Raw genomic sequence first — 120,982 nt, 5'->3', positions numbered from 1 at the left:
AGCTTATTTTTATAATCTGCTGTGTGTGGATCCCATAGACTACAGGCATATTCAAGTTTTGGTCTCACTATTGATTGGTAAGCACGGGATTTGATACTGGTGTTAGAAATTTTTTAGTTTCGCCTCAGAAAGCCAAGAGATTTATTTGCATTTGATACGATGTTGTTGTAGTGAATGTTCCATTTTAAGTTAGACTGTAGGGTTACGCCGAGATATTTTGCAAATGTAACTAGTTCTAAAGTATGGTTATGAAGGATGTAATTGTGTTTAAATGGTCTTTTTTTTTGTGTGATGGTTAAGATAGTGCATTTTCCAGGATGGAAGGCCATGAGCCAATCAGCCTCCCATTTCGCTGTTGCGATAAGATCTTTTTGTAAATTTGTGCAGTCTTGTTGACATGTAATTTCTCGGTATATAATACTGTCATCAGCGAAGAGTCGTAGTTTGCTGTGTTCCAGGTATTCTGGAAAATCATTAATGTATATTTAAAAAGAGTAGGCCCAAGTACAGTTCCTTGGGGGACACCTGATGTTACTGGTGCTGTATTTGATGTTATTCCATCTATTACCACTGTTTCTCGAAAGGCTGGATATAAATGATAGAGACTCCACTAGATCATCAAAATGATGAGGAAATTTATAAAAATCTTCATTGAAAAGCACTTTACGGCCATATGGGCCAATGGCTTAAAACATTATACATCATATACAGTTTACACATTTGTGGATAGTTGTCTCATTGGCAATAATACCACATCTTCTTTTTGATATACCTAGATTTTAACGACTTATCCAGTTTCTCAGATTAAACCAAGCGGAGAAATTGAAAGATATACATTTTTTTTTACTCCAGAGTATAAAATATTACCAAAGAATAATCATTTTCCTTTCTTAAATATTCATACTGTTTATTTAAAGGTAGACGGCATCTGTTTTTATTCTAATATGTAAATTGTTAAAACTTAATTTTGCTTTAACTAATTACAAAAGCAGCATTTTAATACTTATTTATAAGGTTCTTCGAAAGATATACAGAATAAAGTATATGTACCGAAAGTGCAAAATTAAAGACCCAAAAGATAAAAATGTTTAGAGAAAAATTAACTCCAAAACAATAAAGAATCATGGGGTGTTAACCTAATGGAGTGCTAATATTTTAAACATAGAGAATATGGCTAAATGCATATCATTTCAAAGATTAATGAAAAACATGCTACAGAAACGACAGGAGGACCCCGTCCACGAATCCACACGTTCATTTATAACTACCCTCTTCTTGATAAAAATGGCAATCTTAAGCATGTACATTATTGCTGGACCTCTTCCTAACTATTCATAGCATGTTGACTCTTGGGTGTGTCTTGTTATGCAGTAACTTATTAACAGAATCAGATTAAGCGAAATGAAAAATTAAAGAGTTGTTGGAATGAAAGTGCCAAAGTGTGTAATGTCACAAAAGGCAAACTTTAATTTTAGAATTTGAATTTGAATTTGAATTTGAATTTGAATTTGAATTTGAATTTGAATTTGAATTTGAATTTGAATTTGAATTTGAATTTATTTGAATTTCAATTTCAATTTAAATTTCAATGTTATGGTCATGAAACGGTTGCATACAGTTGTCACGTGATAATTGAACTAATTTGTGCGTATAATATAACATCTATATCAATGAATTGCATATTAAATATACAAATCCGTGATTATACATATATACTATTTTTTGTGTTATTAAAATTTGCTGTTACAAAATGATAGAAATTATTACATATTAAAGAATGTATCTCCCTCATACAAAGCTCTGATTCCTTTCACGGATTTGGCTATACTTTATGAACCTTTTGAATTATAGCTCTTCATCTTTTATATAAGCTTTGGATTTCAAATATTTTGGCCACGAGCATCACTGAAGAGACATGTATTGTCGAAATGCGCATCTGGTTCAAGAAAATTCACTCAGGTAGCGTAAATTTTATTTCTACCACTGGTTCGATGCCTCTGCTGGTGGACTATTAGTCCCCGAGGGTATCACCAGCCAAGTTGCCAGTACCGAAATGAAAATATACGGATTTTTTTTGTGTTCTTGAAATTTGCTGATACAACATGATAGAAATTATTATAAATTAAGGAATGTATCTCCCTCATGCAAACTTGCGGCTCTGATTCCTTTCACGGATTTGGCTATATATACTTTTAGGACCTTTTGGATTATAGCTCTTCATCTTTTATATAAGCTTCGGATTTCAAATGTCTTGGCCATCACTGAAGAGACATGAATTGTCGAAATGCGCATCTGGTGCAAGAAAAATGGCAATCTAATTAAAATATTTATCTCTGATTACGTTATACTACATATGTAATTATAACGTAATCAGAGATCAATATTTTAATTAGATTGGAAAAATGGAACCGTTAATTTTATTACTACCACATATGCCTCTGCTGGTGGACTATTAGTCCCCGGGGTATCACCAGCCTAGTAGCCAGTACCGAATGAAAATACGGATTTTTTTGTGTTATTAAAATTTACTGTTACAAAATGATAGAAATTATTATAAATTAAGGAATGTATCTCCCTCATACAAAGCTCTGATTCCTTTCACGGATTTGGCTATACTTTTTGGACCTTTTGGATTATAGCTCTTCATCTTTTATATAAGCTTTGGATTTCAAATATTTTGGCCACGAGCATCACTAAGAGGCATGTATTGTTGAAATGCGCATCTGGTGCAAGACAATTGGTACCGTTAATTTTATTAATATACAATGACCTCAAAAAAATACACGATAAAATTGAGAATGGAAATGGGGAATGTGTCGAAAATACAACAACCAGAACCATAGAGCAGACAACAGCCGAAATCCACCAATGGGTCTTCAATACAGCGAGAAACTCCCGCACTCGAAAGAGTCCTTCAGGGGTGAATAAACAAATATGTATACTACTCAGTGATAATGGAAGTCATACTCAACTCCGAATTATACACATGAAGCTACTATAAAAAAAAATCATACAAGATTAACAGAGGCCAGTCTCAAAATTTCGGCGGAATTAAACATGGTTTTTGAGATCTCAATCCTCCCCTTATATCTCTAGCCAATGTAGAAAAACAAACACGCAATAATACGCATAGAAGAACCAGAGATACATATTTTATATCATATCCGAAAAATCGTTTGACTGTTTCTATATATAAAAAATTGAAAAATGATTTCATAAAATTTTGGGACCATTCTATTTCAAAAAATATTATTGATAAAAGAGGAAATAAATTAAGAACTTACAAGGATTTGAAAAAGAAATTTGAGATGGAAGACTTTTTAAAATTAGATATAGACAGAGCTGATATTTCAAACTTTGTGAGAATTAGAATAAGTAATAGTATCCTTATGATTGAAAAGGGCAGACACAGAAAGATTGATTTAGAAAACAGAATATGCCCTCTATGTAAATTTGAAGTTGAGGATGAATTACACTTCACAATAAAATGTACCAAACTCAATGAGTTGAGAATTAAATTTTTTCAGAATATTTCAGATATTCTACCATCTTTCAATAATCTTTCAGACATAGAAAAATTTCACCTCATATTTCGAAGTAATGATTATGATGTCAGTAAATGTTGCATAAAAGGTATTAGTGAGATGTACAAGTTCAGACGTTCACTAACTTAATTTTTATGTTATTTAGTATATAAATTGTATAACTGTGATGTAAAACTGTACCTCCTCAGTCAAATAGATAGATAAGAAAGAAAATATATATTACCATTTTATGTACATATAATTGATTGTCATGATTACTGTTTGTTTGTTCTTTGTGAATGTGTTGATGACAATCCAGATTTTGGATTTTTATATCAATAAAATCTTATATCTTATATCTTATATCTTATATCCGATATCAGGATAGGTAACAAACAAAACTAAACAAAATGACAATTATACATAAATTAACAAATGACTACGGTAGCAGTTACCAGTGGCGGATCAAGAAATTTTCATAAGTGGGACCCACTGACTGACCTAAGAGGAGGCCCGCTCCAGTCACGCTTCAATGATTCCCTATATAAGCATCCAATTTTTTCCCAAAAAAGGGGCACGGCCCCCCCTGGGCCGCTCCCCCCTAAATCCGCCTCTGGATACTGACATGCCAGCTCCAGACCTCAATTAAGAATCTACAAAATCGTGAACATGGATTAGATTCGTTTTCACAAATTTCGAAAATTCGTGATTATCCACCAATTTTGAATATTGTAATTATCACACATTTTGAGTTTTGTTATTATCACAAATTTTGAATTTTGTTAAACAAATTATCAAAAATTTTGAATTTTGTTAACATCACAAATTTAAAAATTCGTTATCATTTATGATATGATAATTAATCAAGTTACTTTATGATCACTAATAACAGAAATCTGTGATATCTCATTCCAAAGATTCGTACATTTCTTGGTAAAGAAAGTATAGAATTGCTCATAAATTTCAAGTGGTTTTGTGCATCAGTCAAACACTTTTTTTATATATTCTTGTTTAAATTCCATACACAACAGGGCCTGTACATTTGTTCTTGGAGTAGAAAAATATATGTACAAAATGCTGCAATTACTGGAAATGTAGGTATAACACCTTTTTTTTGACTGAGACTTCAATAACACATGTGTCATTGGAAAGGTATAATTATTCATTTGTGGTGTAGATCAAAGTGCATGAATTCAGAAGTGTACACTTATTAATGTCTTACAACTTTTAATATCAAAATTACACCATAAACATGTCGAAAATTTGCATAATGGTTTTTATTCGGATACATTAATTAATATCAGGTACAGGTGACAGCAAGCTACTAACGTACAGATTGTTTAAAGAACAATTTGAACCCAAAGAATATACTGCCAAATAACTTTGCTTTAAGTCACAGAAGTGATTTCGCCAAATTTAGATATGTTGTTGCTCCACTTCGGATTTAAACTAGGAGATGCTTAAATATTGTTTTAGAAAACAGAGTGTGTCATAAATTTGATGGTTTTTGTCGAGCCTGCAACTTTTGTTGCAGAAAACTCAACATAGGGATAGTGATCCGGCGGTTGCGGCGGTGTTAACTAACTTTTTAAAAGCTTTATATTTTAGAAGGTGGAAGACCTGGATGTTTCATACGTGGTAAATAGATGCCTCATGTTACAAACTTTCCATCAGTCACATGACCAATGTCCTTGACCTCTTTTTCATCGTTCAGTGACTACTTTTGTTATGTTAAATTGTCTCTTATTATAAGTAAAAGATAACTATATTTGGTATGTGCGTACCTTGCGAGGTCCTTATGTACATCAGACAGCTTACACTTGACGTCGACCTCATTTCATGGATCAGTGAACAAGGTTAAGTTTTGGTGGTCAAGTCCATATCTCAGATACTATGAGCAATAGGTCGAGTGAATTTGGTGTATGAAAGGACTGTAAGGTGTACATGTCCAACTGGCAGGTTTCATCTGACCTTGACCTCATTTTCATGGTTCAGTGGTTATAGTTAAGTTTTTGTGTTTTCGTCTGTTTTTCTCATACTATATACAATAGGTCTACTATATTTGGTGTATGGAATGATTGCAAGGTGTGTATGCCTAGCTGACAGGTGTTATCTGACCTTGACCTCGTTTTCATGGTTCAGTGGTCAAAGTTAAGTTTTTGAGTTTTGGTCTATTTTTCAAATACTATATGCAATAGGTAAACTTTATTGTGGGTCTCATTGGGGTCTAAGCGTGACGCGGGATTGCGGATTTTTCGTAAGCGTGAAACGTGTAAGTCAAATTATTGTGTCGTGACAACGGGAAATGAGGTCTTGCAGGACCCGGGAAATGACAAAAAAATGAGAATTGCTTACGTACATAGTGTAAGCGGGATCCGAGATCGGAAACCCCCAATGAGACCCCCTTTATTTGGTGTGTGGAAATATTTTATGATCGATATGTCAGTCGCGCAGGATTTATTTGACCTTGACCTCATTTTCACGGTCCATTGCTAAGTGTTAATTATTTGTGGTTTGGTCTGTTTTTCTTAAGTTATAAGCAATAGTCAACTATATTTGTTGTATGGAAAAATTGTTAGCTGAACATAGATGCCTGGCATGGTTCATCTGACCTTGACCTCATTTTCATGGTTCATTGATCAATGTTTAGTTTTCTTGGTTAATGGTGAGTTTATGTGACAGTTGTAATAAAGCTTTATATTTAGGACTATCAACATCATATCAATGATAAGAAAAGAAGGCGAGACATTTCAGTGTGTGCACTCTTGTTATTAAGACATGAACCATGTCCATAGCAGTTTAAAAGACATTGCATGAACAGACATTACAGATGACAATTAGTGTTTCGAGTATTGATCAAAACTGTGATTCTCTCTCAAAGGAAAAGATCAGCCTTACTTCAGTCGATTCCATTAGTTTATGTAAAAGATTTTAATTGATTTCTTTAAAGTCCGGCGTTCAAATTCAAGCTTACACATGAAAAATCTATCAAATGTGCAAACTTTTGAAAAGACACTTTTCATATATGTTTATAGTTATAAAAAAGAAGATATGGTATGATTGCCAATGAGACAACTATCCACAAAAGACCAAAATGACACAAACATTAACAACTATAGGTCACCGTACGGCCTTCAACAATGAGCAAAGCCCATACCGCATAGTCAGCAATAAAAGGCCCCGATAAGACAAAGTAAAACAATTCAAACGAGAAAACTAACGGCCTTATTTATGTAAAAACAAAAATGTAACACATAAACAAACGAGAACCACTGAATTACAGCCTCCTGACTTGGGACAGACACATACATCAATAATGTGGCGGGGTTAAACATGTTAGCGGGATCCCAACCTTCCCCCTAAACTGGGACAATGGTATAGCAGTACAACGAACTATAAAAATCAGTTGAGAAAGGCTTAACTCATCAGATAGACAAAAATATAAAAGGTACTTATACATCCCTACACAAAAAGACACAATGAAACAGATCTGAGAGTACTCGAAGTTATCTGACAGCTAGTTCAAAGCCAATAACAACTAATAAAAAAAAATCATGCCTCTAAGACTAAACACTCAATCCGTACACATCCAACATACAATGGATTTAGTGTAAGGACGTCATAAACAGCCAGAGAAAAAGATGACCTTGTGCAATGCCAAGTTACAAGTATCGACAGATTCAGTGTAGATTCATGAAAATGTATATGTATATAACATAAGAGTAATATTTAGTTAGCTTGTAATCTACTGATAACAAAATCAATATTTATACCAATAAAAACAATATTCAATGATCTTATTACAGTGTTGAATAGATAACCTTTTAGAATAAGTTTAGGAGCAACAAGTTTACATGGATCATTCTAAATTGCCGGGCACGGTTAACAACATTTCCGTAAAAGTGAGGATGTGCTATACCGTTAGAAATAAGTTTTCTACAGGTACAACCAGACTTCAAAACCAAATCTTTATAACTATGGAAAAATTTAGTAAAAGTTTTAAGTAATTTATGGTAACGATATCTCTGGTTTAATAATTTAACAGTTATACAAAGGTTGCATTCGTTAAAATAAAAAACGTCACAACAGACACGGGCATAGTGCCGGCATAGCGAACAAGTTGTGAAATATAAACACCGTAAGATGGTGCAAAAGGAATATCACCATCTAAAAATGGAAAATTAACAATAGGGAACGAAAAATCGTCTCTTTTGTCTTAAATTTTAGTGTAGTTTCCCGTTTAAAACCGAAATATCTAAATCCAGGAAAGGACAGTTATTACCGAATACATCTGATTTATTTAACGTAAGTTCCTTGGGATTAATGTCAGCCGTATATTGAGAAAATTCTTGATTATTTAACGAAAAAATATCATCAAGATAACGGTACGTGTTGTTGAATTTATCAATTAAATGCAATTTCGAAGGGTCTTTACTGAGTTTAGTCATAAGGTTACCTTATTATTATAAAATAAAACGTGTATTTAAATATCAACCCTAAACACAAATTCACTGAGCCACTTCATGGATTAATGATGGTATGGTAGGACACCAGTGCCCGATACATGTGAATTTTAGTGTAAAAAAAACCAACAACCAAATGTATGTAACAAAAGTAGTCTACTTCCAATAAAGAGCAAAATGTTGACATTTTCAGTATTTTTAACAATGTAATATATATCCATATATCCTATATGTTAACTTAAACGGGGTCTGTTGATATAGTTCGATTATTACAAAGACGGCAATCATATACCTACAAAGCTATGAATTGAATGAAGCTGACAACAACCAGAGACATATTTACCAGTGTATATAAAGTGCGAATCCAGCTAGTTTATTTTTACTGTCATATGCGGGTATGTCTATTGTAGAATAAAGGATCATGGGAAAACTGTATTTGTTTACGTTTTGAAAATACCAAATTGATTGATTTGAAGGAAAGTTTTTACATATTTTCATTGTGAAATGTCTTTATTATGTACAAACATAGCATTAAAGTTCAAATAAGTGTTATAAAAGCAACATAATATAGCATATCGATGATTGGAAGCGATCCATTTTAACTATAGATGCGATGAATTATCACTGTTAGTGCAGTCATTTCTGATGTGGAATTTTCGAAGATGCGAGGAATTTTTATTGTAGAATTATGTGATAAATGCACTTGAAACAAATAAAAAAAACTTAGTTGATGACTTTAGAATTTATGATAAATGTATTTTCAAATTGAAATACAAACTCCTCATTCATTCTTTATCAAATATATAGCTTTTCAAACTTGTAACAAAAACGCTTCTCAAAATGTCATATTGTATTCTTCAAATTACGTTTTTCCTTGATTTAAAAAAAGAATTACAAGATATTTCTGTATTTTTTTTAAGTCAAAGATTGATATGGCGGAGTTTAAGTGCAGTCTGTGTAAAATAGAGACGAGTACATTTGAGGACGTTATCTTCCAAGCAATAAATACATTTGCGAACAGAGAAATATGCATCTTGAAACGCAATGTTGACAGAAAAGCTTATAAAAGATTAACTTTCCCAGTTGTACCCTCAACTGCTTCAATTTCCATATTCTGAAAAAGACCGTTTTGGTAGAATAAATGTTCTTGCCTCGATTGTTGCTAGCATGATTTTTACTGTATAAGGTGAAACGGTATGTGACATAAATTATCCACAGTCTTTAAAGCATGAAATGTAAGGTGTGTGGGCGAACTTTTTTGTTGGCATTGATACGTGAAGTAGAGCACCCTTGATATAGAAATATCCGTAATGGACAGCTTGATACCAGAGGAGGATTTAGGGGGCAGGGGGTTGCCCCCTTTTTGGGAAAACATTTGGTTACTTTTTTATGGAATCACTGGAGCGGGCCCCCTCTTAGGCAGTCATTGGACTTCTACTCATAAAAAATTCTAGATCCGCGAGTGGATACTACCACAGAGGTCAAACAATACACATTTGGGTAATTGTACACGACATGCATGCTACAATTCATGTTTGATGATCTTAGAACCTTTGGACCTCTATGTGGGCTATTACGGTAACTTTGTAAAAAAATCCCCAAACTGGATACAAGGTTAGATTCGGCATGTCAAAGAACCCCAAATATCCATAAGGTCTTTTGTCTATAAATTTGGAGACCACAAACTTGAAAAAGGGACCCAAAATATAAAAATGCATGCATGGGATACATTTGTTATTGAAGGCATGACTGTAACAATAGGATGAAGATAAAAAAAAATCTTATTCTTGGGTCTCGTGGGGGGGTCTGATCCCTGATCCCGCTTACTGCTTTGTCGGATTCCTGTGTCCCGCTTATACTATGCAGTTCTAATTTTTTGAAATTTTCCGTGTCCCGCTATACTTTATCTCTCGTTTTCACGACACAATCATTTGACTTTCACGTGTCACGCTTACAAAAAAAAATCGGCTAACCCCAACGCGACCCACTATTCTACTCTTTTCTGACTCATATTAAGCCCATTATAAATATATTAAAAACGTTTGATTTTTATCCCTTTTTATCCCGTCTCGTTTTGGTTTGAGCCACAGATAGATAAGATGTCATATGTGACAATGAGACAACTCTCCATCCGAGTCACAATTTATAAAAGTATACCTTTATAATACGTCAAAATACGGTCTTCAACATGGGTTCTTGGCTCACACCGAACAGCAAGTTAAAAAGGGCCCTAGTGTAAAACCTTTTAAACAGGAAAACCAACAATTCAATCGATATCAAGATGTACGTAATTAGGGGTGAAGTGTCATGGAAATGGATAAAAAAAATCAAGGATATGGAAATGGATAAAAAAAAAACAAGGATAAAGATCCCTATACGATTTATGAGAAACTAAATGAAATACATTTGAAATAAATGATATTTCTGTTGAATTTATTTAGAGTTTTTTAAAACCAAAATTTCCTCCGTAAGTTAAATTTTATCAAATCCGTCTCTAACTCTATCTATTGTTTGAGCAAGTCTGCTAAATTAAGGCTTTACAGGAATTTCCTAATGCATGTAAAGCAAAACTTTGGTTGACTTGCTTGCTTAGTTTGTATAATTGTTTATACAAACTTTGTAAATAAGATTGACATCTTTAAACAATATGTATCGGCATAGTTTAACATGTATTTATATAATTATTATATTTGAATTAAATTGAGTGTTATCATAATGATTGTAAAAAAAAAAACAACAAAGCAAGCACGCTAACTAAAGTCTTGCTTTACATGCTTAAAAAAATACGCTGTAATAGATAAAAAAATAAATATATTTCCATTCTCAATTTTATATATCATACAGTGAAAATGCGCAGCATATACAATAATAATGAATCGCTCTACAGTGAAAATGAAAGAATAGTATCATTATTCGACAGTAAACATGTGTCGCATAAAGAAAGAATCATAGTGGAATTCAGTTCAATATGAAGAAACTGAATGACAAAAAAAATCTACGTTATACAGCTTTAATAATTGTGTTGAAATGAATATTTTTTCTGCAACAACATCTTACCTGTTAGTTATAAAACACCTGCACGATATGTTCGTGAAATGTCCTTAATATTCACCTATTTTGGTATATATTTCACAGCTATTTGGATTTAGGCGCGAAAAAAACCTGTTCGCATCTCTTACTTTGTTTTATTAGTATTATGAGTTTCTTAACATATACTTTTTAACTAATTTTCTTCATTTTCTTCAAAAAAAAAAAAAAAAAGTCGTTTGTTTATTTATCATTCCACATCAAAAATTGCTGGCATATATATACAGTAAAAATGATATTTAAGGATCCGCACTTTACATACACTGTATACATCATAGATATAGTTTTGATGTACCCGTTTTCTTCGATAGTTTCTTTATCTTTTTTTTTTATAATAATAATAATCTTAATTTGTCATTTAAGTAACATTATACTTGCGACATAAACAGAAGTAACAACAACAGTAAAATAACTGAGTTAAACACACACATATCTCTCTCTCTCTCTATATATATACAAGTAAAACTAACTAAGAGTCCCCTGTTGAGGTCAGTGGCGGATGCAGGAATTTTCGAAAGGGGGGGTGCTAGCCCAGGGCAAAGGGGGGTTGCAGGGGGGGTGCAAACATATGTCCCGATTCAAATGCATTGATCGGCCAAAATAAAGGGGGGGTGCGGACCCCCGGAACCCCCCCCCCCCTCTGGATCCGCCACTGCCTCAGCTCTAAAGACTGTTTTATAAAGGAACCTGTTTTTTTTCACTTGGTTTATACAGAGACATTCTCGACAAAAAGCAATTTGTCGATTTATTTCCGGAAACATGCGAATAACGACGAATAACCTTCCGCCAACTCTAGTGCAAATCCGGTATATTGCCATAGAAAGAGGGAGATCGACGACATTTCTAATCGTGCAAGAAAGTTAAGATTTCCAGCCTGTTACGACAGCCTTAATGGCAACATTTACAAATAACAGTCAACCTCAAGCATGGTAAAGTTTTTGACAGTACAGATAGTTGTATAAATGTATGGTAAAGGAATATAAAGTGACCATGATGATCGATGAGATAGTGAACTCAAAACAAAATGGCCACTGAAAAATCATTTCTTTGTAAATATCTTCTTATTTCCACCAAAAGATACGAGTTTACTTAAAATTCAAAAGAAAAAAATCCTGTGTTGACAGTTCAATCTTATTTTTCATAGGCATTATCTTATAATGTACAATAATATACAGGGTTTTAGCTAGGATTTTGAGGGCTTTAGTCACTTTTGCGCGATAAAAATCAGCCTTATTTTTTTTATAAAGCAAGGGATCTAGGATGTTTATCAAACTAGCTATACATATATGTCCAAGTCCTTTAAGGACTAGTCTAGGATCTTTGAAGACTTTAGGATTGCTTATGTAGGCAGTTATTGGCAATATTGAATGAATTGACTGATGTGATGCTAAGATATGAAGATAAGAATAGGGATCTGGTAATAAGATCAAAACTTCACTTCAGTTATTTTTAGGGCACACCCCTTAATTATCAACAAAAGTTGGGTGCCTCTATTTTTTAACCACTGTACAAATGAACTTGTAACGACTTTTTCACTTCACAATCATTTATATCCTTGAAAATACGTTTAAATATCTATTTGGAATCAATTTCTTTAATATTGGATAGAAGAATCTGCATCTATACTTAATGTGACGATTCTTATGACTGTAGACTGTAGATCACGTTTACTTTCGATTTTTAAACAAAATGAAATGAAAACGGGAAGTGACAATTGAATAATAATTTTAGAACAAAACCGGATTCATTTTCGAACTTTAACGCATGCGCAATGCATAGAACAGGAAGCACCTGTTTGCAAGTGAAAATATTTACGTTTTTAATAAAGTTCATTCTTTTTAATCGAAGTTGTCGAAAGTTTTTAATAAATATTTATATAAAGTATGACGAAAATACGTTGAACTGACGAAACTACGACAAGCAAACTGCAAATTATGATCGTAAGGGAAATATTGAAAATAAAATAAAGTTGAAATGTCCGGGAAGTTTATCAATTTTGTTCAAATGACGAAAATACAACTGAACTGTGAGAAATGATTAAAATGAAAAGCTGACTGACTGATTTAACTTAAATAGATTATTATGATGATCATTTATGAGGTTTTATAATGATAATTAAGGGATTAGTGACCCATCTGATTGGCGATAGGCGGATTACTTGTCATCACAACTTTTAACACCTTTGGTAAACGTTAATTACCTGAGGGTCATAAACTTGTCAGAAACATAAAGACAGGTAGAATTCAAGTAATTTGATGTGTAAATATTTTTACACTTTCCAAATTTAAGTGACGAAATTGATATGAAATATTTTCGTCATTTCTAAAACCTTTTCGTAAAATACGAAAGTGACGAGCGCTAGCTAAATCACTGATAATATAGATTTGTAATCAATTTAAAAGTGATGTAAAATATAAATTTTGGAAACACGACGTTTCGGCCATGTATAATCATGATGCAGCTATTTTCGGCCTTGGTCAATGCAAAACGTTACATAATCATTGAATGTCAATTTCACGAAATTAGGTTCACAAATACCACCAATTTGTTTTCTTTTTATTCGTTTTCCCCTTTGTTTGGTTTTACATGATGTTTTCTTTGAAAACAAAAGTATTTAGAAATTGTTGAACTATCAAATGTGAAATGATAAAATTAATTACAAGTTGGTTGTTTTATTATGGGACACACACTTTTGTCAATCGCTTGAACTCTAATTTTTCACGTAGTCAATCTAAATAAATAATTAATTGAAAAAAAATATTTGGATTGGATCTCGTAATAGACAACTTTCGAGTTCGGTGCATTTCAAAAACTCTGGTTTAAGTGAATGTCATTTGTGCGTTTAGGGGCGTTGTCACTTCCATTCCAATGTTGGGCGAGTGGTTGAAAAGCTATAATTGTATATTGTACGAATTATTCGCAAATTGAATCCTCAAAATTGACAATTAGCCCTGCTGTCATTAGGGAATTGTCATTAAGTACCTACAGAACAAGCATTATTTCTAGTTTATCCTGCACAATGATGATTACTAAGACACCTGATGAACGTAAAAAGTGCAGGGATACAGGCGACCCCCTCTATCTGGTAAATGATGTCATAAAGGTGCGCATAATTGACAAGTTTTTGCCGGTGGCGGACGAACTCGAAAGTGGTCTATCACTATAGTCATTGTTTAATCCACCACAACATTTTTATGCCCCACCTATAATAGTGAAGGTCATTATGTTTTCTTGTCTGTACGTATGTTCGTCTGTCAGTCAGTGGGTCTGTTTGCCAGGATTCAGGTTAAAGTTTTTGATAAAGTTGAAGTCCAATCAACTTTAAACTTAGTACACATGTTCCCCATGATATGATCTTTCTGATTTTAATGCCAAATTAAAGTTTTGAACCCAATTTCACTGTCCACTGAACATAGAAAATGATAGTGGGAAGTTCAGGTTAAAGTTTTTGGTCAAGGTAGTTTTTGATGAAGTTGAAGTCCAATCAACTTGAAACTAAGTACACATGTTCCCTGTGATATGATCTTTCTTATTTAAATGCCAAATTAGAATTTTGACCCCCATTTCACGGTCCACTGAACATGGAAAATGATAGTGCAAGTGGGGCATCCGTGTACTATGGACACATTCTTGTTATATCAAAAATTATAATACTTTTGATAAAAAAAAAAACCAACACCAGTCAACTGTAGGGGTCTCCTGTATCAAAGTTAGAATTCTAGAAATTTTCTTTGCATAATTATAGTATCTCCTGCATTCACATATTTTACCCTAGAATGACAGGAATGACAGGAGCTTGTTGTTCAGTTCTTAATATTTTACATAACTGTCAAAAGAAGAAAACAATCTCTGATCGTTTGAAAACTTTTGTGATTAGTTTTAATGTTCAAATTGCAAGTAAACTAAATTCTTTTCTGCAAAGTCTACTCCATAACTAGAAAGCGGTCTTCTTTTCACTTTTGTCTGAATCAAGTAAAGGAGAAATACAACAGCCAATTTCATTCTCCAAAACAAGAAAGCGATCTTTTCTTCACTTTTGTCTGAATCAAGTAAAGGAGAAATACAACAACCAATTTCATTCTCCAAAACAAGAAAGAGGTCTTCTCTTCACTTTTGTCTGAATCAAGTAAAGGAGAAATACAACAGCCAATTTCATTCTCCAAAAAAAGAAAGAGGTCTTCTCTTTTCTTTTGTCTGAATCAAGTAAAGGAGAATTACAACAGCCAATTTCATTCTCCAAAACAAGAAAGAGGTCTTCTCTTCACTTTTGTCTGAATCAAGTTAAGGAGAAATAATATAGCCAATTTCATTCTCCAAAACAAGAAAGAGGTCTTCACTTCACGTTTGTCTGAATCAAGTAAAGGAGAAATACAACAGCTAATTTTATGCAGAATTTGGATGGTAATTATAGTTTCCATCTTTACAAGCAAGTTCACTCACAAATTTTATTTTGCGGCTTGTGTTCATTCAACTTTTTAGTTTCTTCTGGTGGTAGATACAATGTAGAAAGGCATCTGTAACACATATGTACAGTCTGCACGGTTAGCCACTAGTCCGATGCCCCAGACTAGTAAAATTTGATTCGGACTAGTGAGTTTTTGCAAAATTTTGTTTGGACCAATAAGAAAAATGTCAGAATATTTGTCTTCGGACTAGTAGTTGAAAAAGTTTTTGGTGCAGACTGTATGTAATAAAAGTAGATATTTTTAAGCTATATAGACTAATATAGTAAGTAGGTTCAAACATCATCTGGTTATTTTATTTTCAGGGGTCAAGCTGCACCTAACTTTATGAATCCCGAATGGGAAAAAGCAAGACAAGCATTGGAAAAAGTACAGTCAATAACCAAAAGTCCAACAAAACCAGTGCAAAACAATCAGAATCAAGTTCAACAACAACAGCAACAACAACAACCATCGCCAGCTGATATGTATTATCAACAATATATGTATTATACACAGTAAGTATCACACTAAAATAATACACATATTACAGCTGATATGTATTATCAACAATATATGTATTATACACAGTAAGTATCACACTAAAATAATACACATATTACAGCTGATATGTATTATCAACAATATATGTATTATACACAGTAAGTATCACATTAAAATAATACACATATTACAGCTGATATGTATTATCAACAATATATGTATTATACACAGTAAGTATCACACTAAAATAATACACATATTACAGCTGATATGTATTATCAACAATATATGTATTATACACAGTAAGTATCCCACTAAAATAATACACATATTACAGCTGATATGTATTATCAACAATATATGTATTATACACAGTAAGTATCACACTAAAATAATACACATATTACAGCTGATATGTATTATCAACAATATATGTATTATACACAGGAGAAGGATTGAAACCCATTATTGTTTAATTTTTAAATAGAACATCAAGCAAAATATTGTTGATACTCATGTTACAGTTGTTATGGTTTTGTCTATAAAACTACTGCAAATTCAGAAATTATTGTGAGGTTTTCATTGTTACGAAAAATGTGACAGAGTTGTAAACGCTATAATTTAAACTCACATTTTAAAATATTTTAAAAGAATTAAACAGGATTTTTCTCAAAATTGTAAAGATTAAATTCACATTTTAGGCTAAAAAGATAAAATTGTAAAGATTAAATTCACATTTTAGGCTAAAAAGATAAAATTGTAATAATAAATGGATGCAACAATTTCTGAATTTACAGTAAAAAGCCCTTTCATTAAAATTATTTCAATTCAAAATGGTGCTGAACATTTTTGTTCAATATATATATGTTATAATCATGATTATAAAGAATTATACTGTGATTTTGTTTCAGGTATATGCCACCAAACCAAAACATGGGAATGGGTGGACAGCCAAGACCAATGGGAATGGGAGGACCACCAGGTCCAATGGGAATGGGTGGTCCTGCTAGAATGAATGGACCTTCAGTAAGTTTTAGGTTTATAAAATGATAAAGAAGATGTATGATTGCCAATGGGATAACTTTAAACTTCAACTATTCACAAAAGTCCAAAGACAGAAATTATCAGCTATATCAGGCCTCTACATTATCATTTTTTCTAACTTGTCCCTTCGGACAAGTTGCAAGAAAATCAACTTGTCCGAACTCTTTACTCACTTGTCCGAATTTATAATTGAAAATCAGTCCTCCATATTGATAATACATGTTATATGCAACAATAACACTTGCACTTTGATTGTACCTAATAAAGATCAATAAAGGGAGCATTTTGTTATATTTTATTTGAATACCACATCAAAATTCATTTTATTATTTCAGACTGAAGGATTATTTGCAAGACTGAGCACTCTGACTCATTTTCACTATCATTTGTCGATCATTAAATCATATCTCTTCCTATATCACTAGGTTCTCCTATTCATGGACCTATATTCATTCTGAAGTAGTGGTATGGTTTAAACCAAATACACCTGGCACCTCCCTTGTTTATAAATAAACCTTTTTAATTATTGATGGTGTCAAACAAGATTTTAAAATTTATATTGATTTTTACATACTTTGATATATGAGCATGAAGTTCATAAAACATTTTAGTAAAAATCTGGCGTTTTAGATTTTATTTAATTTTTACATGTTAACTTATTATTTCATATAGATCTTATTTAATAAACCCTTTTTTAATGCATTATTATGTCTAAAGTAAAATCAAATGATACAAACTTTAATTAAAAATTTTAAAGTAAAGAAAAACTCCATATCATGCATATGGAGGTGCTCCTAATTCAAGGAGGCTTATACTAAGAAGAAACATAAACATTGACTAACTTCCCCTTACTTATTTCCTCCTGGTCAATGGCTGCCAGCATGTACAAATAGTTCAATCAGAGACATGTTATACGTCTCTGGTTCAACCAATAAATATTTATTTCATTTTGTATGATCAATAAAACAATCATTCATATTTTTAGGAATGTATAAGTCCTGAATTTGATCTTTTAACATCTGACATCGATTTTTTCACTTGTACCATTGGACAAGTAGTATGATGAATCTACTTGCCCGACACCTATTTCCACTTGTCCCGGACAATCGGACAAACGGTAATGTCGAGCCCTGTATATGTCACTAGCGACCTACAACAATGAACAAAGACCATACCACATAGACAACTATTAAATGCTCTTAAATCACAAATGTAAAACAATTCAAATGAGAAAACTTGTACATGTACAACATGCATACAGAATTTGGCACGGTTAAACTTGTTAGCTTGATCCCAACCATCCCTTAACCTGAGACATTTGTGTAACAGTACAACATAAGAACTAACTAAAAAATCAGTAGTAAACGGCTTAACTCATCAGATGGGTAAAAATAGAAAAAATATAATAACAATAAACAATAACATGTTAACCTGACCAGGTAGTTGTACATCCCATCAACAAAAAGACTCTTTGTACAGATCTAAGAGAACTTGCAGTTACTGACATCTATTTCAAAGCCGATAGCAACTAATAATAAAAATACATGCATCTAAGACAAGTTTTTTTTCTGACAGTGTTTGTGAAATGATTAAATCAATCACGAACTTTTTTCTATTTGTCAATATTTTTTTCATTAAAAATAAAATAAGAATATTATATTTATAGAACCCTATTAAACTCATGTTTGTTTGTTTCAGTTAGATTTTGTAATGCTCTATTTACATTAACACTTGTTGGTTTGTTTCAGTTTACAAACTTCAATCAGCCACCACCCCCACCACCAGAAGAAAATGAAATTCCTGTCAAAAATGGTCCTAATGAAGAATCCTTTGGGGAATATACTCCTAACCAGAGACCGGGTGATGTTCAAAATAATCAACAACAAAATAACAACCCAAGGGGACAACACATGCAAGGACCACGCTTCCAAAATAGACCAAGACGTATGTTTATTATCAATTTTTGTAGCAGCATTATTTCATTATTGTAGTAAGGTCTAAATGCTATAAGAAAAATACATATATATTATTGTATCAATAACTTCTTAAAATTTCACATAACAATGAAGGTGACAACAGTTACAAGTATTGAAGGTTTAGAATCTTGTTGAAATATGATGACACATTATTTATTAAAAAAATGCACATCTCATTGATGAAAAATATAATCTGCTTAACATAAAGACACTCAAATAATCAATACACATGATTTAGGTAACATGTTGTGGGTAATACTTTAGTTTGGTTTATCTTTTAAGAAGTGATCGTGACTGTGAAAGGGTCTTCTTTTTCAAACCTTGTCAGATTCATTATCTTTCAAATTTGACAGGTAAATATTATTATCATATAATTTTGATTATGGGGAACATGCAAGAAATCTTGAAGCAATAGGACAGAATATTTTCACACACAATGTGGGTAATGTACATGATAAAAAATTGTAGAACTTTTGTTTTCAATCTTATAACTAAAATTACAGAACCTCTAGGACCAGGTGGTATACGATTTAGTTTACCAAAGAAAAACAGAGGAAGAGGAGGTGCCCAAAATATGAACCAACGGTTTCCCTCTCCAAGGGGACCAAGACCAAACTTTGATTGGCAAAATAAGCGAGGCAAGTCCCCTGCACAGCAACAAAATGATCGGTCCCAACCAAGAGGAGGAATGGGAGGACCTAGTTCCTATCGTCATGACTCTGGAGAGACCAGTTCTAGGAGAGATGAGGCTGATGATGTGTTTGATTCTAGGTATTGTTCATTTATCACTATTTTGTGCATTTTTCGTTTGATCTTTATTTGTAATAATTGTTCATATCTTGATACTCACTTGAGATGGAAAATTAACGCTAGAAACTAAGGATGCACTTGGTGTTGCTAATGAAATTAACATGAAATTAACAACTTTGTCATAAGTTAAATAGTGACTTACAGATTATCATTGATCATCTCAACTTGATTGCTTTTCTTGCTTTCGCCGTACTGGCTCAAGCGAGAAAACCAATCTCGTTGAGATGATCAACAATAATCTATTAATATCAAATTTAACAAATGTTTGGATATGAAAATCATAATCTTTGTAATCATATATAGAAGTGTGTTTATAGTTCTATCTTCATCTATATCTAAATCGCCGTCTTTGATTTATTAGGTTAAACTTCCACCTCCCTATGTTGGAAATGATTTAGACCACTTTTGGGGATTTTTTAAATTCATTTTTGATGCAACTTTCAACTGCATGCTTTAATAGTTTTTAAGTTGAACAATCTCAGATTTAAGTTTGTAACAAGATTTTGGACTTTATCAAAATTGTAGCATGGCTTTTGTACCTTAAATTATATTATCATCTGAAATTGACCATCTAATTCCATACATTATGATTTTAGAACTACAATTGAGTTTTTCTATTATCCAAAATTGATTTACTCAGATGAATGTTTTGTATAGCATTGTGTATTTTTTATGATTTTTTTGTTGAGATGTTGTTCTTATTAATAAAAATGCATAAATGCAAGAATCATTAAAATGGTTTAATTTGCAGATCTAAACTGCCAATAGAAAATGAGAAAGCAGCAGTAGCAGCACAAGGAGAATGGCCACCTAGTTTAAGGTAAATAAATTATGTAAATTAAATTTTTATTCTTGTCTAATTTTTTTTAAGTAAAGACTAAAATTTTTAGGAATTGCAAGATTTTTTTGTAAGAACTTGATTAAACTAAAAAAGTTTTCATGTCTTACTGTGCTAAACAATAAATTTCCAGACTTTTCACTAAAACATGTAAAATAGTCCAGGAGCTTTAAATTAGGCAGATTTTACAATAAGAAGGAATTATTGTTTTTTTGTATCCATCAAAAAAGCAATTGCTGAAACTGTGAAACAGACTGTGTAATGGAGTAATGCATTATGTTAATGAATAAAATGTGTCTTTCTGAGTAAATAAACATAAAAATTACTCTGTGTTTGTGTTTTATGTTAGAATTAGAGGGTTTTCAATTTCAAAATATTGGACATGGAATAGACATCATGACCTACTTTACTGACATCCAGCTTATTTGGAGTGGAATTTTGAAGCATTATTTATAAGTGGAGCCTAATAACATGGACTTATATTTTAAGAAAAAGTCTTCTTTTGTGTTTTAATCATTACTTTAAGGCAGATTTTTATTGGTAAAGGCTAAAAAAGGTAATTTAATAATATTGTTGCTAACGTCACGTCTTTTCCGTCCATTGTGATATGTCACGATCGCAATTTTCTTTTTGGTTCTCAGACAGCCCATTGTAGTTATTTTTACCCCGGGTTTTTTAAATAATTGAAAATAGCAATCATATTAAATTTGGATGACGTAAGGGGGTCAAAGGACTTGAGGAATCAATATCATTGGCTGTTTTAATTTTTGCGAACGTTACTGCTCGAGGTTTCCGTCCAAATCAGTGTCACATGAGCAACATATATTTAGATCTGTAACTCTCCTGTATAGGAGTTACGATATCGCCCTTTGCAGAAATAGATTCGGAGTCAGTTCCTTCACATGATGGGGAAGCAAAGAAGGTAAGTTGTATGTAATATTGTTACAAGAGGACCTTAAATGTATTCCGTCCATCAAAAAGACGTTAGCAACAAAACGTAATGTCATGATAGTAGATGTTGCTAATGTTACTATTACAAATTGGTTTCTTGTGTATTCCTTTGATATAAAGTACACCTGCAAATGACATTCTGTATATTTAGAAATTCTAAACCAGACTGTACAATTTTATTACTCCAGGCATATATTAAACATCACTGTGTGCATACATTTTAACTTTTAAAGATGTTGTTGCTCATGTGACATGTCCAAATGTCGCTAACGTTACTAATTTTTTGGTTTCTTGTGTATTCATTTGATATAAAGTACACCTGCAAATGACATTCTGTATATTTAGAAATTCTAAACCAGACTGTACAATTTTATTACTCCAGGCATATATTAAACATCACTGTGTGCATACATTTTAACTTTTAAAGAAGTTGTTGCTCATGTGACATGTCCAAATGTCGCTAACGTTACTCATTTTTGTCTCACATTAGCAACATGAAAGTAGGAGACAGAACACAATACTGTAAAATCTGCCATTAGCTATTTTCTTTAAACAAATAAGTCCCAAGCTAAATCAACATTCTATGATCATCAATTCGATAGCAAATACGCTTCTGTTTTAGTTCATAACGTTAGACCAGAAAATTGAAATAAGGGCTATTCAGGAAAAAATGTAGGGGGGGTGGGGTGGAAAGCAGTTTTTGTCAGCACCCGCCACCCAGACAATTGTAATTGAGAATTATAGTTCATTGAAATATTACATGAAAAGTCCCAATTAAGTTAATTTTACTGTAAAACTATAGACTCATCATATTAAATGTTTTACAGGGATTATGTTCAGAGAGCCTTCTCTAGTGTAGCAGATACAGAGGAGAAAGATAAGATGGAGACGGTTCTGAAGGAACTATTGACTGATGTCTTCAGTACTGGTAAAGCTTGGTCCACAGACTGGAGTAGAGAACCACTGCCTTTGTAAGTCTCAAGTTTTATTAAAATAGTCCACAGGGAAAATGTTCTGCTTCAGAAATTTTGTAAACAGCAAAACAAAATAGATCTTGTTTTAAGCAAATATTTAGAGTCTGATACACTTTATATGACTACTGCTATTGCATTAATACATTTTGATGGCTGTTGCCTTTGATCTTGTTGGTATTAAAGGACGGAAAAATTGGAACATTATATATATAATTAGGATCTGATAAATTAAAACTCAAAATACTATCATCATGTATTCCTATTGCATGGCAATAAGTATATGTATATGAAAGTAATTAGAAAACAAAGAATTAAGTTAAATATGATAGTATTAAAAAAAGTAATTGGAATTATTAAATAATATTTAAACAAGTTAGAATCAATTTGGCCACCAAAGCATTTATACACATACACACACAATAATCAGATAATGGACAACACATAGTGTAGATAGCATGATACATACAGAATGTAAAAACTTTATTTTCTTAAAATGATGAATAATAAAGAAGTCACGTTTTATTTTTCATTTCAGAGGTAAAAAAGACTCATCATCATCACCTCCCAAGTACAGTGACATGTATCAAAAGAGAGGGTCATGGGGGGACAATAGAAGGGGAAGTCCATGGGAAAATAAAAGGGGTAGAGGGAGGGGGGTTAGAAAATCAAGTAACTTCCAGGCAAATGCCAAAAGTTTATATTCAAAAGACAGAGTGCCAACATATAGGTCAAGATCATATTCAAGTGACAGTTCTAGTTCACGCTCCAGTTATTCTAAATATAGTTATCCAAGTTCAAGATCAAGGTCTAGGTCACGATCCAGATCAAAGTCTCCACGACGAAAAGATGACAGACGTGTAAACAGGAGGAGAAGGCGTGATAGCAGGTAAGACTAGAAATTAGAAAATATAATAATATAGTAATTTTTTCCTGCAATATTTTGTAGTTATTTCCATTTCTAGTTGCTAAAAGATTTTTCAAACAAAATTAATGGGTATTAGTTCTTTTACCACAAAAAAAACCTTTTTATTTTTTTGAAATTGATCATTTTCTAAGATTTAGTTTGGACTGACTTTTCAAATTATAAATCGACTAAAGATTAGGCACAAAAAATAAGGGATGTGAGGGTAAAGCAAAATAAATGGTTGCAACCTACCATTGGACATCAAATTATCCATGTTATATCCTATGTTTACATAAGATAAAAAAAAAAAAGGAAAACAGTTATTCTCCGCCCTGTTACATCTAATTTTATGAACTTGCCATAATATTAATAAATGATATATATTTTCTCTTTTTTGCAGTGAAAGTTCATCCATCTCCAAGAGATTAGAGAGCAAATCAACACCCAGTAAAGAAAACCGCTTCTCAAGGGGTGGTCGTGGAAACAGACGAGGTAGGGGTGGACGAGATACACCAGGAAAGGGAAGAGGAAATATAAACAAAAAATCTCCCACTGAAACGGGAGCAGGAAAACAACTCAAAAGAAAAGGAAAGAAGTAAGATTATTTATTCTTTTTATGCCCCATTTATGGGCATTATGTTTTCTGGTCTGCATTAGTCTGTCTTGCTTCAGGTAAAAGTGGTCAAGGTAGTTTTTGAAGAAGTTGAATTCCAATCAATTTTTTGAAAAGTTACTAGAAGAAATTTTCAATTGCACATTATTGTGCAACAGAAGATCTTTTACCAAATTTTTTTTATGTCAGAAACCTATTTAAGGTCAAAAATTATATCACAATCCAAATTCAGACAGTATCAAGCTTTACTATTGTGTCAAAATTTGCCTCAACTGTTCAGGGTTCTACCTCTACATGCTCTAAGGCAGTACTCTTCTAAGCATTTTATTAAAGGTAAAATGAAGGTGGTGTACTTTTTTCTTAAAATCTGGGTGGTGTTGAATTGGAGAATAATCCATCAAACAAACTGTACCCAACCCCTAGGTCCCCTATATTTTTTATGGAATATACTTTATAGCCAATTTTATAAATACTATTAACTAATATCCAGGTAGTTTTCTAAAATTTAAGAATTAATGTTCCCTGGGGCCAATGAAGAAAAAATCTATGGAATGGTACTCTAAATAGATATGACAATGTCTTTTGTTTAATATCAATCAGAAAGTACTAAAGATTACATTTAGTGAACTGTGATAAAAATATGCTAAAGGGCAAGAATCACTTAAACAAAATAAAGTGTTCACCTTGAACTCTTATTCATATAAAACATTTAGTCAGTTCACAAATAAAAGACTTGTTGAGACACTTTTCTCTTAAAGTTGAGATTGATTTTAATAATGTTTTCTGCATTTAAAGTGGATTATAGAATGCAAGGTTTATTTAAAGGGTAAAATATCTTGCATATTGAAACAACCATAAGATCAATTGAAGTGAGCTTGTTTGTAATGGGTTCTTTACTACATTTCTGATTGAGCATCAGTAAAGGAGCCTTCAAAATAGAATTTTTATGATAAATAAAGAAGATGGAACTTGCTATAAGCATGATAAGTAAACTAAAACAGGATGAAAAATTGATTGAACTTTTATGGCAATTTTAAAATGTATTATTTTTATTTTAGCCAAATATTCTTTGAAGAGGAAGATGACCCAGAAAAAGAAGCCAGATTAAATAAAAGGGCTGCCAGATTCAGCAGTCATTTACAGAGCAACAAGAAAGCCAGACAGCATCTTACACTGTCTATTAACAATTATACAGTAAGTTTATTGTCGACAGCATCTTACACTGTCTATTAACAATTATACAGTAAGTTTATAGTCGACAGTATCTTACACTGTCTATTAACAATTATACAGTAAGTTTATAGTCGACAGTATCTTACACTGTCTATAAACAATTATACAGTAAGTTTATAGTCGACAGTATCTTACACTGTCTATAAACAATTATACAGTAAGTTTATAGTCGACAGTATCTTACACTGTCTATAAACAATTATACAGTAAGTTTATAGTCGACAGTACAGGGTTTTAGCTAGGATTTTGAGGGCTTTAGTCACTTTTGCGCGTGATAAAAATCAGCCTTATTTTTTTATAAAGCAAGGGATCTAGGATGTTTATCAAACTAGTCTAGGATCTTTGAAGACTTTAGGATTGCTAATGTAGGCAGTTATTTGCAATATTGAATGAATTGACTGATGTGATGCTAAGATATGAAGATAAGAACAGGGATCTGGTAATATGGTCAAAACTTCACTTCGGTTATTTTCAGGGCACACCCCTCATCAACAAAAGTTGGGTGCCTTTATTTTTAACCACTGCACAAATGAACTTGTAACGACTTTTTCACTTCACAATCATTTATATCCTTGAAAATACATTTTAATATCTATTTGGAATCAATTTCTTTAATATTGGATAGAAGGATCTGCATCTATACTTAATGGGACAATTCTAATGACTCTAGACTGTAGATCACGTTTACTTTCGATTTTTAAACGAAATGAAATGAAAACGGGAAGTGACAATTGAATAATAATTTTAGAATAAAACCGGATTCATCTACGAACTTTTACGCATGCGCAATGCATTGAACAGGAAGCACCTGTTTGCAAGTGAAAATATTTACGTTTTGAATAAAGTTCATTCTTTTTAATCGAAGTTGTCGAAAGTTATTGATGAATATATTTATATAAAGTATGACGAAAATACGTTGAAATGACGAAACTACGACAAGCAAACTGCAAATTATAATCCTAAGGGAAATATGGAAATTTAAATAAAGTTGAAATGTCCGGGAAGTTTATCAATTTTGTTCAAATGACGAAAATACGACTGAACTGTGAGAAATGATTAAAATGAAATGCTGACTGACTGATTTAACTTAAATAGATTATTATGATTGTCATTTATGAGGTTTTATAATGATAATTAAGGGATTAGTGACCCATCTGATTGGCGATAAGCGGATTACTTGTCATCACAACTTTTAACACCTTTGGTAAACGTTAATTACCTGAGGGCCATAAACTTGTCAGAATCATAAAGACAGGTAGAATTCAAGTAATTTGATGTGTAAATACTTTTACACTTTCCAAATTTAAGTGACGAAATTGATATGAAATATTTTCGTCATTTCGAAAACCTTTTCGTAAAATACGAAAGTGACGAGTGCTAGCTAAATCACTGACAGTATCTTACACTGTCTATAAACAATTATACAGTAAGTTTATAGTCGACAGTATCTTACACTGTCTACAAACAATTATACAGTAAGTTTATTGTCAACAAGACATTGATTTAGTTACATTTGTTCCAGATTTAGAAGTGAAGAGGACAGGAGGCATCTTTTAAACCCCAGTCTCCCATTATATAGAAATTTCAATTTACTGATGAAACTGGCTAAATTCTAGAGAAAATGCAACCATCATTCCTCAATTAATTAATTTGAGTTCCCCTTTGGTTTAAAATGGAACAGCCCATAGCAAGTTTTGAACTTCAAGTCTTAGACACAGAGGAATAATGATATTTTAAAGCATGTATTTGACAGTAATCTAAAAGTAATGTTATCAAAAACCAAGAGTAATAAATAATCAATCAATTGCACAAAAATATTTGCTTTATTTTTCAGAACTCATCAGATGATGACGTAGAAGATATTCACAACTTTAATATTGTAGGAACTTGTCAAGATCTAGAGAAAAGATACCTACGTTTGACTAGTGTAAGTGTACAAATTTATGTGTAAATTATTTACTTATCAGACTTATTAGCAAATTAACAGATTGATTTCACAAATAAGAAGTTTTGTTTATAAACATGTTTTCCATATTTACCAAGAATAACTTTTTAGCCTATTTTTCTGTTTTAATGAAAATAAGCAATTAAGACTGAGGTTGGAATTTGTGAATAATTGGTAATTTCCCATTTCAATTCTCAATTTTGTTGTAACTTGCATTTTGTAGGATGAGGTGCTAGCCGCTAGTGAAATTTTTCAAAAGTATTTAGAAATTAAACTTTAAGAAAAAATCATTCATGTACAAGCATCTTAATAAAAACATAACTGATACTCAGCTTTCTGCACAAGATGGACATTTGAAAAAAAAATGTCTTCAGAAATGCTTGTGGGCAAAATGTTTTAATATCCGAAGCTTATTAGCAATTCACTAACATGTAACTTTTTTTTAATTTTCAGGCTCCTACATCAGAACAGGTAAGACCAGTCCATATTTTAAAGAAGGCCTTAAAGATGGTGCAGGAAGATTGGAAGGAGAAACATGATTACCACTATGCATGTGAACAGCTGAAATCCATCCGACAGGATCTAACTGTGAGTTTCTTCCCTTAGTGTTTGTACATTCAAAGGAGTAGGTCCGGTAAGGACTCATTTTGGCCTCAAATTTCAGTTTCATCTGCTGAAAGATTTTCACCACTTTTTAAACACTTAAGTGTCTATTTCACTTGATTCAATTAGCTTTTGTGAAAGATTTTAACTAATATATTCATTAAAAACGATCCGATTCAAGCCCAAATATGAAAAATATCTCAATTATGCCAAAAAACGTCACTTTTCAGATGGTTTTTCACAAAAATGAAAGTGGCCGCATCCGTGTTCATCCACAACCTTTATATATGTTATGTATTATCATAAAATACAACTTACATTTCAATATTAAGGTTGAACATGAATGCGGCCACTTTTGCTTAACACGGAAACCGTCTAAAATTTAACTAAAATGATAGAATTTTGAAGATTTCAGTAATTTAGCATGACTTAATGGTGCTACAACCCGATATATGTGCATTGTATTGTCAAAACCAGCCCATATTTATGTAGCAGAACCATTTTACTATCCAATAAATAACTAAAAGTTTACATTTTAACAATTTTGTAAAACTGCCATATTTTGGGGCCAAAATATGGTCTTATCAGACCTTCTCCTTTCAGTGTTTTTGAAAACAAAAACCATTTATTTGTATAGCAATATAGTTGCAAGTGACATTACGTTCTTCTGTTATTTACAAAATTCATTTCAATATTGTTTTGAGTTATGCAACTGAAGCTCGAAAAAATGGGGACTAGTTTAAAAATGAAGAAAATGTTTGTATTCAGCATACCCGTAGCCTCGGAGGGTTTGGACGGTTTCTTCATTTCCCCCTTGAAAACATATAATAACTGTTAAAGTCAACGTTCTGTTCGAATTGTGACTGTTAAAGTCAAGTTTTTGAGGCCAAATAGCCCTCCTTTTAAATTTCCTGGCTACAGGCCTGTTCAGTCCATGTGCATATAAGAATAGCCAAAAGAAGTAAAGATTGTTTTCAATGTTGTAGGCTTCTTGTTATAAATATGAATTAATTCATTTCTGTATGTTTGAACACTCAGATATTGAGCTGTATTTTGAGAAAGAGATCATGTTGGCTTTACTTAGTAATATATTTTATATCTTTTAGGTTCAAGGAATCAGAAATGAGACAACTGTAATGGTCTATGAAACACATGCTAGAATAGCAATGGAAAAGGTAATTTGACACTTTAAAAATGCAGCTGAATTTATCTTTTTTTTCTGTTTTTATCATTCTGAAAATGAGAGACAAAAGATACCAAAGGGACATACAAATGTGTAAGTTAAAAAAGAAATACAAAAAAACAACCTACAAAACCCCACCAAAAATTGTGAGGTGATTGCAGGTGCTCTGGAAGGGTAATCAAATCCTGAACATTCTGCTGTTGTCTGCCCTATGGTCGGGTTGTTGTCTCTTTGGCACATTCCCCATTTCCATTCTCAATTTTATACGCTATATTTGCCCTTTTGATGTTATTAAAGCAAACTAATTTTTATGGTTGGAGAGTGTTGAAATAGAATGATATTGGTCCTAGACACAGAAATCGACCTGTAAAGGCTTAAGTGAACATCTCGTCATTCAATTTCATTCACATATTCTCTGCTGGATTTGAAAAAAAAGTATCTGAAACAAGGTACAAGAAATATGAGATAAAACAAAAGAGACTATTTTAATACACCACCTAAAAAGCACAAAATGAGTTTTATGAAGAAGTTAAAAATAGTGTAACATCAAAGTTTTGTGTTTTAGGGAGACCATGAAGAGTTTAACCAATGTCAGACACAGTTGAAGTTATTATACCATGATGATGTCTCCAAAGGGAACAGATTAGAGTTTACAGCTTACAGAATATTATATTATTTGTTTACTTCTAATACGCTTGGTATCCTTTATCATCAAAACATAGTTACCTTTGAAATAAGAGTGTATAATTTAAACTAATACAAAAATAATGATTTTTTTTTTAAACTGCAGTCAAATGTTAGATTTAATCAGTATACAAAACCATTCTTATGGCTGTTCCAGAAAATATTTTTTTTGTCCACCCAGGGACTGCAATTGTTTTTAATTCCCACCAACCACAGAAAAATATGGGATTTTCATAAAATTTTAAATGTAATTTAAATTTTAACAGATATTTTGATGGTTGGGTCAAGAGAAAAGTGTCCTTAAAGACCAGGATATTTTTATGGAAAAGTCATTATAAATAATAACTGAATTCTGATTTGACTTCGTTCTATGCTAGTGAATTTGGAAACTTGAAGGATGAATTCATTAATATTTGTAGGATACCTGTTTCACGGATTTCTTGGGGACAGAGGAACCACAAATTTTAAAGTTCAATGAATAACAAATTTTCTGAAGGAATGTATGCACTCTTTGCCAAAACCAACAATATTAGATCATATTAAATATCCACGAATATGCAAGTTTTTCTCACTCCAAGAAATTGGTATCCACAAGAAAAAAAAAGATTCAACTGTTGTTAGTATAGAATACAAGCCTATATTTCCTTAACATTATGTTCAGACATGACAACAGTGTTAGCTAGTCTAACACCAGAGTGTAGAGAGGACGAATGTGTCCTCCACGCCTTAGCAGTCAGGTCTGCGTTGGCTTTATCTAGTTATCATAGATTCTTTAAACTTTATAGCAAAGCACCCAAAATGTCGGGTTACTTATTGGATTGGTTTACAGATAGAGTAAGATTTACAGCCCTGAAAACCATTGTAAAATCGTACGTAAAGTATACACTTTTGTCTATTATTTACTTTTATGTTTGCATGTTTATGGGATTTATTCTGTTTACAGCAAAATGCATTGAGTGTGTAGGTAAAGGTTATATATTTGATAAACTTACTTATTAGCTGAACTGTGAAGCAGTCATTATTAGGGAAGGTATACTACCCTTCATTAAGAGTAGACTAGTCCAACAAATGCCCAATCTATCTCTAAAGGACTAGACTAGTCTGAAAGAAGAGTAGTAACCCTAACCTAAACATGACTTCATGGTTGACCTAACAAGCAAGCTTACCAAAGATTCTACCTTTACCTAAACAGTTTATGCATTTTGCTGTCAACACATTTGTAGATCGTATTGCATCTATACAGAAAAATTCAAGAAAATTATTGATATTAATTACATTTACACTAAATGACAGATATTTTTTTTGACATTAAAACCAAAACAAAGGAATTTGCATTTTTATGTAGTATCCTCTAGCAGAATTCTGAATATTAATTAACGGCTTTGATTTGAATGTGAAAATCACAAAAATCCGACAGCCATTGCTATATGATACAGTCATGGGACAGTCAACTAATTAACACAACTATAGATGTTTTGTACATAACTTCTTTGACCTTGGTTAAGTCTCAAAGTCATGGATTATCCCTTTCCTCCATTGACATTTTTTTTACACATACCTGATTCGCATAGGATTTTTTCAATTAAAAAAAATCAACAGGTTTAAAGTAATAATGCATTGCAAAAAATAATATTTCATCAATGAAATTCCATTCAAATATTCTCTTGAATATTCTTTTTATATTAGATACAAATTTTATTATGTCTGATAAAGATTTTTCCTAGGTAAGACGTTTCAACTGAGGCACTACACAGGCGTCAAAAGGCTTCATTATGGAGGAAAGGGTTATGATTTATTAAAATAGGCCTATTCAACCTCATCTTGGGTCAATTTCTAAATATCTGTTGATAGCTTTGATATTTTGTGTGAAAATGACAAAGATCTGACAGCGGTCGCTATATGAAGAACATGATTGAACAGAGGTCGCTATATCAGGTGAATGAAGTCAACTAACTGAGATGAGAATGGTGATGAATGTTTTGTATATAGCATCTTTTAAATTGGGAAAGTTTCAAAGTCATGTTCATATATTGAAATGGGCCAACTTCATTTCGTAGAAAAGGCAGATACTATTCTGCGACTGAAACAAAAAATTATTGGTAATCAAATCTTGAATCCAGTTTTCAACAAAGGGCTCTGAATGATCTTCTGATTAATAACTAGAGCAGGGATTAATTTGTAGGTATGAGTTCATAATATCAATTTCTTATTTAAGCATGCTACAAGCATATTGAATTATAAATATGAATTTGTGTAAAAAAAAATACTAGTTTTCCCTGACATATATGATTATGGTAATATTTTATAAAAAGAGTAAATTTTGAAAGCTTGTTAAATAAAATGCACATTATTTTTCGAAGCCTTAATATTGTAATACTTGCAAGCATTTCTTTTAATTTTGAAATTAAAAAATAATTAAAACTGAGAATTAATGAACATGATTTTGAGAACTAGTGAGCCAGTTTTTTTTTGAGAAACTATATACAAAACATAAAAACAACTAGCAGATTTTTCTGTTCTGGTCACTTAATTCCTGATGACACAAAGTGGATATGTTTTCTTCAAAGCTTTCATCAGATATAAAAAATTGTGGCAATCATGGCATAAAATTTTAGATAAATATCTGCATACTTTTGGAGGTTATGGAGAAAACATTTCACTATACAATATATCATATATATCAACTAATCAGCTATACCATACTTCGAAAGGAATAACATGAATGTTAATTTGTCCAGGTCTTTGTCATTTTAATCACAGCAGCTATTGAACATTCATGTTTAGAAATTGACACAGATGAACAAAGAAGGATATCTTTGTTTTTTGGATTCGGAATTTAAAAAGATTTGTGATTGTCTAAAGCAGAGGGGAAAAGAATGATAAGCACTTTGATACTAGTTCAAACACACATGATAGCTTATCAAACATTTTTTCAAAAAGGGGGAGACTTCATTGACTTATATGATATTTAACATCTTTTGGTTTTTGTCTCGCTTTGACTTAAATTTTATTAGTGCGTAACCTGTGTATGTAAATGTATTTCTATTTTCCTTCATAAAGGATATAATTGAAAATTTTGAGAGATTTTTTGGGATTTACTAATTCTCATTGAGTTTCAGGAAATCGTAAGTATTAGGAAAAAAAACCCAGTTCTAATTGTTTATAAAAGGCTCATCAAAGCTTATTGATTTAAACAGAAGTGTCATGAAGGAGCTTAAATGATTAAATTAGGAAAATTAATCGATATTTGAAATTTTTGTATTTATGGTACAAATTTGATAAATTCTTGCTGCTTTGCTCATCAGAATGAACTATGATATTTTATAGTTATAAAGACAACAACTTGATTAGCCTTGGAAATTTGAAAGTGACAGTTTGAGCATTTGAACTGTCTCACAAACATTGCTTATATTTACTGTATTTGCTGTTCCATTTGAATTATGTTCAAGAATAATTTTTTATGATTGCTGTTTATGACAAATTAAATCTAATCAAAATTTTAAAAGAAGACAAATAAAAAATGCCATGATACTAATTTATGGGAATAGCATGTACAATAAATAAGCTTCAATTTCATTCAAGTTATTCTAAGCACACTCATCTTAAAATCCAAAAAATGACAAAAGTGTGGTAAGTAGGAATACACATCAATTTACACATCAGTTTCTCCATATGTTTACTCAAGTGGGAAGATTTTATTTTCACAAGAAAAATATTTTCAAAAGATTGACTCGGATGAAGGAATTCCATATTTGTGATACTGAAATCTTCCTACTATTTTTTTTTAATAATTTTTCTTTAAATGAGCAAATCAAATCTTCTTGAAGTTTAAATTTTGTCTAGAATAATGGATAATTATATCAAAATAGAAATAACATTACATTCATTATATATCATTTGCGTAAGGCATGAGTATTGCACAGAATGCCGTTGATTTTGAAATAATCATTCATTGTTGGTAGCCTTTATTCTGAATGTTTGAAATTGGTTCAAAGTAAAATCACAAAAATACAAAACTCCAATGAAAATTTAAAATGGACTATCCATCAAATGGCAAAATCAAAATCTCAAACACATCAAACAAAAGAAACTTCAAGAAAATTTTTGTTAGATTTATCTATTAATGATTGAGTATTGCTTCAGCATCATATTCTATTGTGAATTAATGAATATATGTTTTCTTTTTCATTTTCTCACCAACCACTACTGTTGTATATAGATATCGTCCCACAGTGTCGATCAGTGTTGTACAGACTGAATTAGGGTTCTCAAACCTTGATGATTGTTTACAGTTCCTCACGGACAAAGGGGCAGTTGTATCACAGGACTCGTCAATATTGGATTGCAAATCTAGTTCTAATCTTAGTTCATCTTGAAGGACCTAATCTAGCAGTGTAATTCTTGAAATGATCTCAGTTTAAAAGTCCAAGGATTTAATGGGAAGAGTGGGATTCCGCCATTATTGTGGGAATTAGGTCAGAGTAGGTACACCCTTGGTCTCGCCAGCATGTTACTAAGAAATTATGCAAATATTTCTGTCAAAGGAAGTTTTCAATTAATGATTGTGCTGTTCAAGAGACATTGTAAATTTATTCTGCTCAGCAGTGAAATCAATGACATTGTTGAAATTGTTTGCGTGTTTGTCTTGTGTGTAAAGAATTTGTTACTTATTTGTATATGGACGGTTATGAAGAATTATCATCAATAAGTCTTATATTGGATTAGTACAGGTGAAATAATCATGACTTTATATAGTTACCAGTAATATGCATCATTCAATGTTGTCGTTCATTTTCAACTTCCATGGTTGGTATCTGGTTCATCAACTCCGTTTTAAAGTTTAGAAAAGCGCAACATCATAAAGAAGCCCAGCAGTCCTAGCTTACCACAGAATCAACAAACATCAATATAGAAAATAACCTCATTCAAGGCGATAAGACATGTCCATAAAATGCTTCCTTCACCAGTAAGACATAAGTCACATCATCTTTTACAGTATCATTCAGCATATATTGTGTTAGGTTAATTCACCACCAATCAAGCGACCGATGAAGCCTACAATTTATTTCTTTATGCCTGTAGAATTGGTTTAATCTTTTTCCAGTGTAATGAGAAGGTCCCGTCAACCCACTTGTTTGAATTTCAATATTTATTTTCCAAGTACCTCCAAAAGCCACAATTTTCAGAACATATATTCCAAACCAGTTGTTCTATGTTGGCCTAACACAATCACGCATCGACAATGCCAGTCCGTTATAACATGATAAGAAGAAGCCATTCAACTTGACACTTGCCAGGCACCAAGAACACACAACAGTTACCGTTGGAAGATATCAGCAATGTATTACAATTGCCACCGTCTCAACCGTCACCAAGCAGCAGTAATGTATCACTACCGTTTCCTGTCATTAGATGAATGTTTTTACAACAACCAGATCGTTACCAGACAGCAGTTATTTATCACAATCGTGGCCGTGACCAGATTACAGAAATACATCGTGATCGCGACCGTTACCAGTCCATAGTAATTTCTTACAATAGCAACCATCAGCAGATTACAGATATATTCCACCACCTGACCGTTACCAGACAACATCAATACATCATGATCGCGAACGCTCCCAGACAGCATAAAACATCATGATCGCGAACGTTACCAGACAACAGCAATACATCATAAACGCTACCGGTACCAGTCTTAATGCAAATTCTTACGATAGCAACTATCAGCAGATTTCAGCAATATTCTGCCACTTGACCGTTACCAGACATAGCAATACATCATGATCGCGACCGTTACCAGTCCTAATCTATTGGAAATGATTGCAACCGTTGGTAGATAGCAGCAATTTTCCGTCACCTTAGTGATCTAGTATGCAGGTAAACATCAAAATCGCTTCCGTAACTGGTATTATGTCACGAACCGACCGTAACCAGACAGCAGTTGTACATCACAATGATGACCGTTCCCTGGCAATTGTAATACATCTCTGTTGCACCGTATTTGAACCGCCATTCAAGACCATGACGTATTAGATGGAGAGGGGTTAGCTGTTTATGGTTCCATATAATCATCTGTAACCTGTAGTGTTTTTAGATGTAAGTTAATGGTAAAACATCTAAAGATACTACTTGAATCCCTGAAACCACAGATATTTTCACGTCCAGAAAATATACAGTCCTGAAGAGGATATCAGAAGTATCCGCAAGCCTTTTACGTCCGTATGGACATGTCTTAAGTCGCATCTTTTCTACCAATACATCATGAGAAGAAGTAAGTAAGAATAGCAGATCAACAAGAAGGGTGTTTGTTTGAAATGGTGGAGTTTGGTACTAATATCATCACATATTTTATGTTGGCATGTTTGGTAATCAGTTATACTTAATTACATGATCTTTGGATTACAGAACAGCCAGTTGATATACAGCAGTCTGTTCCTGAAGATGACCACATTTCTTTTCCATGTTTAAGATCTTAACATGGAGGATAAATGTGGCCATCCGTTTGACCAGTGGCATTATCAACTTCTTTTGTAAATAAACATTGCTAGAACAGATTTCGTCAATATGTTCCTCAAGGACCAGTCCATACTGGGGAGCAGTATTATGAAACATTAAAATTATCTGCCAATAATTGTAGTAAATGACTGTTCAATATTTATCTCTGAACTTTGTTTAGTGTTTTTCGAAAGATATCGTAATATAATGTTGATGTCATGGACAGTTTTCATGAAGACATATCTGTTTATCTATTCAGCCTCAAAGGACATTTCAGATTTGTTTCTTGGAAGTTTTTCTCAGTCCATATGTTTGTGTGATGTCCTGGACCAATTTTTAACTATCAAATGAACTTTATTTTTGTCAAAACACCAAATTTTTACTTCTATTTATTTCAACAGCATGAGATAAGATTCAAAGTATTTATTCTTCTATTCCATTTGGGACATTTTACATAGTATTATACATACAACAAATGTGAAACTTAAAATAGGTTGGACTTGATGTGATGTTGAACATCGTTTGTGATATAAACAGCAGGCTGTGATCACATTGTACATGTATTAATCCATTTCTCTTTTTTCAGATGTAAAATATTGTCGCACATCTTCATTCAAATATAAGATGTTTCCATTATAGAAAATAATAATGTACAAATTAACTTTGATTTTGTTTCTTTTATTGACAAGTCTTGCTCTCCGTAACACACACATGTACACACCAGTTTTGGTGATACAACATATATGTAGATAATGTGCAATCAATATAAAAAAGAAGATGTGGTATGATTGCCAATGAGACAACTATCCACAAAAGACCAAAATGACACATACTTTAACAATTATAGGTCACCGTACGGCCTTCAACAATGAGCAATGCCCATACCGCATATAGTCAGCTATAATAGGCCCCGATAAGACAATGTAAAACAATCAATTTTGTATATTATCTTTAAGAACTATAATAAATAGAAGAATTGAAAAGCTCTAATGAATATAGAGAATCTAAAAAAAATCTTTAAGAACAAATAGTAAAAGCAACACACAATCAGACTTCGGGATAATAAACTTTGACAGTCCCTCATAAATAAACTTATAATTGATACCAGTATTGAAATTTTGTTTTTGTACCAGACGTGTGTATTGTCTACAAAAGACTCGGTGACGCTTGAATCAAAATAAGTTGAAAAGGCCAAATGAAGAATGAAGTTAAAGACCAGTGAGGAACAAAAATTTCTACAAGTTTTCCCAAATACAGCAAATATAAGATTGCACCATAAATTCAACTATTACAGTATCCGAAACTAAACACTTATCTTGGTCTCTGCCTACTTACATGATAAAACACTAACAGTTATTCTAGATGGAGATTCATCTGACCTGGTACTAGTCACCTGTGTCTGTCGAGGCACAGTTCTGGGCCCAGTATTATTCTTGGTATACATTAATGACCTATCAGAATACTTATCATACAGTTAGCTCAGACTATTTGCCAATGACAGTATCATTTACAAAATCAAAAAAAACTCGGTGACTGATGCACTACAGTCACTAGATAGGAACAAGACTGGTTGATAGCTTTCATCCAGACAAATACACAGTTCCTACAGTCTCACAAAAGAAAAAAAACATGACTACATCCTCCAGTCTCAAACTTGTACTGGTCTTTTCAGCAAAATATATCTTGGCATTACACCACAAGCAAACTTAAAATGGCCAAAACCTAAAACAACATCATAGCTAATAGCAACAATTCTTTAGGCTTCCTGAAAAGAAATTAACAAACATCCTATCAGAACATTATAAGATCTTATAACTACGACATAAATAGCGAAAGTTCAACCAAACAAATTTTCATATTCAGTGCGAGATCCTCGCACAGTTGAACAAACTTCTAATAGCAAGAATGGTCCAAAGATGAGGTAAGAAAGAAAGTCCATGTAGAATCTGGGTCAATACTCTCATTTTATGTCCCATTTATGGGCATTAATAATGTTTTCTGGTCTGTCCCGCTTCAGGTAGTTTTTGGTAGAGGTAGCTTTTGGTGAAGTTGAAATCCAAATAACTTGAAACTTAGTTCACATGTTCTTTACAATATAATCTTTCTAATGTTAATGCCAAAGTAGAGATTTTCTCCCATATTCACGGTCCAGACCACTGAACATTTAGAATGATAGTGCAGATGCCCCATCCGTGTACTGGGTACACATTCTTTTTCTTTTTCTATTGTTTAATTGCAGAATAATCATTATTTGAACAGAGTATGTAAAAGTCTGTTAAAAAAAAATAATATTTACAGTAAATAAAATGGAGATTGGGAATGGGTCAAAGAGACAACAACCCGACCATAGAACAGACAACAGCAGAAGGACACCAACAGGTCTTCAATGATGCAACCATATAATTAATTTCCTTTTGATCTGCATAATAAAATACAGGATGCTTTATTCTTGGAATTTACTCGCTGTATGTCATCGCCACTGGAAATTGGATACTAACGAAGCCGAGAGAAGGGAAAACACAAACAGGTTTAAGAAGTCCTTTAATTAAGGCCTTTTTACCGTTTTGGTTTCGGAGGTTTTGAATCGATTTACTGATATAAACTTTTGTATACCAACAAATTAACAAAAGACCTAGATTTCGTGTTTTCTTAAAACTGTGTACTAGGTACCAGTAAAGTTCGAGACCAATCGCTTTCTGTCCCACAGTTTGGCCAGATATTGTTTTTCGTTCTTTTTTCCTGACAAATCTTTTTGATTATGATAGTGTGACTTCATATTTACTGAAATTAGCTACCATCTTAAAAGCTTAATATTTTGGAAGGTAGAAGACCTGGATCCTTTATACTTTGTACATAGATGCATTGTGTTATGAAGTTTTCGCCTGATATTATGCCATTGTCCTTGATCTCATTTTTATGGTCCATTGACTACTTGAATAAAATTTTAGATTTGAGTATTCCGAATTTCTTTTTATGAGTAATGGAATGACTATTTTGTATGTTTGTACCTTGCAAGGTCCTCGTGCCCATCGGACAGTTTTTACTTGACCCGGATACTATAAGCAATAGATCTATATTTGATGTATGGAAAAATATACAAGTGTACATGTTCAACTCGTAGGTGTCATCCGGCCTTAACCTCTTTTTCATGTTCCAGAGGTAATCGTTGGTTATGTTTTTTGTCTGTTTTTCTAATACTGAATGCAATAGGTCTACTATTTTTGGTGCATGGAATGATTGTAAGGTGTACATTTCCATCTGCCAGGTGTCATTTGACCTTGACTTGATTTTCATGGTTCAGTGCTTATTTTTTTTTTGTGTTTTAGTCTTTTCATTCTGTATACAATAGGTCAACTATGTTTTGATGAATGAAAATATTTTTGCGTTGTACGTGTCCGTCGGGTATGACGATTTATTTGACCTTGATTTTTATGGGTAATTTCTCGATTTGATTTTTTTTGTTTTTGGTCTGTTTTTCTAGAACTATTGACAATAGGTCAACTATATTTGGAGAATGGAATGATTGTAAGGTGTAAATGTCTGTGTAGTTATTATCATCTGACCATGACTGAATGCATGGCATATATAGTTAAAAAGGCGAGTCTTTCCAGCGTGTGCACTCTTGTTTTCATTTAAGGTATATGCCGTCCTTTTCAAGAAATAATTTTATAATTCTAAATCAAATAGAGATTTAATTCGCCTGACCGCATTGTAGATCATGGTACATGTATACACACTATTTTGCTTACCACACTTTTGAATTCTCATATATGTGAAGTTTAAATATTTATTTTTAACGGTAGTATAGGTCTCACTATAGTATCGAAAAAAAATACTTGAGAAAACAACCACCAACGCTTACTCTCCAACAACTCATTCCAATTCAAGGCAAGCTTAACAGCATCAAAAACAATCTTTTACTAGTAGTTTATTTTTATGATATCCTGCAAATAAAACTTGTGTCAATTTGAAAAAAAAAATCTGTAATATAAAAAAGTATATGGGGGTCGACTAATATTTATCACACATAATCAGTACAAAACGTATACTCACAGCGAAACACAAAAAGCAATGGAACAGCGCTTGCTAACTCAAACCCACAGCAATACCTTCAACTTACCTCCCAGTAATTTGAAGACGGCCCCAAGCAACTGAATTCTTTGCTAATTGACGATAACGACAAAACAAAGCCATGGTGTAATATCAAGACAATTAAATCGTTCGAAGAATCAAACATACACCGGCATGATTTACCCAAACAATCACACTAAATGATAATAACATTTAGACAACATCGGGGCACATCGAGATATATGGTGTATAACATGTGAGGAAATAACGTACGTGTGGTAATTGCAAATACATTTTGTAATTCAATACTTGCTTTTTAAGATGAATTACCAACTTGAACACAGTCGAAACTATCTAAAACCAAATTTTCTCTACAAAACCGATAATAAAATTTGTCAGTTGCAATTGTCAGTCAAAACTAATTTTCGATCCAAATATTTTAATAGCAGGATGTTCAAAAATCATTGTTAAACGTATTTATAAACAAACTATTTCATTTTATTTTGAACACAACATTTTTAAATACAATAACATTTTAACCTTGTAGTCATTCATCCGAAGTTACTTATAGTACACGGGAAAGTAAGTAAGTAATGTACTAGAAAAATTAGCAGGCTGAATCAAGCAATTTGATTGAACGAGAAGTTGTATGTGCTAAGTAATCTTCATAAGTAAACAAATGATTTTATATTGTAAAATAGTAAAAAATTTAGTCAACCATATAAAGTTGTCCTTTTAAAGGGTGTAAATCAAAATATTTTAAAACAGGAACGGTCTTATATCCGTTAAAACGTAATGGGTGCATTGAGAATCTAATTTTACACCGTCACGATTTATAGGCATACAAAATGAAACTTAAAATGTTCAACAATGTGAAGGAAATATTGTGTTAAAACAATTTCCCGTTTGAATACACGTAACAATATGTGGTAAGTGTTTTATATGTATATAGTTGTATCAATAATTGTTTATGTAAAAATAATAAAATTGAGAATGGAAATGGGGCCGAATGTGTCAAAGAGACAACAACCCGACCAAATAAAAAACAACAGCAGAAGGTCACCAACAGGTCTTCAATGTGCACAGTTAAACTCCAATGGGATTGAATGCATGTATAAATCAACAAATTATTTAAGTTTACAATACATCATGAAAAACAATAAAAGAGCAAAATATTATATACATATGTATATATCAGTAAATCGCGCTTTCTCTTTAGCTAAAATTCTTTGTCAGACAGTTTCAAGTGGAATCAAAAGTTAAAAAAAACTTGAAAGATATGGCTCAACATGAATACGATATAAGAGAATATTCGCAGGGTACACGAATGCCACCCATGATCCTAAACGCAACCTTTTATAGTATAGCATAATAATCCTAGTATAATAGATGTACTGTTTATAATTGTTTAATGTATAATAGTTAAATTTGAAATACCAAAATATTCATATCTGTTCGAGATATTTTGTGTCTTTTGCTTTTGTGTATATAAAAAATAATGAGATGTACGTGTCATTATTCATGGCTTCATGATCCTTTTAAAGATCTTGCTTCTTTTATTCATATTTTAAATGTAAATTGAAAAGGGTGTAGCGGCCCGTATCTGATCATTATCATTTAGTAGACTTTAGATGGTATTAAATATACAGCCTATTATTCAAATATTTAAAACAAATAAAACTATAAATCTATGATCTTTCCAATAATAATGTAATTCTGAAGGTAAACAGATAAAGTAAATAAATCACAATTGTTTGAATTATACATCAATATGCTGCATATATCCCTTAGGAAAAACCCAATATTCTTTTAAAAAATGTATCCGAATTCAAAGAAATCAATTTCTAAAGAACACATATAGTTGTTGGTGGTGGGTTTGATCATTTAAGTATTCATACGGCCCAATTCATAATTACACTTCCAAAGTTTGATTGACTAAAATTACATAACTTGAAATATTATCGAAAATGAAATAGATATCCTGTTGAATTTCATAGGTACACCCATATATCTAATGTTTGAAATAAGAGTACGTAACTTAACACTCCTCTATCAACAACACACCATATAAATATACACATAGATACAAGGATGTCATTATATTTACGCGGTCATTGTTATCACACTGAATTATATTTTTAATGAAAAACAATATAAAACATTTTTGACATTTTCAGGTAAATTCACGTTATATGAAATTTGGATGACACAGGCGTAAAATGGACCCGAGAAAATGGATCAAGATATATTGTTGGATTATAATGGAGAGAAGAAAATGTAAGTAATATCGCCCATATCGGGATACACATATATTTCTTCTTCCGTTTTTTTGTAAGTCTTTCAAAACTGTTTTAATGTAATGTTATCAGATTTAACATGGGGGGGGGGGGGGGGGGGGGGGGGGAACTCGAAGGAAATGGTTTTCGAAAGTATCTTAATTAGGACTAAGACAAGCAGCGATGTGCAAAGGGGATCTTATGACATTTATAAGTCCTAAGTGATGGTTTTTGAAATTATCTTAAGATAAGATAATTCTTTAAATTAAACAAAAAGTTAAGCCATCACAATATATGTTGTAGATGGTGTTCATGGTGTCAGATCCTCAGCAATATATTTCCATATTAAAATTTTGTCTTTATTTAATATAACACATGTAACACATTTATTTTGCTACTATCAGCCTTCTCATTCATTATAGGTTTCATTTAACTCTTTAAAGAATTAAATTTCTGTACACAGCAATTTATGAAATGTTCCATGTTAGGGGACGGTTGGTACACCTTCAAACTGATTTAAGCTCGCCACATTCTGTATGTGCATGCCCTAATCATGCATCATGCAGGAGACTGTAATTCAGTGGTTGTCGTTTGTTGTATATCATATTTGTTTGTCGTTAATTATTTTGTACATAAATTAGGACGTTAGTATTCTCATTTGTTATTAATTTTGTCATTTCGGGGACTTTTATAGCTGACTAAGCAGTATGGGTTTTTGCTCAATGCTGAGGAAACCCACAGGCACTCGTCTCAGATTCCCCCTATATACCTTTGTTATTTAAAGGTATATAGCGCATTAGGGAAATTTTTTTCTGAGACGAGTGGCTGTTGGGAAACCTATAGTTGTTATTTCTGTGTCATTTTGTCTCTTGTGAAAAGTTGTCTCATTTTAGCAATCATATCACATCTACTTATTTTCGTATTTTTTCTATTATCGTGTCTTTCAATAAGTAATTTAAGTGTCTATTGGAAGTTAAGCAAATAACAAAAAGTACTTGTAATACACATTTGTTAGTATTGCACACCAAGGGAGAATAAAAAAAATATTATGCTGCATATACATGCATTATATGCATGTGTACAACGTGCATAAATTAACCTCAATATCTGTTTAAACATGATGATTTTTCCAAATTTATTAAACTACAACAAAAGACTTCAAATATTTTAAGACGTTTTATTATATTACATCATAAACACCCAACCACAACAACTACAGTTTAAACAACGCATTGATTGTAAAAAATAATTTATTGTTCATCACCTCTACTTATTATGATAGTTTTATGATTGTTTGAATTTCTTGTGATGTATGACTGAGATAGATTTTAGATATTCCTATAAAATATCCTCGTCTTAAGACGCCATCAATAAATAGCGCCCTTTAGTATAAGCTGGATATATTTAATATATATGTTCCTGGTGTAAGTTAAACAATTTTAATATTCAATGTTAAAGAGTACAAAATCAAGACTTCTGGTATAGGTGACGTTAAATAACTTGAAATATCTTACATATTATACACATCTCGAATGTGAAGAAATGTAGGAAGGTTTAACTAGACAGCAACCAAACAATGCAATAAAACTATAGGAGACAGAGAGTTAAAATATCAACAATATGCCTATTTGAAATACCAAAAATTTCGGAAACCGTTTCTATGCTATCAAATATTATACAATTACTGTCTTTTGATGAGGTAAATGTGTGGTTTTATTGACTTTTGAAAAACGGATATTCACTGAGGCCAACGGCCGAAGTGAATATCAGTTTTTCAAAAGTCAATAAAACCACATATTTACCGAAACAAAAGACAGTAAATGTTTTATTCCATATTCCGAAAGAAATGAATGTTATAGAAAATATTTACCAAAAGCAATTGTAAATCAAACGTTTTACCAAAATTGTACACGAAAAAGCACGCGACGTTTTGCGCGGTGAATATCCTTTTGCCGCAGGTGAATATGCTTATTTATTCAAAATCCCATTCATATAGAAAACCTACTAAAAGTTCATAAATATGGAATAAATTTTAGTATTGAGCTCGATCGTTTCATGAAGTAATTTAAGTACTAATTGTTGATGTGCCTTTCTTACCACAAATTGCATCTTAAGTCTGTGATACGACAAAGTGCAACTTAAATTAGTGCATCTGTGCAATGAAAAAATGCAACTTTAAGTCTGTTCTAGATATAACAAAGTGCATGCAGCACGAGTTTGTGCTACGACAAAGTGCCATAAAAGTGTGTGCCACAACAAAGTGCCACAGCAAAGTGCCACAACAAAGAGAAACTAAAATCTATCTTTCCCGCAACAAAGTGCAATTTAATTCTGTTCCATGAAAAAACGCAACTTAAGTCTGTCCCATGACAAGGTGCATCATTTGTCTGTACCACGACAAAGTGCAACACAAGTCTGTCCTCCTACAAAGTGTAACTTAAGTCTGTCCTCCGACAAAGTGTAACTTAAGTCTGTCCTCCGACAAAGTGTAACTTTAGTCTGTTCTCCGGCAAAGTGAAGCTTAAGTCTGTCCTACGACAAAGTGTAACTTTAGTCTGTCCTCCGACAATGTGCATCTTAAGTCTGTCCTCCGACAAAGTGCAGCTTAAGTCTGTCCTACGACAAAGTGTAACTTAAGTCAGCAGAGTTCTCGCAAGTCTGTGTGTTTCCTGTTTGTCCTTCTATTGCATAATACTTCTTTTGTAAACCTTTGGTTGTCAAACGTTTGAACCTGCGGAACGCTACTTTTCGAGTTTATCATACGACACATGCTATGTTATAAAATCAAGTTGTATTTTAACTTTTGTCATAACTTGTATGAAAGAACAAATATTGTCCCTTAGTAATTACGCTAAGGTAAATAGGTCTATTGCAAAGGCTTTAGTACGACGACAACTATTTTGAGGATATCGGTTTTTATAACGGTATTAGATTAGCTAAAAATGTATGATATTTCAATCGTTTAACTGTATAAATGACCCAATGCAACATATTTTAGCCTCTAATATCAATAAAGAGGCATTATTTGTTGTAATGCGTATCTGATGCGAAAGTATTAGTACCGTTAATGTTATAATAATGTTTCGCCCACAGTCATTATAAGTGTCATTTTGTTAGCAGATTTTTACGGAAGCGTATTAGCGCCACCCAATTTTTTACGCAAACTTTTGCGAAATAACGAAAACTTTGAGTCATAACGCAAATATCTTGATTTCAATAGTTCATTAAGTTTTGTATATATGTCCGTCTGTCATTCATGTCGCTTTTGATTTGCTAGTAGATAAAAAAGAAACATTCATACAAGGCCAACTCATTATGATAAATATGCATAGAAATAATGAAATACTTGAAGTGCAATTCTTCATAACTTAAGACTACTTTCTGCATTAGAAAAGTACACAATTTAATAAGAAAATAGTCTAGTATAATTATATAGGCATATTTAAATTGAAAGATAAAAAATAATGTCAAACAATTGCGAAACTTTCAAGTCAAATAGGCAAAATGATCTTTCTGTTTTAAAAAGTATTATTAATAAGGAAACATTTTTTTTTTTAATTTTGATGCAAGAAATCTCAGAATATGATAAGGATTCTTTAATAGAAAGTCATTCAATTTTCATTTCAATATTAGTGAAGTATTTTAAAGATGCTTGGGTAGCAATTTGAATGGAGAGAATACAATTTATTAATAAAACATCTTCATTCTATACATTTATTGCCAAAATGTAGCTTGTTTGAATCTAACCAACTCTACAAAGTTTTCAAACGAGAGCGTACTTTGGTAGTGTATTTATTTTCGGTTATAGCTATATTTAGCAGGGTTGATTTTTTCTTTGGTATAACCTCAATTTACTAAATTTTCTTTTTAATCATTATATATACTAGTAGTAACATGGATATCGTTTTGGGAGGCCTTTATAGTTTGCTGTTCGATGTGAGCCAATGCTTTGTGTTGAAGGCCGTTCTTTGGCTATGATGGTTTATTCTTACGAATAGTGACTTAGATGGAGAGTTTTCTTATTGGCACTCATACCACATCTTCTTATATTATCCTGCTCATTATTAGTCAATGATAGGTTCTAATTATTCAAGCATTTTAATTTACTTTGCAATGACTACAAAGGTGATAAATTTTAATATATTCAGCCTCCTCTATTAATAACTGCTGTTTTCTTTTAATCTCAAATAAGAAATATAAAACAAATGTTTGCGTTATAACGCAAAGATAGGAAGAAAAAAATGTGTGGCGCTAATACGTTTCCGTAGATTTGATTAATTTTAACAATGTGTTACATTTAGCAATTATAGATGATTAAAATCATTTTCCAAAGTCCGTTCGATCATTAAGATTTTGTACAGTATTTTTCTATATTAGCATATTATAATCATTAAAGGAATTGTATTGTGAGACATTAATATACATAGATTTTAATCCCTAATGTAGTAAACTTAATGTCACTGAGGATGTAAATTACAAAGAAGGAGACCATTTTCATGGATTTGACATGTACATTTGATTCTGATTAATCACTATCACTAAGACTGATATAATTATAGATATATTCCCGTCCCTGCTCAGTGCATTTTCTATTTTTGGGGTATATCATTGTATTCAATAGACCACTTTCGAGTTCATCCGTCACCGGAAAAAAACTCGTCAATTATACGCGCCTTTATGACGTCATTTACCAGATAGAGGGGGTCGCCTGTATCCCTGCACTATTAACGTTCATCAAGCGTCTTAGTGATCGTCATTGTGCAGGATAAACTATAAATAATTGTTGTTCTGTAGGTACCTAATGACAATTCCCAAATGACAGCAGTACTGATTGTTAATTTTGAGAATTTAATTTGCCGAATAATTCGTACAATATACAATTATAGTTTTCCAACCAGTCGCTCAACATTAGAACGGAAGTGACGACGCCCCTAAACGCACAAATGACGTTCACTCAAACCAGAGTTTTTGACGGAAATGCATCGAACTCGAAAGTTGTCTATTCGTTCTCGTCTACAATTTAACGGCGTGCACAAAGTTGACGAGAACTTCAAAGTGCGCTTTTTAAGGTAACACGATACCGAATGGCATATCTCCCGATTTCCAAACTTTTTGGCATACGCGTTCTTTGCACCGAGTTACATCGAAATATGTAATAAAAAATGGGGGTCACCATTTTTGTTTTCTTGGTATTTTCATTGGAAAACGTCGATTTGGGCGACAAATTTACTTAGGTATATAGGGGAAATGCCTGTTTTTCGGCTAACCTTTTTAGATTTTCCAATGGATGGCTATGTTCTTATATACGGAGAACAACAAAAAACTAACATAATATTCAGAATTACAAACTGAATTCATACATGTATAGAAAAATCATATGTCACCATCCTTGTTTTTGAAATAAATGGCTTCAAAATTGATTGATACCCTTAGAATTTGACCGAAAACGTGTGACGTTATTGAATACAGAATGTAACGTTATTCTCCAGAGAAATGGAAAACACAAAATGTGTCGGGATCTGAAGGGTGTTTATTTTATTTTCGTTTCCCCTGTCAGGTTTCCGTAAATTTCCTAGTGATGAGATTCTACTGATATAATTTATTTCGAGTGAAAATAACATAAAATGTTTTACGTGTGATTCATTTGAATTACTGAGTTTTTAACTCCATCTTTTATGACAATGGTGTTGTCATTGCTTCATCCATGTAGAAAAATAGTACTTTAAAAATTCGATTTAGTTGACAGTGATATAATTGCTCTGTTTTGGATGGTTGTTAAACGTTCAGTGGCAAATAGTTCATGCATGATAAATAAAATAACAAAACTCAAAGAAAAGTTCAAAACTTTTCATGATTCTTGACTTGCTACGTACATTTGTATAGTGTACTTTGCGTGGTGTAAATGTGCGAGTTGCTTGCTAAGCAAGTCGGACAAACATTGCAAACTGTATGCAAAATTTCACTATTAGTTCAACAGTCTGGCATTTGTGGAAAATTATTTTATAAAACAAATCTTGAGATCATATATGCATTCTTTATAAGTAAAACAAACTGCGAAACATAAAAGCTCAAGCTTGAAATTCCACATGCAGGAGATGTTATCCGGAGTCTGTACTGGGCGGGCCTTTATAATCTATCAAAATGCCTAATCAGGCAACCTGTCATGAAAAAAAAAAAAAAAAAAAATCCAGACGGTATGCGTACCTTTAAAAAACAGGTGCACAATTTAAACCTGAAGCAAAAAGACTATCAAGTGTGGGATTGACGGTCGAATTTACACGGGTGAAACAATATGATGTTGCGTGCTCTATTAGTTTCAAGTGGCGATTTTGAATTGTAGGATTGATTGCTGGTAACTTTACGTCCAGTGGCAAATATTTTATGCATGTTCAAGACGCAGTTTACAATAAATAATACATCCCGCACAGCCAAATGGACGCCTCACTTTAGAAGCATTTTACTGCCGGTCGGAAGAAGACCAAGTGACCAAATTTTTATCCCTATTCACCCTAGGCCTTGGGGTGTAAATTGTAGGATATAAACAAAATATAAAATTATGTGCAATATACAGTGTCAGAATTATAAAAGGTTTTTGCACTCGCTACGAAACAAGTGGAAAGCTCGGCGAGTCTCGCTTTCCATCGTGTTTCTAAAACTCATGCTAATACATTTTATACTAGTATTACAATATGCATACATGTATATGATTTTTTTTTATATAAAATTGAGAATGGAAATAGGGAATGTGTCAAAGAGACAACAACCCGACCAAATAAAAAAAACAACAGCAGAAGGTCACCAACAGGTCTTCAATGTAGCGAGAAATTCCCGTACCCGGAGGCGTCCTTCAGCTGGCCCCTAAACAAATATATACTAGTTCAGTGATAATGAACGCCATACTAATTTCCAAATTGTACACAAGTAACTAAAATTAAAATAATGCAAGACTAACAAAGGCCAGAGGCTCCTGACTTGGGACAGGCGCAAAAATGCGGCATGGTTAAACATGTTTGTGAGATCTCAACCCTAATAAATATATATATATTTGTGCATGCTTGCTTGTTCTAAAAACTTGTTCTTCTTTAATTTGCATTCTTGTTCTAAAAACTCCTTTCAATACTATGAAACTCCTCGGGCTTTTCCAGACGATAAGGTAGCAACCATTTGATTTTCGGGGGGAAGGGGGGGGGGGGGATGTTTTTGACCCTGAGAAAAAAAATTGTTTGTCTCACCCTCAGCTGCAACTATGTGTAATGCTAAAATTGAAAGAAAAAATATGTTTTCGACTTGTCGCCAAAAAAATAGATTGTCTTTCGCCAAAGCCGATAAAAGAAGTTTGTTTAGAAAAAAATCCATAGCCCCCCCCCCCCCCCCGAAAATCAAATGGTTGCTACCTAAGTATGTGAGCAATATGTCCCTCAGGGCCTTTAAAGGCAACTATGTTAATTCTATTTCAGTCGCGTTGTCTCCAAACTTGTACATGAACATTATTTCCACCTCAAATCACACAAAAAAAAAACCACTACAACCAAATACCCATGCAAGCGTAATTAACACGAAAATGAAATCTAAAGGATTTCAAGATCTAGCTATTTCAGTCTCTTTTTTCCGTTTGAATAATAATTAGTCAGTCGTTTGATTGTAAATTTGGAGAATTTTACAATTATCAATTTTGAAATTCCCGCCTCCATACAAACAAACTATTTTTGTATGAGTTGCAAAGTCTGCTTGTGATGTGCATTATTGTCTAATTCTATCCGTATTGTCATCCAGATAAATTTCATTTTTCCATTTTTCCAGAGCGGTGTTTTAGACGACCATTTTAACAAGAATTAATAGATGTACCAACAATTCCCCGTGTTTTTTACACATCATCCTAAGTTTCTATAGATTATATTTCTACTTTCAAAACAAAATTTCATGGTTCATCATGATCAAGAAAAAGTATTTATTGCAAACATATACCAAGAATAAAGACTTGTGATAAAACTCAGTCTATTATATGTAGATAATCGTTCAGATGCTTAAATTTTAAAGAAACAGAATATTTAAAAGTAAAGTAATACATTTTTAAAGATTTTAAAACAATGAGCAATAATAAAAAAAGTTATTAACATTTTCTTCATCGGTCAGGCCATCAGTCTTTGCTCCATCAAGTATCCAGAAAAAGTTACCATTAAAAATGTCACATAAATACCCAATATTTTTTTTTAATTTTATCACTTTGTGATTGCAAATACTGATGCATTGGCAAGCTTGAATGTGTGAACGTTATTCGATAACGTCAGGAACGATAACTCGTGGCGTAACGTCATTCGGTATCGTGTTACCTTAAATAGATTTATACAACCTTTAATAAGATATTTTTTGAAAAAGATTTTTTTAAAAGATGATAAAATGATGAATGCATACCATTAAAATCCACATCACTATAGTAAGGTAAATTAAAATTTAATCTATAAAGTATGAAACGAATATATAGAAAACGGAAAAAATACGACGAAACTTGTAACATTAAATAAGCATTAAATAGAGTTTTTGACCTAAAACTAATACAAATTCAACATCGTATAATAGAATTGTTCGGATTTGGACTCGGACATCATACAAAATTCACCACAAAAAAATTTAAAACGATCATGGTAGATAAGTTTGGAATGATCCCCGTTATGTGTAAGAAGAAGTCATTTGCATGGAAGGACAAAATTAATATTCGAAAAGGAAGAATCGATAAGAAAAATATGTATTTGCAATCTTTTTATTTTCAAAGTAACTTGGCATTCCAAATGTGCATAACCAGAGGTTTAGAATAATCTGCAAAATATGAATGATGCGATAATCTAGACTGATTAACAAATAACTTTTTTTAATGTCCAGGCAGCTATTATGTCACAATCTAAAAATACGTTTTAGCGCTATTTTCCGAAAAGGGTCCACGACATAGTCGCTAATTGTTTCCATTGCACAGCTCTTATTATATAATTATTTATATTTCCAGAATGTGCATGTGCTGCAACTTTTTGTTCGAACGAAAAGAAATAAGTTGAACGTAAATGTTTAAAGTTATGTGATAATCTAAGTGTCCAGTGTTACGCATTTGTTTTCTGGAGGAAAAAGCCGACGTCGTAAACGATTTTTTTTTATTTTAGTACAAAAGCGTGAGGGATTTGCAATACATCATTGTCAGATTAGATACATAGAAAAATTGAAGTTCTCTTGAAATTCTATCACAATATGGTTCTTTTCTCAGTTTTAATTTCTAAGGTTTCCTAAATTTATATGCCGGAACTCTGAAGTTTTATCAGCAATATGCTGTATTGTGAACGAATCGGGTATTAGACTTTTTCAACATCTCTCGACACCGACTAATGACAACTACAGTTTACAGGTAAAATGGATCGATGGGTTCTCTCAAAGACAAACAACATCATGATTATCCTTACGTAACATGTTGGATTGGCGGTTTTATACTGTTTCGACAATATAGTTTAAGAATATATATATATCAACCAAATAAATCAATAAATATATGTATAGTGGCCGGATGCACCTGTTCGCGTTTTCGTGACTTCTCCTTTCATTTTGCAAACGCGAAATTGGGAATTCGAGAAATCGATAAAGCAAAATCGAGAAATTGAGAAATCGGGAAATTTGGGAAATCGAGAAATAGGGAAATCGAGAAATAGGGAAATCGACAAATAGAGAAATAGATAAGATCGGGAAATCAATAAATTGGGAAAAAAGATAAGATCGGGAAATCAATAAATTGGGAAAAAGATAAGATCGGGAAATCGAGAAATCAAGCAAGCAAAAACGCCAAAACAAGAAAGAGAAAACACGAAAACGCGAAAACGCGAAATGAATTCTCGATTTTGCGTTTTTGCTTTCTCTTTTTTGTCGATTTCCAAATTCTTTATTTTTCGATTTCCCGATTTCTCAATTTCTAGATTTCGCTTTCTGGATTTACCCGAAAGCACGAAAAGGGGTTTCGTCCGCATCCGTCCACCATACATATGTCTCTGTCATATAATATTTCTATTTCGTATGTATTTTCATGACATTTCATGTTGAATTGCTTACACAAATATTCCAATCATTCTGAATCCTAACCCATATTCTCTTCACTTTTGTGATTATGTGAGTCTTTCGCCAAATATTTGCCGCAGGCCAATAACGATTTAATTTGTTGGTGTAAAAGCTTTTATGATTTTTTTAAAAAATGAAAAAGGATACTGGACCGTCCGTCCGTATCACACTTGTGAACACGACCAACTTGGTGTTTTTCAACCGATCTTCACCTTAGTTGATGTACATATTCAATTTCTAAAGGGATAATTACATATTGATTTTTTTTTTGTCGAAGGAAATTATCACTTTTTTTTATCAACGACCTTGATAAATTTTGAAAAAAAAATTATAATTGACCCCTCATTTCAATGTTACAACATTTAAGCAGTGATTGGTGAATGCAGAATTCAAGTGGAACACCAAATTTGTGAATTGAAATGATACAAAGTATATATTGAGAACATTATGGAGGCATCCAAGGCCAAAATTTACAGACATGTGCCACCCTTGTCAACCGAAATAATCATTGTTTAATTAAATTTCAACTACAATAAAACATGAATCTTTTCTTTCGTTTTCCAAATTCAACCAGGACAGCAAGAAGCTAAACGTCTAAATGATGAAATGTGACTTTTTCTTCTTCTTTATAATAAATTAAACATGTAATTTGGACTCTGTAGAAAAGTTTTATCATTGTCAATGATTAAAAGCAATACAATCAATAATGATCTCATTTTTTAAAATTTTTGAGACGACCCTTCACATTTTACCTGTCGTAGTCGTTCTCAACTGTAGGTGTCGAGAGATGTTGAAAAGGTCTATTACCAATATACTCAAGAATTAAATGCTCCTTTTTGTTTTATTGGTGTGTAATTCTAAAAATATGCACACGGTCAACGCTTTTGTAACCCTATGAAATTAATAAAAGAAGCATTCAATACTTTCAATTACATTTTTTTCTAGGATCATGAAAACACGATTTCTATCAAGTCTTTCTTTTATCTATCTGTCCACTTTAATGAGTGGACGTTCATGTCAAAATAGCGATGGTTTCATTGTCAATTTCTAGATGTTAGTCAAGATATGAGCCTGACTTAACTGTATCTGTAGTATCCTTTATCTCTAGTTCGATGAAATAGATGCGTTCAATATGGTCACCAAATTTGGAATTAGTTAGTGAAAGATCGTCATCTATACAGCGGGAAGAAGAGTTAAAGGATATTGCGTACTTCTTATCTTTCTTCCTAAGAAGTTCCTGTATGAAGTCAGCCTCATAATAATAAAGAAACAAATCGACAAAGAGAGGGGCACATTTGGTTCCCATTAGAATTCCGACAGTCTGTTGAAAAAAAGTACCCCGAACGTAACAAATATATGTTGTCAATCAAAAAACTAAACAACTTGATAATGTTTGTTTCAGATATTTTTTTCTTTGAATCAGAGTGATCCTTTACAAAGTAGGATTTATCCCTCCCTAAGACAAGATATTTGTATCTACGTTGGTCATTCTTTTTTAATGAAACAAAGCAATACCAATCTTTTCAATTTGTCTTTTAGTTTGGAATGTGCAATACGTGTGTAAAGTGTAGAAAAGTCAAATGGTTTAATACTATTGCAAGATAAAAAAACAGTTGGATTGTATGTACTCTAAAAAGTTCTTCGGAATTTTTAAGTAACCACATCTGATTCACGCCACCTCTAGAATAGGCAGTTTCACAATAACTTTGAAGCCCGTCTTTAATTGCTGATAAAATAGATGTTAATAGTTTAGAGAGAGGTTTGGTGGAGCACTTGGAAGACTCAGCAATATACCGTTGTTTGTAAGGACACTTTTGTAGTTTAGGTATCCAATACAGTGATGGAAGAACCAGTTCTTCATCTTTTGTTTAAATTCCAAAGGAACATAGAACTGACCTTTAATTATCCAGGATTTCCTCTTTGATAAGTGTCGTGAGGGTATATGTTGAGTTTCAAAGTGAATATTGTCAGTACCTAATTCGTTTACCAAGCAGTTAATGTAATGAGTTTTACACGCAAAAACGATAATGTTTGGGGCTTTATCTGCGGGGATAACAACATATTTTTCATGGAGGTAGGATAAGTGTTTTTGCAACATTTGGGTCTTTAAAGATTGAGAAAGATTGACGTAGCATGGACATTGATAGCCCCATTCTTAATTCTGATTTGTATCAACGACCTCACCACATGAATTCCTTCTGAAAGAGTGTCTTCGTCTTCCTGCATGCAGTTAGCCCATTGCCTGGCATAATCCTCGACTGAATCCATCAACACTTTAAAGTTGTAAGATACATCTAGATACTTTAGCGAAGTATCTACATATCATTTTCCATAAAGATATTTTCAACAACCATCTAGATACTTCTTGAAAGCATCTAGTTATTTTTAATTAGTTTCTAGATGCTTCTCACAATATCTAGTTGATTCGCACAAGTATCAAGATGCTTCCCACACGTATCTGGAAGCTTCGCAGATGCTTCATAGAAGTATCTAGATGCTTCACACAAGTATCTAGATAGTTTAGATAAGCAACTAGTTACTATGACTAACTATCTAGATGGAATTAGACTAAAACTGAATACAAATACTTTTCAATTTTCTTAGAACATGTAGAAGTATCTAGAGTTTTCGACCATCTAGATACTTCAGTGAAGCATCTAGATACTAATACGAACTATCTAGATATTTGTGCGAAGCATCTAGATATTTGTGCGAAGTATCTAGATTTTTGTGCGAAGCATCTAGATACTTGTGCGAAGCATCTAGATACTTGTGCAAAACATCTAGATGGTTATACGAAGTATCTAGATGTAAAATGCACCTAAATGGCACCATCGCTATTTTGACATGAACGGCCACCCATACACTTTATTGTGTAAGCTCCGGTCATCACGAATCGGTGTTGCATTTCGATGATTTCAGAATGACGCGAGGATGTAAGCAAATCAAATGATAATGTAATTATAATGAACATACATATAAGGTTTTTATATATAAAAAAAGGATGTGGATATGCTTGTCAATGAGAGCTGTTCTAATTGCTGCACAACATTCACGTTAAAAAATTGACAATGTATCTCCCCTATATGAATGAAAAAATAACAGGGTGAACATTTCAAGGACTTAATTTTTCGGCTCTTCCTTGACATCATTTTCATGCATGGTCTTGAGAAACGATTATAGTCCGTCGGACGGAGACGATATCATGATTGGCTGACCCGTGTTAAAGGGAGCAATATCTCTTGCACGTTAAAAAACTCTTACAGATTTTAAATAAAAGCAGGCTTATGCCGCTACAAGGCAGCATTCGTACCCGTAAAGTGGCGAGGGATTGATATAAGTTGTATTAAGTTGTTTACCAATCCACTATAAATAAATATGTTTTTAACTAAACAATAACAGGGGAAAATACATACATTTATTTATGGGAAGTATAAAGGAAATTTACTGATGTAGATTTTGTCAAGATTTATTTAATATATTACCCACATTAAATCGGTAATAGTAAATTGACATAAGACATTAAGAATGGGGCCCAACAAGGGAAAGATTAAGATTTCCATCCTTATTTTTAAGTGCATTGGAAAAAGAATAAAACAAGTTCCGGATAATTTTGAATCAATACAATTCAATTATCCGTGAAAGTTCGGTTAATCCCAAGCGGACATACTTGTTTCTGATATCAACTATCAAAGTTAACTGGAATACATGAAATATAAGATTACGTTGAGAAAGGGACTACTGAATTAATGAATACCAGTTTAGAGGGAACGTTTTTCGCTTGTCTTTTTTTTTCGATTTCATTTCAGATTTTTCTTCATATATTGTTCAATTTCATTCGGCTGTCATCATGGTCATGGTTGGTAAGGGTTACTATGTATTGCGACATTTGTTTTCTCAAAAGTATTCATTAATTATAAAGATAAACCTTCAAGTAACTAGATTCTATTCTGCAGTATATTGATAGTTATATAATATACATATATTTTATTGTAATATGGTGAAGTTGTTTGTTATTTATGTATAATGATATATATATATATATATTTGACACATTCCCCATTTCCATTCTCAATTTTATGTGTGTATGTGACGCTAATTGTTTTCATTGTGTTTCAGGTATAGTGATCCCGTGTTTAACCTGTGCCTTTGTGTTGATATTCTTCGTGTTCCAGACGGACGTCAACAAATTCCCATTTTTTGAAGTCTTCGAAAATTCGATGAAAAATGAAAGAACAACAAAACGTAACTCGACGGAACACACTTCACTTTCTTTTAAAGGAAATGGAAACATTCCAGTTCTATCTAAAAACGTTAGAAATGAATCAACAACAAAAATGTTCCTGAAACAAACCACATTAAATTTGACTACTAAAGGAATGACAACTTCTACTATAAATTCAACACAATCACCCCTGAAACAAACCAAATTAAATTTTACTTCTAAAGGAATGAGAATTTCTACTACTAAAGGAATGACGATGTCTATTACCAAAGGAATGACGATTTCTACTACAAAAGGAATGACAAATTCTACTACAAAAGGAATGACAAATTCTAATACTAAAGGAATGACAATTTCTGATACTAAAGGAATGATAATTTCTCTAACTAAAGGAATAATAATTTCTACTACAAATCCAGCTATCAGTGCAGTTAGAAACAATTCTAACAATATTACACATTTTTTATGTCCAAACTTTATGGGCGGATTTGGTAACATGATGTTCCAATTGGCCGCACACTTTGGTGTTGCAAAGTCTAAAGGTATGCGGGTTATTGTTGCAAACAACTCGGAGTTAAATCGTGTTTTCAAACTAGAAGACATTGATATCAGAAATAATATAGATATTTGCAAGACATTTATTTCCAGAGGAGAAAAACAAAATTGCGCTTATGATAAAAATATACTCAACTTTAACAATTCTCAAAACATAAGACTTGGACAATATCTTCAGTCTTGGAAATATTTTTATGATTTTAGAAGCCAACTTAGGAAACAGTTCACATTTAGAGATCTTTTACTTCAAGAAGCAAAAAGTAAAATATTTCAAACAGTGAAACAATTCAATATAGGATCATCAAGGGACGTAACTCTAGTTGGTGTTCATGTACGCAGAGGAGACATGGTAACTCATAAATTTGGATATAATATAGCGACACCAGAATATTTAACTAAAGCCGTGCAATACTATAAATCAAAATATAAGAATGTAATATTTATCATAGCATCTCAAGATATTCCATGGACTAAAGCTAACATGCCAAACAACACAAACGTTGAATACTTGAATAGTCCGAAAAGGGAGATAATCGTAGCTACTTTATCATTATGTAATCATACCATAACAACAGTGGGGTCATTTAGCTGGTGGATAGGATGGCTTACAGGAGGAGAAGTTACGTATTTCAAATGGCCAGCAAAAGAAGGATCTGGATTAAGAAAACAATACAGCAAAGATTTTTTGGATTTTTACTACCCGGGGTGGATTGGAATGTGAACGGTATAACTTCTGGATATAATATTTCAGAAATATCTAAATATGAGTATACTTTCCGAAACATTTAAGGTGACAAAAAAGTATATAAAGTTAGCTTCAATGTGCACGATTTATCTTGGTGAATGGTTACTTTTGAATTAGGATGAGAAACATCAAACGTTAGATTCAAGTAACGAGATCTCCCATACCCATCTTTAAAGAGGCCAAAAGTGTTGCATTAACGTGTATGTAGATACGATTGTTTTACCTCTCTTCTCAGAACAGTTGACTGTTTTATTTCAGGAGAGGATTTTTTTAGGGGACAGTGTGTGGTTTCATCGTTTTGAACCTTTTTGCTTACCATGGTTATTAGTTGTTGATGGGTTATCTCAGAATGTAAAACCATTCAAACGGAGGTAAAAAAAAAAACAATTAAAAAAGGTGCAAACAAATGCAGCGGGTTTAAACGTTTTAATAGGTACTAAACTTAACCCTTACCAGAAAAAAAGTGTACCATTACAACATAAAAAGACACATGCACAATAAAATATCAGTGAAATGGCTCAACTCAATTAAAAGACATATAAGCACAAGCGAACAAACACTGAACGAATAAATTTGATCAATGAAACAATTTGAATACAAAACCAATAAAATAAGGGGTGAATAAATAAAGACAACAGTAGTAAACCGATATGGTAAGTAAAATAATTTCAGAGAGTCAACTATAGAACATAGAAACCCTAAACAAATAACCTTACCGTCAAATAGAACAATGTACACCGGTAAAAGAATATTATTTTGTTGTAAGGTATACAATATAGAGATAGAAAAATATTGAAAACAACACTTATAATATTTTTTTGCGTCCGAAGCTGTTTTCTGGATTTACCTTCAAGAGGAACGCTCAAGCAAAATATTTAAAAGCCGCAGATGTATAAATACCGAAACAGTTGACGAGCTTTATGACAAAAATACCTTATACACAGCCAAATCCATCTCCGGTCAACTGTGCCTGAGGAAGTTGAAACCTTAGTTTCTGTAAAATTAAAAAAAATAATAAACGGACCAATTGAGAAAGGTTTGTCATATTTCATGTCAGTTACAAAGAAGACTGATATCCTCGGGGACGTATAGCCCACAAGCAGAGGTATTGAAAATAAGCACGATTTAAAAATAGCCAGCACATTGATCCAGGTTCTGTCAATATGTGCCTTTTTATGTGTTGTTGTAAAAAGAGTCATTTGCATAACGCATTTATTGAATCAGCGACTTGCATTGAAACGTTATATACTAGTATGTGTTATCATTAAAGTACACGATGCATTTACCGTTTTACATTATATAACCAAGCATTTACCGTTTTATATTATATAACCAAGCATTTACAGTCTGCAATCTTGATTGTTGAAGTTAATTGTTATTTGTCTATGTCGTCAAGACAACAATAGAACGACACGAATGATTTGAGAACTTTACGTAACTTTGTATAGACATATCGTATGAATAATATTCTGTTAGAACTCATCGTTGCATTTTATCTGTAAAACTGCTACCATTACAGGTCATTTTTGGGATTTACAAATATCTAAAATAAAAATCGCAAATTTTAATGTATACTTGTGGACTTGGCTTATCTCAATTAAAAGACATATTAGCACACGTAAACATACACTGAACGAACATATTTGATCAATGACACAATGTTAATACAAAACCAATAAAATAAGGGGTGAATTAACAAAGGCAACAGTACTATACCGCTGTGAGATGTTAAATAAATTCAGAGAGTCAACCATAGAACAAAGACACCTTGAACAAATAACCTCACCTTCAAATAGAATAATGTAAATACGTAAGGTATGCAGTATAGATAGTGATAGAAAAATATTGAAAACAACACGTTTAATAATTGTATGCGTCCGAAGCGGTTTTCTGGATTTACCTTCACGAGGAACGCTCAAGCAAAATATTTAATAGCCGAGGATGTATAAGTACCGAAACAGTTGAAGAGCTATAAATAATACAAAAAAGAAGTAAAATCCATCTAAGGTGAACTTTGCCTTTGCGAGTTGTAACCTTAGTTTCTATAGGGGCAATAAGGCCCTTATTTGGCCCAAAAATTACTACAAATTTTAAAGTTATTATACATATTCTTAAATTACTGAAAACTTGTCTAAGATATAAGGTACTAAGAAAAACAAAACAAATTTGACATCGAACAAGTTACCATGGCAACAAATCATAACCTAATTTGCATAATTTGTTAAATTTCATGATTTTCCTTGTTTTTCATCAAATTATAAGTCTATTTTAGACTGAAAAAGTATGTGCACACCCAAGAACCAACTTTATATTTGGTGAGAAAATGCCAATAGTTATACTAAAGCTTTTTTCTGCGCAGGATGTTTCCACAACGGAAATAAAGTCAGAAAACTGCATAAATTCTGTATTTTTCATCGTTTTTGTGAAAAACAGTACATATTATGACGTAATTGTGACGTCATCAGATAAAAATCTGGATGTATTTCATTTATATTTCTTGACCCTATACATTTCTAAACATAATGTGCCAATTTGAAATAGTTATCAAACATTTCATTTTCTAAGGCCAAAACTAGGCCTTAATGCCCCTACTCCTTTGAAAATTTATAAATGGATAATTTATAAAGGTTTGCGATAAATAATGTAAGTTCCGAAGTACTGACTACTGAGCTGATGATACCCTCGGGGAATATATAGCTAACAGTCCAAAAGATCGAAATAATGCATGATTTAAAAATAGTCAGCACATTGTTCCAAGTTCTGTAAAAAAAAGACATTTCATAATTTGCATAATGCATTTATTGAATCAGCCAATTGCATTGAAATATTATATGCTAGTATATGTTATTATTATAGCACAATATGCATTTAACGTCTTGCATTATATAACCAAGCATTTTACAGTTTGAAAACCTGATTGTTGAAGTAAGTTGTTATTTAATTTAATTAAAGAATTCCCTATTCTAAAACGTACATGTATATAAATAGACATATCGTTTGAATAATAGTCTGTTAGAACTCATCGTTGCATTTTATCTGTTTAACTGCTACCATTCCAGATTAACTTTTGGGATTTACGAATCATCTTAAATAAAAACCGATTTTTTTTTTTGTATACTTTGTTGCCCTTTGAGGAGCTCAAGGGTACAAATATTTCAGATTTTTTTTTCCTTTTTTTTCCATTACACATTTTGTTTATTACTTTTTTAGCTGTTACTTTATCAAATGGTACAAAAATCAACCAAAAAGAAATCAATTCGTTTTGGCTTTTCAGGTGTATATATATTATTTAAAAAGCTCCAAATTATCTCCCATTGGTGCATAAAAATTGAAATATCGTTTGTTTTTACTCATTGGAGAGCTATATTTTTTTTATTAATTTTTCGATCAAGCTGAACTTAAATTTAACAAACGTAAAATTTGAAGGTTTCTGTAATTTAGTTTTTTATTTCAATATTACCTCGAAATCCATTTCTCATATTAGTTCAACAGAAAAAAAGAACCTTTATGCTTTTTTCGAAGGCAGATTGTGAGCTTAAATGGACAGACACCCCATTTTTTTTCTTTCTATTAAGTATATGATAAAGTTCATTCATAGAAAAGTATAGCGAAAACCTGTAAAAAAATGTTTATACACGCGAGCCCCCTTAATTGTGAAATTTTACCCGAGCTTAAAATAACCCACCAAATCCGAAAAGCAACCGCGCTGATTTTAGCTTGATTAATCATAAGTTGACTTATGTATATATGCATTTTGGTTAATTAATCATGACTCTATTCAGAATTGAAATTTTCTTCACATCTCATTGTGTGCGAAGAATGAAAATTTAAGGATGTAGAAACCGTTTCATATATCATTTTCTTTTAAACAAATATCGTTTTGAAATCATTTTTCACATGCCATCTATCAGAATTCAAATTATGTTTAATAGAGCTGTAAATTGCCGTGACTAGTACATAAAAAGTGTTCGTGTCCCCGTAATGTTAGTCTACTTAATAATTCCTTCTGAAATTTTTCTTTTTCAAGAAAAATTAATATGAATTCATAAAGTCATTATCGAAACCCCTAAAACCTTTATATACTGCTTAAAATAGTTTCTGTCATAAATTACATCATTAACAACCAATCAATAATACAAAACTGTATGGAAACAAAAGATAAAGCATATACACCCAATTGCAACTCCCAGGCAAACTCATAAATGGGAAGTCCATAAACACATGTCAATCAGCAGAACAAGTCACAAACATATTTTATTCTCTTGGAAATCTTTATCAGCTATGCAGTGGATACATCAAGGGATCATGTTAGACAAAGATGCTTTAGGATTGATATATCTGTATATGTATATGACGTGGGGTAATGTATTATTTGAATAACGTAGACATATTTTTATAGAATGGCTGTATTTTGTTTTGGTAGTCTATTATTATATATTAGTTTTATCATCCAATCTGCAAAACACTAATCCAGATTTTATTTTGATAGAATATTCACAAAAAATACTTTCTAATAAATTAATTTATCCATGATAGATTATAGCAGATTTTAATTTACCAGGTCTTAATATAAAGATAGTATTAGGTACATTATGTTTGCTTTCTATTTATATCTATTAAGATTAAAACATAATGTTGACTGCTATACCCTTTTTTTGAAATTTTAATCTATTATGTTTAATTTTTTGTTCGCACAACGTTGTCTATATATTGGAATTTTGTATCATTGTCATACAATTGAGAGGTTAAGATATCCATAAAACAAGTTTAATTCACCATTTTCTACACAAGAAAATACCTGTACCAAGTCAGGAATATGGCAGTTGTTATTCATCGTATACTGTGTTTGAGCTTTTGATTTTGCCATTTGATATTGGACATTCCGTTTTAAAGTTCTATCGGAGTTGTAGTAAAAATGTCATTGGTAAGTTTAGACACAGACACCATCGTATAGATCAACCAATTCGGAATGGTGTCCACGCAATATTCGGAGTATTTATTCTTTCCTCCTCACAAGTCTGTTGAAGCTGTTTCTGCGTAAGGGGCACACGCCTGTGTATGAAGTCCGTATAATGAAAACATTCACGAGCATGACGAATCAACTGAGATATATAATCTTAGTGTGAAGTCGTCCATCTGTGTCAATTTTGAGGAAACAATCAAGATATGACACAATTATCTAGTACCAGCAGTATCCTTAATTTCAAGTTACTGGGATATATGAGCACTAAGTACTGACTGAAATATTTCAATAGGACATATCATGAATATATCTGAAATATTGAAAACAACACGTTATTAATTTCTTGCGTCCGAAGCGCTTTTCTGGATTTACCTTCATCAGGAACGCTCAAAGCCAAACATTTGAAATCCGAAGATGTATAAGTACCGAAACCGTTGAAGAGCTGTATGTCAAAAATACATAAAATAAATAGCCAAATTCATCTAAAGCCAACTTTGCCTGAGGGAGTTGAAACCTTAGTTTTTTAATAATTTATAAATTTATAAACGGACAAATTTTAGTAAAGTTTGTTAAATCATGTCAGTACCGAAATACTGACTACTGAGCTGATGATACCCTCGGGGACTGATAGTCCACCAGCAGAGGTATCGACCCAGTGATGTAAAATATTGAAAGTTATATTAGAAAATGTCGCCTTTTTTTTGTTGTCTTTTAGGAGGTACTGAATGAATTTGGCTTCATATGAGTATTTAAACAAATCGGACAGAAGGTTTAAGAATTGGTACACTTTGGTATACCTACTATCTGTTGAAGTATCAATACTCCCAAAGCTCAACAAATATAAGGTCGATGCAAAATTCTAGCATTTTTATAGTATAATTTTCGGTGTATTTTCTGAAAGAATCTGTGTTGTTCTTCGTAAAATAAGAATTATATACCCCAAACAAGAGTTTTAATTTGATTCCTATTTGTAAAGAAACGCCTTGTTAAATGAGATGGTGAAGTTGATCTCCAAATTGAGAATACAGTATGGAATAGTAGTTTAACATGTGTATTGCGTAGAAAAAACTTTTTAATGTTGCTGGAAGATTGCAAAGATTTTGATCTTAGATTTAGCAGAAGATCTTTAGAATATTTTATAATTTACATCTGATTGACACCACTGGTTGAATATGTCTGAGCACAATATTTTTGTAGGCTGTCTTTGGCTTAACTATCGAAAGAATAGTAGTCAGCCCTTTAGAAAGATGTTTTGTCGAAAATTTTATAATCCAGATATGAAGTTGTTGGATCCAGTATAATGACAGTAGATTTTCTCCTTGTTTTTTTTTTTATATTAATACATTTTTTTAAATGATGTTAGAGAATATGTAGGATATCCGATTTTCTGTTTATTCAAAGCTCTTTTGAAAAACATTCCAAGTGATGGTTTTCACATATGGAGACAATATTATTGGAGGCGTTATCAGCTGGAACAACGACATATTTGTCATGCAAAAAGATAAAGCATCCTAAACTGCCATAATCTTGAATGGATTAGAAACCCTTGTGCTCATAGTACATCGTAGCTTCTAAATGTGTTTCTAAATTTATGATGGAAAAGCTGTGATCTATTTAGGCAAAGTGTCCTGTTCTAGTTCATCTTGCTCGCGCTTTAGCCCTTTGCTGGAATAGTCTTCAACAGCATCCATCAGTATCTTGAAGGTTTTTTCTCCAGTTGATGGGCTTGGGAATTACATTTTGGGCCCTTAGCTCACAACTCTCTTAATTGTTTATTGGTAACGATGCCAAGGTCGCCAGTAATAACATGACAAGCTGTACTATTATTGTATTTTTACATTGCACATGAACAATCCGGGGGCTTGTATGTCATTTCTTTGAAGATAAACGCCTGTAAAACACTTTTGTGGTTGAAAATCTTGGATGTAATAGGATATGTGTAGTAAATGAATTCTAATTGATACTTTATCGTATGTTTTTATATGTTGTGATGTTATGCTATTGTTTCAGGAAAAAGGGAGAAGGTTTGGGCCCATTAACACGTTTAATCCCGCTGCAAATGTTTGCACCTGTCCTAAGTCAGGAATCTGATGTACAGTAGTTGTCGTTTGTTTATGTAATATATACGTGTTTCTCGTTTCTCGTTTTGTTTATATAGATTAGACCGTTGGTTTTCCCGTTTGAATGGTTTTACACTAGTAATTTTGGGGCCCTTTATAGCTTGTTGTTCGGTGTGAGCCAAGGCTCCGTGTTGAAGGCCGTACTTTAACCTATAATGGTTTAATTTTTAAATTGTTATTTGGATGGAGAGTTGTCTCATTGGCACTCACACCACATCTTCCTATATCTATTTACAGTTGTATTTGTTTTTTAAGTAATCAGATAAAGTTTTGGTATAGATATCAGGCGGAAAATATTGCTAATATTGATAGCATATGAACCTTTATTTGCCAATTTTTCTTTACAAAAGAACAACCCCTTTTTCCTCAGTATTGGTAGAAGTGGATAAGGGTTTGAAAAATCTATGGTGTTCAATATCCATGATTATCGCAGCCGATCTGTACAAAACCGAATTAGAATAAGTAACGGAATAATTTTGGGCCTCTTTAAAAAGTAAAATACAGTTTATAAGATAATGGAAAGGAGTATAATTTTATTTTGATATGGTTAATTCCTAGAGGGTTTTTAAACAGACGATAACAGACTATCAATTATCACGATGTGAACAGCCGGTGGTTAATAATTTCTGTGACCATGTCTTCTATTGCGTCGAGCAGCAGTGTGAATAATTTTAATGTATCGACAGTACTATACGTTGGACTAAACAAAAAATCTACATCATCAATTTTGGCATAAAATATCTGTTGCAAAATTAAAATCTGCAGAGTAATATAAAAAAGAAGATGTGGCATGATTGCCAATGAGACAACTGTACACAAGAGACGAAAATGACACAGACATGAACAACTAAATGTCACCGTACGGCCGTCAATAATGAGCGAAGCCCATACCGCATAGTCAGCTATAAAAGGCCCCGATATGACAATGTAATGCCCATTTTAAAAGCAAATTAATGACCTCAATAATAGAATGTAAATCTTACCACGGTTTTTCAACTCCAGGCGTATTTTGGACATAGTGTTTAAAGGTTAGATTTTAACTCACTTAAACTTTGAATTTGATTTGGTTGTCCCTGATGAAACGCCATTCTTACGGACTTTACTATACATTTGATATTTATGTTGAGTTTTCCCTGTTCTGAGATTTAAGAAAATCTGTTCAAAGTATTATTCAATTAGCATATACTTTTAAGGGTTTAAAGTCTTACGAAACCTCAAATTAAAAAAAATATATGCATATGCTTTTTTTAACTAAATGGATAGTTTTCATTATACAACTTATGTACATATACTTTTTTCTGAGGAAAATTCTTTAATTTGTCCACATTTAGAAGAAGTTTACTTATTTTTGATTGCTTGCTTCCAGGAAGCAATTCGCCGACATATTTTCTGTATGCATAGTGACCCGAGCATAACCCTCCTCGTAAAAATCCGGTGACCACAATACTCATAGATCTGTCATTGAAATAAACAAATATCTAATTATACATGTTAAACACGTGCTCAATATCCATGCTTTTTGTGATTTGTTTACTTTAAGGTGACAATCGGTAAAACTCGGCTTGAAAACACGGCAGTTAATGAGCAGCCATATTTGTTAAATCAAAACAAACAGAGAGAAAACAAATTGACGATTATATCATATATTTGCGAAAATAATGATAACATCGTGCACAGAGGACTAAGTTTATGATGTATACATGCATTGGTTAAAAAATTGGACAAACATTATTTTTCACCACTAACTCGTTTCATATGACTTTAAATTAAGTTAATCTATTTGATAATAATTGAATATATATACATGTATATATGTATATGTTAGCACCAATAAGTGAAATTAGGCATCCAGTTAAGTGTTAGGCAATAGGCTAACGTCTGGGCAGTAAATCTGTTGTCTAAATGATGTTTGCCATTAGTCTTATTACCATAGAAATGAAGTTTAAATCTTTAAAAATGTGTGCAGGCATTAAAATATAAATGTGATGAAATAAAAGACATTTAATCATTCAAATACATATACATTTGTTAGTAACATATTACGATTATAAAAACTAGGTTGCATAATAGGGAGACCATAGAACTCTTCTCAACTTCCAAGCAAGGACCGAAGCTCATAAACTCGGCAATGTGTTAAACGCAGGACTTCGGGAAAGTTCGGAGAGCCAACAACTTTGCTTTCCTCTAGGAAAACATACATTTTAAAATTTCCTTCAACATTCTCGTTGACTTTACCTATCAACCTCTCTAAACCTCCAATGGTAAAATGCCATACCTTTTTGAATTATAGTTGAAAGTGTAAAACATTTCAAATAATTATAATAATGATAAAAAAATCTCGCTCTCTTTTTTTATTGGATATCATACCAAAAAGATAAAAATTCTGTTTTGAATATGAAGTTACTAAATCTTTGTCAAATGAATGTTTATTTGTATTAAGAATATATTTAAGAAACTACTTCATATCAAGAATAAATCACCGAATATACATAAATTCCGGAGTTCACTTTTTGCCTAAAATTATGTTCCACAGTATTTTGAATAATCATCTTTCAGGAAATAAGGGTAATGCCTGAAAATTTCAGGCAATAATTTAATGCCTAGTCGTTAGCTTTTTGCCTACGATTAAGCTTAGTGCCTAATTTCACTTATTGGCGCTAACTGGCGTACATATAAAATTAAGTCCTGGTATCTATGATGAGTTTATATACGTATAATATTTATGTGCATTTGTCTGTTTAAGCTTTTGCGGATGTAAATATTGCTTTAAAGAAACCGACAAAGCTGTCCTCAATATTTGACCCTAAAGTAAGTCAACAGATGGATTATAAATGTTGTAACTCTTCATATGCCGTTGATGGAGACAACATTTCTTTATTTCCTTATTATCCAAGTGGGGATTTTTACTGCGCGCATTCTGACAGTCTTTCCGATCAGCAGTCATGGTGGGCAGTAGACCTTCAGGAAGTGTACGTTATTAATGATGTAGATATTTTTGGACGTATGGATTGTTGCAGTAAGTGTTTTTTGTTCCTATGTTTACTATATTATACAAATGAAGAATGTAATATTTATATAACATACTTACGTCTGTATCTCCTTGAAGTTAAAAATACACGAAAAACATAAGGAAATACAGGCAACAGTAGTATACCGCTCTTCGAAAGTCATCAATTAATTGAGGGTAAAAAAATCCGTGTAACAAACCAAAACTGAGGGAAACACATCAAATAAAGAGGAAAATAACGGAACAACAGAAACACTTAAGTTCAACTCAAAACTAAAGGAAAAGTGTTGAAATCTGATTAAATCTTAAGATTGTATGCTTACTATGTGGTATTCAAAAATGCAAAAAAACGATCGCTCACTGCGGTTAATAGGGATTTCATGATTCGAAATTTTTTACAAAACTTACATTGTCTGCTCAATTGTAAAACATGGAGGTCAGGCAAATCTGAGAAAGATTCTTTTTAAGTAGTACATTACGAAGTAGAGAATAGCTGTTTTCATAGCTTGATTAATTTAGAATTATTGACTGACTAAAAATACACATTTTAAATAATTATAACTAAAAGTAAATTGATACCAGTATTTCAAATTACGATATGCAATGTATATCGCATGGTTATTTAAAATGGGACCATTTATGTAGGACGATAATTATTTGTATATTTTATGATTTTTGTATGATTTTTGGTGTTTAAATGCACATTTAAGAACCGCGTTTAGGTTATTTCGTGGTGGCTTATTGGAGGAGGAACTCGGAGTGCCTAGAGATAAAAACCGAAGATCGATAAAAAAAAACCTGACAATCCCAGTCAATTAAGATTGGAGTCGAGTGCAACCGCATGCGCGAGGTTCGAATTAACAATCTCAATGTTGCTGGCTAGTAATTACAGTAATAACTACTTAGACCACTCTCACCGAGGCCACCAAACTTAATAGAAACTTAAAGACTGAACATTTGGACTTGTCGTTAATAGAAACAATCATACAGAGGGTTTATGAAGAACAAAAAAAAACCCACATTTCATTAAAGTTCCAGTCTATATTGTTTTCCCAACCAACGAAAAAGAAAAACAAGAATGAACGCCTCCAGTAACTTTCCGTGTTCCGTGTTCTCGAAACCATTAAGATCCAAGAGTAAACAATTAAGGAATCAGATATGGACGAAAACGATAGATCTAATGAAACACAATCCGTTTTGACATGCTAGAACCGAAGTTCTGACTTGTGGACTCGGAAGACCTTATAGTTTACGACTAAAAGTCCAACCACAGAGGCATCGATCCAGTGGTAGATACAACATTAATGGTACAAATTTAACTAAACCAGATGCGCATTCGAATGTCTCACCATTGATATCCCAGCAAAACTATTTAAATCACAAAATTCCAAAAAATATTTCGAGTTTTTTTTTTTTTATATATAACTTATGTTGAGTCAATCAAAACGTAGCATTTGAATTTAGTTAATACTGATTTGGATATGTATTTCATTATTAGCTCATCAACTCGCAAACTTTGATGTTAAAGTTTTTATGCCAACATGTACAAGCGATAATTGGAACTATTTAGAGGATGGATGTAAAATTAATTGTCACTACCAGTCAACAGAAAGTCAGAGAACCACTGTTTCCTGCCCTTCTAATACCAAAGGAAGGTATATCAGGATTAGACGTCGTGATACGTCATACTTAGTCATTTGTGAAGTAGAAGTCTACGGAAATCCAATAAACAACTTCCACAAATCAGGTATAATAATTGACTTAATTCATAATTAATACTTTAATACTTTTTGAAAATTTTAGACTCTCAATGCTCTTCAACTTTGAAATTGTTTGGCGTTATAAATATTTTGATATGAGCGACACTGATGAGTCTTATATAGACGAAACGCGTGTCTGGCGTACTAAATTATAATCCTGGTACCTTTGATAACTAATTAATCCAAAATTTTCTACATATGAAAATGCCTGTACCAAGTTAGCAATATGACAGTTGTGATCCATTCGTTTGATGTGTTTGAGCTTTTGATTTTGCCATTTGATTGGGGATTTCCTTTTTGACTTTTTCCTCTGAGTTTAGTATTATTGTGATTTTACTTTTTTCTTATTTTGGTAAGTAGGTGGAAGAATGTAATCGACTTTAAGCATGCACCTGTGATTCGTACGTCCAATGACAGGTCTTAAAGATATTAAAGTAAAATGACTAGGGTTCAAACGTATAATTTAAAAATCAATTGATCAAAGGCTGTTTTGGTATGCTGAAGTTTCATATAGAACAGCTATTCAGGGACACGAAATTTATAAATTAAAAAAATAATCTACATAGTGATATCGAGACACACATGGGTTGTCAAATTTGTATTCGTTGGTATGTGATGGTCGTTTCAATATACCAGCCAGCAACAACCGAAATATCAAGAATTATGATATTCGCACACAAAAAAATCACGAATAATTTAGTCTAGCTTTGGACAGGTACAAATATTAAAGGGTTGAAACATTACGACAGTTGTACTATATATAGCAGGATTCGCTACCCTTAAGGGTAAATAAGTTTACAGCCAGTTTTAATGGTGTTAGTGTCATTTGGTTTTCATATTTTCTTTGTTTCTACGTCGATTTGTTGTTATGCCATGGTGTTGTCAGTTTGTTTTCGATGTTAACATTTCGATATCCCTAATGTATCTACCCTCATTCTATTATAACACGAAAACACATAATTATTCTTATAGCTTAATCTCAGTTTTTTTTGACGACTAGTTAATGCCTCCAATCAAATTGATTTCATAAATTGGTCAATTTTCCTGCTAGATCTTATCGAACATTAGGAAAAGCACTCCCTATATATCATATGATAATATCGTAACAAATATAGACAAAAAGTGTTGACCACAAGAGCGCTCTAAATACATTGCATTAATTCATATGTATGATTGCTTTTCGTCAATTGGTAAATTCTTGTAATAGGAGGTCGTAATCTAGAATGATTGAAAGCCGCCGGAAATGGTGGCATACCGGAAAAGAACATACATTTAAACTCGTAATAGGAATGCAACAAACGAGTTGTTGCAAGTGTTTTCACGTGCAGCGATGGATGCACTCTCTCTACACTAGGTATTGGATCAAACGTCGGATTGAGACCCGGCGTGGCATTGATTGTATACAATAAGAACAGTTAAATTAACGCCTTATTTCGACAAGCGTTATACTGCCGATCGAAGAAGACCTGCAAATGAGTTTCGAATACTTCAACATTTTATTAGACACTCTAAATGGAATTCAACCATTCACTTAATACCTCAGTAAAGCCGAAATATAAGCGACAACACAAATTTAATTATTCATCAGGAAATATTAATAACCCCTGCAGATTCCTTTTTTTCTTATGTTTTTTTTGGACTGCTAGACACTTATACGTTTCTTCGTCAATAGTTTTAAACAAAGTATTTCATTCTATTTAAGATTTGGGAAGTACTGTTATTAACTATGCATGTAGAAAGAGCGGGTATGGATATGTCGGTCCTGTTATAGGTACATCTGTAGCGCATAGTAACATTCAGTGTACAAGTACTTGCATCACAGAGACTGCCTGTTCTGCTGCAGAGTATGACAATAATACAAACATATGTACACTGAAAGGAGAATGTTTGAATGAAACGCAGTCATCTCTGTACGTAGATAAAGACAAACACGTTTTCTTTATTCGATAGGATTTTGGAGTGGAAACCATTTAGAGTTTATTATAGACGGAAATACAGAATCAGCAATTAAAGACAAGTCATATAACTTATACTTATATCGCAACAATCTTTTTTGATTTTTTTAGTCTTTTGGTCTTTTATAGACGTAACGCGCGCCGGGTGCAAATGCAAAATTCAAATCCTGGTAGATGTGATGAGTTTATTTACAGTATAACTGATGATAAACTGTTATACTTTAATTATTAATATAACTTTTCAGTAAAATCCAAGATATTTTTAGGTTATTGGATACTAGTTTTTATAACTTTATAAATTCTTTGAATCTAAAAGTAAAGCTTTACCCACAAACATATAACCGACTTCGTGAGTTGATATAAAGGAAAATTAATCCTTCGTGCAATAAGAATATCGTTTTAGATCTTGAGATCATCTTATCGTAATGCAGATATCGATTACAAAGCTGCGTAGGTAACTGATACATAAAAGTTTTATTTTCAAATATCATATTTTTTATTATTATATTGTTAATTTTTCATATATACAGTATCTCATTGCGGTTTGAATATAAAGTCATATCCCACTCCAAATATACAACGCCGTGAATATCTCCAAAGCCGTCCAGATCGTACATCGAAAACCAATATATATTCCTAAATGACTTAGTTCAATCTACCATTTTCTACATTTGAAAATGCCTGTACAAGTCAGGAATATGACAGTTGTTGTCTATTCGTTTGATGTGTTTTATCATTGATTTAGCCATTTGATTAGGGACTTTCCGTTTTGAACTCTCCTCGGAGTTTAGTATTTAGTGATTTTACTTTTTGATAAGAACTTTTAAGTTCAGCTGATGTTTAGTTCATAAGACTCCCTTGCACTGTAAATTTTAAAATTAAAAAACAATTGTTTCGTCTCGGCCTATTTCTAAAAATGATTTCCGGAAGATACCCAGAATTTGTTGATTAAGTTGTCGTTTCAACTTTACAATTTCGACATGAAGTATAGAATCTAAGTACTTACGTTTTTTATTATCTTAATAACTTAAAAACGTGTTGTTTGGTTTGTTTTGTTTTTATATTTAACTGTTCTGTTAATTATTAAGAATACCTTTGTGGCGTTGCTTGGTATTTATACATCGAGATATTGTGTCATTTTGGTATGATATTTGTTTTGTATTCTTGTTTTTCATTTTTTTTTTGCGTGTGTGATTTGTCTAAAGAATGTTTATATGTCGATGTCATTTTGTTTGTATTTATAGGGGTTAAGAGTATAACAGAATGTTTACTGTTATACTCTGATTTTTGTCATTGTAATGTTTTATTTTGTTTTTGTTTTGCTGACACATTGTTGCCAATTTAATGGAAATCTATGCTAATGTGATGAAAGTGTGAAATTAAACTATTTATTAAACAATATTTAATCCACCATTATTGTTTTGCTGTGTAACGTATACCGTTTACATGTCATACACAACTTTTAATTTTCTAATTATGATTGTGTTGAGGCAAATAATGTTTTGACAATTAATTATTAATTTGTCGAAAGCTTAAGCCCCGATCACAACTGATTGTACGTATTTTTGTCGTGGAAGATCTATAAAATAGTTGTCGTGCAAAATGTCAAAAAAATATTTTGAGTGGTCACATCAACTACTATGGATACACGATGGGTACAGGACAGGACAAACAGAATTGTATTTTTACTGTCGTGGGTTTGTCGCAAATAGGTTGTGCGTTAGTCGTACAACAATCGTGAGTTGTTTGTGGATGTTTCTTCATGTTTTCATGTCATGGAAATGCGCGTGTTATTACTAGATTTATTTCACTTGTCAGGAAGGGGTTTAAGAAGTTCGCTTATTTAAGACCAGTCCATCTATAGCCAGGATTGGGGTAAACTCATCAACGAAGTGTACAGTTATTCGTCCCATATCCTACTTTCATTTCTCTTGTATATGCGTTTGGTGACACTGACAAGAGATTTGAATTCAATAATAATTATAACGGCAAAAATCCTTATCACACACCTCTTCAAGTAGACTGTCCGTAGGCAAATTAAAATATAAGCTCCGCCCGATCAGTTGAAATAACATTGGTAATACTGTCGTGTTACTATCGTGTCACTGTCGTGTTACTATCGTGTCACTGTCGTACAACCCTCGCACAATAGTCGTGGGTCCCTCGGAAGTTTGACTCCAAACTACTAGTATATAAAGAAGGCCCGATTTATTGCGTGCCATTTGCAATTTGCTTTCAATATTGTTCTGTGTCATTATAAGTTCGGTCCAGGTAAAGACGTTATTTGTATTATTTTTTATAGTTTATATTATAATTGTTCAGCGAATTTAAACCAGGATGCCCACAAAAAGAACAATTAACAAAAGAAAGGTGGTAGCAGTTAGTTAGAGGACCCCTTACCACAAGCTGAAACATATGACGATTCGTAAACTGCTGCCAAACCTTCATTCCCGCCGAATTGTATTTTTCTAAATAAAACGAAAATATGTTCCGCTGTCGTACGACAGAAAGTCAATGTTGTGCGAGCATCGTACGAAATTTAGTACTCTTGAGACAATCGTTCGACTATATCAGGAGCGGCTTGCGACAGTCGTGAGATTGTCGTACGCCAGTCGTACGATTGTTTTATTAAAATAGGTTATGTTGGTACCCATGACAATGTGGGTTTTTTTCACGACAGTCGCACAACTGTGATAAGACACTCTCATGACAGCCACAAGACAGTGACACGACAAAAAAATCGTAAAGCAAAAATGGTGCATGTCAAATTTTCGTCCCACGACATACGACAGCGCCAAGATGCTCAAAATTACGTACGACAGTCGTGAGACCGTCGTACGACGATCACAAATGACCCTAAATTTCACCAAATTATTTCATGTCGTGGCGTTGCATAGATGTGTCGTGTTTTCATTGTGACCAGGGCTTACCTTCTGAGAATATGTCAAGATCTACTGGCAATATTTTGCGATAAGGTTAACAATATATTTTGATCCGACATGAATGAAAATGAAATAATGTTTTAGGAATTTGTGGTCCGTAATGCTCTTCAACTTCGTATTTTATTCGGGCTTTTTAACATTTGTTGATTTTAGTTCTGATATCTATAATGAGTTCATTGGAAGGTTATGAAAATAAGGAAAAAAGAATACAAACAAACATACATATTTCATAAAAAAAAAAATATTCAATAGATATAAAAAGATTAGGTGAAAGCAATTTTTGCTATTTTCACAAAGGATATCTATACATGAAATTACTATTTTTGAATGAAGCCTTTTGTATGCATTACATATAAAGCTGAAAAACACCATTCAACCTACATCATGAATTTATTCCTTTATGTAAAATAGTTCAAATTAAAAAAAAACAAACTACGTTTTCATCAGAATCAGTTTCAATGGAGTTACATATTATAAATAGCATTGATTACAGAAACAGCGCATTTACAGTGAATTATATAACCTTACTGTTCACATAATCAGATTTTGTTTTATTATACCCTTAAAATGAATATTGTTTATAATTGTTCATGTATAATATGTTCAATGAATTGATGATTTCAAAAGTACAAAATGGTGTTGGTTTTCTAAATACGTATGTATATATTTCTGGTGTATAATTTGGTTTACATTCTAATTTATTCCTTGTTTAGTTTGTGTCTGGATATGCGATATATATCAGAGAGGGCTATTCAAACTCATATGTCAAAAATAAACACACAACGCTATGGGTAATATAGAAAAGGACCAATACACAAACAACATTTAAAACACAAAACAGGGAAAACTAAAGACTGGATTAACAAAACAGACTCCACCAAAACCTGGGAGTGACATCATGTGCTCTGTAAGATTAAGCAGATCCTGCTCCATGTGGGACATCCGTTGTGTTGATTATGTACTAGTAATAAAACTAAATACAAGTGCTGGAATATTTTATAAACTGGCAGATGAATACTCAGTATGTAGGCGCCGCTGAAATGTTGCTACATAAAAAGGAATACATCGCAATTAGGAAGCAAACATCATCTCTTTTGTCGTAAAGTTTTGTGTTCAACTGACCCAGATTGTCAATTTCTAGATGTAAGTTAAAATATGAAAGACTTAACTGTATCTGTTGTTTTAACCCTGTTGTTTTACAAAGTACTTGTTTGCAATAACATATCATCCTCTTTTGTTTTTATTTCGATATTTCAAACATTTCTTAAAATCTTCGTTGTCATTTTAGTTTACATATTCATGATGTTTGCACTAAAAATATCTTCATTTGTTGTTGTTATTGAAATCATTTTGCTTTGAAAGAGATGATTATCAAGCCTTATTAACTGCAATCATCAAACACTGGTTAGCAGCATATATGAAAATACATGTTTTTCACTTAGTGTCGTCAGTGTTTCAAGTCCTTGTCTCTTGTGACTGACCTATCAAAAGTAATTTCCAAATCATCTTTTTTTTTCAATTTGTGCGTATTGTCTTTTCAGAAATAAACATTAAAGTAGAATCGAAGTATTACACTGTATATTTTAAAGCTAGAAAGGCAATGCAAGATAAAAAAAGGGGGGGGGGTAGATGAGGCATGTTGAGGCATTAAAATAACAAGATTGCACACGCTAAAATGTCTCACCTTCTTTACTAATCATTGATATTATGTTGATAGTCCTAAGAATAAAGCTTTATTAAAAACTGTCACTTAAACTTAATATTGACCAAGATAACTAAACAAAAACCAATGAAACATAACAATGAGGTCAAGGTCATATGAACCATGCCAGGCAGACATGTACAGCTAACAATGCTTACATACAACATATATAGCTGACCTATTACTTTTAGTTTAAGAAAAAAAAAAACCAAACACAAAAACTTAACACTGAGCAATGAACCGTGAAAATGAGGTCGACGTCAAATAAAACCTGCGCGACTGACATATAGATCATAAAATATATCCATACACCAAATATAGTTGATCTATGGCATATAGTATTAGATAAAAAGACAAAAACTCAAAAACTCAAATTACATATAGAGACCTTGCTATTGGAGTTAAATATCGTGGCATGCAGTACGGATATAGTCTCAAAGTTCTGCATAACACCAAATCCGTTTTCATAACATGATATTAACTAATCTAAAATATCTGCTTCAACTTTAAAAGAATGAATTAACACATTGCTACAAAATTTTCTGAATCAGAGTACCGTTTAATTTGCAAACATATGATGCAAAACAAAACGAAAATAAAATCAACTAAACAAGTGGACGTAGGTTTGACATTTCCTGTCTTTTATCAAAAAATCGGATTAATTGTGCTATTTGTTTGGTACATGTGACCTTACATTTTTTTAACTGACCCCACTTTTGCAAAGGCAAGCATAATGATACTAGTAAATGGATGGCGCAAACTAGTATACCATGTCCATCTGGCACGCACCCGTCATAGCTAGAGACAACAGTACGCAACACATATTTAGAAGTTGCATTTTATCAGTTGTTTGCATGTATATTATTCCAGGTCATCCTTTTAATCCGATATACTTCCTTTAGGTGCCCGTTTTATGCGGTACTCGTCCGTTTGATGTCCGTTCGACATCCATTCCGTTCGCTACGTTTTGGTTTTTCGTACGTTGCAAAACCTTTTTTAGTTCGTTAGCCATTCGTCACGCGTCTATTTTATTTCGTTAGTTAATGAAGTCATACTCAAAATACCAAACTTTTCATAACACTAGTATAAATTGATAAGGGATAAATAAAGGAAACAAAAAGGCCGAAAATGTAAAGGTCAATCTGTTTGATTTCTAGATATTTTATTTAAATTTTGGCGTGAAAATGTTCTTTCTTGATTTTTCTTAGTTTTTCATTAACAAGTTTAAGTTGTAAAAAAACGGTTAAAAATATCAAAGATTACAAAAGGCTTTTATTCATACACATTCAAGATTTATAACAAGAAAAATGGGGGTCAATGGGCAAATATTTTTAAAGCATCCAAATGAATAAAACCTCCGAAAATTTGACAAAAATTCTAAAACATGACAAGCGAACATCCTTAAACTAACGAACTCCCTACGGATAGAATGTTTTTCCACGAAAAAAAAATTTATCCGTTCAGCCTCGTTCGAGCTATTCGGTAGGGTGTGATCAAAGCTTTAAATATATATTTTTATTTTCCTAATGCTCCGATTCAATTAGTTTTTCTACAGATTTAAGAATAGATGAATTTAATCAATCGTAAATACATGACAAATTATTGTTTTGGCTAAATAGTTATCAAAAGTACCAGAATTATAATTGTATACGCCAGACGCGCGTTTCGTCTATATAAGACTCATCAGTGACGCTTAGATCAAAATAGTTAAAAAGCCAAATAAATACAAAGTTGAAGAGCATTGAGGACCCAAACCTCAAAAAGTTGTGCCAAATACGGCTACGGTTATCTACTCCTGGGGTAAGAAAATCCTTAGTTTTTCGAAAAATTTAAAGTTTTGTAAACAGAAACACCGAAGTGCTGACTACTGGGCTGGTGATACCCTCGGGGACGAAACGTTCAACAGCAGCGGCATCGACCCAGTGGTGTAAATTGTTAGAGTTAAGTCTGTCTGCATAAGTTGTACATTGAAAGAGAATGTTAGTGCATTAGTTAGCATGTTATATTTTAAAGATATTGCAAAGACGATTGTCTACAGAGGACAACCGCATGTCTTTTTTGAAAGCGAACTTTTTGATAGAAAAACACAATTTGTTGAATTATTCATTTTATACAACATTATCTACCCTTTTCAAAACTTTATATCACCAAAAACAGATACTGATGAGGGGGACATTTATACACAGAAATCGACAGAAACTAACAACGCCGTCACAAATTTTAATCATGTAGCATGTGTAATAAATTCATCTTGTTTCAGTTACATTTCCAACAGAAATATAAATTTGTTCATAATTACTAAATAACAGTAATATTACACAGCGAGTTTACCACTGAAAATTTGCTGCATTTATCAATACTGGTTATAAGTCACTTTATATTAAAACACGATTGAACACATGAAATTCAATACTGTCTGAGCTTTACAGGCCCAAAAATATGAAGTCGGCGATTAAAACACAACGAGTCTGTAAAATACAAAAGAAAGAAGTATGTTATGACTAAAAATCCTACACTATCATGACTATACTGGACTAATTGATAATGTTTGTGTCATTTTGGTCTTTTGTGGATAGTTGTCCTATTGGCAATCATGCCAAATCTTCTTTTATTTTTATACAATTACAATACGTACATAATAAATAATTCAAAATGTAAGAAAACGTAAGAAAAAAAGATGTTGAATAGATGCTAATGGGACATCATCATTCCATGCCTAATGCTCCGATTCAATTAGTTTTACTACAGATTTTAGGAATAAATGAATTTTATTAATCTTAAATGCATGACAATTTATTGTATTAGCTATTTCTTTCTGCATAAGGTGTACATTGTTCGAAAATGTTAGTGCATTAGATTGCATGTTATATTTTAAAAATATTGTTAAGACGATTGTCTACAACTGCATGTCTATTTTTGAAAGCGATCTTTTGGATAGATGACACAATTTGTTGAATTATTCATCAGATACAACATTATCTACCCTTTTCAAACTCGAAATCACAAAAATGACCGATGAGTCAATGAGGACATTTATTTACAGAAATAGACAGAAACAACCAAAGCGGTCGCAAATTTGAATCATGTAAAATGTGTAATGTATTCATTTGGTTTGAGTTATATTTTCAACAGAAATATAACTTTGATCTTAATACTAAGTAACTGTCAAATTACAAAGCTAGTATATCTCTGCATATTTGCTGATTAATCAATTCTGGATATAATTAATGTAAAATTAGAACACGATTGAACACATGACATTCAGTAATATTTGAGCTTTAACGCCCCAAAATGGTGTATTTAGAGAATAGAAATAAGTCTATTAAACAGAAAAGAGAGCAGGATGTTGTGACTAAAAATTTAGATCTATACTAGACTACAGTTTCAATACATACATTATAAAAACTCCAAAACGAGAGAACATAGAGGTTGATTTTCAATATGACGTGCTTCTTTCGCTTTGTGAATAATCCCATGCTCTAATTCCAATGAAATTTGTTTGCACATTTATTGACCTACTGTACAATAATGAATTTCATTAAGGATGTATTCTTCTGACATTTCAGTCTCGTTCAGTCTCGTTCTGGAATTATGTCTAAAACATGAGATACAAGTGTAAAATATGAATGAATTTAAAAAATGTAATAATCAAACTCAACTCTGTAAAAAAATTGGGTATTTCCAATGAGTAGTTTTTGAGTAATACATTTTTCAAATTTTATTACCAATCGAGTCAGTCTTTTTAGCCAAAATATCGAGAAAATAGGTGAGGGATACAAAAAATGATTTTACCAGAAACATGTACATCCCACATCCCTTTTTTCTTTTCAAATTTCTTAGATATGTATGTTTTCAATCATTTATAACAAAGAAGTTGAAAAAATATGCAATTTGTACTTAAAACGGAGAAAAATCACAAATTTACAAAATTGACAACATAGTAAATTTGACACAAAAAAGCATCAAAATATGATAAAACTTTCTCATATTAACACCTACCTATAGTTTTTGAAATTAAAATTTATTCAGATTGGTCCCCTTCATCTTTATTGAAAGTATGACAAAAAGTTTAATTGTGGAAATGTGATTTTTTTCATGATTAGAGCCCAAAAATAGGTAAAAACTGATGAAAAATGGGAAAATCATGAAAATTGGGTACTTTCAAAGGGCCGTAGCAAAAAAAGAAGTGCACCACCGTATGATTTTTTCTTCACCAATTATTTTTTACAGTCATATGAACACAAAAAACAGGTTTAGAAAAAAAGTTTAATTCTAGAAATTTTTGGCTCCTCAGAGGTGTACATCCTTAAATTGGCATGCCTTTAATATATTTCACTAACTTAAATGATGCACATGTTGTTACTAATATTCATTCATTATGACCGTTATGTATTGAAATTCGAAATTGACATATTTGACCTATATACGACAAACAGTTCATGCTGGCTGTTCAAAACTCCTCCGTTTTAATCGTTTGCTTGCTTGCAAACAAAAAATGGAGGTTCACGTCAGAGACTACACGAACGCTGTCCACATATACACATTGGACATATAAATTACTGTAATGGTCCTATCAGAATGGAAATGATTGATGCAAGCTATACTGTATTGTAGTTTTAACATCGGTAGGCATTACATTTGTGTCATTTTATGCCTCATTATCGCTCAGACAAAAAGAAGCACGAAAATAATGTCTACCCATATTAAAACTACAATAAAGTATAGCTTACATCAATTGTTTCTTAAATAAATGTAAATGGGCCATCATCAATCAAAGGAAAAAGTGCATGTACTTATCATAGATACAAGACTGTAAGGTTTGTACATCAGAAACTCGTGTCTTTTACAAAAGTCGTAATAAATATCAAAAACAGTGCATTTAAGGCCAAACACTAAATTCCCGAAGTGGAAAATATGGAAGAATGCATGACAACTTACCATATTCAAACTTCTTAACTCTGGACTTGCAGTATCCACACGCCTTGTTTTTTTGTCACGTAGCTCCCCCTCAGATACTCACGATTCAACGATTTATCATAGCAGCTGCATATATAAACCCTAAACGATATTACCGCTTGTATTTACTACCATGGTTTCTTTAATGGAGGATTGCTGCTCACATGGAAGCCATTAAACCAAGAGTTCCAAATACGCGAGTGTCATATTTCAAAAAGACGCTTAGTTGACGACTTTAATAAACCCAACTAACCCACGACTGTATTATATATCATTCGAAAGCTTATAAAATTGGCTTTCTGTTTTGTCCAGTCGTAAAAAAAATCGTGCGGTGCATTTTCTGTGAAATCAAGGTCAAAGGTCACGAATAAACATAAATTGTTTATGCGATTATTCAACAAAAAGCCATTTTCTAGTTCTTCTACCGTAAAATTTTCCAAAAGATGATTTAAAAATTTATTAATTTACATTATTCCAAATCTAACAAAAACTAAACGATTAGTTGTGCAATATTTTCCGCAATTTGAAATTTATAACAGATCTTAAAAAAAATACAAAAAAATGTTTCCAAAGCAAACGATATCTTTGGGGATCGATATCTGTATGCTGAAAAAATAGGTAAATGTATATCTTTTATGTCAAGGAATATGTGTTGTTTAATTTTAAATGCAATTATTAGCTATTGTTCAAGGAACAGCCTTCTATTTAAGTATTTGCAGTTGCCCACAAATCTTCCATCTATAAAAAAGAGATCGTTTTGTTATTCTAAGTGAAGGGAGCACATCGCAAACTGTCAATATCAGGGAGGAGAATGATTTTCCATAATGAAAGAAGTGATATTTAAAGTTTGAAAAGAAATACACGAGTTAAATGAGGTAAAAATATCAGAGTCAAATTAATTAACCTTTTGTAACTTTGCGACAAAATCGTTGGCGAAATTGGAATAAGTAACCATAGTTTAAAAACATTTGGTTGTCTAAAGCGAGAAGAGAACGAACTAAATATTGTGCTGCTGCTTTTCATTTTGTTGAACATTCGTGTTGAAATGTTAAATATGTTTAAAAGTATGATCTCTTTAACTATTCGAATGAAAGATGTTTTGAATGTTTTAACATACAAAGTGTTCGTGTTTCCGTAATGTTAGCCTACTGTATAATTCCTTCTAAAAAATTTTTTTTCAAGGAAAACCAATGACAATCAACTATAATAATGTACATACTAGTACGTAAGGTACACAGTATAGATAGACATAGAAAACCAATTCTATGCGTCGGAGGCGGTTCTCTGGATTTACCTTCACAAGGAACGCTCAAAGCCAAATATTTAAAAGCCGAGGATGTATAAGTACCGAAACAGTTGAAGAGCTATAAATAATACATAAAAAGGCCAAATCCATCTAAGGTGAACTTTGCCAGAGCGAGTTGAAACCTAAGTTTGATAAAAAAAATATTTATAAACGGAAAAATTAAGAAAGGTTTTTTTATAAATCATGTAAGTTCCGCAGTAATGACTACTAAGCTGATGATACCCTCGGGGACTATATAGTTAACACTCAACAAGCAAATGTATCGAAAATATGCATGATTTTAAAAATAGCCAGAACATTGTTCCAAGTTCTGTCAATAGTGCCTTTTTATGTGTTGTTTGTTTTGTAAAAAAAAGGCATTTCATAATTTGCATAATGCATTTATTGAATCAGCCACTTGCATTGAAATATTATATAATAGTATGAGTTATTATTATTGTAGTACAAGATGCATTGAACGTCTTGCATTATATAACCAAGCATTTTACAGTTTAAAAACTTGATTGTGAAGTTATTTGTTGTTTAATTAGAAATAAATAATTCAAAAGAAAACAAACGCATTGCCTTATTTTTGAACGAACATGTATATACATAGACATATCGTTTTAATACTATTCTGTTAGAAATTCATCGTTGCATTTTATCTGTTTAACTGATATCATTTTATATTAATTTTTGGGATTAAGGAATCTTCTTAAATAAAAAACACAAATTCTTTATAGACTTTGTTGCCCCTAAAGGGACTCCAGGGTACAAATATTTCAGCAAAATTTCAAATATTTTTATTTCCATTACAAATTTTATTTTTTATTTTTTTTAGTTGTTTCTTTATCTATCATATGGTACAAAATTCAACCAAAACAAATCAATTCGTTTTGGCTTTTCAGGTATATATATATATATATTATTTAAAAAGCTCAAAAATGCCATTTTTGTGCATAAAATTTGAAACATCTTTTTTTAAAACTCATCGGAGGGCCATATATTTTGTTGATTAATTCTTCGATTAAACTGAACTAAAACTTAACAAATTTTAAATTTGAGCGATTTTTGTAATTAAGTTCTTTTTTATTTCAATATTACATCGATCTCCATTTCTCCTTTTAGTTCTACAGAAAAAAGAACCTTTATACTCTTTTCGAAGGCAGATTGTGAACTTAAACGGACGGGAATCCCATTTTTTTAATTTCATTTTCTCTTAAGTTTATGATTCATTTATAGAAAAATATAGCAAAATTCTACATAAGAAAATTATACCCGCGAACCCCCTTAATTGCAAAATTTTACCCTAGCTTAAAGTAACCCACCAAATCCGAAAAGCGACTGCACTGATTTTGGCGTGGTTCATCATAAGTTGACTTATGTGTATATGAATTTTGGTTGATTAATCCTCAGTCTATGCATTATTGAAATTTTCTCCACATCTCATTTTGTGCAAAGATAAAAAATTTAAGGATGTAGAAACCGTTTCATATATCATTTTCGTATTAACAAATATCGTTTTGAAATCATTTGTCAAATGAGATCTATCAGAATTCAAATTATGTTTAATAGAGCTGTAAATTGCCGTGACTAGTACAAAAAAAAGTGTTTTTGTCCCCGTAATGTTAGTCTACTTAATAATTCCTTCTGCAATTTTGTTTTCACGAAAAATCAATAATGAATTCATTAAGTCATTATCGAAACCCCTAAAGCCTTTCTATACTACTTACAATATTTGTTGTCATAAATTGCATCATTAACAACCAATTATACAAAACTGTATGGAGACAAAGGATAAAGCATATACACCTAGTTGCAATTCCCATGCAAATTCATAAATGGGAAAGCCATCAAAACTAATCAGTCATGGCTGTCAATCAGCAGAACAAGTCAAAAACATATATGAGCTATTCTCTAAGAATTCTTCATATCGTTTTGACTATTGAACGTGTAACTATAGACTAATTGTAACATAGATGTTAATAGCAGCTAAATAGCCGCTACGTAGCCCCTACGGTTTTGTACTCAACCCTGCTGTGCAGTGGATACATAAAGGCATCATGTTAGATGTTTTAGGATTGATATATCTATATATGTTTAGGACGTGGGGTAATGTATTATTTTAACAACGTAGGCATATTTCATAAAATGACTGTATTCTGTATTGGTATAGCATGTTTATCTTTTGTCATAAAAAATCATACAATCTAATAACATTAGGAGAGTAAGCTAATTACGTCATTATATGTGAATAAATTATCATTAATCTTTAGTGTAAAATTGCTAAAACGTCAATTAATCTTAAATCAAAACTTGTTAGTAAGTCCCTCTCTTTTGATAACTTTGTTCAATTTTATTATTGGGGAATAATATAATTCTGTTTTCAATAATAGTAATTTTCAAAAATGCAAAATAAATTATTGTGTAAGTTCCAATGAATATTGTTCACTTGAGAATGATTAAGAATCCACATCTGATTGACAATCCTGGTTGAATATGTCTCATCACAATATTTTTGAAGGCTGTCTTTTGCTTTACTTTAAAAAAAAAGAAAAGTAATACACACGTTCGAAAGATGCACTGTCGCACAGCTTGGTGATTCAGCTATGTGGAGATTTTGGAAGTTTTTGGATCCAGTATAATGACGATAGATGATCTTCGTTTTCTTGATATTAAGACATTTTTTTACTAACAGGAAAGACGAATTTGTGAGTCTGTAAAAGTTCATCCTTTGTAAATGACGTTATAGAATATGTATGAGTACCTGTTTTCTGTATATTCAAAACTCTTTTGTAAAACATTCCAAGTGTTGTTTTTCACACATGGAGACAATATTATTGGAGGCGTTATCTGTTGGAACAACGTCATATTATATTTGTCATGCAAAAGATAAAGCATCCACAACTTCCATAATCTAGAATTGTGTCAATATTGAGGAAATATTCAAGGGATGAAGCAGTCCTTCTAGTATCAGTATTATCCTTAATTTCAAGTTCAATTGAATATTTGAGAAGTGAATACTGACTGCAATATGGGTTGTTTAGTGATACATTTGTGATAGGACATAACATGAATCTCTCTGAAAGTTAGATTAAAGAGTTTCGCTTTTTTCTTTTTGTCTCCAAGAAGCTTCGAAATGAATTGTACTTCATAGGAGCACGAATTAAATGCATTTAAAACGTTTGTGATTTTGCTCTCTTTTTTAGTGAATATCATACAATCACCTTAAAAAAATCTTTTTTATGTTTTGTAATACCAAAAAGAGTAATAAAATTGAGAATGGAAATGTGTAATGTGTCAGAGAGACGTATATATGTTCCGGACTATATGAGTATTTGGACCATACGCGTATGGTCATGACCATATGCGTATACTCATATGGTCCGACCGTACGCGTATGGTCGGACCATATGAGTATTATACTCGTTTGGTTATTAACTGGCCGGACCATATGAGTATTTGGACCATATAGGTATTTTTTTCAAAAATACAATAGAAATAAAACAATAAATTTTATCTTAAAAACAAATGTGTTTACAAAAAAAAAGTATTAGTTTTACATTTCAAAAGCTACATAAACATTAAATATTGATGCCACAGTCAGTTGATTTTAGTTTTCATCGCTAATTGTATTCGTGTATACTTTTGTATATTTCGAATGACCTTCACACGGTACCATACATGTAACTTTTCTGCGATTGCTTGTTTTAGATCGATAATGTCCAACTCTAGATCTCCAATATCGTAAAATGAATATTAAAGATCAAATCAAATAAAGGCAGTGGCTATTTCATAGCTCTTAAATGCTGTTTTACCGGTCTTACAATTAAGATTAGAATAGAAATATAGAAATAAAGAATAGAAAAAAATAAAGAAACATACACTTTTAATATTTCACTTATCAAAAATGTCTTAAAAAATATCATGATCTTTAAATAAATCTCATGATCCTTGCCGGTGATGTAACCTACTTTAAACAATAAATTTCCTTTAACAATATGTTCATTTGATTTTGACATCTTCTTATAATTGTACTTACAAATAGTAAGTATTATTAACTATGTGAAACTGTTTTTTTTTAATAAGTTGTTTTGATATATAATAAAATTACATTTTAGTGACGTAACAACCAGAAGGGTCACACCAAATGAAGAATTTAAAAGTATACGTGTTGATTTCCCCGACCATACGCGTACGGTCCGACCATACGCGTATGGTCGGACCATATGAGTATATACCCATATGGTCATGACCATACGCGTATGGTCCAGATACTCATATGGTCCAGAACATATACATAAATTCCGGGTATAAATTATATTCGACATAAGGTTGAAAAATCATTATCAGATTTCAAAAACTGAGGTAAATGCCAGAACATTTCAGGCAATAGTTTAATGTCTATGTGTTAGCTTTTTGTCTAGGATTACAGTAGGACAACCGGATGTGCCTTTTTGGCCAAAATGTGATTCGGCGGCACTCAGTAGTCCTACGCCAAAAATTGGACTATTTTGCGTCGGCCGACGTCAGCTGAAAAATGGCGCGCTTTTGTAAAAACATTTCATTCGTTTACAGCAAAGTACCTGCGGTAAATGCTGTTGATTGTAAGCTCATTTATAAGAGAAAAATATACGAGTTTACTTATTATTTACATGTTTGAACAAAAAAATAAAAGAAAATCTTATTTTTTCACATCTGAACATCGAATTTCGGATTTCGATTTTCTGCACTGTAGAATTTAATAGCGATATTAAAAAGGGGTACAAAAAAAAGCCTATCCTTCAATTACCTTAAATTTTTTACATCGTAATTTCGCTAATTTTTTAAATCGAAATCCGTAAAGAAAAGGGGTGTCCACAGTAGGGCAAAAAATTGTACCCATTTTAAAGTAGGGGTCTAATTTTTGCATGGCCGGTAGAATTAGAAATTGGAAAAGATTCTGTTTTTAAAGTAAATATTCATTCAACTATCAAGAATACCTGAATCCTTATATATGTAACCCCTATAAAAATATCAATATGTGTCAATAAATTGTAAAATTATCGATTTTTTTCGAAATTGAAGAAGACGCCATTTTCGCCTATTTCTCTATTACGTCTATTGGTCTGCTATAATTATTAGATGATTCTAAAAAATATCCGCCTCGATTTTTTTTATACTTGCATTTTATAATCTTTGGTACATAATGCAGATGTTATGAAAAAATTAGGCACTTCTATCGAGTAGAAATGGAGAACGGTTATCTTTATTTTGTATGTCCCCACTATGGGGGCGTGGTCATCCTTTCACCTTGATTCTGAAGTACACGATAGCTATTCATCTCTCGAAATTAATTATCAAATAAATATCATTGAAACAAAATGAATATATTTTAAGACATCAACAAATTTGAAGTGCTACTGATTTTTTTAACAGAATATGCCGGAATCGACCCCATCCGATGTTGTGTCAATACATAGATCAACGTTGTCAATTTCCGGCGACGAAAATGTCAACGTAAAATGTCATTAAAAGTCGGAATCTTTTCTTCTTTGTATCAATTTTGTTTATCTTAATGTCAAGAAAGTCATGCAATATGTTGAATCCATATCAACGTTATACCAAAACAGGCCTTACTTGCTAAACTAACAGTTTGAGGCCTACATCATCATGAGATTGACTTGTTGACATCGTACTTGTAGTTGATCAAGATTCATTTCGTGCATTTTTTTACAGGTTACCGGTAGCTGATTTTTTAAAATGAACAACTTATCTGTTTGGTCATATCGATTTCTTTCATAATTTTCCTTTCGTTCGTTAATACAATTATCGTTATGTGTTTTGTTTTCAGTGTTTCCTTTTTTTTGTCAAAAAGGGGGTTGGGGTGGGGTGCTCTTTTAATTTTATCAAAGGCATGCGTAATTTTTAGGGGCTTATGGTTCTCAATTTCTGGTTTGCTGTTAAGGTTCAATATCTACTTGACTTAACTTATTTCAAATCTGCAGTTTCTTAGATCAATGATTATTTACAATTACTATATTAGTACTACAAATATATAGTAATATATTTTGCATAGGGGGAGGGGGTGGCCATTTGCTTTTTTTTGGGGAATTCGAAGAGAATCCTGGTGTGTTTGTATTGTGCTTATATAAAAAAAAAAGAAGATGTGGTAGGATTGCCAATGAGACAAATATCCACAAAAGACCAAAATGACACAAACATTAACAACTATAAGTCACCGTACAGCCTTCAACAATGAGTCTTTCAAACAATTGCTTGTCTGTTCTAGGTACTTTACCTTTATATCCAATCAAAGGTACCTGTTCATTTTTTGTTTGTTTTGTTTACTGTAAATTATTTGAATGAAGTATGTAAAAGTTTGTTGCCAACTTTTTTTAATAAACCGCATAAACCATAACATTGGGGATCTACATGTATAGGATCTTTTTTCTAGATTTACTATTTATTAATTTGCATCCATTGCATCATATGATTTTATTTTTTAATATATTTCACTTTTGCATAAAGACACAGAATATATTCCTTTTCAGGTCGTCTTGTGTCATGTTATTTAGGGGTCTTTTGTATATGTAGCTTTCTATACGTTATTGGTTCTGCTAAAATAAATGTTGAAGGATGATCATAAAATAATTCCATACACCAAATATAGTTGACCAATTGCATATAGTATTAGAAAAAAGACCAAAACTCAAAAACTTAACTTTGACCACTGAACCATAAAAATGAGGTCAAGGTTAGATGACACTTGCCAGCTAGACATGTTCATCTTACAATCATTCCATACACCATATACAGTAGACCTGCTGCATACAGAATAAGAGAAAAACAGACCAAAACACAAAAACTTAACTATAACCACTGAACCAAGAAAATGAGGTCAGGTCAGATGACACCTGCCAGTTGGACATGTACACCAGTGGCGGATGCAGGAATTTTCGAAAGGGGGGTGCTATCCCAGGGAAAAGGGGGGGGGTGCAAAACATATGTCCCGATTCAAATGCATTGATCGGCCAAAATAAAGGAGGGGTGCGCACCCCCGGAACCCCCCCCCCCTCTGGATCCGCCACTGTACACCTTACAGTTCTTCCATACACTAAATATCCTAGACATATTGCTTATAGTATTTGAGATATGGACTTGACCACCAAAACTTAACCTTGTTAACTGATCCATGAAATGAGGTCGAGGTCAATTGAAAACTGCCCGACGGCCATGAGGACCTTGCAAGAAATGACATACCAAATATAGTTATCCTATTACTGATAATGAGAGAGAATTTAATATTACCAAAAATCTAAACCTTTTTTCCAGAAGTCACTGAACCATGAAAATGAGGTCTAGGACATTGGACATGTGACTGACGGAAATTTCTTAACATGAGGCATCTATATACCAAGAATGAAGCATCCAGGTCTTTCAACCTTCTAAAATATAAAGCTTTTAAGTAATTATCTAACATTGCCGCCTAATCAGCCAGCTCACTGTCCCTTTGTCTAGCTTTCTGCAACAAAATCGCAGGCTCGACAAAAATGAGGAATCTTATAAATTATACAACAGTGATATTCCTTCGAAATTTTTTTTTCATGAAAACAACTGAGACAATAATATGATTTTTTACTAAATATAGTGACATTTCACTGTCACTTATGCACATTTGAATGTTGATGAGTCTTTGCATATTTCAAAATCCTCTTTTTACTACACATTGAGCCCATAGTCAGCTTAAGACTGAGTTAAGTTTCATTTATTCAAATCCTGCACAAGTTCAACAAAAATGTCTGCTAATAAACACTTGAACCACCTCGGTTACCATTCGGTACATGAACATATCTCTCATAACAAATTTCATATAAATTTTGCTGATTCCAGGTATCAAAATGTTCATCCTCCAGTATGTGTTGTGTACTGAAAATAAAAAAAAAAATATTATTAAATTAAGTTTGTTGATTCAATTGAAAAGTAATAATGAATGATAATTATAATATATTATATTTTATTGTTATTTGCATCTTTGACCAAAATATTGTCTGCTTAAGTCATTCTCTTATCTGAAGAAAATGGTCAATTTTATTAAACCACTTCATTCTCATGGATATGATGCACATAAAGTAAGAGTTAATTCCCTTATATTGTTTTTTTTATCTTTATAAATTAATTTTAAATTACAGTACCCTTCATTCTTGAAATTTGGTTTTACATCCAAATGAAACTATATTGAATTTATACAGCATAGATAATAGTATAAAATCTTTAAACTATTAAACATGTTAAAAGTATACCATTTGGTCTTAAAGTCTGTGTATAAATGTGCATTTCATAAATAAATATAAACTATAAATTTTAACTTCCATTCCCAATTTATTCCATTGGCAATTTTCTTGTCTGACTGTTAAATGCAAGATATTTTCAGTCTATTTCCATATCAAAATAGTTAAATACAAATGTAATACATAATCATGATAATGTCTATCATGTTTTGGTTTCATATTTGAGGGATTGAAGTCATAGCGCATTGTAAATAACCCACTGTTGTTACCCTGAACAGACACATTTGGTTACTTACCCTTAATATATTCTAGTCATATTGTTTTGTATTAACAAAATAATTTAACTTTCGACATTACACGTTGTAGACTCTCTATTTGATTACTGTTTTCCTGCTTTATGTATATCAATCATACATGTGCATGTACTGCAAGTGGTTTTGTTGATATATATATAAAAGTCCTCTATTTGAGTTTTTGATTCATAGTGAACATCTTTCTCCATCCTGTATATAAAGCAAATGTACATACAATTACTAAATAAGATGAATATATACTAAATTATTCAAAGCAAAACTAAACTTTCCATTGTTATAATCAACACATGAATACAAATTTGCCAAATAAATTACCAAGAAAAAAAACATATTTTCTTGCTCCAATGAAGACCCATTGGTGGCCGTTGGCTGTTGTCTGCTCTTTGTTTGGGTTGCTGGTTCTTTGACATATTATCCATTTCCATTCTCAATTTTATATATTTATTATGTATTAGAAATTGTTATGCCTCTAGCAATTCTGCTCAAAACATAAAAGTTACAGGCAAATTTAAAACATACAATGTATTATAATAGTGAACATGTATATCTAACATGTCCATTGTACAATGCAAGCTGAAATTTTATACATTTTGGGGGCACTCACAACCTAGTTTTAATTTAAATTCATGAACCACCACTGTCATAACACCATTAATTGGATAATATTATGATATTAATGAAATTGGGGTACATTTTTTTTAAAGTAATTACTACAATGTATTGTCAATGGATTATCATTTCTAATTAGTTTGTATATATATATATGACTATGACTATAGCCTATAGGATTAATATATACCTTGATGGATATCAAGAAATTGTACAGGCATATTAAATTTGTAACATATCCTGCCATTCCTGGTCATGGGGGATACATGTTTTATGCATGTGTAAGCTCTCAAATGGGTGGGTGATTCAGTGGTTAATTTCAATGAGTAAATTTCTTTTAAATATGAGATATAAATTAAGAGTATGGCTATGTAATTTTTTATTTTTTTTCTGTATATGTGAAAGAGAAATCTGTGACTGAGATCGCTTTCCCTTTGTAATTTTTGTTTATGAAAGATTTAATTTTTATGAATATAACATTTTGGTGTATATGAAATCAGGGACACAAAAATGTTTTTCCAAATGAAATTTCATACCAGGTATAAAATAGCCAACAGTGAAAGTAGGTGTCTTTAAATACATTCCAATGATTTAGTTCATGGACTTTTGAGTTGAACCCGATACGTTCAGCAGAATTCGTGTAGCCTCAGTAGACTATAATTTGGGGCCTTGAAATTACCCCCACCCCCTTTTTAGAGAACTTACAATCGGCATGAAACGTGATCATACGTGCCTTCGAATTTTATTCATTTTGGTCCGTATTTGCAGTTAGAGGTTTACAATGTTCTATTATCTGAGCAAGAAGTGATTGCGTGAATACTTTCCATGGAGATCGTGAAGAACACCTTGACCAGTTTGAAAACGGATGTTGACAACTTGTGTGGGTATAATATTTCCGGAGACAAGTGCGGATACCTTAGACCGAGATCCGAATGTTATTCACCAGTAAAAAGTTGATTCAATACCAGTATCATTATAAGGAAATGATGATATATTGGATTTCAATTTCCATGTTTGATACAATTTTACATTTTACTTTTGCCGTTTAAATCATTTCTTTGGAGCCGACTTATTTGATAGTAATTAACTGAAATATCTGGAATAAACCTTTACCTTTTGTGTTGTTTAGCATAAAGATTAAACATCCAAGAATATCATTAATGCAACTTTTCAGCATGGAATGCCAAATCTAACGTCAAATAATGGCCGCCATTACGTGTTGACAACGTCGTCTAGTGAACCGTATCACTGAGCGGCGAAATCCTTACTCAGGCGCTTCCGGTTGTCCTACTGTTAAGCTGAATGCATTATTCTACTTATTACCGCTAACATATACGTATACTATGCATGTGCATTTGTTTGTTTAAGCTTTTGCGGATGTAAATATTGCTCTAAGAAAACCAACAAAGCTCTCCTCAATATTTGATCCTAAAATAAGCCAACAGGTGGATTATATATGTTGTAACTCTTCATATGCCGTTGATGGAGACAAGACATCTTTATTTCCTCATCAGCCTAGTGGGGATTTTTTCTGCGCGGCTTCAGACAGTCTTGTCTATCAGCAGTCATGGTGGGCAGTAGACCTTCAGGACGTGTATGTTATTAGTGATGTAGATATTTTTGGACGTATGGATTGTTGCAGTAAGTTTTTTTTTTCTCATGTTTACTATATTATAAAAATGAAGCATGTTATATTCGTATTACAAGCTCACGTCTGTATCTCATTGAAGTTAAAAATAAACGAAAAGCATAAGTAAAAAAAAGCATCAGTAGTATACAACTGTTCGAAAGTTATCAATCGATTGGGAGGAAACAAATCCGAGATACAAACCAAAAATTGTGGGAAACACATCAAACATAGAGGAGAATAACGAATCAACAGGAACACTTACGTGCAACTCAAAACAAGGAAATCAGATTCAATCTGAAGATAGAATGCTCACCATGTGGTATTCGAAATTGCAAAAAAACAGATCGCTCACTGCGCCTGATAGGGTTTTCAAAATACGTAAATTAATACAAACATTACGTACTCTGCCCAATTATAAAACATGCGGGTTTGAAGTAAGGCAAATCTGAGAAAGATTCTTTTAAAGTAGGACATAACGCAGTAGGAAATAAAAAGCTGTTTTCATGGCTTGAATAATTTTAAAAATTATTGACTGCCTTGAAATACGCATTTTAAATAATTCTAACTAAAAGTAAATTTATACAAGTATTTCAAATTACGATATGCCCCATATACAATGAATAGTCATTGGTAATTTAAAATGGGACCATATTTAGCACGATAACTATTTGTATATTTGAGGGAAAAAACTACAACAAAAGGGGGACATGCAATAGATACTGGTATCGCAATCAAACACATAAGTCAAAAAACAATTTTGTCTTAATATGACGACACAATGACAAAAATTACAGAACGATACATGACAGTTTACACAAATTTCATAGATTTTATTTCCATTGATTTGATTATTGGAGTCACATTTAAGCACTGTGTTTAGGCTATTTAGTGGCTGCTTTTTGACGGCGTATGTCAAAGTGCCTTTAGAAAACCACCGAAGCTCGATGAGAAAACTGACAATCGTAGTCAGTTAATAAAAATTAACGGTACCAATGTCCTTGCACCAGATGCGTATTTCGACCATACATGTCTCTTCAGTGACGTGGCCAAAATATTTGAAATCCAAAGCTTATATAAATAATGAAGAGCGATAATCCAAAAGGTCCAAAAAGTATAGCCAAATCCGTGAAAGAAATCAGAGGTTTGCATGAGGGAGATACATTCCTTAATTAATAATAATTTCTAATATTTCGTAACAGCAAATGTAAATAACACAACAAATCCGTATTTTCATGCCAGTACCGAAGTACTGGCTACAGGGCTGGTGATACCCTCGGGGACTAATAGTCAACCATCAGAGGCATCGACCCAGTGGAAGTAATCAAATTAACGGTACCAATTTCCTTGCACCAGATGCGCATTTCGACAATACATGTCTCTTCAGGAATCAGTTAAATAAAGGCAACAGTAGTATACCGCTGTTCAAAACTCATAAATCTATGGACAAAAAACAAAATCGGGGTAACAAACCAAAACCGAGCGAAACGCATTTAATATAAGAGGAGAACAACGACACAACACCGAAACGCAACACACACAGAAACTGACCAATCATCAGACAAAACACCACGAGAATAACAAATATAACATGAAAACCAAATACATGAATTTGGGATAGACAAGTACCGTGCCACGTCTTATCTCAATATCAAGATTAGAGTCGAGTGCGCTCGCACGAGCGAGGTTCAAACTCACAATCTCAGTGTAACTGGCTTGTAATTACAATAATAACTACTGAGACAACTCGGCAACCGTGGCCTAAAAAAAAAACCCACAGAAACTTAAAGATTGAACATTTGTTATTAATATCACAGCTAGCCTGAGTAAATATTATTTCGCCCTATTTCACAAATAAGTGAATATGAAACAAAAATTATAGGATCTCCAGACATTAACAGAAGTTTTCAGAATGCTAAGGTGATGGTACTCGTCAATAGAAACAATCATACAGATGGTATAGAGTATTTAAAAAAACACACACACTTCATTAAAGGTCCAGGCGATATTGTTCTCCCAACCAACGAAAAAGAAAAACAAGAATGAACGCATTCAGCAACTTTCCGTGGTTAAGGTTCTCAAAACCTAAAAGATCCTAGAGTAAAAACATAAGGAATCATATATTTGCACGAAAACGATACATTATATTAAACAAATTCCGTATTGACAAGGTAGAACATAGGTTCTGACTTCTGGACCGGAAAGACTTATATGACTTAACGTCCAACAGCAGAGGTGTTGAGACAGTAGTAGTTATAAAATTAACTAACACCAGATGCGCATTCGAATGTCTCACCATTGGTATCCCAGCAAAAGTGTTTAAATTCCAAAACTGTAACAAAAGTTCAATTTCTTATGTCAATATTTCCCAAATAGTGAGCTTCGAGGCAATTATAACATTTTAATATTTCATTCTTAGCTTATCATCTGGCAAACTTTGATATTGAAGTTTTTATGCCAACATGTACAAGTGATCATTGGAATTATCTAGGGGATGGATGAAATAAGAAATGTCACTACCAGGCATCAGCAAGTCAGAGAATCACTGTTGCATGCCCTTCTAACACCAACGGAAGGTATATCAGGATTAAACGCCGTGATACGTTAAACTTAGTCATTTGTGAAGTAGTAGTCTATGGAAATCCAATTAACAACTTCAACAAGTGAGGTATAATTATTTACTTAATGTATAATGTATAATTAATCCTTTAATCCACAATTAATTACATAAGAAAATTCCTGTACCAAGTCAGGAATATGACAGTTGTAATCCAATGAATTAATGTTTAAAGGACCCTCCCTTTTTGAATTATTCCTCTGAGTTTAGTCTAAGTGTAATTTTACTTTTTCTTATTTTGGTAAGTAGCTAGAAGAATGTAACCTTCTTTAAGCATGCATCTTTAATTCGTATGTCCAATGACAGGTCTATTGTTTTTAAGAGTAAAATTGATCAAAGGCTGTTTTGGTATAATGAAGGTTAATATAGAAAAACTTTTCAGACACACGCAATATATTAATTGATATATAATCAATCTACATAGTCAGATCGATACACAAATCGGTCAAATTTGTATTTGTTGGTATGTGATGGTCGATTAAGCATACCAACCAGCTACAACCGAAATCTCAAGTAGTATGATATTCACACCAAATAAAAAAACCAATAGAAGAAAACATGGACAATTTAGTCTACCTTTAGACAGGTAAAAATATTATAGGGTTGAAACATTTACTATATATAGCAGCATCTGCTACCCTTTAGGGCAAATAAGGTTACAGCCAGTTTTAATGAGGTTAGTGTCATTTGCTTTTTATATTTTTTTTGTTTCTTGGTCGATTTTGTGTTATGCCGTGGTCTTGTCAGTTTGCCCTCAACGTTAGCATTTCGATATCCCTAATGTATCGACCCTCATTCTTTTATAAAACGAAAACACATATTCTTATAGATTAATCGCAGTTATGTTTGACGTCAAGTTAATACCTTCAATCAATTTGATTTCATAAATTGGTCAACTGTCCTGCTAGATCTTATCGAAAATTATTGGAAAACACTCCCTAAGTATCATTTGAAAAAAATCGTAACAAATATAGAACAAAATAGTGTTGACCACTAGAGCTCTTTACATACATTTCATTAATTCATATGTAAGATTGCTTTCGTCAATTGGTAAATTCTTGTAATAGGAGGTCGTAAACAAGAATGATTGGAGAACACTTGTGTAAGCCACCGGTGGCATACCGAAAAAGAACATAAATTTAAACTCGTGATAGGCATGCGACAAACGAGTTGTTGTAAGGGTTTTCACGTGCAGCGATGGATGCACTCTCTCTACACTAGGTATTGGATCAAACGTCGGATTGAGACCCGGCGTGGCATTGGATGTATACATCAAAAACAGTCAAATGAACAGCGTTTTACTGCCGATCGAAGAAGACCTGCATATGAGTTTCGAATACTTCAACATTTTATTAGACACTCTAAATGGAATTCAACCAGTCACTTCATACCTCAGTAAAGCCGAAATATAAGCAACAACACAAATTTAGATGTTCATCAGGAAATACTGATAACCCCTACAGATTCTTTTTTTTCTTATGTTTTTTGGACTGCTAGACATTTCTTCGTCAATAGTTTTAAACAAAGTATTTCATTCTATTTAAGATTTGGGAAGTACTGACATTAACCATGCATGTAGAAAGAGCGGGTATGGATATGTGGGTCCTGTTATAGGTACATCTGTAGCGCATAGTAACATACAGTGCACAAGTACATGCATCACAGAGGCTGCCTGTTCTGCTGCAGAGTATGACAATAATACAAACGTGTGTACACTGAAAGGATAATGTTTGAATGAAACGCAGTCATCTCTGTTCGTAGACAAAGACAAATTTTTCATTCGATAGGAGTTTAGAGAGGAGACCGTTTAGAGTTTATTTTAGGTGGAAGTACAGAATCAGCAATTAAAGACAAGTCATATCAACTTATACCTATATCGCAACTGTCTTTTTGAATTTCTTACATTTTTTTATTCGAACGTCACTGATGAATCTTATGTAGACGTAACTTGTGTCGGGTTTAAATACAAAATTCCAATCCTGGTAGCTGTGATGAGTTTATTTACAATACAACTGATGATAAACTGTTTTACTTTATTTATTAATATAACTTTTCAGTAAAATCCAAGATATTATTAGGTTATTGGATACTAGTTTTCATAACTTTATAAATTCTTTGAATCTAAAAGTGAAGCTTTAGCCACAAATATATAGCCGACTACGTAAATTGATATGATAATCCTTCGTGCAATATGAATATCGTTTCAGATAATGAGAACATCTTATTGTAATGCAGATGTCGATTACAAAGCTGTATAGGTAACTGATACATTAAAGTTTTATTTTTTAATATAATATTTTTTTTTTATTTTTTTTTAATAATTGATAGATACAGTATCTCATTGCGGTTGAAACATAATGTCATATCTCGCTCCAAATATACAACGCCGTGAATATCTCTAAAGCCGTCCAGATCGCACATCTTAAACCAATATATTCCTAACTGACTTGGTTCAATACACCATTTTCTACATTTGAAAATGCGTGTCTGTACCAAGTCAGGAATATGACAGTTGTTATACATTCGTTTGGTGTGTTTTATCATTGATTTTGCCATTTGATTAGGGACTTTCCGTTTCGAATTTACCTCAGAGTTAAGTATTTTTATGAATTTACTTTTCGATAACAACTTTTAAGTTAAGCTGATGTTAAGTCTACAACACTCCCTTGCATTGTTTTTGAAATCAATATGGCAACGAAAACACCTTTCTGATACACTTCATATTTTAATCACCGATGGGATCCAGGATCAACCACTTCTTATCATAAATTGTTTAACATAGAGAAAACAATTGAGTTTGCTACCCACTATATTAGCATTGTTATCCGAATGGATTAAGGCAGTGAGTTCGTTAATACAAATCAGAATTAAGGAACTGAATGGGTCCATCAATGCCCATACTACGTCAATCTTCAAAGACCCAAATGTTGCTAAACACCTATCCGACCTCCATGATAAATATGTTGTTGTCCCCGCAGACAAAGCCCCAAATAACATCGTTTTTGTCTGTAAAAGTGATTACATTATTTGCTTGATAAACGAACTAGGTATAGACAATTCACTTGGAAACTCAACATATACCCTCGCGACACTTACCAAAGAGGAAATCCTGGATAATCATAGGTCTGTTCTTTGTTCCTTTGGTATTTCAACCAAAGATGAAGAACTGGATCTTCCATCACTGTGTTGGATTACTAAACTACATAACTGTCCTTACAAACAACGGTATATTGCTGGGTCTTCCAAGTGCTCCCGAAACCCCTTTCTAAATTATTAACATCTATTTTATCAGCAATCAAAGACGGGCTTCAAAGTTATTGTGAAACTGCCTATTCTAGAGGTGGCGTGAATCAGATGTGGATACTTAAAAATTCCAAAGATCTTTTAGAGTACATACAATCTAACTCTCTTTTATCTTGTAGCAGTATTAAAACATTTGACTTTTCTACTCTTTACACAAGTATTCCACATTTCAAACTAAAAGACAAATTAAAAGAGTCGGTATTACTTTGCTTCATAAAAAAGAATGGCCAACGTAGATACAAGTATCTTGTCTTAGGGAGGGATAAATCCTACTTTGTAAAGAATCACTCTGATTCAAACAAAAAATTCTCTGAAACCGATATTATCAAGATGCTTAATTTCTTGATTGACAACATATTTGTTACGTTCGGAGGACGTGTTTTTCAACAGACTGTCGGCATTCCAATGGGAACAAACTGTGCCCCTCTACTTGCTGACTTGTTTCTTTATTATTATGAGGCTGACTTCATGCAGGAACTTCTTAGGAAGAAAGACAAGAAGTTAGCAATATCCTTTAACTCTATTTTCCGCTATATAGATGACGTTCTTTCACTAAACAATTCAAAATTTGGTGACTATGTGGATCGCATCTATCCCATCGAATTGGAGATAAAGGATACTACAAATACAGTTAAGTCGGCTTCATATCTTGACTTACATCTAGAAATTGACAATGAGGGTCGGTTGAAGACAAAACTTTACGACAAAAGAGATGATTTCAGCTTTCCAATTGTGAACTTTCAATTTCTAAGTAGGAACATTCCAGCTGCACCTACATACGGGGTATATATCTCCCAATTGATACGATATTCCCGTGCTTGCATTTCCTATCATGATTTTCTTGATAGAGGGTTACTGCTCACAAGGAAGCTATTAAACCAAGAGTTCCAAATGGTGAAGTTGAAATCATCCCTTCGTAAATTTTACGGACGCCATCACGAGTTGGTTGACTGTTATGGAATAACCGTTTCACAAATGATATCGGATATGTTCCTTACGTCGTAACTACAATCCCCTTCCCTTTCATGAATTTGACCTACCTAATTAGACAATTTACCGGATTTGTAATCACATAAGCAACACGACGGGTGCCGCATGTGGAGCAGGATCTGCTTACCCTTCCGCAGCACCTGAGATCACCGCTAGTTTTTGGTGGGGTTCGTGTTGTTTATTCTTTAGTTTTCTATGTTGTGTCATGTGTACTATTATTTTTCTGTTTGTCTTTTTCATTTTTAGCCATGGCGTTGTCAGTTTGTTTTGGATTTATGAGTTTGACTGTCCCTTTGGTATCTTTCGTCCCTCTTTTATACATTTGGAGATCTATAGTGTTTATTGTGTTTATGTGTTTTCTTGTATTTACATAATATAAATGATATATTTGATATGTTTAGTCCTTATTCCAACTTAAAATCTATAATGACGTACACATATTGTGCATAAAGTGTGATAATTTAAAACTTATGTTGAAGCCTACTTTATGCTTAGGTATCATTGTAGACAGGATTTTTTTTATTGTTCGCTATTAAGATTTATCGTCTAATTAAATTAAGGTAAATAAAACACATGAAATAATAATTAAAAACAAAACGATAGTAATATCAAAATACTTTCACCACGCTGATGTTTTCGTCAAACAAAGTCCTCATTCGTGAACCAAAGCAAGACGATAGAGACTATGATGATCACACGTCATGTGCATGTTCCAAGCAGCAGATATTATACAAAGAATACTTGTTTGTGTCTATTAAGATTAATGTCATTTGGTTCAAATTTCATCAATTTTCATTCAATCATGCTTTGCAATCTCCTATTTTTCATTGTCATCTATGGTCGGGTTATCTCTGACACATTCCCAATTTCCGTTCACAATTTCATCGTAATGTCTGGAAGCGTTCCAGTATATAGACTTTAGTAAATTGTAATTGATTCAGTAAATTAATCATGAAGCTAACCTCAAACAATTCTCAGATTTTTCGTTAAGTTGTCTTTGTCTGTTTTGACGCGTCTATGATCATTTGTTATGATCGTACCATCAATGCAAATAAAAACAATACGTCTTCTTTTGTGTAAAATCTGTTTCAATAATACATAAATTTGTTCAAACGATGCAAGCAATTTATATATAAACAACTGTGTTTTTTCATAATGTTCTAATATTTTTTTCTATATCGGAGCAGACAGTTCATGAACCAGGAATATGTCAATCAACGTCTCGTCCTATTTCTAAAAATGATTTCCGGAAGACACCCAGCATTTGTTGATTATATTTTCGTTTTATTTCACAATTACCACATGAAGTATATTATCTAGGTACTTACGTTTGTTATCATCTCAATAAATTGATATTGTGATTTTTTATTGGTATTTTACTGTGTTGCCCATTTTTCGTAATAATTTAGTGGCGTTGCTCGGCATTTATACATCGAGATATTGCGTCATTTTGATACGATATTTGTATTGTATTCTTTCAATGTTGTTGTGTGTGTTATTTGTCTTAAGACTGTCTATATGTCGATGTCATTTTGTTTGTTTTTATAGGGATTAAGAATATTATACAATTACTGTCTTTTGGTGAGGTAAATGTGTGGTTTTATTGACCTTTGAAAAACTTTTCATTAAATATGAATTTGTGAATATAAACTATTTATAAAACAGCCAAAGTGAATATCAGTTTTTCAAAGGTCAATAAAACCACATATTTACCGAAACAAAAGACAGTAAATGTTTTATTCCATATTCCGAGAGAAATTAATGTTATGGAAAATATTTACCAAAACCAATTGTACATGAAACGTTTTTTTACCAAAATTATACACGTAAAAGCACGCGACGTTTTGCGCGGTGAATATCCTTTTTCCGCAGGTGAATATGCTTATTTATTCAAAATCCCATTCATATAGAAAAACCTACTAATATTTTATCAATATGGAATAAAACATAGACTGTTATTTTCTGGTTTTTGTCATTTTAATGTATTATGTCTTTTACTTTTGCTCACACATTGTTGCCAATATAACAGAAATCTTTGCTACTGTGATGAAATTGTGAATATAAACTATTTATAAAACAATGTTTAATTCACCATTATGTCTTGCTGTGTAACGAATACTGTTTTACATGTCATATACACATTTTCATTTTATAATTATGATTGTTTTGATCCAACGAATTTTATGATAATTTAATCGTTAATTTGTCGAAAGCTTACTTTCTGATAATAATTTAAGATTTTCCATAAGTGTTTCACTATATTTTGATCAGACATGAAAGAAAAATGAAATAAAGTGGAAGGTTATAAAAATAAGAAAAGAAAGAATAAGAACAAATAAACAGGATGACAGTTTCCTGTCAAATAAATATTTTAAGAAATTACTCGCTTCACAAACATTTTCTTGATTTTACTATTTACTAATGTAACATCAATCAATATTGGAACATCAAGAAAATAAACCATACAAAATGAGTTAACTATATTCACCGCATAGTTCGTTCATTTCCACTTACATCCGACCAATATTCGAATATTTGTAAACTTTTTATGAAGGTTTCAGAAATTTTACCATATGAAAACAATGTTTGATAAAGGAAGTATATTCAAAACATCGATTAAGTGTTTTAAAATTTCATGATTTACTTTAACGTCGGCGGATATTAATGTTTCATAAAAAATATTCAATAGATATAAGAAGAATAGGTAAAAGCAGTTTTGCTATTTTCACAAAGAATATCTATAATGACTATTTTTGTATGACGCCTTTTGTATGCATATACATATAAAACTTAAACACACCAGCCAACCTACATCATGAATTCAACGCTTTATGAATAAAATATTTCAAATAAAACAACCTTTTTACTCCGTTTTTATCGAAACAGTTTTGCTATTTTCACAAAGGATATTTATAATGACTATTTTTGTATGACGCCTTTTGTATGTATATACATATAAAGCTGAAAAACACCAGTCAACGATTCATGAATCCACTACTGTATGAATAAAATTGTTCAAATTATAACAACTTTTGTATTCCGTTTTCATCAGAATCCGTTTCAATGGAGTTACATATTATAAATATTATTGACAACAGAAACAGCGCATTTATAGTGAATTATATAACCTGTCTGTTCAAATAAACAGATTTTGTTTTATTATACCCTTAAATTAATTGAGTTGGTTTTTCTCACTACGTATGCATATATTTCAGGTGTATAATTTGGTTTACATTCTAATTTATTCATCGTTTAGTTTGTATCTGGATATGCCAAATATATCAGAGGGACATTCAAATTCATATGCCAAAAAAACAGACAACGCTATGGGTAAAATAGAAAAGACCAATACAAACAACAGATTAAAACACATAACATGGAAAACTCAAGACTGAACATAACAAACTCCACCAACACTGGGGTTGACATCAGCTGCAATGGAAGGTTAGCAGATCTGCTTCACATGGGACATACGTTGTTTTGATTATGTTATTATAAACCTGGTATAAATAAGCTTAAGTCACATTCGGGAAACGGGTACGGTATCTTAGTTACGACAACTATAACATATCCGTTATCATCTGTGGAACGGTATTCCATAACAGTCAATCAACTCATGATAGCGTCCGTAAAACTCCTGAAGAAATGACTTCAAGTTCACCCCTGGAATCTCTTGGTTTGATATATTCCTTGTGAGCAGTAGCACCCTCTCAAGGAAATTTATGATATGAAAAACAAGTCTTGGAATATTGTATCAACTTGGACATGTTGGAAATACATACTAAGTATGCAGGAGCTGCTGAAATGTTGCTACATAGAAATGAATAGTTCGCAATTAGGAAGCTGTAATCAACTTTTTAATCGTAAAAGTTCGTTTTCAACTGACCCATATTGTCAATTTCTAGATGTAAGTCAAAATCTGAAAGACTTATCTGTATCTGTTGTTTTAACCCTGTTGTTCTACAAAGTTTATTTGCAATTACAAAGCATCCTCGTCAGTTTTTGTTTAAATCATTCACACATTTCCAATAAAATCTTGATAACAACAAAAAATCTTTGTTGACAGTTAAGTTTACATATACATGATATTTGCACTGACAATTTAATAGGTACATTTATACACAGAAATCGACAGAAACTGAAAACGCCATCGAATATTTCAATCATGTAACATGTGTAATGTATTTATTTTGTTTAAGTTATATTTCAACAAAAACAACTTTGTTCTTAATTACTTAATAATAGTTATCAAAGGTACCAGGATTATAATTTAGTACGCCATAACAGTCATATTACACAGTGAGTTTACCGCTGAATATTTGCTGCATTAATTCTTGAAATATCCAAAAAGATCTAACACAAGACATTCAATACTGTTTGAGCTTTAACGGCCCAAAATTGTATAGTAAGCGAATACAACACATTGAGTTTATTAAAGACAAAAGAAAGACGGATGTTGTGACTAGAAAATCGTACACTATACTTGACTACAATTACAATACGTACATTATAAATAATCCAAAATGTAAGAAAACCTTAAAAAAAAAAGAGATTGAATAGATGGTAATGGAACATCATCAATCCATTCCTAGTTCTCCTATTCAATTAGTTTTACTTCAGATTTTAGGAACAGATGAATTTTATTATTTTCAAATGCATGACAATTTATTGTATTGGCTAAGTCTTTCTGCATAAATTATTTATTGAAAGTGAATATTAGTGCATAAGTTAACATGTTATTTTTTAAAGATTTTATGAAGACGATTGTCTACAAAGGACAATCGCATGTCTGTTTTTGAAAGCCAGCTTTTGGACAGAAAACACAATTTGTAGAATTATTCAGTAGATACAACATTATCTACCCTTTTCAAACACTAAACCACAAAAAAAGAGAATGATGAGTCAAAGGAGACATTTATACACAGAAATCGACAAAAACTAACAACGAAGTCGCATATTTTAATCATGTAGCATGTATAATGAATTCATCTTGTTTGAGTTATATTTTCAACAGAAATATAACTTTGTTCTGAATATTAAATAACAGTCACATCACACATCGAGTATATCTCTGAAGATTTGCTGCATTTATCAATTCTGGTTATGAGTCATGTAATAATGAAATACGATTAAACACATGACATTGAATACTGTTTGAGTTTTAACGGCCCAACATTGTGTATTTAGAGAATAAACATGATTCTATTACACATAAAAGAAAGAAGGATGTTGTGACTACAAATCTAGATCTATACTTGACTACAATTACAATACGTCAATATAAATACTCCAAATAGTTCAAAATGTGAGAACATCTTAACTAAAAAAGAGGTTGAATAAATGCATATGCGACATCATCAGTCCAAGGAAAATGTATCGTCAGGATATAACCAGCAGCATTCAACAAAAAAAATAAGACTATAAGCAAACAACACTTGAATTGAAAAGCTATGAGTTCATGTACTCATCATAGATACCTGGCTTAATAGTTTGTACATCAGAAACACGTTTATTCTAAACAGACGTCAAAAATATCAAATACAGTAAGATGTAAACGAGCATTGAGGGCTCAATACTAAATTCGTGATGTAGAAAATACGGATGAATACTCGTTACTCATCGATTTAGCGTAGCAGCTGCATATATTTAAACCTTGTACAATGAATAAGGAACTGCCCCGATTGAATATCATATGTACTCGATTAACCCAAAACTAATCAAAACCATACCAAAGATGGTTAATTTTGTTATAGTTTATTTAAGAAAATATCACCCCCAATTGTCAAACTAGTACCTTCATTTATAAAAACAAGAATTTGAATAACAATATAAATACAGATTAAGACTGAAATTTTTTTATTATGTTTACTAATGTGCACAATCCAAACATAAAAATGATGAAACGGATATTTTTGGGACAGCAATAATTTTTTTTTTATAAGCGTAAAGCCAATAATCAGCCAATAAAAGGAACTCAAAAAGGTCGAGTCAATGTGTTTCAAATAACCCATCAAACTTACAACCCGTAAATTTTTCATCGACTACAACATTATTTAATGATGAAATTTAGTTGATACAGACCCAAAACAAAAAAAAAAAAAAAAAAAAGTTTACTTTACAATAATACAATAATGCATAAGTAATTTTCTTCAGTTAATTTAGTTCTATAAAAATTTAATGTAGGGTTCAATAATTTCTAAAAATCTCTTCTATTGTATATTTACTATGAGTCTTTTGCCTCCAGCTTCAAAGAGCAATCATATTGGAGTGAACAATTATCTTACACTTAAAGTGTTGTATTTTTATGATTGTTAGCATTCGGATTATCTTACTAAATGAACTCATAAAAGTCTTCCATTTTTATCTACATCATGGTGTACGTAGACAATGACGACGAAATATTCATTTTGAGTCATAGCCAGACAGGAATCACCATGAAACATTCTTCGTATGTATTGAGGAAATTATTGGTTTTTGTCGTGTTTATTTCTAAGAAAAAGTTTAATACATAATATCAAAACTATTGTATTCATGCTATAATAAGGTACATTGTTCTATAAAAAGCACAGCAATAAAACAATCCTATAATGTAAAAAGGAAATAAGAATATATAACTTTTCTTTATTTTATATGAAACCTGATTAAAACATAGCATATACGACATGTTTTTATTTGATGTGTCCGGGCGCTTTTCTGGATTTACGTTCATAACGAACGCCAGCAACAAATATTTGAACGCTGCGGATGTATCAGAACCGATCAAGTTTAAGAGCTTTATAACCAAAAAAATACTATAATGTAGCTAAATCCATCTGAGGACAAATTTGCCTTAGTTTCTTTATAATCTACTGAATAAATGATACCCTCGAGGAATAACATCCCATCAGCAGAGGTATCGAACCAGTGCAGTGACAAATTGAAAACAACACGATATTTAATGCTTTCGTTAGAAGCGCTTTTCTGTATTTACCTTCACCTGAGACGCTCAAAGCTGAGGTTTTGAAAATCGAAGATGCAACATTTTCTGAAGATATATCAGCGTAGGTATTTTATCATACACGTACTTACACCTGAGATCACCTCCAGTGTTTGGTAGGGTAAGTGTTGCTTATTCTTTAGTTTTATGTGTTCTGTCATGTGTTCTATTGTTTGTCTGTTTTTTTCCTTAATTTATAGGCTTTAGCTATGGCGTTGTCAGTTTATTTTCGATTTATGAGATTGACTGTCCCTCCGGTTTGTCTCGTCCCTCTTTCACACTTCTTAAAAACCAAACTTAGCACAATAATTTTTATTCAGTGATTTGCAAGTTGTGATTTTATTTGCATTTAAAACGTGATTTTTCAAAACGGTTTCTGAAGGGAACTCTACCTTGTGAGTCAGACGATACAAACAGAATAAGAACGTTAAACATCTTAGTATTCAGATATATTAAGCAAACCATATTATTTTGTACTACTTTTACATTTCTGCAAACATGACAACGTTCCCCACCAAAAATACTTTTAAATCTAGGTGGCAGCATATCTGATGCAATGCACACATACATTTTATACTTTAATTTATAATCATGTAATCTGAGGCTTGTAGTTACATGCAATCCTCAGCAATTTCACTACAGTTTCCGCCCATTTCATTCATGAATTCGCCAATTTCATTTGAATTTCCTGCCATTTCCAACATGTTTGAAATTCCGCTGCCTATCGATGATGATAATGATGTGCTCTTCTTACTTTTGATGATTGGAGCCGTGGAAATAGGTAAATTATATCCTCCTGGAACAAAGTTGTTTGTCATTCCAAATGGATGTGCTCCTTAAATAAAATGCATCAAATTGTGAAAATTTTGTAAATTGCAATTGATATTTTTTTATTCGGATGTATCGATGATCCATACGATATTTATGCTATATGCAGGAAAGGATAGCATATGTTAAACATTGAAATAAACAGTCATTATAAGGCACAAAACAAGTTCCAACAAGATATCTTGGATTCAATGTACAGTTTTCGTAAGAAGGAAATTGCTTATAGCAGCGATAAGTAGACTACTAATCTAATTAATTAATAAAACACCTCAGTAAATTAACCATAAACACCAATTTCCGTTAAAATTGATAGGAAATAACGGGCACTTTACGGTATTTGTGTTTTCCCATTTTTAATGCTTTACAAAAATCTATATTGTTTAATCATCGTCTTTTGATATCGGGTGGACAATTATTTTATGTTTAATAACACCACACCTCCTTTGTGTATTTAACATAGGGGTCATGCCTTCACAAAGACATAGTAACACGTTACTAGAATAAATATTTAGAAATTAAATCTAATGTCGTTTGCATGGCTTTTCTAAATCTTTTTACCAAGTCAGGAATATGAAATTGTTGTCCATAAGTTTGATGTACTTGAGTTTTTTTATTTTGCCATTTGATTAGGGACTTTCCGATTTGAATTTCCGTGGAGTTCGGTATTTTTGTGATTTTAATTTTAATGTTTTTTTTATAACTAATAAAAACCTGTTTTGTTTTGTAAAAACTAGAAAAAACTATGGTTTGAAGGTTAAGCAATTATATAAAACAAAACAAAAACAACAAAGAATAAGCATGCATTTTCTATAACTTTCTTCCAATAACAATAACGAAGATCTATAAGAAATGCAATTAATGGGTTATATTTATGTATATTTGCTTACCAGGTGCTATAGTATAAGGCGCGTAAGGCATTGCTTGTTGAACTGTTGCCACTGTTTGTCCTCCATATGATTTTCTCGACCTACAACAATACCAACAGCAGCCTACAACCACTAAAATGAATACAAGACCGCCTCCTCCCATTCCATAATAAGCTCCATTTGATCTAAAGAGAAACAAACTATGGACTTAAGTGTATACATACGATGTATATCTATCCTAAACTGTACAGTAAAAGATTTCATTTCGACATACCCATTCGGCTTCAGAAATATTTTTCATTTTTATCAGGAACATGAAGGTCAGCAAATAACAGTTAATCTTCAAATTTATTTTTTATTCATTTTAATACCAAAAAAGTATAAATAAAAATATGAATTTATTTTGCCCTGGTAGTTGTATGTCTTGCATGGTTCCCTTTTTGTTTAACTTCTCATTCGACCTTAATGATTTTAAAAGACGTGAGGCAAGATAAGACAAACAACTAAATGTATTTGTGGAACACTTATTTCAACTGCCACACGTGGTGTAAAATATGTCTACCATTCTAGAGGGTTTGAAGTTGCTCCGTCTGTTGTATTTTATGCTGAGTGTTGTAGTCTATTATGCAGGTTGAGTTTTGGCAATTGCAAAGACATTAGTTAAAATATATTTATTTATAGCGGATTGGGAAACAAGTTATTGTAACTTATATTAATCCCTTTCCAATTTGAGGGTGCAAGTGCTGCCTTGTAGCGTTATTTGCCTGCTCTTTTTCAAAATATACAAGGATGTTTTTAAAGTGCAAGATCTATGGATTCCTAAGCCGGATCAGCCATTTATCGTCCCCTTTCGACGGACTATAGACGTTTCCTCAAGACCACACTCGCAATCGTGTCAAGGGAGAGCCGTTAAATTAAGTCCCTGAAATTTTCATTCTGGAAAGGGAATACACCAAGGCTCACTAGAGTCCTTATTTGTTCTCTTCAACTCATGTGTTTTGATTCTAATTTTATTTCATCTGCCTCTTGTTTAAATTTCTACAGTTTTTAATATTTTCAAATACATACACGTTTTTCGTTTATTATGTTGAATCTTATTTATATGTTAGCCATAACATTCACTTAATGTTGTGCATTTCCTTTGGGTTGTCCTTCCTGCGTGTAATAATCCATATCACATGATATATTTCTGCTTTTTGAGTGATTAAGACCCCCCCTCTTCCTCTTCTGTACCAGTACAGGAATTCATTACTCGTAAATTTATGTATAATGTAGAAACCGTTGGTATTACATAAAGAGAAAATAATGATAATATTACTTAATACTGAAACTTGAGACTTCACACCACCAGTTATGGCGCTGACCTATTTGGTATTAATAAAAAAATACCATTTCTTTTTCTTTGACCATAATATAATAACAATGATACCAATAACTTTGAAAATGTAGAGATAACAAAACTTACAATGTAGTACTAGTGTAATAATAATAAACGCAGCATGGATTAGAATTGTAAATAGAACAGCAGCCGTTGGAACAGTCCTTTGACCCCAGTTTATACAAATATTTATAGTAGTAACATTGCTTGGCACTTGCCAAACCGAATCCTGAAAAAAATAGATGAGAAATAATTGTCTATATTTACACATACAATTAAAAAAGTAAAGAGCTTCAAATTAAATTTAAAGTGCCATTCACAAAACTTCACGAAATTGGTATATATTTTATTGTAAACATTGTACTGAGGTCATTCCTTTACTCAAGTTATCGGGAGTATTTGTTTTTGTAAATGTAATGGAAACGAGGCAATAAAAACAACTTCCCAACCATCTAATCTACCGCGTAACAGAAACAAAAGCTTCTGTCGTGACAACATTAAGAAATTAACCGACATAAACCTTTACAATGGCAATATATAGACAAAAGGTCCACACAAGAAGAATGTTCAGGTGAACCTTATGTCAGATCAGTTGCACGAAATTGGAAAATAAACCTAAATACCATGATTTCCTTAGAAACACTAGTACTGACTCCCAGTAGACCCAAAATTCATGAAGTTGCACTGATGATAACTGATTGTGCTCAGTTTTCTTTGTATTTCATGTTATGTTTATTGTCTTATAATTTCGTATATTACGTCATTTTGGATGTGGTGTATAGCTGTCTCGGTGGTTATCATACTATATCTCCTTATCGTTACATAGGCAAAGAAAATTTGAGATAAAACATGACATTGTTAGTGTACATTTTTATCAGGTCTATGATGCTACAAACACATTTTATTTACTGACGAAACGGTAAAAAATGAAACTATGTCCAGAAAACCGTGCATTACAGCAAATTTAGGGTTAGTTATTTTCAGGAACGTGTCTACACTAAATTTTTAGGCAATATAGAAGTTATATCAAAGTTTGAGAAACTTGAAAGCATCAAATTCCCTGTATCAAATGATTTTAAATGTCTTTAAGTTGTCCCCTAACTGTCCCTGTCAAAAAGGGAGAAGGTTTGGATCCATTAAAACGTTTAATCCCGCTGCAAATGTTTGCACCTGTCCTAAGTAAGGAATCTGATGTACAGAAGTTGTCGTTTGTTTATGTAATATATACGTGTTTCTCGTTTCTCGTTTTGTTTATATAGATTAGACCGTTGGTTTTCCCGTTTGAATGGTTTTACACTAGTAATTTTGGGGCCCTTTATAGTTTGTTGTTCGGTGTGAGCCAAGGCTCCGTGTTGAAGGCCGTACTTTAACCTATAATGGTTTACTTTTTAAATTGTTATTTGGATGGAGAGTTGTCTCATTGGCACTCACACCACATCTTCCTATATCTATTAAATAAAAGAGGGACATCGAATTACAGAATTATACAGAGCTTTTTTTGTAAGTATTCAACTGGTTGCGAAGACCTTATGATCAAATTGCAATTTGACTAGTAACACTTTCCACAATCTTAAAATAGATGTATTGCACTTTTGAGGGGAGTTACTTTATGTCAAAATAAATCGAGGTGAGTTGTTGGGGAGTAAGTAAATGCAATTGATTGCTAAAATATAAAGAAGAGATACTTATGTGTTGATATTCAAGTTCTCTCTTCAACAAAAACAAATCGAGCGTGACTGAGGAGAATCGTTTGTAGATGAAACTTTACATTTGGTGAAAAAATTATATATAAGCCAAGGATCTTTGATGAACACTTATCATTATAATAGATTTAAATGTAACACACACTAAAATGAACTAAGCATTGGACAAATCCAAAGAGAATAAAAAATACAACATCAAAACTAAATTTTTTTTTTTAAATTGTTTTTGAGATAGAAAACTACCGTGACAGGTCTTTTAATAACAACAATTCACAATAAAATACAAGAGGAAACACACGACACAAAATAAATATAACGTTAAAATGTAACATACATACAAACGAACTATAATATAACAATGACCATATTCATCACACGGTACAGGACATTTTTTAAAAAGAACAAAATGATGGGTTGAAGCTGATTTTGTGGCATGCCAAACCTCCCGCTTTAATGTCATGTTTAATATAACATTAAAATGGCAACACAACATTACAGGACTACAATACAAATAAATAGAAAAACATATTTGACAGAGAAACACACAAATAACGGCTAACAAAAGGTACCATGTCTAAAAATTAATTCTCCGTAAGTGCGTTTCGTCCACACAAGACTTACTAGTGACGCCTTGATACAACATTTTGAAAGCCAAAACAAGGTTGGTGAGGGAGATTAAATGTTCTTTTTTTTCTTCTGTATTTTCATTAAAAAAAGAAGGCTTAAAGTGGTTCTCAACACTTTCACTAAAATTAATTTGGCTCGTTTAATTTTCATGAAATTTGGTCAAAGTAAATTAACAAAACTATAAAAATTTCAAAAATGTTGAACCAACCGTTTTGTCAGACAAATTACACTGGTTATATAGCAGTTTGACAAACGCCAATTTTGGTCATTGAGAAGCTTTATGTTCCTTTTACAACACAACATTATTAAAACGTTAAAAAAATAAGCTAACTTTACAGAGTTATCTCCCTGTACTGTTAGGTACCACCTTAAATTGAAAAGTTTCGTTAGTAATATTTATAATACGATTTGGTATAAACTTTTTATATGTTTTGTCAATCTATTCGATGTAAAGCAGCATTGCTTTTTTGATACGTTATTTCAGTCCTCTCATTTCCAAGGCTTTTAAATTGATTGATGATTTTTTTGTGTATGAACGACGCTGCTACATTTCATCTATATCATTTCAATTTTATTAATGAATCCATACTATACTGATTGTTTTGAATGATGATTTTCCTATTCATCATTCTATTTGTTTTTTATAACTTTTTATCTGGTGCTTAATCAACTTATTACTGTTTTAGTGCACTTTTGTGCACACTAGGATTTGTTAGAATATTTCAACATTGATATGCTTTTTTCTGTTTTCTGAACCTGGACATGTTGTGATTGTGTTTGCTATGTGTCACTATGAAACTCATAAATCGATAGAAAAAAAAACAAATCCGGGTTTATACAAACTGATAGTTATCAATATTATAATTTGGTATACCAGACGCTCGTTTCGTCCACACAAGACTCATTAGAGACGCTCATATAAAAATATTTGTAAAGCCAAATAAGTACAAAGTAGAAGTGCATTGAGGATCCAAAATTCCTAAAAGTTGTGCCAAATACGGCTAAGGTATCTGAGGGAAAAACGACAAACAATAAAATGTAACACACACAAACACAAACTAAGCATTAGACAAAATCCGATTAGAATAACAAATATAACATCAAAACTAAATACATGAATTTGGGATAGAAAAGTACAGTGACAAAACCTAATTGAAAAGTGAAGATATTTCTTAGTTTTGATTTAAAAAATAAAAAACCGCAGAAGACTTAAACAAAAAGTTATATTATAAGACCAGTTTGTGGATTGCATAATTGATAAAATGGGTTGCGATGAACACGTCAATGGCAGTGCAGCATATTACGTCACATGGTCACGATGTATGATCAAACTCTTAAGCGAACCGTGTCCGCAAATAACATTAAAATTATTAAAATTATGAAAGGTATTATTAAGGAGTGTTCATCACGCTTGATACCCCAAAATGATAAAAGAAAAACAATGAATGTGGATATGTACAAAATGTACAAGATTGGTGGATATTTGGTGGTCACCTGAATAGGATTTATGATAAGATAAGTATCTTGAAATTTCATCACCATCCTATTAACTCGATCGGTGTAATGAAAAAAAGGTACATAAAATTTCACTAAACGATAAAAATACCTGAAAAAGGGATCAAAACTACGACTACGGTATAAGCCATAACAGTTATACAAGCGTAAGTAAAATGATGAAAAATTCTAGCAGATACCCTAAAGCTAGCTATTCATTCTCGTGGGATTTTGTCTGATGCTTGGTCCGTTTCTGTGTGTGTTACATTGTAGTGTTAAGTCGTTGTTCTCATCTTCTATTTATTGCGTTTCCTTCAGTTTTAGTTTGTTACCCCGGTTTTGTTTATTGTCTATGGATTTATGAGTTTGAACAGCGGTATACTACTGTTGCCTTTATTTGGAACCATCTGATATAAAGGCATAACTTTCAGTCACACATTGAACACAAACATTGGCTAATACAGCTCATGAACAATACAAGCAAACAATGTCCGATGCAATAAACGGAACAAACATATTATTTATTGTATGATTTCAAAGTGGAAATCAATGACAGCATTTTTAATTTTTGATGCGGACATAAGCCTGTAAGTAAATATGAAAAAAGATGTGATATGATTGCCAATGAGACAACTCTCCAAAATGACACAGAAAATAACAACTATAAAAACTATTATTACTATTAAAGACCCCGAAATGACAATGTAAAACAATTTAAACGAGAAAACTAACGGCCTTATTTATATAAAATAATATACACACGTGTTGTGAGATTGACGAAGGGCCTTTTTTCAGCTTGTCCATGTTGTCGGGAATGCAATAATAATAAAGATCACCGTACGGCCTTCAAAAAAAACGAACAAAGCCTATACCTTATAGTCAGATATAAAAGGCCCCGAAATGGCAATGTAAAAACATTCAAAGGAGCAAAATAGCGGCATTAATTACATAAAAATATATACATACATGTTAGGAGATGGGCGAAGAGCATTTTTTCGGCTTGTCGGGATTTTGGCATTTAATGTTTTACATAATAATAATTATTCTTTGGGTTCCGGAAAAGAAAACTTTATTTTTCACCCATTCAGAATCACACCACTCCTACCACTACTCTTGTAATACCATTATACTGTACACAAATGGACAGCATTAATGCTTCTATAAAATTATTCATATCAATTGATGAATCAATAAAAAGATAATGAACGGTAGGTTAAAAATTTTATATGTGCAAAGTATAAATGCGGCTCTACATATGCATAAATACATTAGATGTATGTTTCATAATAATACGTTATTCTGATTGGCTAACTGCAATCCCGTGTTACAAAATGTACTTCTGTCAACGCATGTATATTCCAATGAATTTACGAAAAGAAGCATTCAACTCTTAAGTACATACCTGCAAATATATAAAACATCTGGATAAAACCAAACATTCTGCCTTTTTCTTCTTCTTTCTGATTTACCTCGATTTTGCAGAAGATTGAACATAACAAGTGAAATCTAAGATTGTAATAATGTTATGGTAAATTGAACAAAACATATACATATCATCACATGATAATGTGTTTTTTGTATTGTACAATATCAAATGATTTTTTAAGAGTTAATACGAAAGCAACTTATATTTATATGGCATATTAATGTTAAAAATGAAGCTGGCAATCATTCGCCCGAAACCAAAACAAACTATTATAAAATGAACTTGATACCAGACTTACTTTGTAGATGATAAATGCAACCTACTTACGTATATGAAAGCCAATCGGTTAAGCGTAATGTTAGACAAAAACATGTAAGATATATCGCGTGAAGGATAAAATTGAGAAGGGAAATGGGGAATATGTCAAAGAGACAACAACTCGACCGTAGAAAAAAACAACAGAAAAAGGTCACCAACAGGTCTTCAATGTAGCGAGAAATTCCCGCACCCAGAGGCGTCCTAAACAAATATATACAAGTTCGTTGATAATGAACGCCATACTAATTTCCAAATTGTACACAAGAAACTAAAATTAAAATAATACAAGACTAACAAAGGCCAGAGGCTCCTGAATTGGGACAGACACAAAACTGCGGCGGGGTTAAACATGTTTGTGAGATCTCAACCCTCCCCATATACCTCTAGCCAATGTAGAAAAGTAAACGCATAACAATACGCACATTAAAATTCAGTTCAAGAGAAGTTTGAGTCTGAGGTCAGAAGATTTAACCAAAGAAAATAAACAAAATGACAATAATACATAAATAACAACTGACTACTAGCAGATAACTGACATGCCAGCTCCAGACTTCAATTAAACTGACAGAAAGATTATGATTTCATCATATGAACATCAGCCACAATCCTTCCCGTTAGGGGTTTAGTATCATACCATCATAACATGTATGAGAATAGTTTGTCTAACTTTTGTGATCACATACATGACAACATTAGATTAGATGAAAGCTGGAAGTGTTCTATACTAAATACGACTAGAGTCTTGAGCATTTCGCGATGTTCAAATGCCTTTCAATTTCGAGCTAGATTTACATTCAAAATCTATATGTGAGTACCACTGGTGAATATTACGTAGGCGACACACATGTCTGATGTATCGAATCATAAACCTGAAATCTCTGATGTATGTATTAACCGTGACATTATGTAAACGAAACGCGCGTCCTTTTAAAACAAATTAACTCAATTAAGGTTTAGTAAACCATATTCGTTAAAACAGAAAAAAGAAAACAGTCAAACTCATAAATCGAAAATAAATTGACAACGCCATGGCTTATACAAAAAAGACAAACAGACAAATAATAGTACACATGATACGACATAGAAAACTAAAAAATGAGCAACACGAACCCCACCAAAAACTAGGGGTGATCTCAGGTGCCCCAGAAGGATAAGCAGATCCTGCTCCACATGTGGCACCTATCGTGTTGCTTATGTGATAACAAATCTTATAAATTGTATAATTCGGTAGGTCACGTTCATGTTATATGTGTACAAAACATCATGAAACCTAAAATAAAAAAACAAATGCATTGAATTACATAATGTTGCTGAGTAATTGTTAGGAATCAGATGGCTTCGTATTCATTTTCATAAAACTGATGTTTAACGATTAATATCAGAAATTTTTGTCCTATAACGTTTCACTTTACATAATTTTGAAATAAATACTAGTAAATATTGCAATTACAAAACATGTTGCTTAATCTAATCTGTGTGAGTCAAGTCATTGTTATACCACATTCTATCTTTTGTAAACGGGTGAATGAAATAAAGGAATTCGAAATATAGTAAGTAGTACTAAATAAATGATTTTACCCCTTCAACCGTTTTCTTAATGTGCTGTGATTAAACAAAGTAAATCGTTGCAATACAATCTATTTATCTGTCTTGGCACTTTTGAAAGATCTTGTAGAAATACCTAACCAAAATGTTCAGATTAATATTTTATAAAAGAGAGGCGAAACAAACTCGCTGCATCTTAATGGCAGAAAGAATGAAATACACCAAAATACAAAAAATAAAATCACTGAAACATGTGAAATACTGAACTCAAAGGAAAACTCAAAACGGAAAGTTCATAATCAAATGGCAAAATCAAAAGCTCAAACATATCAAACCAACGAATAACAACTGTCATATTCCTGACTTGGTACAGGCATGTTCTTAATTAGAAAATGGTGATTTAAACTTGGGTTTATAGTAAGCTAAACCCTCACTTGTATGTCAGTTGTAACAAATTTCATTAGATTGACAACGATGAGTGAACAAAACAAACAGACATGAAATGTCAAAGTAGGGGTATAGAAAGCACTATTGTGTTATAATCTTAATCACTATAAAAACAGTCAAATATTTAATAAAGAGGCACAAAAACGTGTATCGACAAAGCAACTGAAACTGAAAGACAAGAATACAAGAATTCACAAAAGCACAACAATAATACAATGACGGGATGTCCTAGTGATGAGCCACGTCATATTTATCGAAGACACACAAAAAGACAGGGCACATTTACAAAAAAAGAAAGACAAGGATACTAAAATTATCATAAAAACAATAGCACAGGTCATATATATCTGAGAAACACAATTAGGCATATTTTCTGTATTGTTATGATTTACAATTTATGAATAAACATGTAAAGTCAGCAAAGACCCTTCGAAGCAACATCTGATACAGATATATTGGCTCTCAATAATGACGACTTTCATGTGTATACTAAAGAAAATTATCCTGTTGAAGTAACTTTAAATAAATCTAATACAAATAATGAACATTGCCCTTTCCTCGATCTTGATATCTATATCATTCATGGGAAACTGAACGCCAAAATGTATGATAAAATGATGATTTTTCATTACATATCGTTAATTAGCTTTTTTAAGATAGGGATGATCCCTTGTCACCATCGTATAGTGTCTATATATCTCAATTTGTAAGATTCACTCGTGTATGCGACAATGTTTTAGATTTTAGCGAGAGAAATGTGTGTATTACTGAAAAAATAAAACAATAGGGTTTTCGTTCGATATCACAAACTAGTCAAAATATTTACTAAAATTTTTCATCGGTACAAGGACATCATTCGTAAATATAAATCAACATGCAAACATCTTAAACGATCATATTTCAGATCCAATTTTTATAGTTATATTCTTTACAAAGCACAAAAATGTCGGCATTCACCTCATAAGTTAACAAAAACTTTAAACAGACTTATTTAGAAGGGAGATAGTTACGATAATGTTGTCAGGTCTTTACGACACTGTTGTCAGGTTATTTTCTTCTAATATACTTTATGATGGTATAATACTAAACCCCAAACGAGAGGGATTGTACCTGATATTCATATGATGAAGACATATTTTTTTCAATCAGCTTAATTGATACCTCAAGCTGGCATGTCAGTAAATGCTAGTAGTTGTGTCCTTTGTCAACTTATGTAATTGTCATTTTGATTAGTTTCTTTTGAACTGAGTTTAACTGTGCATATTGTTGTGTGTTTTTCTACATTGGCTAGAGGTATAGGGGGACGGTTGATACATCAAAAGACATGTGTAACACCGCTGCATATTTGCGCCTGTCCCAAGTCAGGAGATATGTATAAAAAGAAGATGTGGTATGATAACCAAAATGACACTGAAATTAACAACTATTGGTCACCGTACGGCCTTCAACAAATGACAATGTAAAATAATTTAAACGAGAAAAATAACGGCTTAATTCATACAAAAAATATTAACGAAAAACACATTAACAAACGAAAACCACTGAATTACAAAATTACTAAACTACAATTATGTGAAGGCGCTCTAGATTAACTTTTTGTCAATTAAAAAAATCTGTTCAAATGCTTTTGAAAAATCAGTAAACACCACACAACATATAGTAAACTACAGATTGAGAACCACTAACCACATAACAAATTGGGATGCAATGAAAGGGAATACAGATAATGCTCCACATTGGTACTCGTCATGTGGCTCATGTAAGTACAAACCAGTCTTATTCAATACGTCAAATTCAGGAAAAAGGAGGGCGGGATTGTGAAACACATATTCTGTAATGGAATACCAACTCGCCATGGCGGCCGTGAAAGGACGATTTCAACTTCAACTCTTGAAACAAAAGGCCTCCTAGATTCTTTTTGAGCAGTTACTTTTTTACCAAAGATATTATGACAGAAGAAACAAGCTTTGGAATTTAATATTGACATATTGGCGTGTTTGAAAATTATGTAGTAATGAAAATCAAAAGTTAATTGTTGTTTATTAAATAAGTTTACACGTTTATAGTAAGTGAGTTTTTTTCCTTTCATCATATTGACTATTTCACTCTTCTTATATCAGCGCATTGAATTACCATTATAAAATTCTTCTTTCTACTTCCTTTTTCTTTTTCTTTTTTGTTGCTATAATTTTGAACAGTATCATTTTGCTCTAACAATGAAAAGGTTATATCCAATTCATTTTAATGATGGTGGATACATTTTGTAGTTATCTCAATGGGCACCATATGGCTGTGGAAGAAGAAGAATGCATATTAATGATGCAATGACACCATCGAAATTTGTTTTTGTAATTGATAGCTAATCATAATATAGACTTACAGTAATATATTATATACATACACGCACGCTCTACATAAAGAACAAAAGAAACATTTAAGTACGATGGTACACAACCTTTGAAATATTTTAAGAAAAAAAAAAAATTTGATGACCTATTAAAATATATCACCCAAAGACAGCCTGTTTTACATGTAAGTTTATACTAACTATTCATTTATTAGGCTAAATAAACCTCCAGATCAACTATCAGAGAAAAACAAGGAGATGTTCGTTGACAAAATCCTAGGTCTCAAACGTGTGTTTATATTCGATTTACAATTTAAAAATTATGCTTAGCATTAGTATCTTTTGAGTATTATGTAAATAGAGAAATTTGTAC

At 32.2% G+C, this 120,982-nt stretch overlaps 3 protein-coding genes across 5 annotated transcripts; 2 read left to right on the top strand and 1 right to left on the bottom strand.

The window, feature by feature from the left end:
• The first annotated feature begins 11,870 nt into the window (after positions 1-11,870).
• LOC134724638 (leukocyte receptor cluster member 8 homolog) lies at positions 11,871-36,937 on the top strand. Of its 3 annotated transcripts, XM_063587779.1 has the most exons (16): positions 11,871-12,003; positions 15,843-16,034; positions 16,932-17,046; positions 18,813-19,008; positions 19,544-19,811; positions 20,602-20,670; positions 22,467-22,610; positions 23,149-23,499; positions 23,918-24,112; positions 25,189-25,324; positions 27,198-27,290; positions 27,762-27,896; positions 29,018-29,086; positions 29,660-29,792; positions 30,440-30,647; positions 33,998-36,937. In XM_063587779.1, the coding sequence occupies exons 1-16, from the start codon at positions 11,966-11,968 to the stop codon at positions 34,152-34,154; spliced, it is 2,499 nt and encodes an 832-aa protein (XP_063443849.1). In that variant the 5' UTR covers positions 11,871-11,965; the 3' UTR covers positions 34,155-36,937. The 3 variants fall into 3 exon arrangements, with proteins under 3 accessions (XP_063443849.1, XP_063443850.1, XP_063443852.1); XM_063587780.1 differs by lacking the exons at positions 11,871-12,003; positions 15,843-16,034 and adding an exon at positions 16,351-16,394; XM_063587782.1 differs by lacking the exons at positions 11,871-12,003; positions 15,843-16,034 and adding an exon at positions 16,433-16,467 and having other exon boundaries at positions 16,933-17,046.
• A 4,071-nt stretch (positions 36,938-41,008) lies between these two features.
• LOC134724637 (galactoside alpha-(1,2)-fucosyltransferase 2-like) lies at positions 41,009-59,747 on the top strand. The gene is made up of 3 exons (XM_063587778.1): positions 41,009-41,276; positions 42,525-42,624; positions 56,829-59,747. The coding sequence occupies exons 2-3, from the start codon at positions 42,567-42,569 to the stop codon at positions 58,208-58,210; spliced, it is 1,440 nt and encodes a 479-aa protein (XP_063443848.1). The 5' UTR covers positions 41,009-41,276; positions 42,525-42,566; the 3' UTR covers positions 58,211-59,747.
• Positions 59,748-108,189: 48,442 nt separating this feature from the next.
• LOC134726829 (uncharacterized) lies at positions 108,190-110,913 on the bottom strand. Its single transcript, XM_063591235.1, has 3 exons — positions 110,790-110,913; positions 109,346-109,509; positions 108,190-108,465 (listed from the first exon to the last, which is right to left on the bottom strand). Exons 2-3 carry the CDS (start codon positions 109,485-109,487, stop codon positions 108,242-108,244), a joined length of 366 nt encoding a protein of 121 aa, XP_063447305.1. The 5' UTR covers positions 109,488-109,509; positions 110,790-110,913; the 3' UTR covers positions 108,190-108,241.
• Positions 110,914-120,982: the final 10,069 nt, after the last annotated feature.

This window comes from Mytilus trossulus, chromosome 7 (genome assembly GCF_036588685.1).
Source record: "Mytilus trossulus isolate FHL-02 chromosome 7, PNRI_Mtr1.1.1.hap1, whole genome shotgun sequence".
NCBI lineage: Eukaryota > Metazoa > Mollusca > Bivalvia > Mytilida > Mytilidae > Mytilus > Mytilus trossulus.
This window is presented reverse-complemented; position numbering and strand designations above follow the sequence as displayed.

Excerpts from the sequence above, each read along its gene's own strand:
- LOC134724638 (XM_063587779.1), top strand. The coding sequence starts at position 11,966 with ATGGCAACATTTACAAATAACAGTCAACCTCAAGCATG. Across the intron at positions 16,035-16,931 it reads CAATATATGTATTATACACA|GTATATGCCACCAAACCAAA; the intron begins GTAAGTATCACA and ends ATTTTGTTTCAG. Across the intron at positions 27,897-29,017 it reads CCATCCGACAGGATCTAACT|GTTCAAGGAATCAGAAATGA; the intron begins GTGAGTTTCTTC and ends TATATCTTTTAG.
- LOC134724637 (XM_063587778.1), top strand. The coding sequence starts at position 42,567 with ATGGACCCGAGAAAATGGATCAAGATATATTGTTGGATTATAATGGAG. Across the intron at positions 42,625-56,828 it reads TATAATGGAGAGAAGAAAAT|GTATAGTGATCCCGTGTTTA; the intron begins GTAAGTAATATC and ends ATTGTGTTTCAG.
- LOC134726829 (XM_063591235.1), bottom strand. The coding sequence starts at position 109,487 with ATGGGAGGAGGCGGTCTTGTATTCATTTTAGTGGTTGTAGGCTGCTGT. Across the intron at positions 108,466-109,345 it reads GCCTTATACTATAGCACCTG|GAGCACATCCATTTGGAATG; the intron begins GTAAGCAAATAT and ends ATTTTATTTAAG.